The 109,666-nt window shown below is 42.2% G+C and overlaps 1 protein-coding gene across 3 annotated transcripts; it reads left to right on the top strand.

Moving 5' to 3' along the window:
• The first annotated feature begins 26,419 nt into the window (after positions 1-26,419).
• On the top strand, positions 26,420-84,243 carry LOC126237235 (glutathione S-transferase 1-like). Of its 3 annotated transcripts, none has more exons than XM_049947133.1 (6): positions 26,420-26,446; positions 45,950-46,112; positions 66,848-66,906; positions 69,794-69,932; positions 81,343-81,489; positions 84,000-84,243. In XM_049947133.1, the coding sequence occupies exons 2-6, from the start codon at positions 45,969-45,971 to the stop codon at positions 84,147-84,149; spliced, it is 639 nt and encodes a 212-aa protein (XP_049803090.1). In that variant the 5' UTR covers positions 26,420-26,446; positions 45,950-45,968; the 3' UTR covers positions 84,150-84,243. The 3 variants fall into 3 exon arrangements, with proteins under 3 accessions (XP_049803090.1, XP_049803089.1, XP_049803088.1); XM_049947131.1 differs by lacking the exon at positions 26,420-26,446 and adding an exon at positions 35,861-36,007; XM_049947132.1 differs by lacking the exons at positions 26,420-26,446; positions 81,343-81,489 and adding an exon at positions 35,784-36,007.
• The last annotated feature ends 25,423 nt before the right edge of the window (positions 84,244-109,666 follow it).

Genomic DNA, 109,666 nt, shown 5'->3' with positions numbered 1-109,666 from the left:
CACGCAGCAGTTCTTATTCAGGTATGGATGTGGAGGGAGTGGAGCTTCCAAAAGAACCTGTTTTATACTTCCATCTGTGCTTGGGCATCCCAGTCCCAAGTAGTTTTATCACTCATTAATACACACAGATATAGTGTAGCCAGAACAGCCAAATTCATACACTTTTTATAAAAATTTATCAAGTGCAAAAATCCCTGAAGCTATCTCACTTGTGTTTCTACAGACACCCATTCTTAAATAGCGAAACATTACGTTATGTATCATTTAGTATCTTCTAGATTAGTAAGACAGAAACTCAAATTTATGCGTTCATGCGTAAAGTTTCTATATTCCATCGAAACGACCTCGCAGCACCACATCGTAATAAAGCAGGTAAATAAAATATTGAGCAGCTGCCGTCTCAAAGCTCTCTAAGCGACTTACCTTATCTGACGTGAAAACAATTTACTAACACAAAACGTTGTTTTTTATTAGCACCTTCTACGATAAACTGGCTTGGATTAGCTACGAGGATATTTTATTTAAGTACTTTCATATAAGCATTAGGCTATGCCTCGAACAAGCTCTCTTCTACTATTTGATAAAATAATGCTTCATGGAAGGTGCAAAGCAGAACTAAGGATATGAGATTTGTTCTAACTTTGTAATTTCGATCGCACTTCAAAACTGGAAAAAATCCTTACCCAGTTCAACTGGTAAGTGTACAAACCCCCGCTTCTCTCATGATTGTTATACAAAAGTCGGTTGCGGATATAAGTTTGCAAATGGTATGAAAAACGAAAGATGTGTTTGCTGAACGAAACACCGCCTTACTAAACCCGATCAGCAGTTAAATTCAATTCATAAACTGAGGAAGATCCGCCACACATTAATCGTAGCCGTTAGTGCCAATCCGGTATACGTATTATCAACCAGAGTGCTCCAACGGAACTCACCAAGATGGTTCAAATGGTTCAAATGGCTATGAGCACTATGGGACTTAACTTCTGAGGTCATCAGTCCCCTAGAACTTAGAACTATTTAAACCTAACTAACCTAAGGACATCACACACATCCATGCCCGAGGCAGGATTCGAACCTGCGACCGTAGCGGTCGCGCGGTTCCAGACTGTAGCGCTTAGAACCGCTCGGCCACCGCGGACGGCAACTCACCAAGACAAAAAGAAAAAGCACACATTATCTTATGTTGCTGAGCAGAAAATAGACTGGAAAAGTATATACTTGTTCTTCTCTCGTTCTTAATAAGAACTCGTTACTGCACTCATGCGCAGCTCTCTCTGTCTGTCAGTGTGGCTTATTGTAGCGACGCTCGTTACCACTTCATACGGATGTCACGCATTATGTCCACAGCAGTGCTAAAATGGTATAGATCAGACAACTGTCTGATTATCCTACAGAGCTTCTAGCGACCATTACCTTGCCAACACGGTCTACCTGCACGCAGCCACAACAAAAAACAAAATCCAACTGACTACTGCACCCCTGTTGCCCGCTACTCTCTAACTGCCACTTCATTTACACTGCCGAAGTGAGGTGATCACGCCCTCGCTATTCATTGGTTCAGTCGAAACTCGCTCCAAAGGACACACGAAAAAACCTAAATGTAACCGATGTAGGAGAGAAAATATGGAAATCGATCAATGTGTTATTCGTAGAGAAGGAAAAGTGCGTACCAGCGGTCAATATATATGTGGAATACATTAAAGATGGCTGATTAAAGCGAACACATTTCAGCGAACTGACGGATTGGTACACATGTCAGGAGCAATGTATCTCTGGTGTATCACACCTTTCAGTAGTGGTCTACGGAAAATTTCAACTCCCGGAGGCTAGCTTCTCAACTTATATGTAGTACAAGTACAGACAAAGTCAAGTTCGGCGAGTTGTACGAGCAGGCATGGCCGATATAACTTCGTCCAAGGAAGAATTATGGACACTTATTGCACATTCTGTTTTATCAGAGACCGCTGGAAACCACATGCTTGCAGAGGGTCTAAGATCATTTATGGTTCTGGACACAGGGCCACAGTAACAACGCCGCCTCCAAGCACTGCTCCTCTGATGTCATGAAAGAGGCAACAGCAGAATGGAATTGCACTCTGTTGTCTGCAGTGACGATTGTATTCTCTGACATTATGCTAGTGATGGACGTACACGGGTACTGTGAAGAGCTGGTTGGTTGATTTGGGGGATGGGACCAAACAGCGATGTCACCAGTCCCATCGGATTAGGGAAGGAAGTCGGCTGTGCCCTTTCAGAAGAACTACCAGTCATTTGCCCAAAGTGATTTAGGGAAATACGGAAAACCTAAATCAGGACGGCCGGACGCCGGTTTGAACCGTCGTCCTTCCGAAAGCGCGTCCAGTGTGCTAACCACTGTGCCACCTTACTTGGTAGCGGTCTATTCTGGAACGCATTTGCCTACGACTCATACATTTCATCTCAGGCTTTATGGTGAGGTGAGCCATCACGTAGCACGGTTACATTTGGTGTTTCTTCAGGGTAAAGTAACCGGTGGCCAGAAAACTGCACAGTTTGTTATCCATATAATACTACCATTTCATCGGGACTGTGGACGTCCACGTACGGCTCCTCCAACGCAATTTGCTCCACGTGGTGTGCAACTATTGCCGTGGCCAGCAAGATAGCCAGATCTATTGCTAACTGCACGTATATGGGACATGATGAAGCGGGACTTCACTCGTTCTCCGAAGCCTGCAAGAACCTTTGTCGAACGGCAATAAGAGGTAAAGATGCGTCGGAAAAATCTGTAGCAGGACGCCATTTGGTGTCTTTTATCATCGTTTGTGTGTAAGACTACACGCCTGCATTGCTGGCTGGGGGTGCTACGCTGTATGTTGATGGGAATGTTTGGGTACCTCTTGCTGTGAATTTATTAGCATGTACTCCTACAATTATGAACTACATATCACCATACATGTCCAGTTAAATGACCTCGTACTTGTCGGTGTTGCATTTTTTCCGGCACTGTGTTATAAAATGTCCTGTGTAACGGTACTCGTTCATACAATGACCGTTATTACTGTTTGTCGAATACTGATATTGCAATTGGTCTACATTTTAGTACCTAGATAACAGCAGAAGTGACCCCTTCCCCAACATGTTTCTCACCCTTCTCCTACCATGTTTTTACGCCACAACGTATTGCCAACCTATTGCCTGTATCTCGGCACTAATACGTACTTGCACTGACTCGCAGAATCTCTGACAACACAATACTTTGTAAACACCATCTATGTTCATGGTTTGAATGGCTTTCTCTAAGACATACCATATTTATATGTAAGTATCTACGAATAGTCTAAACAGCGATGGATGCCAAAACGCCGTCCGTTAGTGTGAACGATTACACTGTACATGAACGTTATGGTATTTGAAAGGAGCATCATCTCTGGACGTACTCAACCTGCACAACTATCTTCCTTGAATGAAACGTATCGTATTCAACTGTATAGTCATTATGCGTCTTACAGCTCAACATACTATGTTGATAATTGTTGACCTTATAGTACAACGTTATTGCATCACCTCCACAACCTTTAAAATTTTTGGCAGCATAAACACACGTTCTCCAATGAAGTTCTCTTTCAAAACATTGTTCACCCCTTAAAAGAACACACTGATGGTGATGGAAAGCGTAGTTGAAACAGAACTGCTGTCATGCGGTCATGTGACTGCAAGACGTAAGTCTCTTCCAGGGAGGAAAAACTTTTAAGAGCATTTATCGTGAAGAAAAGTAGTAGTCTGGTTCAAATACTTTAGAAATGGATTAAAAACTATCTTACTGCGATATAAGATATATTAGCAATGGTTACCGGCTTCAGCAGAATGTGGCCATCTTCCAACCACTTACACCGTGATGGTAGGCGATGGCGGTGAACGGGGCAGGTATCGTGACGCCATGAACGTCAGTCGCCCAATAGGAAATAAATATTTTATTGCGATCAAGACTGTTTTAATCCATTTTTAAAGATGTGTATGTACCAGTCGAGTGTGTGGAATCAGCGTAGTAAGATGGATCGACTGGCAGATGGGACAAAATGGCACAGACGAACGTTCGTGTCGCGAAGTTCTCATGACCAGCCGGCGGATGAAACTGACCGATTTGCTGGTGCATCAACATAGACAGTTACTCACGTCTACCATGAATGATCACCATTCGCAGTCATGTAACACAGCGTGAGATTAGTGGCACGGACTGAAGGCGAGTCCGCTTCCTGTCAATGACGCTTTCTTGAAGCCATTATCAAGGTTAGAGGTCGTAATGCGCAGTATAAGCGTATTGTCTCCTAGATATGACTAATTTTTTGTCTAGTAGACTGCCCCAGTAAGAGAGACGTAATCACGCGTTGGTCAAATAAAGAATATATCTAAGTAAAACAGAAATAGAACACAGTCTCATTCAGTTTAAACATAATGCTAGTGGTGCTTTAGAATCTTAAAGTTTACCGGAAGTGTGAATTGTCGGGAACTGGAATTCTATAAAAGTACAGTGGCGTGAATATTTGCCATTTGTGGCTGATAGCTAACTCTCCTGTAAGCAACTGTAAAAGGATTCAGGGTATGAGAAGGAATTTTCGGACATCATTTGTTTACATTGTAAGATGTAAACGTTCAAACGGGCCGCATCAGGTGCTATGGTATGTGGCCACATTGTTCGAATTTAATTGTATTGCATTTCATATTCATACTGACACGTAGCTCACATGCAATGTCACTAAGTTGTTAAACTTTTTTTTTCCTTTTCCGGAAGCGTGTGCCACCAAGTGACTTCGCACAAGCCACTGAATTCCCGTAAATAATGGGCAGATGGATTGTGGTCACTGAGCTGGTGCCCGACAAAATTCCAGATGTATTTCTTTAGGTCCGGTCAAGCGAATTAAGTGGACAACACGTCAATGTAAGTTCATTATCACGCACCAGAAACCACTGTAGCAAAATTCAAGGATTACGATAAGCACAGTTATCTGCTGGGCGATTCTATCGATAAGAAAAAAGACGTTCAAGCATTTAAGGATTGTAGCGCTCCAAAACACGTTCATGTAGTTCACAGCTGTCAAAAGGCCTTCGATTATTACTACAATAGAGGGTCACGGCGGGGTCTTGGCTGACTAAACATGGAGTGACGGGCCACTTCATCCGATTTAAGCATCAACATTCCTGGATTTCTGACATCATTGCCTCTGGCCACGTGCATCAAGGTCATGACATCATCGCTCCAGGAATTCTAACATCATCGTGCTCGGTTTTGCATGGAGCCCAAGACGCCGTCACTCCAGGAATTCTGACAACACTTCACCCGCGCTCCCTGTTCCCAGCATCACGCTCCCCTCCCCCCCTTCCCAACCCCTCCCCCGGTCCCACTGTGCCTCCCGTCAAATTAATTTGCTGCCATTTTATTGCAAAAAAGCTGAGGGCTGGTGAAACCTATAACTGCGACGTCACGCTATTTTGCTTTAATATTTATGATATTTATGAACGTGTAACGGTGGCGCGTAAGTTCTTATCCCCCCGCCCACAAATCCTACGAGCAAACTTTAATTTGGTTGTGAGAGTCGTCAAACGCTGTCTATACTTCGAGCATGAAGGGACTCCCATGATATGCCGTCCATTCTAGATCAGTGTTCGGATATCACAATATATTCACTTTTGACCCAAATGAATCCAGTCTGACGATGTCACACATGTGATACACCCATACATCACACGAGCGTCATATCGCTGTAATGTCGGCATCTCACACCGGTGCAGCTTCGCACCATTACCCATAGTGCTCGAAAGTTCGTGTGCTGTTGTTCTCCATTGGAGGGCTTTGCTCCGTAGCCAGGGGATTATGTGCTCCATTGAGAATCCGAGCGACAGAAAAACGGCGAAGTAAGATTCTTTGAAAAGATTCAATAACGACATCAATTACGGTCTTTAAAAAAGAAGATCGATTGATACTCATCATATAGATGCGATGTTAAGTAGGAGACAGCCTCAACAAAAAGACTGCGAAACATGTGAGCTTTCGGCCAAAAGAGCTTCTAGACTAGATAACATACACAGATTCACGCAAGGATAACTTATACACACGTGGCCACTGTCTGTGCTCACTAAGGCTGTGACCTGAGACAGTGGTCGTATGTTGGTGAGCTGAGCTTGCATGAATATGTGTGTGTGTGTGTGTGTGTGTGTCACATACTCCAGAAGAAGCCCTTTTGGCCGAAATATCACATGTCTGGCAGTCTTTTTGGTGTTCCTGTCTGCGACTGAACATCTCTTCTGCATAGGGAATAGCAGTCCATACATTTCGTAATTTTATTGTTGTAACCTAGATTTTCTACTGTTTGACAGTCTGTAAAATGTTAATCGCGTGGCACAAAATCCGGAAATTGTTAGTACAGGCTGTAAGTAGAAAAATTGGTAGGATACAAAATCTTGAAATTGGTAGTACTTTCTACATAATTGGTAAACTGGCGGTGTTACGCCTTACATGCACCCCATACACCTCAGTTACACCACAAATACGCTACAATTGCACCACAATTACGTCACAGTTACGCCACAAATACACAACGTATACACAACGCTTATGGCATACATACACACATACTCCATGCGTATGTTGTATATACGCTCCAATAAGATACTTCTACAGTGTAATAGTAATTACGTCATACGGTAATCTGCAAAATGTTAGCTGAGTGGTGCCAAATCTGGAAATTGGTAAATCTGGTAAAATGGTGGGACACCAAATCTGGAAGTTGGTAAGAATCCCGATAAGATTCACCAAATGAAAATGTACCAGCCAAAACGTGAGAGCCTTATGCGAATGTGGGTGCATCTGCCCCTGCTACGAGTAAACCCGTCTTACACTATCTTCTGTTAGTATCCACATTAAACTCGCATTTTTGTTAGTCTCAGTGTGTCTCTATACACAGGCATTCCTACTGAGTCGGTGAATGTTGAAAGTATTGACTATCGCCACAATACCAACGAGCAATGTTGTTTTGTAGGTCTTAAAAACAAGAACCAGTGTGTCAAATTCAAACTGTTACCTACCTGTCTATAGTTTCAGTTACTTAACGCGGAAACCTTGATATTCTTGTATCAATTCTTTTAGTATATGGTTCAACTAAGTCAGGGATCCCCAAACTATTTTGAACAAGTGACCCCTTTTCCAAAATGAACTGTTACCTCAGACCCCCATGGCCAAATTACCTGCTTTTGAGATCAACTCCCTTATTCATAATGGTCCGCTAACTTAAAACAGCTGCTACAGAGTGATTATTTTTCATTCTGACTTAGGTCAATAGAAGAAGACAGAGTGAGAATTAGCAATGCTTTAAGTTGGCAGACTATTATGAATAACCAGAATGAGATTTTCACTCTGCAGCGGAGTGTGCGCTGATATGAAACTTCCTGGCAGATTAAAACTGTGTGCCCGACCGAGACTCGAACTCGGGACCTTTGCCTTACGCGGGCAAGTGCTCTACCATCTGAGCTACCAAAGCACGACTCACGCCCGGTCTCACAGCTTCACTTCTGCCAGTGTCTCGTCTCCTACCTTCCAAACTTTACAGAAGCTCTCCTGCGAACCTTGCAGAACTAGCACTCCTGAAAGAAAGGATACTGTGGAGACATGGCTTAGCCACAGCCTGGGGGACGTTTCAAGGAGAGCTTCTGTAAAGTTTGGAAGGTAGGAGACGAGACACTGGCAGAAGTGAAGGTGTGAGACCGGACGTGAGTCGTGCTTCGGTAGCTCAGATGGCAGAGCACTTGCCCGCGAAAGGCAAAGGTCCCGAGTTCGTGTCTCGGTCGGGCACACAGTTTTAATCTGCCAGGAAGTTTCATATTATGAATAAGTTTTAAATAAGTACTTGTGTTAATTTAATAGGGGTCGATTTTTAGACCTCATCGACCCCCAAAATCAGTTTTCGTTTATGTCGACCCCTAGGAAACCGATATTGACCCCAAGGGGTCGATATCGACCACTTTGGGAATCCCTGATCCAAGCATTTCGATTAATGACTACAGTATTTACACACATGAAGAGGAAGATATTGTTCAACTACACTACAGGGGCACCGGAAATGACATTAGAATGTCCAGTTGTCGCCCTCATCAAGTATGGTCAGCTGTCAAAAGTGTTGAAATAGATCAAACTTCAAGAGTAAAGAAATTGGTAGAGTTAGATGTCTGATATTAAGATAAATTATCTCTTTTTGAGTAATTGCATGACTGCCTTTACCAGATTAGGGGCACTGCCTCCACTATAAAGCAAGACAAGTTTTTATCACCCAACAAAGAGTTTCTGAGTTGTCTGCAAGTGCTACAAAGCAAGACTATTTCCCGTCTTTTACATTCTCACGCAGAAAATAAAAAGTCAGTTCCACACGTTCGAATTCACTTAGCTCCAGCAGAATGTAACGTATCGAGTGTAAAATACAACAGTGCAACTCTCCCAACTTATGATTAATGGTAAGTTAATCTCCTACGAAATTTGCGGCTACGACAAGCCTACAGCCAATATAGTTTAGATGTTCCTGTCAGTCAGGAACAGTATATGGCTCGTCCGGAATGTGGACTATGTTGCAACAAGCATTTTACTCTACTGACACGATCAGATCAGCGTGTCGGTGCACAAAAAGGCGTTCAACATTTCGGATCGATAGTCAACGGAAATTCTCGTCAGAGCTGTAAATGTACGATTTTACTGGTTAATACAGTGCAGTCAATTCACGTCACTGATTTATAAAACTACTAGGGAAGTAGGCGAGAGAGTTGTTGCAACATATTCCAATGAAGATGACATGCACACCCCACAATGATGACACTGCACTTCTGGATTCAGTCAGCTGGGTGCAGCATAATGCATTCTTAATGTATTGAGAGACCTCGCGGCAGTTTCCTTTTTCACGGTATGTGAATGTTAATACAGGAAATCTAACCATAGGATCACGCAGTACCCTTCACGTGTACACGTGAGGCCCTGTATTTAATACAAACCTATTTTCTCACCGTCTCCTATATCAATCAAGCCTATGCGTACATTTCCGTGACAGTTGCTGGGTAGATTTGGGTTCCCCGTTGTTGATTAATGGTTGACGGTTTACATTCCTTCCTTTTCCTTTACGCCAATGACTTCTGCAATCTCGCTCCCAGTGCTCCACTTTTCCACATTTCTTACACTATTTCACAGCACTCTCTTTGTATGTGATCTGAAAGTCCACAACGATAACGCTTCACGTCAACCAAGCAGATATATCTTTTATTACTGACTACTGTTATCGCATCTATTCCTCCAGAGCCGTGACTAGGCCAAGAACATCAGTCAGGGTTCTGAAATTCTGTGCTCACCTTTCTTGGCACATCGGCTGGCAGTCCCCTTTTCGAAAGCGTCTAATGCCCTGTCTTCTGCTTTCTGTACGAAAATTCTGTTTTTTACGCTATTATCCGATCAGTTGATATGTATTAACGCTGATCTTGTGTATCCTATCCAAAAAATTCTCGACTAACTCATTTTGCTTTTGCGACATGATATTAAATTTTTCGCCATACAATCTGTAGCTATTTTCCCTTCCGTAACGTTGTACCACAACTGAAGTTTTCACTGTCTTTGTAACTTGGGACACAGGACGTGTCAGGAGGTGCGGTATGTGTTGTAGGAGAGCTATGTCTGTTGTCACTGATATTTGTATATTTTGTCATAAACGTAGATCAACATTGCCACTTTTGCCTAATAATATGGCAGAGAGTTAGACATGAGAAATATCCAGGATCTTTTCGACCTGCTTCAAGAGGAATTTGGGTAAACCTTGTGTAATGCGGAAACACTAGGGGAATAATCAGTGCATTTTGTGAGCAAGAGTAGGCTGAGGAATAAACACCGGAGTGGTGTTCGTTCATTTTTACGGTTCCGTACATCAACAGGTAGAAACGGAACCCTTTTAGGATCAGTTTGTTCTCCGTATGTCTGCCATATACTAGGGTGTAAATTTTCTTACCGGTTTAAAAAACTTAAGCTTCTCAATCATTCCGGTCGTAAGATACGGCTAGTTACTTCGATCATTTTGATACTCGAAAATTCACGCATCAAAACCCGTAGTGTACTTACCGCTGGTCTGGAATCACGACATTTGGTATGAAGAAAGGCGCCACAGTGCAAGTAAAGGGAAAAATCCGAAATCTTTAATTCGCAATTTTATAACACAAAAAAATGTCATTTCTTATCCGATTGACTGTCCATCCGTCTGTTAAGATGCCTTTTCCTCAGGAATGGGTTGACGTATCGACGTGAAATCTTTTTGTCATACACTGTAAGGTATACGGTCTCTTGGTGGTGCAAAAAGTATTCACGCTAAAAGTTTTTGTGGGTGAGTTTACGAGTATCAAAATATGTGACATAAATGGCTGTACCTTTTGATTGCAATGATTTAGAAAACCAATACAATCAAAAGATACGTCCACTTACGTCACAAATTGTCGCTAATTGTCTCATTAAAACCATCGGGTACTCCCATTGGGCTACAAACATGAAATCTGGTAATAAGTAGGGTTTAAAAGCACAACTAAAGGGGAAAAAATTCTAAAATTGTTAATTTCTATTAATATCACACGAAAAACATTTGTCTGTCCATCCGCATGTTAGGAACCCTTTTTCTCAAAATCGGATAGACATATCACGTCGAAACTTGCGTCACATAATTTGGTCTATGGTCCCTTGACAGAGTAAAAGGTTAAGGCCCGTAAGTAAATGAAATCAAAAGATACGATCATTTATGTTACATATTTTGATACTCGCAAACTCATTCATCAGCACCGATAGTGTACTTCCCGTTGGCTTAGAATCATGACATTTGTCAAGAAGAAAGGCTTCGCATTACAAGTAAAGGGAAAAAACCGAAACTGTTAATCAGGATTCCGTACCCCAATGGGTGAAAACGTATCCTTTATAAGATCATTTTGTTTTCGTTATGTCTGTCTGTTCGACTGTTGAGAAACTTTTTCCTCAATAACGGATGAAGCTGAAATTCATGTCACGTACTAACGACTGTGGTACCTTGGCGGTGTAATAAATGTAAGCTTCTAAATCAATGGAGCCACTCACTTAATGAAACTATTGGGGTACTTCCCACTGAAGTACAATCACGAAATTTAGCGGGAAGAAACGTTTGAAAACTAAACTCCAAAGATAAGTTACTCAGGGAGATTTCGATACCGCTGAATATACAGACAGGATTTATAAATGGCGATAATTTTTCAATAGTTTTGTCCAGTTTCATCCGACGAAAAATAATGACAAAGTGGAAGATTGCAGTTAACGAAGAATGAGCAGATGGTATTTGACCAGGATCAAGTAGCAAGACATGAAGATACAACGACAAGTCTTCGTGGCATTGCAAGCACAAAGTAAGAAAGGCTCTCAGAACATGACTGAAAAACTACACTGAATTGTAGAATAGCCAGTATTCAGTCACTGTTGTGAGGAGACATGGTACATTAAATACGGACTGGAAAAACAAAAGCTTCTGGAAATGATGTTTGAATAAATCAATAGAGCAGATAGAGTTAAATATCTTTGGAATGGATACGTCCGACTGTGTTTTATGAATAACCAATATAGGAAGAGCTACGAAGAAGGAACTGGGATATAGACTAACGTAAACCCAATACTAGAAGGCTATTTGCTACATAGCAAAGATAAAGACTGTGATGCAATAAAAAAAAATGCACTCTCTTGCTCAGGCTGAACGGGGAAAAGAAGCCGAAGAAACGAAGAGAAATTTTCAGCTAAGTGACCAACAAAACTGTTCATGACGGAAGACAGAGGAGATAACAGGCACGATAAACAAGGGAAGAATGGAAATCTATGGCCGCATAACAAGAATGAGTGAGAAGAGTTTAGCGAAGAAAATTTTCAGTTGATACTTAAGTTGAAAGAGAACATAAAAAAGCATTGTGGTCAAAGTTGGGACTGATTCAATGGAATAACGAGGTTTTTACAACAAAGGTAAAGTATTAGAGCAACTGTTCTGAAGAAAAGTACAAAAGCCTTATTGAAAGAACGAAGAAATTCTGAGACGAGAATAAACGGCAAACGAGCAAGTCAATTATATAGTTAGGCTTACTGCCGTTCACACCGAAGAGGAGGAAGAAATAGTCAGGTGCCGATGCTGCATGGTATAACAGATTTCTGCAGGGCCTGGATCAAGTTCAAGGAGGAGATAAGATTTGCCCTCACATACACTACCTCTCCCTGCTTTTACACAGTATCATTGAGGAAACCACACTTCTACAATTGCCCTCATGCGTAACACCGAAACATGTTACGGCGCTTCTTATAAAAGCGAAAATCTTGGAAAAAGCAAAATCGTAAAAAAATACGGTCTACATGACCTCACTATGTTGGTGAAGAAAGTATGTTTTTCATCTTGCACGTGGAATGTCTAGAGAAACGTTTCCTCGTAAAAAAGTATAGCCGAGGTAATTATTTTCTGTTTCCTAACAGAGCAGTGACACCTTCGGTACATTGATTTCTTTGCTTTGAATGAGTCTTCAGCACCTGTTTCGCCATAAATTAAAAGGTAGTCAAACAGAAGAAAGACATTATACGTTATTTACTTGAAGAAGTAAAATCCACTAGCAGTGTGGGGTTATGTAATCATCACTACTTCTACAAGAGGCATTCGATAATATTTGTTTCGGCCTGCGATTTACTGTTCAGCCGATTGTGTTTGTCATGCTTAGATATCGCAAACATGCAACGAGCAGCTAACTTATCAGGGCCAAAGAAGTCAAACAAACGTGAAAATAAACCTTCCCTTTCGCAATACAATGTCGATGATAAACTCAAATATCATATCGTCATAAAATTATGGTGTGTTTGTTAACTGCGGAAAAAACACCCAAAGCTGGCGACAGCTCAGAAGTAGCCTGCTCCTGTAACGATTATCTGCAGCGTACGATTTAAGCCGGTTGGCGATTACAGTTGTTTCAAATAATCGACGCCTTGTAGCACGTCATAATATACACGAATAATTGATTACGGGAAAGTAACGGCAACATGCATGTCGAATTCGTTGAATGTACTGAAAACAAATGCGAAATCAATTTCCTCGCCATCTTCTAAGCTTTCCGTCGTTCATTATTTTCTTCTGTATTTCATGAGTTGAATGTAGGAGAACCACATGTCCAAGAATTTTTTCACATGGCCTCTTTCAAGCAGTATGTAGCTGATTTTGTTCGCCCATTTCTTACTATGGTCGATGGGCATCTACTACTTTATGTTAGCAACGAAAAACTTTGGTCGGATGACAATAGGACTCGCGTCCTCGGGGTTGCCGTACAAACTTAATTATGCATACAGTCATTTTATATACCCCGGGGAGGAGTTTTATGTGTTGTGACATTGATACTGCCAAAGATGTAGGTCCCGCTAATTCCAAGACTTTCGGGAATGTTTTTATTTCAAATTTGATTTCGAATAACAAAGGGGAAAATAATTCTTTTTTCGTTATACATAATTACAAATTAGCAGTTTTATGATTTATTTCATTTCCTGTATTATGTACAAATTTCATGACTTTAGACCAGTGGGGAGTACCCTTCAGGTTTTAATGAATGAGTTTGCGAATATCAAAGTATGTGGCACAAATGTCTGTATTCTTTGATTACATTGACGTAGGAGCTTACATTAATTACACCGCCAGGGAACCATAGACCTTGGTAAGTGACAAATATGAACTTGGTATGTCTACCCGTTGTCGAGGAATATGGTTTTTAACAGTCGAACAGACAGACGGATAACAAAGTCTCCTGTAAGGTTTCCATTTACACCGTTTGACGTATGGAGCCCCAAAAAGAAATCAACGCAGGCGAACGAATCGGTGGCACTGAAGGCAAAAGGTTATTTCATCTGCCGAAAAGATTAACATTAGTTATTTGAGGAATGAAAAATGAACTCTTTTCTTTGCACTTCGCGAATACCACATTAGTCGTCTTAACAAAGTGGATAGGATATAAGAATACACTAGAAATTGTATTGACTGCCAAAAAAAAAAAAAGAAAAAAAAAAGAGAAAAAAAATATACATAGGACATCTACCCTCCTTATCAGATTACATGGCCTTATACCTATTCTAAAATCGAAAGGAATTTGTGGATGAAAGAAGGCTGAAGCCTGATGAAGAGGGTATAGGCAGCCGTAGATGAGTGTTTCGTAAAGTTCCCGGAATCGCAATTTAATGTTGAAATCTATTAGACCGGACCCCTAAACTGGGCCTACGCTTTAAACTAAGTGCTTTTCTACTTAAAAAGAACAATATATTTCACTGGCAAGATGCAGACTCTTCACTAGTGACTGCATCACAACTCTAGACATAAAGCTTTTGCTATGCCAGTGCCAAATTTTACATGGTAAGTGAACGCTACATACTATACCAAATACGAAATACGAGTATATACCATCGCGAATACTTTAAGGCTAGAAGGCAAACAGGCCTTGACGAGTCTGTTACCCTATCACGAATCTATCAAATGAAATTTGATATTAAACCCTTTCTTCAAGGGCAGACAGTTCGTTAAATTACAGACAAGCAATGAAAGTCATGTAATTACAAGGAAAGTTGGGCGTGTTAAATGTTGTTTCTGTACAACAGAGTTCGCTCTGCATCTAGATTACGTATCTAAACACAATTTCAATATAAGTTACTAATTTAGGCAGTGAAGGTCAAACATGAACGTCGCACCCAGACAGTCTTTTCGGTCATATTAACAAACACACTTTCTACATGAGGAGCTTGTTTGTGAGCTATGACGAAAAACGTCGTTCCTCTGAATCGAGCATCTGAGTTGTCACTGTCTGTTCTATTTATGAGCTAAGTGCTAAGTCTTTATCTTCCTATCTCAGAAACGAATTGTTTCCATTTTTTGTTACAAATTTGGTAAGACGAGAAAGTATCATCATGACAGAGACATCAAAAGTTCATGATCTGCGTTTCCACAGATCTGTTTTAGAATGATTTTTTATTAGAAAACGTGGTAACTGCCTGATTATTATACAATCTGCATTTTACGCAGGAGAATGTGTGAAGCCAGAACCTTCTTGCATAACATTCGCTCCGACAAGCAATTCACATTTTCATATAGGCAATTAACATTTTGTCGCAAGAGAAACAACAAAATGATGCGATACATGTACCACATTCGATAATATATTACTTTATTTTCCACTGTCGTTTGTTTATATATATTACGCAGACAGAATCATGTCATACAGTGGTACGTATAACGACTTTCGAAGGGTTGATGTCAATAGATGTAGAGGACATAAATCGCAATGTCGTATCATGGTAATGGATTACAACTACGTTTTAGACTGCTAAGGCAAAATAAGAAAGAGTAGTTACAATACAGTAATGTGTTATGAGGTGACATTATTAGTGCTATAGTCTTCGGTACGAAGACTGGCTTGATGCAGCTCTCCATGCGAGTCTATCTTGAGCAAGTCTTTTCATCTGTCTTACTGCTGCAACCCCCATCCACTTGAGCCCCTTCACTGCAGTCAAACCTTGGTGTGGCCCTCAAATCTATCTCCCCCCTCTCCTTACCACCACTAACTAATTAACTTTGCCTTAGAATGTGCTCTAACAACCTATTCCTTCCGTGAGTCGTGTTCGGTTCAGTAAGTCCTCATTAATTACACGACATGTCCTCCAAGTCTTCAGAATTCGTTTGTTGCACAATATCTCAAAAGTTTCTCTTTTATTGCCTGAACTGTTTACTGTCCGCGTTTCACGTCAGTACGGCGCTATACTCCAGACGAATATCAGAAATACTTGCTTATTCGAGGCACGCTACCGTAGAAGGGTTCGCAGCTGTTCAGTACTGAGTAAACTGAATAACTTTTTATTTGGTCCATCTCAGTTGCATTGGTACAGAATTCTGCTGCAGTGGTTACACGTTTCGGACTGACGCGCCCATTCTCAAACCACACACCTAAAAATTACAAAGTGTGTGTCTTAAAATAATTTGGACATAACAATACGTATGACCATATCACAGATACTCATATGCTCATATCTTGCTATTAACCATAATTATTCATACAAATGGGCCAAAAGTCACGAACAGTTTCTGTACAGCAAGAATTATTGTGGGCAACAAATACTGTCATTGATCTTAACCTATGTGCTTGTTGCGAGTGAATGACACAGCCAAACTGACAAATATTACCTACAGTAATGAAAAAGATATCTTGGTAAGCGTCGCCCTCATGTGATCAAAAGTGTCCGGACACCTGGCTGAAAAAGACTTACAATTTCGTGGCGCTTTCCAACAGTGATGCTGGAATTCAATATGGTGTTGTCCTACCATTAACCTTGATGACAGCCTCCACTCTCGCAGGCATACCTTTAATCAGGTGCTCGAAATTTTCTTGGGGAAAGGCAGCCCCGGAGTGCTGCACTGAGCAGAGTTATCGATATCGGTCGGTGAGGCCTGGTTCCAAAACATCCCAAAAGTATTCTATAGTATTCAGGTCAGTTCTCTGTGCAGGCCAGTCCATTACAGGGATGTTATTGTTATATAACCACTCCGCCACAGGCCATGTATTATGAATAGGTGCTCGATCGTGTTGAAAGATGCAACCGCCATCCCCGAATTGCTCTTCAACGGTGGGAAGCAAGAAGGTGCTTAAAACATCAATGTAGGCCTTTGCTGTGATAGTGCCACGCAAACCAGCAAGGGGTGCAAGCCCCCTTCCAAGAAAAACACGAACACACCATAACACCACCGCCTCAAAATATTACTGTTGGCGCTACACACGCTGGCACATGACGTTCACCGGCATTTGCCATACCCACCCTGACATCGGATCGCCACGTTCTGTATCGTGTTTCTTCACACCACACAACATTTTCACACTGTTCAATCGTCCAAGGTTTACGCTTCTTACACCAAGTGAGGCGTCGTTTGGCATTTACCCGCGTGATGTGTGGCTTATGACTTGCCTCTCCACCATGAAATCCAAATTTTCTCGCCTCCCGCCTGTCATAGTACTTGCAGTGGATCCTGATGCAGTTTGGAATTCCTGTGTGATGGTGTAGATAGATGTCTGCTTATTACACATTACAACTCTCTTCAATTGTCGGCGGTCTCTGTCAGTTAACAGGCGAAGTCGGCCTGTACGCTGTTGTGCTGTACATGCCCCTTGACGTTTCCACTTCGCTATCACATCGGAAACAGTGGACCTAGGGGTGTTTAGGAGTGTGGAAATCTCACGTACAGACGTAAGACACAAGTGACACACAATCACCTGGCCACGTTCGAAGACCGTGAGTTCCGTGGAGCGCCACATTATGCTCTCTCACGGTGTCTAATGACTACTAAGGTCGCTGATAGGGAGTGCCTGGCAATAGGTGGCAGCACAATGTACTTACTATGAAAAACGTATGTTTTTGTGGATGTCCGGACAGTTTTGATCACATAATGTATATACGCGCATGCGCATATGGCTACCTAGTAATTTTCTGTGGTGCTGTCACAACCATTGTAATTTATTGCTAAGATTTTTAAAACGTGAATAAATGGCAATTTTAAATTACAGGACTTGTTGACAATTTTGTTTTACAGAATAACGTAGCATCCAAATAAAAATGTCAATTTTGCATAACAGGAAATGTTAACAATTCTGTTTTACAAAATAACTAGCGTCCAAATGGAATATACAAAGCCAGGAGGCGACAACATAGCGCGCCCTCCTGTATACAACCCTTCTTTTTTGTAACAAGGAAGAGTACCAAACAGACGGCCGGTGTGGCCGAGCGGTTCTAGGCGCTACTGTCTGGAGCCGCGCGACCGCTACGGCCGCAGGTTCGAATCCTGCCTCGGGCCTGGATGTGTGTGATGTCCTTAGGTTAGTTAGGTTTAAATAGTTCTAAGTTCTAGGGGACTGATGACGTCAGAAGTTAAGTCCCATAGTGCTCAGAGCCATTTGAGCCAGTACCAAACATTACTACTTCACATACAGGGAGTCAATGCTAAAACCTAAAACATGCTTTTCATTACTGTATGTTATCCACATAGGCTAAAAACGAAATATGGCGAAAGACATAATATAATTACATCTTTACAGAATACATTATTGGTATAACCTTTGGTAACAAACTCACAGTAACGCATTAAGTAAACGTCACACAGCACCATACCAAGCATCATCCAACGCAATCTTAATTCATGGCGCGAAGGTCGCATGCATATATACGTAACAATAGTAGGTAAAACTATTATGCAACATTTTGGTAATATACCACTACACAGGGCTGCATTAAAAAAGCGTGTTGCAAATAATATGTGCCGTCACGAGGTGTGTTGATTTTAGTCATACAGATTTGGACAAGTCTCAAACGATTACGTATGTGCACATCCTATTTACGCTAGTAATGTAACAACATATGCCTTTCGCTCAAAATGGGAATAACGATAAGCACCGCAGACACAAACAGCACAGCACATTTCTCTATGATCAACGCGTAGCATATCATACAAAGCCTGGGTTGTGGAACTGAAGCCCTTATCACCTTCCGTATCATGTTCGAAAAATTTCTTATCAAAACAAAATCTCCTGCTCCTTACATAATGTCATAAACAAACTATGAACGTATTATAAAAATGTAGTGTATGTATTTATGCAATTGCGGCAGCAATGTCATCATGACGCGTTCCTAAATTTCAATACATAAAAAGTTATTATATGCTAGTTTCTTTGGGTAGTACTTGTGACATGGGTCGTACATTATAGGATCTTGAAATGCATTAGTCCAGTTATTCCTAGTGCAATACAGTCTTCTGTGTGGCGGAGCTGTGTCCTAACACCCAAACCTAGACTCAAAACCCAAACCCTCTTATATAACAGGTGCTAGCTACTATGTACCAGGAATATTACGAATCACTTGTGTCTCACACACCAATGTGAATGCATTTTCAATTATAAGTGGTTAGTTATGGCGATATTATATGCCATTAAGGACCAAAACTACCTAACAAATCATATCTAGTTCAAACAGGAAGGAATATATGCAATGTAGACTGTGGTACATATACGAGTACATAAGGTCATGCTGACAAGTAAAGTCCTAGTGAAGTGCCAAAACACGGAAGATGTCTACAGGTTAGTCACGGTGGTGCATACCACAACACAAAGATGTGGTGCCTACATAATCCACCATATTTATCTGGTCCAACGAAATGGTAAAATTCATACACTATAGTACCGACTGCCTCGCTATTTGCTATGGCCGTATCCATTACTTTATCCTAAAGCATTGCTGATGGAGTTTGAGCATCAACTACTAAACATATAATAATAACGATACATACATGTAAAACATTAACAACTACTCATTATCTGTGTACTACACATCTTTACTGTTATCCATGTTCATAGTCACGCGCATGTACTTGCTACCTCTAAGGGTACTAATATCTTGTAATGTCAAGGTCAAGGGTGAGCAGTAACCATCACATTTTACATAATAATACATACCCTTACTACAGTATCTGAACCATATACTCCATACATTATAAAGTTTTTTAAAAAATTTAAATATCTGCTATACTTAAAATCTGCCTACACATTTAGCATTTTATCAGGCTCTTTGACTTTCGTTATATATACATGGTTGGCACAAAGTCTTGCCCTGATTACAACAATTTATTACAGAATAACCGTTTGACATAATAATTTACATTTGATGCCATTGCATAGGTTAATGTTACTAGTTTCTTTTAAGATCACTTAACGATAGTAAACCTCAACGTGTGCTCCTTAACGGGGTGGACAGGGTTTTGGACCTTTCCTTCCAATCCACCGATCCGGAAATTATTCATCTAGGAAATCACACACTATCAAAGCCAAGTGTGTGTATGTGTATGTGTGGCGGGGGGGGGGGGGGGAGGGGTACTACATCTTGCTGGAAAATTATCCATGCTTCATATTATTCTATCTGTGGGGCAATGAACTGTTGCAAAACGTCTAAGTAAATGTCAGCGGTAATGGATTTTTCCGCGAATAAAAACGGTCCAAAAACCTTGTTATGCATGAGGCCTCACCAAACATTCACTTTTTCGCTGTCTCGCTGTAACTGTACAGCAGCATATGGAAACTCTGAACCCCATATACGGACATTATGCCTATTTACCAATCCCCTGACACGAAAGGTGGATTCATCGGTAAAGCATATGCGATTTAAGTAATCGTTAGCGCGATAAATCCTGTTGAGAATCTCAGTTGCAAATTCAGCACGTGTCAGCAAATCATTCGGTTGCAATCCCTGTACGATTTGTACTTTGTAAGTATGCAACCTAAGCCTTTCATGAAGAATCTTTATCACACTTGCTTGCGGTATTTGAAGTTCACGTGATGCTTGACCAGTTGATTTAGACGGACTCTGTTGAAACGATTGCCGAACACGATCAGCAGTTGCATCTCTCACACGAGGCCTGCCACTTCGAGGACGATCTTCAACGCCGCCTGTTTCTTTAAAATTTGCATGCCATCGCTTTATTGATTTAACGTCAGAAGGGCTGAGTCCATAAGAAGACCGAAATTAACGCTGAACACTGATGGGCGATTTCGTTTCGTGAAACCAGAGCACACATTTCGCTTTCTCCTGTTTCGACGCCATTTCGCGAGCAACTAACGTGACCTAACAGACCGCGTCGGTGTTGTGGAGCACTAGCGCCATTTATTGGTCAGAACAACTAGTAACACTAACCTATGTAACAGCATCAAATGTAAATTATTGTGTGAAACGGTTATTCTGTTATAAATTTTTATATTCAGGAAAAGACTTTGTGCTCACCCTGTACTTCTAACCCTTCGAGGAAATCCAATCTGGCCCCTTCTTTTGCCCAATGTAAATATTAATCGTATTCTTTATGGTACCTGGATCTTGCCTATTAGTTCTCACATGTTGTCCATAACCCGTTCGGTTCGACGGGCTGATGTCCACTTTATATCATGTCCTGAAAGTGTTGCCTGTGTGACTGATGTCACACGTACATTCCCGAATTCATTATATTTTTTGCCCTCTGCTGGTTTACCTAGAGTATGTCTTAGTCTATTCTTTAATAGACGCGACGTGCTGGCCACTGTGGCCGAGCGGTTCTAGGCGCTTCAGTCCGCAACCGCGCTGCTGCTACGGTCGCAGGTTCGAATGCTGCCTCGGGCATTAATGTGTGTGATGTCCTTAGGTTAGTTAGGTTTAAGTAGTTCTAAATCTAGTGGACTGATGACCTCAGATGTTAAGTCCCATAGTGCTTAGAGCCATTTGAATCATTTGAAGACCCAACTTCCTGTATGAAATTTTGCATCTCTTTGGCAGTGCAGGAACCAATTTGTTGGTGACGTCCCTGAAATGGTGTACTGTAACATACTTAGTCTCTTTACTAAGCACAGGTTTATCTTGTTGAAGCTTACAATGCAGATTATTTTCAATTTCAGCCCTGTAACCATTGGCAGCAGTTACCTGCTTGAGCACTCTGAGTTTGGTCCGTATCTCCCTCTCATCCAATTTAAGTTAGCATACGTGTGTCAGCATTTCGTTAAAGAATGCCATCTTATGGTTTTGAAACCAGCCTTCACGCCTTGCAAGTTGATTGCATAGGACGATGCTCAGCATGGTGCTGTTTAACGTTTGTTTAATGCATTACTGTGGGATTGTTACTAAGTTTATACCAATAATGTAATTTATATAGATGCAAACTGTTTTATTTTAACTTTAAGCAGTATGTGGTTAACACATAATAATGAACAGCGTAGTTTAGGTTTTAGCATTACACCCTGGGTGCATGGTAGTATGCTCGGTATTGTACGCTTCTTCAAATTAAAGGGTTGTATGCAGGAGGGCGCGCTATGTCGTCACAACCCAGCTTTTTGTGCTGTTAATATTTGTCCGTTTGGTTGAGAAAGTCAATTGCAACAGACACATAGGCTAAGAATAATGAGTGTACTTGTTGCCCGCTGCGTATTTTGCTGTACAGAAGCTATTCGTGGCTTTTGGCAGCATATTGTATGAATATTTATGGTTTATAGGAAGGTATGTCTATAAGCATATGAATACTTGTGATACATATTGGTCGTACACATTGTCGTAAGACATGTACTTTGTAATTTTTAGATGTGTGGTTTGGGAATGGGCGTGTCAGCCCCAAATCGCTAACATCTGATGCAGAATTTGGTATAACTAGAACGGAAGAAATAAAACATTATCTAATTTCTTCAGAAATATTGCCTAACATTAGAATGTCAATGTTAAGACATTTCTGGTTTTCAGAAATGCTTTTCCTTCTATTGGCAGTCTGCATTATATATCTATTTCACTTCAGCAAATCTGATGCCCTCAGTATCGCTTGGTGTAATGCAACGATATTCCATTCCCCTTCATTTACTATCGTGGGTGTTTATCTATCGCCGGCCGCGGTGGTCTAGCGGTTCTAGGCGCTCAGTCCGGAGCCGCGCGACTGCTACGGTCGCAGGTTCGAATCCTGCCTCGGGCATGGATGTGTGTGATGTCCTTAGGTTAGTTAGGTTTAAGTAGTTCTAAGTTCTAAGGGACTTATGACCTCAGCAGTTGAGTCCCATAGTGCTCAGAGCCATTTGAACCATTTTGTTTATCTATCCATTCCGAACAACTGATCTTCCAAATCCACTGATGTGTCTGGCAAAACTGCAAAGTCTTCGGCAAATATCAATGTTTTAGGATCTTCTCCGTGGACTATATTTCCGTTTCCTTCACAGCTTACTCAATGTGTAGTTTCATTAACATGGGGCTACAAGCCTATCTCAATCCGTTCTCAGTTAATGCTTTCCTTTCATGTCATTCGACTCTTATAACTACAGTCTCAGTTCTGCAAAAGTTGTAAATAACTTGCGCTGGGTGAATTTAATACCTGTTACTTTCAGAATTGCAAAGAGTATACTCCATTCGCTAAATCTATAAATGCTATAAACCTAAGTTAGTTTTTCTTTAACCTTCCTCCTAAGATAAGTAGTGGATCACTTTTGCCTCGTGTGTACCCTATATTTCTCTGGTTCCCAAATAGAACTTTTTCCATGATGAATAAATCCGCTCCAGTGGTATTTGACATATTTCTTATTTCTATAAACTCGTGCACACGATCCGGGTTCGGTGATGAAAACCTCTTCTTCAGGTGCTATATAAAACAAGGAAATCTAAGAGACATTCTAAATAAAATTAATTAACATGAAAAGAGTCCATACAAATATGAATATCAATTCATATTTTGATTGATTACGAGGGAGTCGCAAGAGTCAAGTAAAAAATCCAACAAACTTCTCAAGTGGCGTGTATGGTCCCTCGCTGGTGAGGCATGAAAAAGTCCTTTGGGTTAGCTAGCACTTCATCGGGCAAATGGGGCATAACCGAAAAAAGCATGGATGTGACAGGAAATAAACAAACACTGCCTGTCGAATGTAACCTATGAACCAACAGCGAACGACTAGACATGTGACATTGACTTCAGAAATTAAGATGCAGGTATAAAAGCTGTAGAATCCCAATCTGTGAACCTCAACACTAGCTTGCCATACAAGCATGCAGCCCGCCGCACGTCACAGCGAGAGCGGTCGACTGTCGCGCGAACCAGCAATGACGTTCAAATGGCTCTGAGCACTATGGGGGTTAACTTCTGAGGTCATCAGTCCCCTAGAACTTAGAACTACTTAAACCTAACTAACCTAAGGACAGCACAGACATCCATGCCCGAGGCAGGATTCGAACCTGCGACCGTAGCGGTTGCGCTGTTCCAGACTGAAGCGCCTAGAACCGCTCGGCCACTGCGGCCGGTAGCAATGAGGTGACTGTGCGTACATATACGTCAGAGAGTGGCTACCAGGGAAACTAAAACCTAGGGTGGGAGAGGCCACAGAAGAAGTCATAGCTAACAATACGGCGGCAACCTCACGTTTTATCTCAAACCTCAACCGCTACTAACAGCTCTAAAACCATCTTACTTTACATCTTACGGTTTTTATGCCTTCATTTCAATTTCTCAAGCCCATGCCACATATCTGGTCGTTCGCACTTGGTTCATTATATTAGACTGACAGTGTGTGCTTATTTGCTGTTATATTTACGGTTTTTTCAGTTACACCGTGTTTACCCAATGTAAACCTTTTCATGCTTCACCCGCACGGGATCTCGCAAGCTACTTGATACATTTTCTGGATTTTTTTTTCATGATTGGTGCGACTTTTTCCCACAAAATCACGCTATCATATGATATTCACGTTTGTATGAGCCCTTTCGATGTTAATTAATTTTATGGAGAATCCCCCGTAGTTTTCCTTTTTTTTGCAGGGCCTAAAGATGGGATTTACATCCAGAATCCCCGGTCGAGTGTACTCATTTCTCAAATACAGCTGGACCGGATTTATAAGAAAAAAGTCTTAGCAACAGTTGTGGATAACTGGCAAAGAGTGTATTACTGGAACATGCCTCCCTCCATGTCGACTCATATCAGTTTTTCCTTTCTACTTTAAATCATTCGTGTCAATACTTTTCAACCATGACTTGTAATAGTCGTAGTGTGGTGATATTGACACCTGTCAGCACTTACGTTTTTTATACAGATGTTATTAAATTCTTCTTGAAATATGAAGGTATTTAAGTTGTCTCTTAGATCTTGCACATCATGAAGAATAGTTAAGTCATGGCTGTCTCTCCAAAAGATTTCAACTTAGCCCTTTCAGAGTTTTGCCAGATTTTTCTTTCGCCCTCATACGGCGCAGCTAATGTGCATATACTTCCTCTGTTCTTTCTGTGATATCATCAAGTTAAATTCCCTTCTACAGCCCTTGCAAAGAGTTATTGTGGTATTATCTTCTAGTTTTAGGATGGATTTTAAAACGTAAGGCTTGTAAGTAATGTGTAGGTATGACACTATGACCTGACGATAACAGCTGATGTTCTGTTGAGTAAGCTCTCGATCGGAATGGACATTTACATCATAAAAAGTGCACATTTATTTTATAAGTTATTGCTTACTCTGATACGGGTATAGATGTGATGTCAGAATGATGATGATGTTTTAGTTTACTTCCTTTAATAAGGTTCTGACGAAAAGAAAGTGTCCTTCGTGTGTTGAGGGGCACGTACAAGTCAAATGGATGGAGAAGTTTCCGCGATGAAAGCGAATCCGTCATATAGACGTAGGTTATCCACTACCGCATGCACAAAGAGTAAACCAAAATTCGCTAACATTACGGATTTTATGAATTAGTGCCAGAAGGAACAACTGATTGATATTCTTTACGGAAATTTGAAAAAATCCTTTCTGTTGATGGTACATAACGGTCGTATAAATATTCATGTCACATCAATTTTTATATAACATCTCGTTTCAGATGGTGCTCTTTGTTCTTCGGCTTTCCAACGTCCATGTTTCACGTCCATATCATTTCCTTCTTCAGGTGATAGTTTGCAGAACTTCTTTCTCTGATGAATGTGTCTCTCTCTGTATTTTTTTCCGAACGACAGTGTGTTACAAGAGCAACGACCAAGGTGCTCCTACACTCATAGTGCTTTTATGGATGTGACTGTTACCTTTCATGTGAGAACAGGAGAAATAGTGGTTAGTAAAACCATACCATCACAAATCACGTAGGGGATTGTTCACAAAGTGGTATTCCTGCACAGGACAAAGTTAGTATATAAACATCTGTGCCTAACGATTCAATAGTGTTCAGTGCCCTTTACGACAGTGGGACAGAATGTAACCGTGTACCTCAATTTTAGAAACCACCCCTCCGAACTATATTGTACCGGTCAAAACTTCGATTACTATGAATAAGCCAAAGAAGGGGAGGAAACGTGTCTAGGCAGCACGAATAATATCTATTTATTTGCTGGACAAAAGCACTTGTAAAATAAAAGATTACGCATTTCCCTTGAGAAGGAGCGAGAGTTCGTAGAAAATTAAAATTATATCACGCCATTACGGCTTATTACGAAGACACAGAAAAATATTTATAGTCATTCGTAGATTGATTCTCGTACATTAAAAACTTTATTCAGAACAATGATAGTGGATGTTATTAACTCCTGCACTGGTAAAACTCACGTAAGGTGCTGGTTAATTGGTTACGGCTTTATTTTCGCTGCAGTTCTTTCAGTAGGCGGAGATATTTTGCTTACTGCTTCTTGGTCACTGCCAGGAAGTGATGAAAGGCGTTGTTTTTACTTTATGTTCTTGCAAGTCAGCTAGTACATCGTCTTTCCGTTTGGTTGTTTCATGCTGACAGCGGCTATCTTATCTCTGAGCTACCTTATCTCTGACTCTCTGAACTTGTGCAACTATATAAGCGGATGAGAATCGCTTTGCGTACAGTTTTACAGTGTATTTCTTGCATTAGACAACACGTAAGTGCATCTGCATATCAACATATTTTTTTTAATTGTAATGAATACAACTCATCGTCATCGCTTTCTTCAGTGCATATGAACAGAAGAGGCATATGTAAAATTTTTGCCAAATTTCAGGAACAAATATGTCTGAGCATATTCAAAATATCTGCCATGTGATCATTATCTTAGTGTTCATCAATATGCGGTAGAGATACGTTAATACGAGAAACTGAACTAGGAAGTCGAATAATTTTGTATGAGCGCTATTCGGAAAGTCAGGTCCGATCGGTCGTGTAATTGAGACCACTTAGGCAACGGTACCAACTTTCCGATATCCTCATCATAGAAGGCAGTCGCCTGTGATTTTTGCCAGTTCTCTACAGCTCTTTGTCTCTGCCAAATTTTTCCTTCGTAGCTAGCGGTTCTTGCGAGCAGAGATGAATATGAGAGGAAGATAAGCCCATCCCATCGAAAACACTGCAGGATCTTCATTACCCCCGCCTAGTGCGGCCGAGACCTGTCATGAAGAAGGAAATGCATGATAGTTACGTTATGTGGATTGCATGACATGTGACGAAATCTGTCGCCAGCCCATCATACTTGGCGTGTGATATTATTTTTCTAGGTACCTTTACGTGCTCACCGTTCTCCCAGAACTGAAAAGTGACGCGATCGACGGACATAATAGAGACACTGCCCATCAAATCTGCGCAAAGCTTCATCGGATTTTCAATGTGGTCTCGATTTCGCTCCCAATTGGATCTTACTTTCCGAGCAGCCCTCGTATATTAGTTGGCCATGTAGGATAACCCACGTCCATAATGGAGGTAACTAACATACAGTAATGTTACGAGCCTTGACCCGTAGGTAATCATTTCGAGACCTGGAGTTTGGCGACCTGAAATGAGAGACAGAGCACAGTTAGTAACCACCAACTACATCCCACCATATTTTATTTAATTAAATTTTAACACCCCCCCCCCATCCATCCCCACCCCCCAGCTCCAATGTCATTTGCGTACTGGTATGTAAAACTGTTAATAATTATCTGTCAAATGCGGTGGCCTCTTGGCTTTACGGTACAGGAATATGGTATGCCCAAGCACTTTCTCCCTCCTTCAGTTCCAATATCATCCGTATTAGTGCGAACAATACAGTGCACAAACACTCATCAGTGCTTCATAAACCAGTGTACGCGATATAATTCACAACAGATCGAGGAAGGGCAGCAGCAAACCACCCGCATAGGACACCGCTTAGCACCACGTTGCGGCGTTTCTGTATTTCACAACTGCAGTTCCGGAATTTCAAATTATTCAATGGAGAGCTGAAAATAGGCATACGATTATGTACATTCTGCTCATATTCTTGCTGTGGCTAATTCATAAAGGCACTGTGAAAACAAATAATATTTCGGGTTAAGTTTACGAATCGCGCAGGAAAGAATACCTACATCACTAAAGAAATGTCTCAACGTTATTCACGAAAGACATACTTACTTTACGAGTCAGGGTAAGAGTAATCTGTGTTGACAAGCAACAATCGATTAAATGATCGGAACGATGCACAAAATGGCTCTGAGCACTATGGGACTCAACTGCTGAGGTCATAAGTCCCCTAGAACTCAGAACTACTTAAACCTAACTAACCTAAGGACAAGACACACATCCATGCCCGAGGCAGGATTCGAACCTGCGACCGTAGCGGTCGCGCGGTTCCAGACTGTAGCGCCAGAACCGCTCGGCCACCGGCGGCCGGCTGGAACGATGCACAGACTGATAGGAAAGGAAGTTATGAATTCGAAAATGACAGTAGTCTAATTACACATGACATTAGCGACTTTGGTCTGTCAGAAGCGATGTATTCTCTAGAGCTCTTATTTTCATAAGTATATAATGGGTTGACGTGTGCAGGATGTATGAGAACTTTAGCAAAAAGCAGAAGTACTGAAATGATTATGTTTAAATCAGTTTATTGGTTTCTAAAAGAAATAAAGCACAGGGAAGAAGAATGAAGTCACTGTAGATTCCTGAAACACTAGTTCGTTCGCATGAAAATATTATTTCAGCTCTTCGTTCAAAATGGCTCTGAGCACTATGGGACTCAACTGCTGAGGTCATTAGTCCCCTAGAACTTAGAACTAGTTAAACCTAACTAACCTAAGGACATCACAAACATCCATGCCCGAGGCAGGATTCGAACCTGCAACCGTAGCGGTCTTGCGGTTCCAGACTGTAGCGCCTTTAACCGCACGGCCACTTCGGCCGGGCTCTTCGTCTAACTGCTACGGTACTCCTCTTAAACTATTTACACATTGTCGTTATCGAATTGTTGATAATTTGCTTCACGAACTGTTGATAACCTTTTAATAACGATTAGCTGGGTCGAAGTATGAAGCGAGACTAGACAGTGAGAGTCATTTAACGGGACAGAATTTAGAACAGAGAACGTATATAGAAGTGTGAAGAAGAACACCCATCGAGTTTCTGTTGATGGAATCACCCAGGCACTCGCCTGAAATGTTTCTTAGGGAAACCACGGGAAGCTTGATACAGGGTGGGTCCTGAAAACAAGCCTCTTATCTAAACCAATACCTTACTCTGTTATAAACGAGAAGCTGAAAATTAAGGTAAAAATCAAAAGTTTGATACAGCGAGAGTATCAGAAATGTTTACATCACATGTTTAAGATTCTCTTCTGAGTTGGTTACTGCCCCATGACGGTCTGCTTACTTTAATCTACAAAAGACATTACGATTCTCTTACTGCTCAACCGTTTAGATAATTTATTGTACGTCCACGTACGACGTTGTCACATTAGACGAATCTTTTGTTATTGGAAATGTTTTCGTTATCCATGTTCACATATTTCTCTCTGCAGTTGGTTTGCGTGGAGATAACTTGTTAAGTAATCGAACTTTGTTGATTCGTTCTCTTATGTCATGATGCCGTCGCGTTATCCGTGTCCAAGAACGGCTGATACGGACTTATCATTTATTCGAGGTATCTTAGACTTGGCGTTCAAATTATTATGATTCTTGAATAGTCTCAGCATTTAAAAATATTTTGCTTAATTGCACTTACATGTATTAACAATGGAACGTAACAGGTATAACTAAGATAACAAAGGAATGGATGCCCAAATATTTTAATGGGCAAAGTTTGTAAGTAAACCGAAATTCACTCTTGCAATGTTGTAGGACTTGGAAAGCCAAGAATTTTTTCATGGTAATCGGTGAAGTTCTTTTATACAACATTCTTAAAAATCTGCCAGGACGTTTCATTCTTGAAATAATTTACTTGTCTTCTTACTATGTTTAGTAAATGAGAAAGTCGTTAACCATTTCGGTCTCGTTTTAGAGTCGTGAACAGTTTCGTATGTATATCCGCTTCCAGTACACAGATCATGAGACGAACGAATATTTTAAGTAGAGTATAATTAAATTCGATCTCCAGAATACTGAGCCAAAACCAGTACTCGAAGTAAAAAAGGAGATTTTCTGTTGTAATATGAGAGAAAGTTAAGTCCAGGATTTCACTAGATCGAAGTTATTTACGAGGGCTATTCCGAAAGTAAGGTCCGATAGGTCGCGAAATGGAAACCACGGTAAAAATCAAAAATGTTTTATTTGCAACAGTTAGATACACCTTGCAGCTACTTATCTCCATAGTCGCCGACCCGACTTAGACGTGTATCGTAGCGTTGTACCAACTTTCCCATACCCTCGCTATAGAAGGCAGCCGCCAGTGCTCTCCGCCAATTCTCTACGCTGGCCTACGGCTCGTTGTCTTGTGCCGAAATGTTGTCTTCATAACCAGCGGTTCATGTGACCTGAGCTGAAACTCAGAGGGAGACAATTACGGGCTGTATTGTGGGTAATCTCACATTTCCATTTGAAAACGATGCAGGAGCATCTTCATTGCCCCTGCAGAATGCGGCAGAGAATTGTCTTGAAGACGAAACAGCACGACAGTTATGTAATGTTAGCTGCATAGCTTCAGGGGAAATTTCTCACCAGGCCCCCGTACTTGGCGGCAGACACTATTTTCTAGACATCTTTACGCACTCACTGCGAGCTCAGAAATGAGAAGAGCGACGTGATGCTAACTGGGGTTATACTAGAGACACTACCCAACACATCTGTGCAAAGCTTTATCGGATTTTCATAGTCGTTTCCATTTCGTGACCGATCGGACCTTACTTTCGGAATAGCCCTCGTAGTTTTCACAACTGCAATGACGGCTTTGTAGTGTGATAAGCTGCAATCTGTAGATACCGGATAAAAATATATAACGCCATTCTTTGACAATATTTTGTTACACTTCCGCGTTACCAGCTGGGAGGCTAGAGTTACTAAATAGAAACGAAAGAATGAATGTCTATACAAAATCATCCACTTAGCACACTATCTCGCTGTTGTAGTCATGCGGGAAAAATATTGCACCAACTATGACAGTGTGAATACTCCTTTGTAACAGTTTTTCACTTTAACTACTCGGTGGACAGATGTCTTACTGCTCTTCTTTCTGAAAATAAAGATATACCCCGTCCCACGCGTGCGCAATGGGGTCCGATTCACAATAGATTTTGTACGTCATCAGCAAAACCCTCACATACTGATTTTTTAAAACTAAATGCTGTAAGTCAATTATTACGAAAGAGCAGACAGTCTGAAATGCGATTAGTGAAAGCAAAGAGCTGTTTGCCTACATTTTATTTTAACATTCCAGTTCTTAAATGCTCAGTGCTCTTTCCTCCTCCTGGAAATCTGACAATTAAACTCTATTGCATGTCCATAATCTAACAGATACATTTAACTCTCATTCCAGAATTCAACAGCACATTTCCTTTCTCCTTCAAAAAAGCAAGAAAATTAAAAACAATAATTAACTAATACATCACCTTATCGAACAATGTGTCATTTTTATTTCTGCATCGATGCCGCTCATTTAAAAAAAAAAAAAACTCGCTGGCGCTGTTTAGATTTTCTCACTCGATCGCCGGTGTCACGCTGGTCGACAGTTCATGTTCTCTCCATCGAGTCCTCCTTAATCCCAACAGATGCCAATACTTTCGTCTGTCACAGATTCACAGATGGTCTCTCTTTCTCCCCCCCCCCCCCCTCTCTCTCTCTCCATCGTTCGCGCCATGAAAGATTAGCACATCCTCGAAACAAACCTAATTTACAACATTTTAGTTAAAGTATGTTTTAGTTATGTGGTGCATTTCATGGTGTACTAGAAAACGCTGCCTGTTAACGAGATTCGTTTGAAAGTATACACGTGAATCGCCTAAAAGTAGCACCGTAGATATTGAGGAAATGAAAAGAACTAATGATGCGCGGTTTTCACAGAATAGGTTCGTAGTCAGGGTCTCTTGATGTTAGCCAATAAACAAATTGTAATAATACCAGAAATTGTAATTTTTGTGCAAACGTCATTTACTAGAGTTTGAATTTTGAAAAGCTTCCACACCGACACTTGTTTGTGCCATCCAACATGCGTCGCTGCTAGGGACGATGTTATGTTTACTTCTATGTAATTGTGTGTTCCTTGTGTACATTGTAAGTTACTAGTTAGTGTGTGACTGTCCAAATAGTAGGTCGTGAGCAGACGATGGAATTTACCAATGCAGAGAAAGCCAAATGCTCACGGTGTATGGAGAGTGTAGAAAGAATGTAGCTCTTTCTTGTGCGGCATGATATCACAATAGACATCAACTATCTCGATAATTATTTATCAACCGCTCCAAACAGTAACTTGAAAGTGATAGTGTAACACCTATACAACGTAACAAAAGGCAAAAATTAACGTGACGGTAGAAGAGGCGGAAATTAATGTTCTTACAACTGTTGTAGCTGATCCGCATGTTAGTTCACGCGCAGTCGCTCGAGGAAGTGGCATGAGTCAGGCAAGTGTCGTACGCATTTTCCATCGACATAAGAGTCCATCACTATCACATCTCTCTCCATCAAGAGCTGCACGGAAACGATTATAACAGTCGTATTAGCTTTTGTACATGGTCATTAATGCAGGATACTAAAGATGTATCATGTATCTTATTTAGTGCTGATCACTATCACATCTTTCCCCATCAAGAGCTGCATGTAAACGATTATAACAGTCGTATTAACTTGTACATGGTCATTAATGCAGGATACTACAGATGTATCATGTATCTTATTTAGTGCTGAGCCGCGAGGGAATAGCCGAACGGTCAGGGGCGCTGCAGTCACGGACTGTGCGGCTGGTCCCGGCGGAGGTTCGAGTCCTCCCTCGGGCATGGGTGTGTGTGTTTGTCCTTAGGATAATTTAGGTTAAGTTGTGTGTAAGCTTATGGACTGATGGCCTTAGCAGTTAAGTCCCATAAGATTTCACACACATTTGAAAATTTTTTTTAATAATACAAGAATTAATAGTTAGTTACACGGATACATCTACGTCTAACTGCCTTCATCTGGCAACGCCATTCATGGGTCACCCGTTAAATGAAGTCTCGTCGTCATTCAAGCAAGGAGGCACACCACCCAGGTCGGCCGTAGTGGCCGAGAGGTTCTAGGCGCTTTAGTCTGGAACCGCGCGACCGCTACGGTCGCAGGTTCGAGTCCTGCATCGGGCACGGATGTGTGTGATGTCCTTAGGTTAGTTAGGTTTAAGTAGTTTTAAGTTCTAGGGGACATGACCTCAGACGTTAAGTCTCATAGTGCTCAGAGCCATTTGAACCATTTGCTCACTGCCTATCGTTCTGTTGATATCAAAGCACCAACCTGCACCTCTGATCCGGGGCCGGCGCGACTATCCGAGTCCAGGAAGCAGCGCGTTAGCGCTCTCGTCTACCCTAGAATCAATGTACCACAACTGTCTGCGTCGAGTGTAAATCGTGAAATAGTGCGGACGTGTTTCAAATGTCTGCGAGGCGTGTAACTGAGGCGGAACGTGGGGACCAGCCCGGTATTCACCTAGCAGGGTGTGGAAAACCGCCTAAAAACGACACCCAGGCTGACTGGCACAGCGGCCCTCGTTGTTAATCCGCTGGGCGGATTCGATCCGGGGCCGGCGCGCCTTTTCCATTTTTTTTTTACCTCTGCTATCCGAAATATTGTATTTGAAGCATTTAACCGTTAATTATGATTTTCAGCATATTTCCAAATATCCTCCTGTAGTCACAATGTTGGCTCATTTTAAAGTGTTCAATTTCTATGTAAGAATAATAGTCGAGGAAAGTAGCATGCCTATTCTGCATAATAAACGATGCTGTGTGACCCATGATCCACGTTGCAGCGTTGTTTTTTACTCGTGAATATCTCAGTTTTTGTGGCTGAATGATCTCTTAAAGGTCTACACCACAGGGCGTCGCATGGTCTATCACCGACAATCGTTGACGAAGAAATGTAGTAATTTCTTCTGCATGTCCGCACGTGAACCTATGAATAAGCGTATCGACTCTTCCGCATGTGTCACTGTTGGGCGTTGGATGAAGGCCTATTTTATGTAGCTTTTCATTCGTTGCTACTTTATCGTTGACTGTTAGATACCAGTCGGCTATGACGCGTGACGGTAACACGTCGCTGTGCACATTCCGCCATACTATACTCCAATGTCTATGTCGATGTTTTTCTTCGAGACGATTCCTGTGGTTTGTTGTCATAAGAAGGCCATAAAGCTTCCTGTTCGTCAGGCATCCGTTATCGACGATGTAGTACAGTCGCACATGTCGATAAGAAAGTGGAATGCCGGCGATATTAACGGGTGGGCCAAGGCTATGAGGCTTCCACCGCTGAATGACGTTTGGGATGATACTGGTCCTCCGGGTACGAAACTCCTTCCTGATGCGATTTAGGAGCAGGGTGACACATTTTTTGTGTACTTTAATGAGGTTAAGGCCACCTTTGAACGAAGGTAAGGTTAAGGTATCGAATTGAACTTTGAAAATGTGCCCCCTAAAAAGAAACCAACATAACGCTTGTTGTATACTCTTAGCTAGATGGTCGGTGATTGGAAGAATTTGCGCCAAATAATTCATCTTGCTCGTAATGGCGATCTCGATGGTCTTAACTTTCTGTAGTATGTTCAAGTCACGGTCGGAGTGCAGTATCAAAGCAGCACGTAATTTATTAAGCATGTGTGACCAGTTCTTCGTCAGGAATTTGTCTGGTTTGGCCTCAAAGGTAACACCGAGGGTTGTGTGATAATCCTTGACCTTGCACCAGGTAACATGAGATATGTCTCCGATACCGCCACCGATCTGCAAAGCTGTGGTTTTAGTTCTATTTAGTATTGCTCCTGAAAGAAATGTGAATGTTTGTAAAAGAGTTTCCGCTGACAGAAGTTGTTGCGATGATGACACAGCTACGCAGATATCGTCAGCATACGCAATGCATGGGATAGTGACAGACTCGATGCTAATCCCGATCCCGCTATGCGCTAAGTTGTTCAGTAGCGGCTCTACTGCAATGGCGTACAAAATCATTGACAGAGGACATCCTTGGCGGATGGATTGCTCAATGGAAACTTCTTTTGTAAAATCGCCATTAATGAGAATCCGTGAAGAGGTGTTTGTAGTACGTTTGCGAATTAATTCTATGAGATGATGTCCAAATCCTAGTTTCTTCATTCTTTTAAAGAGGAAGTCATGACGTACACGGTCATAAGCCTTCTCAAAATCTAGAAAGATCAGAGCGCCCTGTCCTTTGGTTTCAGCATATGAACAGATGATGTCCCTCAAATCGCAGGCAGCTGAGATTGCACTTCGGCCTTGCACTGCACTGTACTGGTAACTGCCTAAAACCTTGTACATAACGGTTTGCATCCTTAGCTTAATCGATCTGGTGATGATTTTGAAATGGGCATTCAGGAGTGTGATGGGTGGCATGTTTTCGACCTTCCTGCTGTTCCCTTTTTCCGGTAATGGCAGGATGATACCTTCCGTAAATGCCTTGGGTATTACTTCCAGTCCGCAGCTCGTGGTCGTGCGGTAGCGTTCTCGCTTCCCACGCCCGGGTTCCCGGGTTCGATTCCCGGCGGGGTCAGGGATTTTCTCTACCTCGTGATGACTGGGTGTTGTGTGCTGTCCTTAGGTTAGTTAGGTTTAAGTAGTTCTAAGTTCTAGGGGACTGATGACCATAGATGTTAAGTCCCATAGGGCTCAGAGCCATTTTTTTATTACTTCCAGGTACCAGAGTTCATTCGCTATCTTGAGGAGTGTCGGACCGAGGAGGTTTCAGTAACGCTGGTAAAACTCAGCGCTGAGACCGTTGGGTCCCGGTGACTTCCATTTCTCTGCACTGTGGACCGCCAGTCGGATTTCGTCCTCTGTGAAGAGAGATTCCAGATTTACATTAACCTGTTGTGACAATCTCAAGGTCCTAAGAAAATCGTCGCACGAGTGGTCATCAACGGATTGCTTCTTGTAAAGTTGACTATAATAGTCGTAGACGTGCGAGATGATGTCACGTTGCTTCGTGATGGCATTCTCAGCGTCATCAACGACGGCTTCAATCAACATGGCTTTACACCGTTTCGTCGTTCTCGGGATGTGGTACAGAGAGGCCCGTTCTTCGCCGGCAACGACCTTGGGGTGGGCTCGCACGATGATGCCTTGCATTCGTTGGCGTGGTATCGCCGTGATTTTCGCTTTATATCGTTTGATCTTTACGTCGATATTGCGAGAAGGATTGTTAGTGCGACTGTACAGTTCTCTCAAACAGCGATAATGAAACTAAATAGTCTCTTTCTGCCAAAAGTTTTTTTTGTCGGGCGTAGCTCATGAGGGTGAGGCGTAATTTAGGCTTAGCACACTGAATCCACCACTGGAGAACGCTATCGTAACGACGTCGCTGCCGCTAGAGCTGTTGCCACGTTATGTTCACCTCCTCTTCAAGTTGGCCATCCTGCAGAAGGCTGACATTCAATTTCCAGTAGCCTTTCCCGCGGTATATTTGCTGGCGTTGTAGGTTAAGGTAACACTGATATGCACAATGGTCGGAGATGTTGACAGGAGCTATGTCACAGTTCACAGTGTGTCGCTGGAGGGCAACGGACACATAGATCCTATCCAGCCGACTGGCAGAATGACTGGTTACGAAGGTGAACGCTACCCGTTCACCGTGCAGTTGTTGCCATGTATCGTGAAGACGCATGCCATGAATTAAATGTTCAAGTTCGATACATCTGTTCGTGTTAGAAGAAGAATGGGAACCTCGTTTTTATAAAATTTTGAACGATCTCTCTTATGAGTGCTACCTGAGGGGGCGTACACGTTAACAATCTGCACACCATTCACTCGAAGAGAAATGCCACGACCACTAGGCAGCCGCTGCACATCCGTAAATGGTATTCCGTCGCGCAGAAGTATGACAGTGCCTACAGCATCCTGGAGATTGATGTTATCAATGAGAACGTAACCGGGCACTTCTAAGACTGTGACTACCTCCTGTAGGAGTGCAATGTCAACGCTGGTACCGTACAAGAAATCAGTTAGCGAACGGAGTTTCACCGCACTTTGAATTCTATTGACGTTAAGTGTGGTAACGTTGTAGGTTTGGCTATCGCACATGATGGTTCAGAGGACAATGATCTCTGATTGTTGGATTGTCCTTCTCGACGGCTTTGAACCAAACTCGTTGGGAACGTCTGGAGTACAAAACGAAATGTCAAAACCAATAACGGGTCAGGGAGCGGAAACGTCGCAGCGCGATGGACATGCGCGAGAGCAGCTACTGCTGCATCTCCTCGTCCTGCTGCCACCACGGCTCATTGCTGTCGGGGTGCTTCGCGGTGCGCGCGCCGCCCTGCCCGCCAACGCCGGCTGAGTCTGTGATCGTGGTCGCATCAGCCTGGCCACCACGCGAGGCTGCGACTGACGTCATCGAGTTCCTGCGGGAGCGCTGCTGCAGCTGCTCGCTACTCTGTTCCCTCTTCCTCTTAGCCGTTACGGTGCTCTGTTCCCTCTCAGCGCTCAGTAGTGCCTTCAGGTGTTTGGTTTGTTCACGAATGCGTTCTTGCCTCGCGGTGTCCTCGCAGCGCACGGAACAAGAAGATTGAGGTTCAGTCTCGCTGCCAGTTTCTGACATGTGTACGGGTCTCAAATCATCCGACTTTTCCTCTTTGCTACTATTCCCTTTGCTTCTCCTTCGGCGGCCTTTCTTCGTTTCTGCTGCAGTCTCTACCGGCAGGGGTGGTTCAGGCAAACTGATCTGCACCCGCTCCTGTATCTCACACGGCTTAGTTTCAGAGGTGGCTGGCGCATCGTTCCTATCCAGCGGTAACTGCCCCGGTGAGGATGACGGTGCCGAATCGAGGTCCGTCCTACCGCGAATGTCTTTGGCACTGGATTCCACCTGAACTGGCATCTCCGCCTCGCTAACACGTTCCGGCTGCCGGGGTGGTGGTACAGTCCCCGCGACTACCTCACTCAATAGCGGAACAAGCTTTTCACTACCGTCTGCAGGACGTTCCCATGGAAGTTGAAATGGACGTCGACGTGTACAGTTCATCCGTAGATGTTCTGTTGAATGGCAGATCGAATAGGTAGGGGGTTGTCCAATGTAAGTTACCTGTGCACGACAGCCGCCAATGGCAACATACGTAGGTATATTGCTTTTTTAAATCTACACGTACACTTCGCACCCCGCTGTTAACTTGGTAGCGATATGCACTCGACCATTTTTCATTTGAAACTGACAAAACAGTGCCGTATAGTGAGAGAGAATGTGCAATCAGGTCATTAGGGCACTCCGGTGGCACATTAAATACCCTGACGGTTCTCACTCCGTATCCCGAAGGCACGATTTGGACATACTAATACTGCCATCATTATGACGAAATGGTCTCACACCAGCATTCTCCTCAACGAATTTCTCGTAAGAGTCACTCTAAATAAATTTGATAAATAATGAATACTGCACAAAGTCCAACTGGAACGTGTCGACTATATCTTCAGGGAATTTCAGATCCTCTAAGATCCACTCATGAATTTCAAAAGCCGTCGGTCGCAAGGCAGCGCGATCGAAAACACACTGAACGCTGTTCGCTCTGTTAATTGTCGACATTTTACTTACAACAGTTATACAGAAGCAAACGTTAACAGCGCTCGCACACGCTGCTCAGCTCTCCACCTCAGCACTACTCGCGACGCAAACACCGGCCCGCGCTACCGCCCGTCACCGCGCGATGTGCACTGGCCGAGTGCCTGAACACGACTGCTCTCGGCTACCCTGGCGGGTCTAACGCAGGAATAAAATAGAGGGTGTCAAAAATACATGAGGAGGTCTGTAGTTATAAGTGTCGACTGGCGCGAAAGGCTGGAAGTAATAGAGTAGGAAGTGAGATAGTGTTGTAGCCTATCCTGAATCTAGGCACAGTTCAATCTATACTTTGAGCAAATAGTAACTAAAACATAAAAGAATTTTCGAAGGAAACTGAAGTCCATGGAGATGACATAAAAAATATATAGTTCGCCTGTGACATTTGTAATTCTCTCAGAGACGGCAAAGCATTTGGACGATACATTCAACGGTATATGCAAGACACTACCTGTGTGCATGGAAAAAGAGACTGGAAGTTAAATATCTACTGAAGGAACGCCATGCTAATGGAAAGTAGACGAATTAAAATCAGATGGCACGGAGGGAATTATACTACGATGTATACTTGTAAAGTGAGACTTGGGGCCGGCCGAATTAGCCGAGCGGTTCTAGGCGCTACAGTCTGGAATCGTGCGGCCGCTACGGTCTCAGGTTCGAATCCTGCCTTGGGCATGGGTGTGTGTGAGGTTAGTTAGGTTTAAGTAATTCTAAGTTCTATGGGAATGATGACCTCAGCAGTTAAGCCCCATAGTGCTCAGAGCCATTTGAACCATTTTGATACAGTAATCCGGTTCAAGTGGGCATAGGTTGCGGTAGTTGTAATTGCATGTACATGACTACTCTGAGATTGACGCTTAAGTACGACTTTCGAACTGTTTCGAAGTCTCTCTTAGCGAGCTATACAGAAGTAGCACAGGAACAAAATGAAGGATGTCAAAGATACTTGAAAAAGCTTGTAGTAATAAGAGTCCATTGACGTGAAAGGCTGGAAGTACTAGATTAGGAAGTGAGATAGGGTTGTAGCCTACCCTGAATGTAGGCACAGTTCAAATGGCTCTGAACACTACGGGACTTAACATCTGAGGTCATCAGTCCCCTAGAACTTAGAACTACTTAAACCTAACTAACCTAAGGACATCACACACATCCATGCCCGAAGCAGTATTCGAACCTGCGAGCGTAGCAGTAGCGCGGTTCCCGACTGAAGCGCCTAGAACCGTTCGGCCACCCCGGCCGCCTGTAGGCACAGTTCAATCTATACATTGAGCAAGAAATAAGGTGGGCTTCAACAAAATATTTTCGCTTTCGGAGGAGGAAATTGGAGATTGAAATTTCATGAAAAGATCTCGACACATTAAAAAACGTCTTTGTTTTCATAACTCCCACCCCAACTCGCGTATCATATCCCCTATTTAACGATAGTACAAAACGAGCTGCCCTTTTTTGAACTTTTCCGATGTCCTCTGCCAATCATATCTGGTTAGGATCCCATAAAGCATCACATACTCTAACAGAGTACACTCAAGCGTAGTGTATTTTCCATGTGTTCTGCGAATCCACTGCCTTTGGCTCGCTTTCCGCAAACATTATCTAAGCCATCCTTGCAGTTTAAATTTTTCGTATTGAGGAGGATCATCCCATATTTCACGTCTATAATAAGAGCTTAACTGTAAACGTTCTGGAAGAGTTCTAGAGTTTCAAATAGATTTAGCCGAGACCGCTCCTAAGGAGTAAGTTAGGCTCAAGCACAAAAATCTCGTGAAAAACGTTGTACAATGTTTTTAGTAGTCGGTTTCGAAGGTAGCTTACTGGATATTCTGCTCCTATTTCATGGCCCTGCCACGGCCCCTTAATCTGCTTTTTGTATCTCTTTTATTGCAGTAACGTCAGATAGCCAATTACCGTAAAAACGTATTTTCGTTTTTTAAACTTTTCAAACGTTTTAAAATGTTTAACTTATTTTAATCTCAAGAATGTTTTGCCTTTTAATTTCACTGGTTCACAACCTGTCATTTTTTTATGTTTGGACTTTTCTGCTATTAAATGAAAATTTGCTTTTTTAATGTATTTCGGTCTCTGGATCATCTTTTTACTTATATTAGCATTAGTTTGTTATGCTTCCCATTCACGGTGTTTACAATGCATACGGCCCGGCAGCGCTACTGCTCAGTCCGCAGCAGCCGCAAGGTTCACACAGGCGCGCTTATCAGCGTTCGATAAGTGGTGGTCTCCTACGTAAGCGTTTTCTTGTGGTTCATCATATCAGGATGACTGCTTTGCGTTCTCTGCAGCGCAGGGGTCAAACTTAATTTAACATTGGCCTATAGCGTGGCTTTTACCTGGTGTCCTATGGTGGCTTTATTTTTATAGATTGCATGCATGCCCATGGCAATTTTAAGGCAAAAAGCAGTTTCCCAGACTGCTTTTGAAAGTTGGGGTTCTTTGTACCCAAAATTTGATGTTATTTGACGGTCCACCTAAGGTAGATGTTTGCCTACTAGTTAGTTGGGCATGGACATGATGTCCTACAACGGTAGGTAGGATATTGTTTTAATATTTCCATCTGATTGTTCAGTTTCTAATGTTAAATCCTTCATTATTTAAAATTTTTTAATTGTTTAAAGGAGTAGGCTGCAACTGTGGTCTTACTTCAGATTTAAGATACACCTGATTATGGGGCTAAAACCCCGAAACCGTTGTAGTGGATCTGGCGTGACAGACTTCGGTCAATAAAAGTATATTACGACTGTGAAGGTTTTGCTTGCCGTGAACGTGTCGCAGAACAGTCGCAGATGTCCGGAAAACAAAAATTAATCTTGTTCGTAATTGTTATCCTTTAACTGAACTTTCGATTTGTGGAATTTATTGTTTTGCCGAAATCTGACGTATTCCTTTTAGGACTCATGTGAATGATTTCGCACTTTTTATTATTTACAGTCAGTTGCAACTTTCTGAAGCACATCGTCTGCGTCAGGACGAAATGATTTGTCAAAACTGCTGCTGTGGTGGTGTGGATAATTTTGTCCCGAAACAAGTTGTGACAATAGTTACACGATTGCCAACTGGGCTGAAAATCTTCAATATTGCTTGAATAACAGTTGTATGGTGAGTTCACATCAGATATTCGCGACAGATTTTGATGGGTCGATAATTACGTAATGCTGTCGCAGATAACTGATGTAAAGTCATCACACAACTGTTATTCAAGCAATATGGAAGATATTCAGCCCAGTTGTCAATCGTGTAATTGTTGCCAAAATATCTTTCAGGAAACGATTATCGCATTCTCAAGCACTAAAAATTTTATTTACCCCCTTAGGCCTCGTCAGAAAAACGAGCTGACAATGTGATAATGCTGTTTCGAAACATGTTGTGGCAATAATGACACGATTGACAACTGGGCTGAATATCCTCAATATTACTGTCGCAGATGTCGTCAACGTCTGCGCTGGTAGTGCCACTGTTCCCTTCGTAGCGTAAACGGTGCGACGAGTATCTCTTCCGCTTTTCTGCATCGAGAGCTCGGTTCCACGCACCGTAAAGAGTCAGTCGCAGTCACGGATGAATATGTTCTCACACTTTCTTATTTCTACAGCCTCTTTTATAACAGAATTCCAATATGTAGGAGCCGGGGACAAAAATTTTATTTCGTCAAACGGTGTTTGTGAGGCTGTATTGCATATTTCCCCAGAAATATGTATAAGATCTATTTTACAACTTCCTAAGAAGATACAGAAAATGCTGATTCCTGTTAAGGACAGCGTCGCCCTCAGGATCCTTGGGATTTAAAACACTTCTTGCAAATGCTGAAGAAATTACATGGTCAGTCCATCCGCAACGTTTCCGACCGCTGTGAAGAATATCAAAGGTATAATAAAAATCTAGAACTGGAGAAATCCGCAGTTGCTGGACAACACAAATAAACACAAAATACTGCTTGACGAAACTAATGTTTTGTCCTAGGCTCCTAAACACTGAGATTATGTGGTTAAAGAGAATACAGAAATAAGAATGTGTGAGAAGATCTTCAAACGTGACAGTGGGTATAATTCTAGCTTTAGAGAATGCTACGCTATGACGGCAACGACAGCATTAGGTAATTACCGACCAATCAGAAGCCGTCTATGAGATTTAAAGGGTGGTCCATTCATAGTGACCGGGCCAAATATCTCAAATAAGCATCAAACGAAAGAAACTACAAAGACGGAAAATCGTCTGGCTTGAAGGGGAAAACCAGATGGCTCTATGGTTGGCCCGCTATATAGCGCTGCCATAGGTCAAACGGATATCAACTGCGTTTTTTTAAATAGGAATCCCCATTTTTTATTACATATTCGTGTAGTACGTAAAGAAATATGAACGTTTTAGTTGGACCACTTTTTCCGCTTTGTGATAGATGACGCTGTAATCGTCACAAACGTATAAGTACGTGGTATCACGTAACATTCCGCCAGTGCGGACGGTATTTGCTTCGTGATACATTACCCGTGTTAAAATGGACCGTTTATCAATTGCGGGAAAGGTCGATGTCGTGTTGATGTATGGCTATTGTGATCAAAATGACCAACGGGCATGTGCTATGTATGCTGCTCGGTATCCTCGACATTATCCAAGTGTCCGGACCGTTCGCCGGATAGTTACGTTATTTAAGGAAACAAGAAGTGTTCAGCCACATGTGAAACGTCAACCACATTCCGCAACAAATGATTATGCCCAAGTACGTATTTTAGCTGCTGTCGCGGCTAATCCGCACATTAGTAGCGGACAAATTGCGCGAGAATCGGGAATCTCAAAAACGTCGGTGTTGAGAATGCTACATCAACATCGATTGCCGCCGTACCATATTTCTATGCACCAGGAATTGCATGGCGACGACTTTGAACGTCGTGTACAGTTCTTCCACTGGGCACAAGAGAAATTGCGGGACAATGACAGATTACCTGCACGTGCTCTATTTAGCGACGAAGCGTCATTCACCAACAGCGGTAACGTAAACCGGCATAATATGCACTATTAGATAACAGAAAATCCACTATGCCTGCGACAAGTGTAATATCAGCGACCTTGGCGGGTTAATGTATGGTGCGGCATTATGGGAGGAAGGATAATTGGCCCGCATTTTAGCGATGTCAATCTAAATGGTGGAATGTATGCTGATTTCCTACGTAATGTTCTACCGAGGTTACTTCAAGATGTTTTACTGCATGGCAGAGTGGCGATGTACTTCCAACATGATGGATGTCCGGCACATAGCTCGCGTGCGGTTGAAGCGGTATTGAATAGCATATTTCATGAGAGGTGGATTGGTCGTCGATACACCATTCCACGGCCCGCACGTTCACCGGATCTGACGTCCTCGGATTTCTTTCTGTGGGGAAAGTTGAAGGATATTTGCTATCGTGATCCACCGACAACGCCTGACAACATGCGTCAGCGCATTGCCAATGCATGTGCGAACATTACGGAAGGCGAACTACTCGCTGTTGAGAGGAATGTCGTTACACGTATTGCCAAATGCATTGAGGTTGACGGACATCATTTTGAGCATTTATTGCATTAATGTGGTATTTACAGATAATCACGCTGTAACAGCATGCGTTCTCAGAAATGTTAAGTTCGCAAAGGTACATGTATCACATTGGAACAACGGAAATAAAATGTTCAAACGTACCTACGTTTGTATTTTAATTTAAAAAACCAATTTTAAAAACCTACCTGTTACTAACTGTTCGTCTAAAATTGTGAGCCATATGTTTGTGACTATTACAGCGCCATCTATCACATAGCGGAAAAAGTGATCCAACTAAAACGTTCATGTTTCTTTACGTACTACACGAAATGTAATAAAAAATGGGGGTTCCTATTTTAAAAAACGCAGTTGGTATCCGTTTGACCTATGGCAGCGCCATCTAGCGGGCCAAACATAGCGCCATATGGTTCCCCCCTTCAAGCTAGACAAGTTTCGTTCTTTGTAGATTTTTCGTTTGACGCTTATTTCGTGAGATATTTGGCGCAGTCACGATCAATGGACCACCCTGTATACCTGATAAGTCAAAACACTGTGACCACTGCCGCGAGGCTGGATACCGCCTGGTGGCGTTGCGGTCACGTGACGCGCTATGAAAAATGTGTAAGGGCAGCAGAGACGGGTGGAGACCGCCCAGAGATGATATGGGCTGAAATGGGGAACTCACTGAGATAAGGACTTTGTCAAAGAACATATTGTTAGTGCGCAAAGCCTCTGAACCGGTATCTCAAAAACGACGAAGGTGTTCCAATGTTCACGTGCTACTGTCAAGAGAAGAAAAAAGAGGTAGAAGGATAGTGAAACTACCGATAGGCGCTAAACGGTTGGATGTCCACGACTATTCACAGAACGTGGGGTTCTGAGTCTTTTCCGCTCTGTGAAGTAGGGCAGATGTTAATCTGCGGCATCTCTGCCGAAAGAGCAGAATACTGGTGCACGCACAATAGTTTCGGAGCACCTCGTTCATCGTACAGTGTCAAGCCTGGACCTTCGCAGCAGATCATCTCTATGTGTTCAAATGTTGATGCAACGACATAATCAGTTACATTTCAATGGGCACGGGACCATCGGGATTGGATCGTCGATCAATCGAAACGTGAATCACGTTTTCGCTGCACCAGGTCGCTGGTCGTCTCCACAAACGCCGTCATAGACATGAACGGTGGCTCGAAACATGCAGTGCGGCATGATCGTAAGCTGATGGGAACAATATTATGCTATAGAAGACATTCTCCTTCGGTTGCGTGGGACCTGTGGTAGTAATCGAAGACACACAACAATTGCGTACCACCTGCATCCCTTCATACTTGAAGTCTCCCCCGACGGCGATGTCATCATTCAGCGGTATAATTGTCCATGCCTCGGAGTCAGAATCGTGCTACAGTGGTTTGAGAAGCACTATAGTGAACTCACGTTGATGCTTGGCCATCAATTTCACCCGATGTAAAGCCTGCGGAAACCATCTGTGTCGCTATCCGATGCCATACCGAGTAAGCAAATCACCGGCCTGTTTTTTACGCGAATTACATGCCTGTGAGTAGACATCTAGTGCCACATAACTCCACAAACCTACCAAAAAACCGTAGGATCCGTGATACGCAGAATCAGTGATGTTTTTTGTTACAAGCTATTGAGCAGGTGGTTATAACGTCTTGGCTCATGAGTGTAAGACCGCCACAGCGGCAGTTTTCACAGTCAGTTGCTCCTGACGAAAACGATGGAGACAAATGTCGAAAGCTTGCGGTTTTGTCCTGAACTGACGCGGCAAGAAGTCCGAAAATGTTTGATAGAACCTGCCGTCGCGAAAGACTTTCTTCTCGTACTTTACTCCCATTGTTAGTCTTTGTGAATAATCAATACCGTGCGTAAGCAGTGTAACTTTGCATGATTTCGTTTCGTTTTGTAGGATATTCCAGCGAGACACCATGCCGACCATAACGGTCTATGGGAACGACCTGAGCCCACCAGCGCGAGCGGCCAGGATGGTAGCCGAGGCGGTGGGACTGGACGTGGATCTCAAGAGGACCTACCCCTTGAGAGGAGAGTGCAAGAAACCCGAATACATCAAGGTAATTCATTCGGTGGAGAGCAAAGGTACCTTAAAGCCACAACCGCCCACCGCAGTGGCTGTTGTCAGACAAAGCCACTGACCAATGGTAGCTGCTCTCGGTCACCGGAAAGTCTCAAACCCACAAAATTAAACATCAATATTCTTAATGTCGGTTTGCTGCAGAATTCCTGAATATAATCGTAGTCCGAATACGAGAGACCTTTGTAAATAGTGCACAGGTTGGTATTACTGTAGACTGTTTGATGCAACAACGATGAAAATTACATCAGATGTAGTTGGGAACTTGAGGAAGAAGCAAGTGTTATTGTTATTTCGCTGTGTAACATAAATTTGGCGAGATGTAGAAATGGACCACTCCAGGGACTGTTGAAGACTAGAGGTCGTACATCAGAATCGAAACCTTGTGGGGTAAAACCCCGACAGAAATTCACATTGCGTTAAGTGAAGTTTGTGGTGAGTTTAAAGTGGGCTGTAGAACAGCTCCACGTTAGGTTAATCATATTCGTGGTGATCGTATGAACATAGAGCTTAATCCAAGACCAGGAAGGCCAGAAACGTCGACAGGTGAACGAAGCGTGAGACTTGTTGCAGATGCTCTTGGAAAAGATCGCAGTGAAACTTGTGAGGAACTCTCTGAAGCCATGGGCATTGCCTCAACATTAGTGTTTCGTTGTCTGACAAACGATTTGAAGAAACAAATTCCTGCGAGCTAGAGCTCAGACTGTTTGACTGCTGATGAGAAGCAGAAACGCCTGGACATTGCAACCTCGCTCTAACAACGAGTCGACTGCGAAGGTCAAGCAGTCTTATATCGAATTGTCGCTATTGATGAAGTGTGGATTGGAGACTGAACCGGAGTTGAAATCAAAATCTAATGAGTTGAGAGCGTCAGGTTTTCCATGTCCAAAAAAATTTCAACCTCTCAATCAAAGGTCAATCAAATGATGATTTTTACTTATTATCACTAGAGAATCATCTTGAAAGATAGAGCTCTATGGGGAACAAGTGTCACAGCAGTGTATTATCGTAACTTCATGGAAAACCCAACCTCAGTTGCTCGAGGTTTGGCCACTCATTCTCCACGAAAATTCTCGACCGTATATCGGCAATGTTGTAGCTCAAAAACTGTGAGAATACGGATGAGGAATGTTGGCTACATTGGACATGAGTCCACCAGTCTTCGAATTTTCAATTTCAATAAACTGCACCAACGGCCGCATACTTAAAGATATTTTATATTGTTCTGAAAGCAACCAGTTTCGGCAATTCATTTTGTCATCTTCAGGTCCCATACGATTTTACACAAATAAACGAACTTATCGGATCGTATAGCGCCGTAAAACACTGGATATCGTGAATTCGAATTGCTCCTGAAGTTGAAAAAAAACCTACGCAAGGACGTCGCTATGTTTCTCTCGAAGAGCTCTCTATCACCGTTAGACGAGCCATTCGACAGACGAACAGAAGTCTGACTTAGATGGAATAATAGTTTCCGATACGTTGGGTTTATGTCATAGAGACGCATGGAAACTACTGACGGAAGGTAGAGAGAAACTGAAATAAACAAGTAAATGTGGAAGTAAAAGAAGAATTTTATGCGTTATTTATGGACTATTCCTCACATAATAATTTTCCTTGAAAGGGAAAAGTCTGTCCACAAATCAACACAGATTTGCAAATCCTCTCACGGTATGTTACGAACCATGGATGGATGGCAGCAGGTAGATATCAGGTAAGCATTTGGCACGGTGCCCCACGGCAGATTATTGACGAAGGCCTAAGCTTACCCTCTATGTTCCCAGATATGTGAGTGGCTAGAAGACTTTAATAGAACTCAGTTTTTCTGGACGGCGAGCGCTTTTCATACATAAATTGTAACGGCGGATGTGCTTCAGGGAAGTGTAATTGGACCACTGTTGTTAAGTATATACGTAAACTATCTGACGGACTGGGGAGCAGCAAACTGCGATGTTTTAGTGATGATGCTCCAGTGTACGGGCAAGCGTCGTGTGTTAGACGACTTTAATACAATTTCTGTTTGGTGCAGTAAATGACAGGTTGCTGGACATGAAAGTAGTACGTAAGGTTTCTTGTAGAGAAGGTGAAAGGTCTACTTAAGTTTATGGGGTGAGTTCTGGAAAATGTAGCTCATTTACGAGGGTGAGTCAAATGAAAACCTTAAATATTTGTTTAAATATTATTTATTGTGCAGAAGTGATACAAAGCTGTATAACTTTTCAACATAATCTCCCCCACGCTCAATGCAAGTCCTCCAGCGCTTACAAAGTGCATAAATTCCTTTAGAAAAAAATTCTTTTGGTTGTCCGCGCAACCGCTCATGCACCGCTCATCAGAACGGAACTTCTTTCGTCCTAATGCATCTTTGAGTACTCCAAACATATGGTAATCACATGGAGCAAGGTCTAGTGAGTATGGTGGATGAGGAAGATACTCGTAATGCAGGTCTGTGATTGTTGAAACTGTTGTACGGGCAGTGTGAAGCCTTGCATTGTCATGTTGCAAAAGGACACCTGCTGACAGCAGTCCACGTCGCTTTGATTTGATTTCAGACCGCAGATGACTTTTTAGGAGATCTGTGTATGATGCGCTGGTAACAGTGGTCCCTCTTGGTACGTAATTCTCCAAAATGACGCCTTTTTCGTCCCAAAGGAGAGTCAACATAACCTTCCCTACTAATGGTTCTGTCCGAAACTTGAAATTTAAAGGGCACTGATGCTGTTTCAGTATACGTTTTATAGAATTCTTTAAGTCTGTTTGTGAGGTAACGGGCGGATTGTGACGCCCTGAAAATATTATAAGTTCAGAGTTGGCGTGGCCGCACCGGCAGCTCGTCCAGCCGGGGCCCGGCAGCAAACACGTGGTGCCGAACGTTAGCCGGACGAGAGGGGTGGCCCCAGCACATGGTCTTGCCGCATGGCTCGGAACTCCATTGTGACGCTGTGTCGATGGAGAAGACACGTTGGGAGTTCCAGAGATGGCGGACTTTGTGAAACCTTAATGGCAGACATTTCACTGTTCGTAGAGAAATTAATGGTAGCCAGATGAATCGTGCTACCCCAAAAAGAAACATGTACATTACGATTATTTGCAAGACGATTCTGATGGTGTAATTAGATTTTCAATATATTTATTACTTTAAAGGTTAGGATCTGACGGTAAATTACACATGTAACACCCAGCAACGAGTTTCCAAAATCTAAACATTTCATCCGATTTCGTCGATCTACGTGTCCTTAGAAAGCTATTAACGTAAATGTAAATTGGTATGAATTATAGGCATGTAACGTAAATAGTATATGAGTTATTGGAGGTCAAAGTGGCCGATTATTATCGATCGCGTCAGGTCATAAGTACTCCACAGTTACGCAAAGAAACGGTAGCAGCACTCTTATAAATATATTTATTCATCTATGTCTTTGTTTATTTCTGATATATACGATTCATGAAGAATTTTTTAAAAATATTTACTGTGTTTTAGAAACTTTTTTTTTGGTCGTCAGTCTACTGACTGGTTTGATGCGGCCCGCCACGAATTCATTTCCTGTGCTAACCTCTTCATCTCAGAGTAGCACTTGCAACCTACGTCCACAATTATTTGCTTGACGTATTCCAATCTCTGTCTTCCTCTACAGTTTTTGCCCTCTACAGCTCCCTCTAGTACCATGGAAGTCATTCCCTCACGTCTTAGAAGATGTCCTATCATCCTGTCCCTTCTCCTTATCAGTGTTTTCCACATATTCCTTTGCTCTCCGATTCTGCGTAGAACCTCCTCATTCCTTACCTTATCAGTCCACCTAATTTTCAACATTCGTCTATAGCACTACATCTCAAATACTTCGATTCTCTTCTGTTCCGGTTTTCCCACAGTCCATGTTTCACTACCATACAATGCTGTACCCCAGACGTACATCCTCAGAAATTTCTTCCTCAAATTAAGGCAGGTATTTGATATTAGTAGACTTCTCTTGGCCAGAAATGCCTTCTTTGCCATAGCGAGTCTGCTTTTGATGTCCTCCTTGCTCCGTCCGTCATTGGTTATTTTACTGCCTAAGTAGCAGAATTCCTTAACTTCATTGACTTCGTGACCATCAATCCTGATGTTAAGTTTCTCGCTGTTCTCATTTCTACTACTTCTCATTACCTTCGTCTTTCTCCGATTTACTCTCAAACCATACTGTGTACTCATTAGACTGTTCATTCCGTTCAGCAGATCATTTAATTCTCTTCACTTTCACTCAGGATAGCAATGTCATCAGCGAATCGTATCATTGATATCGTTTCACCTTGTATTTTAATTCCACTCCTGAACCTTTCATTTATTTCCATCATTGCTTCCTCGATGTACAGATTGAAGAGTAGGGGCGAAAGGCTACAGCCTTGTCTTACGCCCTTCTTAATACGAGCACTTCGTTCTTGATCGTCCACTCCTATTATTCCCTCTTGGTTATTGTACATCTTGTATATGACCCGTCTCTCCCTATAGCTTACGCCTACTTTTTTCAGAATCTCGAACAGCTTGCACCATTTTATATTGTCGAACGCTTTTTCCAGGTCGACAAATCCTATGAAAGTGTCTTGATTTTTCTTTAGCCTTGCTTCCATTATTAGCCGTAACGTCAGAATTGCCTCTCTCGTCCCTTTACTTTTCCTAAAGCCAAACTGATCGTCACCTAGCGCATTCTCAATTTTCTTTTCCATTCTTCTGTATATTATTCTTGTAAGCAGCTTCGATGCATGAGCTGTTAAGCTGATTGTACGATAATTCTCGCACTTGTCAACTCTTGCCGTCTTCGGAATTGTGTGGATGATGCTTTTCCGAAAGTCAGATGGTATATCGCCAGACTCATATATTCTACACACCAACGTGAATAGTCGTTTTGTTGCCACTTTGTTGTACTTAGAAAGTACAGACACATTGTGCTACTGGCCTACCTTTTGTTGCTATTCCTTTGATATTTATTTATTTAATTTGTTTATCTATTTAGTAATGTGCGTGTAAGAGCGTGTTTATGATCCAGCCATAGGAATATTTATTTAATTTCAAGTTTTTTGTATGTGTTTCAATATGTTTGGGAGTGCACATTGGCTTGGAGACATGGAGGGAGCGCACTAGCCAATCGCAGTGCTCGTTACTAAGACAGACGTATGGAGGTTGTGGAGGAGCATCGTTTTCGGAGAGGACACGGGGGAATTCTGGAGGGTATATCAGAACACGGGCATTGCTGGACGTGACGGCGCGATGGACGGGTAGTCGGCGGAAAGACTTGTACAGTGGAGCAGTTTGCGCATGGTCACGGAGGATAGAAATATTTCAGAGTGCCGACCTGTGCTCTTGTGCGATTTCCGTGGCTTATGCAGTGAAAATGTAGTATGCATTCAGAAGTTAATATTTCGCGAGCTATGTTGTTGTTCATAACTAATTACGTGAAGTAGGAATCTATTGCTTCCCTGTTATTCAACTCATATTTTATTTAATTGTTGGATCATCGACACCAATAAGTGTTTTGCAGAAATATACCGCATCCTCAAAAGTACTTCTACTGTCGTACTCATCATTTAAAGTAGTTAAGATAGTACCTGCACAATTTAATCTTTTTATAAATTTATATGTTACATTCATAATTCGCAGTTGCCGAGTGATAGAAACCTTCGGCCATTCGATTCAAGTGTGGTTTCTTATCATTTACTGGAGACTCAGCAGTATTTGGCCTATAATGCGCCAACTACGTATACCAGCCCCTAGACAACGAAACCAGCCAAAACGTTTAATATTGCAGCTCTGAGTCAGAGGGTACTTAGTAGAGGGCCACCTCATTTCGTTCATCACACATTTCATCATTTTATTTGAACCATTCTTGGGTACTGCTGGAATGTTTGGTTATCCCCCACTAGGTGACTCATGGAATCAATTCAGAGTCGTGCTGATAGATTTGTTAGTGGTAAGTTCGAGCGGGTGTTACAGAAAAGCTACGTGAACTCAAGTGGGAATCATTGGAGAAAAGATGTTCTGTGGTAAGAAGTACTCTCCACAATGCATCGTATATTGGCTTGCGGAGTTTGTATGTAGATAAAGATATAGAACTGCTTGCCAGTCGTGACATCATCGACTGCTCAATATACTGCTGCAGCTCGGCCACTGCGGGAGCAGACTAGCTGCCACGTTGTGACTGCAGGCTGTTGTAAATACTGTGCGCACCATATTTTACTGCAGTTATCATGTAGATAAAAAGTTTTGATGACAAGGACGGTGAACAACTAGTAGAGTATGTGTGTAGTTTTCCTTTTCTATAGGACCACAGGTGTAAGGATTTCATAAATGTGCTTACAAAGATAAATCTATTGAAAATTTTGATACATGCTATAACATCTATATCTAGATAGCATAACCATAACTTTATCATCATTTCTTCCTCTTTCAGCAAAGAGAATGATATTACAGTCCCTTTTACGTACTAGCGTGCTTTGTTCTCTAATACATTCTAATAACAAAGTGAAACGTATTGCAGTTTAATCGAAATACACTGCAATAACGTGCGGCAGTAATGGCTACCGTTCAAAGTCACAGCAAAGGGACACTGCAGCGAAATAGTTGTACAACTCACAAGTTGCGAAGTGTCTTCAACACAATCGAAAAATTGGTGGCACCCACGACCGCTCAACCGCAGCCACAAACAAGGAGATGGATCTGGGGTCCGAACATCTCATTTGAGAATCAGATTTTCATCAACAGGAATTGAAATGAATCGATGTAAGAGGTCATAAGATAACCCTATTGTCCGTGGAGTGTTGTAATGCCATAAATTTTGACGCAAAGCAGGCACCTGTAGCCTTAACCATGGTTGGTTCACCTATACTCTCTGTCTACGTCTTCATCATGACTCTGCAATTCACATTTAAGTGAATGACATAAGGCTCGTTGAACCATTTTCAGGTTACTGCTCCTACGTTTCGCCACCTAATAGCACGTGGAAAAACAGAGACCAAAATATTTACGTTTGAGCTTTGTTTTCCAACGAACGTAAACTGATCAGACAGAACATTATGACCACCTACCTGACAGCGGGTATATCCACTTCTGGCACGGATAACAGCGGCTATAACCCTACCACTATAACTGTAATTTAGTATGGTTTTACCTAAATAACAGAAAACCCTGTCTCTGTTTTGCCATGAACAAATAGTCCTGTTACGGAAAAAGCCACGTGTAACCGTCTTATTAAATTTAGTTTAGTTTCCAAATAAAGTACACTATGGGAAAGTAGTTCTATTAATAGGAAAAGCTTGTCAATAGTGTTACCCTTTTTACAGGATTTGACCGTATGTTGTGTCTAATGGATAAGTAAATCAGATTACTCACTTCTTTTCCCAAGATCTTACCCAGTGGTTAGACCGAAATGCAATATGAATAACATTATACAGAAGCTAGGACAACTCAGTTCGAAGCTCATTTAGTGGTTTAAAACATGTACCAATAGTCGCTAGCCTATCCAGGCAATGAAACAGTGAAGTAATGGGAAAGCAGAAATATGAATTTTTCTTACTTTCTTGAAACTGTTTAAGTGTCTTCTGCAAATAAACATTACTCCTCTTAAATAATGTTGGCCTAGACCCTTATAGATTACGTTTTTAAAAGAGAAAAAGTCCAGTAGATAACTTCAAGGAAGCTAAATAAATTTGGCCAGGGTGGACCTTTAGAAAAGAAGTTTCCATAATCAACAAACGTAAATACTAAAATACGTAGATACTAAAGTGCACACTTTTTATAGTAAATATTTCACCTCACGAAAACCCCTTTCTCATTGGAATTAACTTTTAACAGCTACTATTCTTTGAGCTATGTATAGTCATTTAACAGATTCTAGTAAATTGGTTACACTCTGCTTGAATTTTATATAAGCAAACCTTTACTATAACACTTTGCAGTAGTTAATAAAACACAAGACACCAATTTAAATGGTGCCTCTTTATATGAACTTGGCACTTCATAAGTCTGTAAAATAGGATACTCGGATTAATCAAATACCAGGAAGGAACCCTATATAGGTGTACGATTAGAATGAAATAACAAGGTGAACCAGTTTCTTTAATGTTCAAGAATGATTGTTAAAACACAGTTTAAATTAATGGTTCATGCTGTTAAAAGTAAAAATACAAAAAAAAATCTTATCTGGTTGCTGTAGGCTTGGGTGTGGCGAACAATTATGAGCGCTACATTACCCACAGTACAGCCTGCAATCATCTTGCTGTATGGGCTTAGTTTCTCTTCTTAGCGTCGTTTTACATACGGTAGCCAAACAACTAGCAGCTGTGCCGTGAGCCATTTTCAGTCTTCATCCGAGGCATTTTTGTGCATATTTGCAGTCAAAACTTCTCCTGCTCCACAAAGGTGTTGCCTCAATCACTGCTGCCTACAGATTGTGTGACTTATTTCCCACGCTTGTTCTGGGTAGCGCGCCAATTCGCCCTTGCCAACTTTTTCACTACCCAGAGCCACTTTCGTTACAAACAAAAGCATACTGGCTTTTGCATGACAACTATTTCTTACATTGTTCCTAAGCGTGACCATTTCTTAAATCGTCAAATTTACATCTACATGAACAATCACAAAATTATTTAACGTAATAAACGATTTACATCGTATTTTACATACATTGCTCACATACAATGCAATGACTTAGAAGTCCAGTACAGCACAATTTGCTTTGAATCTTCAGAAAATATAATACCAATACGCTAAAATTTTACAGCAAATATGCACATCGTAGTTCTGCCGTTGGAAGTTATTATGAAAATAAGAAATCTGTGATCTCTACACAACGAGCTTTTCGACGTCAGTTCAACATTCCACGCAACAATGCCCTTCCTAGTGCAAACACAGTTGGGCCCTGGGTTCGGCAGTTGGAGTCAACTGGTAGCACACTAAGAATAGGTGCTCATGGACGACGCAGATTAATCAGAACGCCAGAAAATGTGCAGCGGGTGAGAACAGCAGTTCAACAATCGCTGCAACGTTCTGCTCGACGACATGCTGTTGCATTGGGGATTTCAGACCGCAGTTTGAGAAGGATTCTGCAATGCGATTCGAGGTCCCATCCTTTAAAAATAATGATTGCTCAAGAATTACGCCCAGCAGACTACGCCAACCGTCAAAACCTGTTAAGCAAATTCTTGCTCAGATCCCTCCGAATGTAGCTTTCTTCAATAGTGACAAGGCACATTTTCATCTTAGTGGGTGCGTGAATAAGCAAAACTTTCACTACTGGGCTGAAAATAACCCCAGAATTATCAAAATATCCACTGGTGTATTGCCGGTCTACAGTGTCCAATGGGCACAATATTTCGGCGATCATGCATTTCGCCATCATCAGGTAAACTGACGGACTGAGCTCCTGTGAACGTGCCGGCACGGAGATCCGTACGCTATGGCTCCTCAGAGGGAACTGGCTTCGGTCGCGGCGGCGGCCGATTGAAATACCCTCCGCCCGCGGCGCACTCCTTCCACCGTCCACCCCCCGCGCCACGGTCGCGCGGTGGAACAGATTGCGACGGCGTCTGAGATGACGTCGGTGTGATGGCTCTGTCCACCGTGGTCGTCACAACTATACGTTTGCTCGATTTACTCTTGATTAACCCTATCGCTGGTTCCCAAGCCCTGCTAAGATTATAGCCACAGTCATGGTTTATGAGGTCGTCATTGGTGCGAATTTCGATGGCCTCTCTAACAACGCTGCCCCTGTATATCGACGTCTGTACCAGAATCCCCGTGTGTTCATACTCCATAGCGTGATTTTCCGACAAACAATGTTCAGCGACCGCCGACTTGCTCGGATAAATCAATCGAGTGTGCCTCTGGTGTTCACGGCATCGATCCTCGACGGTACGCATCGTCTGACCAATATACGACTTGCCACATTGACACGGAATCTGGTACACGCCGGCCTTCCTCAAACCGAGGTCATCTTTGGCGCTCCCCACCAGTGCACGAGTTTTATTCGGAGGACAAAACACAGTTCCGACCCGGTGTTTCTTCAAAATGCGGGCGATTTTCCCCGAGGGTGCGCCTGTATATGGAATAAACGCAGTACCTACCTCCTGCCTCGTGATTTCATCCATCTCCACAGGTGCGTGCTGTAGTGGTTGGGTGGAGAGCACGTTGAATCTGCCACTCTGAGTACTCATTTTTTCGAAATACAGTTCTCAGATGTTCCAGTTCCTGCGGTAGACTCTCTGCGTCAGAGACAGTTCGCGCCCTATGTACTAGAGTTTTAAGTACCCCATTCCTCTGTGAAGGGTGGTGGCAGCTGTCTGCGTGCAAGTGTGCGTTGTCTTCCGATACACCCCATGACCTAGGGTGCCGTCAGCCCTTCCCTTGACCAAGACGTCAAGGAAAGATAATTTACCCTCCGTTTCAGTCTCCACAGTGAATTTGATGTTGGGGTGTATGGAGTTTAGATGTGTAAGGAAGTCAAGGAGTTTATTCGTACCATGTGGCCAGACGACGAACGTGTCGTCCACGTAACGGAAAAAGCAAGCAGGTTTCCATTCGGATGACGACAGGGCTTCCTCCTCGAAGTTCTCCATGTACAAATTCGCTACCACCGGTGAGAGTGGGCTAACCATGGCGACTCCCTCCGTTTGTTCGTAGTATTCTCCATTAAAAAGAAAATATGTGGAAGTCAAGACATGCCTAAATAGTACAGTGGTCTTCTCATCAAACTTCTGACTAATCAGTTCTAGTGACTCCCAGGGGTACCCTCGTGAACAAGGAAACGACGTCAAAACTCACCATCACCCCGACGTCACCTCAGACGCCGTCGCAATCTGTTCCACCGCGTGACCGTGGCGCTGGCCGCGGACGGCGGAAGGAGCGCGCCGCGGGCGGAGGGTATTTAAATTTGGCGTGGTAGGCCCTTGCTTTTTTGAGGAGGAAGGAGTGACTATGACAGTGAATTCCACACGTTATGCTTCAATGTTGCAAAATTTTCTGCAACCCAGAATGGACGAAATTGTTGAACATGGATTGGGGGACTTGTGGTTCCAACAGGATGGAGCTACTGCTCACACAGTTCGAAATTCACTTGATGCTTTGAGAGAAGTCTTCCAGGAACGCCGCATCTCTTTGAGGGGTGATGTCGGGTGAACTTCGCGGTCACCAGATTTGAGCATTTGGGACTACTTTCTTTGGGGATAGCTGAAGGAAAAGGTTTTCAAAAGCCGCCCTCACACCCTATTAGAGTTAAAAGAACGGATTATTGACGAGGTGAATCCCATGTCCCGCGATATGTGTGCAAGAGCTGCTCGAAACTTCAGGGATCGTCTACAACAATGTATTGATGCCAACGGCCGCCATATTGAGGACGTTATTTTCAAAACTAAATGAATGTAAAATGGTATATTGTACAAATTTAGAAAATAAAAACATTTTTTCTCTATACGTCCAGATTTACTTTTTATTGCTCCTTAAAACAGCTTTGTCGGTTCTGCCACACCCATTATATGCCTATGTATCAATTATATGTCAATACAGGTAAGCCTGATTGAAATACCCAAAAACAATAGGTTACATTACAGCATTGTCCTCCTGAACAAACACCATATACTTAAGTCTGTTGCGAGTTATATAATAAAAATACTCGTTAAACATAAACTTTTTATCATTAATAATACTAAATTACTACATTTTAATAGAACAAGTTGCTGCCCCAAGTATGGGTATTACGGCAGTCCTTCTTGGCTCCCCTGAACCAATAGCATACTCTTTTCTTTTCGATGCCTCTTTACGTTATCAAAAGCAGTCCATTTTACATTTTCTTTAAGAACACTGTGTGCATTCTTCCTTGTAGGCTGCCCCTTTTACTTTGACATAGTTTTTAGCAGTCCTTTTTCGTCAAAAGCCATGGGTTTGTTGTGCCTCTCGGGCTGCATTATTTCACTTAACTGTCCCGTAAGTAACACACTTGTTTCAATTTTCAATCATTGCACATTTATAAAAAAGTATCTCAGAATCTGAAACTGGACAGATATTGATATGGTTTCAATAAAATTTATGCATAATACAGACATTGGATAGTAATAACATTTACAAATTTTTTACACATTTCTGGCTACATACTTTTTAGGTCAACAATATTTCTAGTTCCTAATGGTTTTCTGGACTTAGGATAAACCAGAAAGTATGCATCAGGGTGTGGTATTCCTTGAATTTCAAAAGAACCATAATAAACGTATTTAAATTTTGAAGTTTCGTGATATGCCTCACTAGATTTTTCGCGAGGTTTAACAAATACCAGTTCACCAATGTTAAATTTGGAAAATATTAACTTTTCATCGTGCCATATAAACCAGTGGTTTCATGTTGTAATGAATTCATGATTACTTGAAATTTTGGAAAAGATTTGCCCCAAGTACTATGGTTTTGGTGACAGTATGTCCTGCATAGCCGTCCTAATTCTCACATATAGCGTGCTATGGGATTACTAGATGGATGGCAGGCTGAAATGTGTGTTATTTCTATTCCTTTTTGCTCCATTTCTTCTAACCATATTTTTGCAAAAAACTGCGGACCATTGTCAGATAGTACTCTCCTTGGTATTCCTATTTCGTTAAAGTATTCCGATATTTTATGGAAAACCGCTTTAGCTGTGGCTTTCTGGTTGGATACTGCTTAATAAATTTTGAAAATACGTCTAAAATAACTAGAATGTAGGTAAAATTCCCAGCAGTTTTAGGCACATGCCCATAACGGTCCACAGACAGTAGCTCAAGTTATCTAGTACTTTGAGAGTGCATAGCACCTCTGTTAGTATTGTTGGCCACTTTAGCCCTTTGACAAACATCGCATGACTTTAAACATTCTGTAACCTTTTGCAATGGATTACTCCCAATTTTGACAATACTTGCAATTTCTCATGGCACTTTTTTGCCCCATAATATCCATACGCCAAATGAAAGTAACCAATTAATTCTATTTCAACCTGTGATTGCCAACAGGCTTGCCATTCTTCACTATTTTTCCCTTTTCGAATAAACAGTACCCCTTTAAATATTTTGTAAAATTTTTTTATCAGTGGACAATCATTACTGTCAAATTTGACCTTCAGTTATTTCCACACTTCATCTTCGTTTTGGAATCTCGTAACATTTTTATATATATTCGCTATTCTTGTACTACCAGCTACATCTTTGAAGTATAACATTTTAAAAGTTCCATTCTCATTGTTTTCTAAATCGATTTGCTCATTACCTTCAGGTAGCCTTGACAGTGCATCAGCAATTTGGTTTTCTGCTCCTTTCACGTCAATATGTCTTGGTCTACCATTACTTCTTGTCATGAAGTGGTATTCACCTCTTTACTTTCTAATCCGGGTGGTTCTTTCTTCTTTTCGATCGCAAAGTTCTTCGCGATGCTTAGTTGCCGTTTACTAATCATTTCCTCTGGTGGTTTCTTTTTTTTAGGATCCGTTATATCTTCCGGATCCTGTATTGATTTTACTGCTTCTCAGGCCTCGTCATTCACAGATTTTATTTTCTCTTGACTAATTTCTTTTTCCTGTTTGCTGTCCAGTTTTGGCAACTTTTCCACGAAATATTCTCATTCTCTGATATTCTCGTTTGTATCAGACATAGTTTTTCAGTAACCTTATTTTCCTCCGATACTGAATCACTAGACTCATTGATTTCTTAATTTTCATTTAAGTTGGCATCTTCGCTATCACTGTCAGCTTCTAACATGAAGCCCTTCTCAATTTGTTTCAGAACTCTAGATCGTCACTTGTCTCGTAATTCACGCATTTCTGCATTTGTTCTATAGTGACGAGTTTCTGTTGTTTATCTTTTGTAGCAGGCAGGCAGTTTTCCTCTGTTGGAAGTTCGTCTTCATTAGAACTGTCTTCCTCATCTTCCCTGCCGTCATCAGCTTACACTTCATAAACATTATAATTTTTATGGATTTCTATCCATCGCACAAATTCGTTTTCCTTCAAACTAGACTTATAAATGACAGAAACGTTACCCGCAGATTCGTTGTCACAGAATGATTCTTCAACAAAGTGTAAATCTGCATCTCTTACTTCACGTCTGCTTACGACCTCTTCATTTTCCCTAGCATTAGCGTCACGCGCCCTCTGCATAGTGCTTCTTGATTTAATTGTATTGGCAGATCGCGTACTATGCATGGTTCCAGACAATAAACATTTCTGCTTTACGTCCTTTACGGTTGCAGTAACGCTATCTTCCCTTTCATTACACTGCTTTATACCGTCATACAGATTACTCACCTGTATACCTGAATTGGTTACAGCAGGCGATGCCCCATCTACTGGCTTACTTGCAGTCTCAGCTGATTGCCCTGTGATGTTACTCTTCGTCTGCACTGCTATAGAATTAGTTTTCGCTACAGCGTTCTGCTGCAGTGGCTTGTTAAAGCACGAAATAAGTCCGTTACTAGCCAACTGTGATTCACCTGCAGTGCCATCTGTCACGGCAGGCCTAGTGTCCAGCATCTCATCTGCACCGTACTGCAACGTATCAAAGCTTCTCTGTCCATGTCGAGAATAGTTCTTGCGTTTGGGCATCCTCTACCATATTCCCTCATCAGTCCGACCTTCAACGTTCGTGTTATTTAGTTCAACTCCTCTCTATGGAAGCTATTTTGCGCCCTATGTCCTCTTCCGCGATGTTTATGGATGACAATCTTTCTTTGCCTCTTCCTCTCTGAACGGTATTAACACGATACTGATTATGATTCTGCTCATCATTGCTGTTATTCCTATCCTTTCTTTCATCCAAGAGGTTATTCAAATGGTTCAAATGGCTCTGAGCACTATGGGACTCAACTGCTGTGGTCATCAGTCCCCTAGAACTTAGAACTACTTAAACCTAACTAACCTAAGGACATCACACACATCCATGACCGAGGCAGGATTCGAACCTGCGACCGTATCAGTCGCACGGTTCCTGACTGTGCGCCTAGAACCATGAGACCACCGCGGCCGGCCAAGAGGTTATTATTCTGACCGAAGTTGTCTTCCCGCCAGTGGTCTTGGTCAATCATTTAATCTAAAGATGCAGAAAAAGTACGGTGGTTACTGCCCACATATCTTTTGGAGTCTTCTGCTAATTTTTTCCAGAGTTCCCATATGATTTCAAAAATCACTCCTTCGATTCCACAAGTGAGCCAGTCTTCTATACTATGAGTCACAAAATTCTTTCATGTTAATTCGGCCTTTACCTTCGAACATTCTCATCGTTATAAACTCACGCCAGAGGCTTTTTCTATCTGCACGGACCAATATTCGTCCAAGAACTTCTGTCTAAATTCACTGAAGGTCATTGCTTCAGTATTTAAGTTAATTCCCCATCGTTTAGCATCTCCAACTAAACAAATAATTACTATATTTACTTTTTCCTGACCTGTGATATTTTCAGGAAATAGCCCTTCGCCGTTCTCAATAAAGTCCACAGGGCATAATCCACTGTGTTTTCAGTAAAAGTCAATTTTTTCTTTGCTCTCTAGTACCTTGTAAATTGGAGTTCTGTCTACCACCTATGGGCCATTACACGAAATCTCTCTTTATAGGTCACTAACTTTTTCTTGTATTATTGCAACACTTCTCTTCGCAATGCTCTACTTTCATTTCTAGGTTTTTCTGTCTCCTGAACAGTCATCCTCAGTTGAGAAATCTGTTCATTTGCTTTCGCTATTGCTGTCTTAATATGGGAAAATTTTTCCTCAACCTTTAACTCTACCATAGGCTCTACCTGTTCCTGTATTTTCTCTACTTCGGTTTCAAATCTGTCATTAATACTCAAAATTTCTGCCTGTATATTACCAACAGTTTCACCTAAATCTTTCACATCTTTGTTATGTTACTAAGTTCCTCAGTCAGAAAACCTATTTTATTATTAACTTTTTCTAACTTTTGGTTATTCCTTTCCATTTGTTCACTCTGTTTCTTAAGGTTTACCTTTACGCTGGCAGTGTTTTTAGACTGTGATTCCATTTTTTCAGATATCCTTCTAGTAACCTTATCCTGTCCCTTACTAATTTTATTCCGGCTTTCAAGTTTTTCATTTTGTGCTTGTATTTGTTTGCTTAGAACTGAAGTGTTCCTGTTTGGTGCTAACAGGTGTGTATGCAAACTGTGCAGTAATGCATACAAATCAATCGGTTGTTGTTCATTGTGTTTCATTATTGTTTACCCTCTTATCTTCCTCCTCTGAATCTACTTCTTTCTTAATATGAGATGGAATTAACAGCATAGAAGTCTCATTCCCCAAATCAGTATTTTCTTCCTCCTTTTTCATTAATGAAATCGATTCCTCTCTGTCCTGCTCCCGTTCACGGTTGATAGAAGTGTCATCACTCTTATCCTCCTGCTTTACTTCTCTATACTGCATATACTCGTACTTATCTTTGTCCAGTTTTAATAATTGCTTAAATCCAATGTATAATAATTTATACTGCTATAACTTTCTCTTCAATATTTTAACAAATTCGTGTCCTTGATGAGACGTTTATACGTCTTCCAAGCGAATCCTACCTATCTGTAAAATGTATAACTGTGCTTAACTACTTAATGGACTCCTGACTGCTGTAAAAGATCCTGTCACCAGACGCCATATACAACCCTACCACTACTATTGTAATTTAGTATATCTTTACCTAAATAACAGAAAACACTGTCTCGGTGTTGTCACATGTACTATACCCCAATGGAACAAATAGTCTTGTTACGGGAAAAGCCACGTATAACCCTCTTACTAAAATTTAGTTTAATTTCCAAATAAAGTACACTATGGGAGGATAGTCCTGTTAATAGGAAAAGCTAATCAATAGAGTTACCCTTTTTACAGGATTTGACCGTGTGTTGTGTCTAATGGCTAAGTAAATCAGAATATTAACTTCTTTTCCTAAGATCTTACCCAGTGGTTAGATAGAAATGCAGTATAAATGATATGATATTGAAGCTAGGACAACTCAGTTGATTTCTTGGTTTAAAACATGTACTAATAGTCGCCAGCCTATCGAGGCAATGAGACAGTGAAATATTGGAAAAGCAGAAGTATGAATTTTTCTTACTTTCCTGCTACTGTTTAAGTTGCTTCTTCAAAAGTGTTACTCCACTTCAACAATGTTGGACTACACCCTTAAACATTAAGTTTTTAAAAGAGAAAAAGTCCAATAGACAGCTTCAAGGAAGCTAAAAAAATTTGGCCATTCAAAAAATTTGAACATTCAGAAAAACACTTTCCATAATCAACAAACTTAAATACTAAAATACGTAGATACTAAACTGCACACATTTTATATTGAAGATTCCACGAAAACCTCTTTCTTATTGGGATTTATTTTCAACAGCTACTATTCTTTGAACTAGCTCGGTATAGTCATTTAACAGATTCTAGTTACTTGGTTACACTCTGTTTAAACATTATGTAAGCAAACTTTTACTATAACACCTTGCAGTTGTCAATAAAACATAAAAAAAACAATTTAAATGGTGCCTCTTTATATAGAATTGGCACCATAAGTCTGTAAAATAGGATACTCGGATTAATCAAACACCAGAAAGGAACCCTATGTGTACGATTAGGATGAAATAAGAGGGTGAACCGGTTTCTTTAAAGTTTATGAACCCTTATTAAAACCCAGTTTAAAGTAATGGTTCACTCTGTACAAAAGTAAAAATACGAAATAATCTTATCCGGTGGCCGTAGACTTGGATGTGGCGAACAATTATGACAGCTACACTACCACAGTAAGTCCTGCAATCATCTCGCTGTGTCAGATGCAGTGACCGAGCGGTTCTAGGCGCTTCAGTCTGGAACCGCGCGACCACTGCGGTGGCAGGTTCGAATCCTGCCTCAGGCATAGATGTGTGTGATGTCCTTAGGTTAGTTAGGTTTAAGTAGTTCTAAGTTCTAGGGGACTGATGACCTCAGATGTGAAGTCCCATTGTGCTCAGAACCATTTGAACCATTTTTTAATCTCACTGTATCGGCATAATTTCTCTTCTTGGCGGCGTTCAATTTTACATACAGTAGCCAAACAACTCGCAGCTATGCGGTAAGCCGTTTGCAGTCTTCATCCGAGGAATTTTTGTGCAAATTTGCAAGCAAAGCTTCTCCTACTCCACATAGGTGTTGCCTCAGTCACTGCTTCCAACAGACTGAGTGGCTTACTTCCCGCGCTTGTCCTAGGCAGCGCGCAAATTCACCCTTGTCACTTTTTCCACTCCCCATAGCCACTTTCGTTCCAGACAAATGCATACTGGCTTTTACGTGACACCTATTTCTTACATTGTTCCTAAGCGTGACCATTTCTTAAATTGTCAGATTTTCATCAGCGGGAACAATTTGTACACACACATATTTTTAAACACAAAAATGTCATCAGAACTCAACATTGAGCTCCTCGAATCAGACCGTGACACTCCTGGCCTTGTGACATGGCGCATTATCTTGTTGAAAAATGCCACTGCCGTCGTGAAACGTGATCGTCGTCATGAAGGAGTGTACATGGTCTGCAACCAGTGTACCATACACCCTGGCTGTCACGGTGCCTTTCACGAGCACCATTGGAGTCATGAATGCCCACGGGTATGCTCCCAAGAGCATACTGGAGCCGCTGCCGCTTGTTTCCACCCCGCAGTACAGGTGCTCCCCTGGAAGATGAGATGAGGGATTCCCGCCCTCCCACCGGCATGTTGAAGAAGATATCGGAAACCATCAGTTCATGCAACTCTCTGCCACTGCGGCAACGCCCAGTGCAAATGGTCACGGGTCGATGTCATGGTGTTAACATTGGCACATGCATGGGTCGTCGGCTGCGGAGGTTGATCATTAAGAGTATTCGGTGCACTGTATGTTCAGAGACACCGTTACTACACCCACTATTAAAGTCTGATGTTGGTTCCGCCACAGTATGCGGCCTATCCTGTTTTACCAGTCTGCGCAGCCTATGACGTGTAACATTTGTAATGTGGGGTGGCCGCCCAACCCCACGCCCTCTGGACGTGGTTTCACCTTGGTTTCGCCACATGTTGAAGACACTCATCGCAGCACACTGTTCGACCAACCGACAAGTCGTGCAGCTCCCAAAATGCTCATGCCGAACTTCCGGGACATCACAATCTGCCCTCTGTCAAACTCAGATAGATTGCACGCCTTCCCCACACGGAGAGCACACACACTGATACTACTTGCCCCGTGCTTGTGTCTGACTAGCAGTCATTCCTCTCCAGGTGACGCTGCAATCGCCTGGGCGGGTTAATATCGATACTAGGTCAGTGGTCATAATGTTCTGGCTGATCAGCGTTGTGCAAAACCGAATATGTATAATTATCAGCTAATATAGTGAGCAAACTAATTTTTTTTATTAATGGCTCCAGATGATGTGTATTATGTTTCTCATTTTTTCTCTTAATATGCAGAGAATGCCAACAACAATACGTGTTACGGCGCGTGCATTGCTTATTGTTATTCCTGCCATTGCAAAACTTCTATTACTCAGGATTACTTCTAAGACCCATAGTTCGTCTTCCGAAGTTGTTTTAGTTCGACTACTACATAACGTCCTCCAAGTCTTGCGCAACTTTTGGAATATAAACAGTTCAGACAAGAAGGGCATAGAAACTTTTGTAATTTCGTGGTACGGAAGAAAGTAAACCATTAGCTCGTTAGATGGTTTTACTAATAAGGAAGTTCCGAATCGAATTATAGAAAAAAATTATGGCACACCTTACCTAAAAGAAGCGGTAGATTGATAGCAGACATCTTGAGGCATAAAGGAATCGTATGGATATCTTAGTAGAGAGAAGTGTGTTTGTTTGTTTGTTTGTGTGTGTGTGTGTGTGTGTGTGTGTGTGTGTGTGTGTGTGTGTGTGTGTGTGGGTGGGTGGGTGGGTGGGTGGGTGGGTGGATGGTGTGGTTGGGGGTAGATCGTAGAGTAAGATCAAGACATGAATACGACAAGGAGGTTCAAGAAGTTTGCAACAGTTATTCGGGGTTGACGAGACTTGAACAGGATTGAGTAGCAGGGAGAGCTGCATCGAGCCAGTTTTGGGACTGAAGACCAGCAATTACAACAATATAAACAGCCTGAAAAATCTGTTTCACAACAGTACAAGAATTTTCCGAAATTAGCCTCGTATTTGAGCCTTTGCGCTAAATAGTAATTAGACATCGATTACGTTTCTTAATTTTATAAGAAATGTCGATCCATACCTTTACTAACAGACAGTATACCTGAATATGGTGTGATGATGTGACGAGTTGAAGGACATGACTCACACGTAGCGCTGTTGACTGGCACTTGGTCCTTAATACTGGAACGACTTCTGTTATTCTGCCGTAAAGGCTGGAGTATCAGTCCATACTTTGACAAGCAGTTATCATCGGGAGCAGAAGAGTTGCTCGTTTTCATACACACTTCATTATTCTTAACCCTAGCTCAAACATAACACAGGCGTGTGAAAAAGGCACACAAAGCAGAATAATTCACAGCGTATGCTGTGGTCTGATTCACTTGACAGTCATTTCCAGTAGCACATGAAGAAGCTGTGTAAGGTACTGAGAATACTTACGGTGTGTAGTGCCTTACTAATTGTGTTTCTCTCTAATAATTATTGTTTATCTCTAATAATTACTATTAACTCTAGCCCTCGGTACTATCTACCTAAATGCTCATTCTCATTTTGGTTTCATTTGCAGATGAACCCAATGCACCAGATTCCAACCATCAACGATGGCGGATTCTTTTTGTCTGAAAGGTATGTTCACTTACATCTTATTAATGCCATATTGGATTGGTTATAAAGCATAACTCGTTTAATTGTACTTTTTGTTGAATTGATTTGTAATATTGGTAACTAATTCATATGTGGAGTATGATGTGACTTGTGCTAGTATTCGACATTAGTTAAGTGCTCCTATCAGCGTTATTGTAATTACGTATCGTAAGCGGCATTTTCTATTTGTGATGAGTGCATTAGTTACATGGACCTATTTCAGAATGTGCTAGTACGTTTGATGTATGAAGCTAGTATAAATTTTGATAGCTACAGTCTCCTAATATTTTCTTGAAAACTGTAGTAAGTATATGAAGCTTGAAAGATCTTTCATCCATGGTTATTTTGTTTGTGTTGAGTAGCATTGCCACTGTACACGTGGTAAAAATTTTTAAAAACCATTTATCTGGTTATAAAACAAATATTTCTGATAAAGAGATATATCGGTGCTTAATAAAACTCCCTAAAGGACTAAGTTGAAGGATTAAACCTTGTGTGGGGGGGGGGGGGAGGCAGAACTTCATTCACCTTTTATTGAGACAAAGTTTATTCATGTAAACAATTAATTCAAAGATTTTGCCAAATGAATGATTACCAGATATCTAAATAAGTTTGCCATTTAGAGATTAATTGTGATACAGATACAGTCAGTAAAGGGAAGAAACTAGGATTAAATAACAGTTCTCTGAAAGTGTATCGTTACAGTGATTACTAGTTACATATGAGACCACAGTAGCCGATTGACACTAATGCAACCTTCATGGGATTATTGAACCATGAATAACAGTAGAACGATAGGCTCAATCATTATAGATAAAACGGCAGAAGGCAATTGACGTCAATTCAGATTTTTGAGATTATAGTAATGCGATTACAATAAAATGCTTTCGATATTAAGTGTCTAGAAGACTAGACTGAAGACAAACTGAACAGTGACAAAATCGACCAACAGGCATTAAATGACACACTTGTCGGCCGGCCCAATACTTCGAGCTATACAAGCCTCAGACCGACACTGTCTCACATACACTCCCTCAAACTGTACTAACTTTAAAACAGGTAACTGGTACTGAGAGTACCTGGAGCATAAGCGGAACGTTAAAGTCCACTAAATAAGAAAGACGCACAAGAGCCCGAAGGCGTAGGTCAAACTCACAACACTGGCTCAGAACTACAACAAATCGTAAGAAATTGTTATCCAATAAATTGCGCGTCACACTATAATAACGAATACGCTACAACTTAAACTCCTTAAATAAATAATCCTACCCTAATGAACCCAAGCCAGTGCACTTAGAACAATAAAAACATCAAACTAGTACCAAAACACGTTAAACAAATTGTCACTGCCTGCAAACAGTAATCGAATCACACTCAAACCCGAGGTATTTAAAACAAGCAATTGAAATCACACTAACATACGATTACGTCAAGGAAAGGCATGAAAGGATAAATTAGCCTTACAATAATTACACGTCCTTGATGGACCCAAGCATTCATGACTCCACAGAAAGATCTGGTACAAAGACCGTACGTTGGTGCATCGATCTGTTCAGTGATACACCGTGCTTTCTCAAACAGACTAAACACTAAGATTAAGAAATAATACACAGTGAGCCCCAAGATTTAAATGATAACCCAGATTATCGACGCCATCTGACGCTAACACAAATTACTACAATCAGATGTTTCGTAGAGGCGAACCACAAGAGAAATTGTACACAAGGTTCCGTGACTGAAAATCAACCAGCAACCTGTATTAGGTTTATCACACTTGCAACACGAATGGGAGACAATGTCTCACCAATGACGTGAATATAATGATATCATCTTGTTACGTCAGTTGAAGTCCTTGTCCAGCAGCATCGGAAAGGTAGGTCACGAGTCAGGAGCTTCAGCATTATGCATCGGCTAACGACCACCAAACTTCTTCGCTACACAGTCCATCCAAAACGCGCTCAATACAGGCAGCGCCGACCCTAATGGACGTCTTCATCTCGACAGTATTCGCCGCCAAGGTAGCCGCACGTTCGTTCGGCCGATCCTCTCTCGTGCTCGCAACCTTACGACTACATCACGAGCGCCGAAAGGGTACGATCTCTGGAGGAGAGTCGATAGGGCGAAAGCTGACACCGCACACTTGCCTTATGGAGAGTAAGGTTAATATCTTGTATAACCTGTTACTTTTCTATTCGGTCTTTAATACAACATTTTACACTGCTTTACTTCTCATGATTCATTCTACATTGTTACTGAAAAATGAAACTTTTACACACTTTTGATTATTCATATTATTTTCAATAATTTACATTTTCCTTCAGTTGGTGCATTTATTTTCAGTCTGTTGAGTGAGAAATATATTTCAACGTTTTCGTAGAGAAATTTACTCTTACAGTATATAATTTAGTAAGTAAGTAATAGGAGTACGATTTCGCACAGCTGACAGTGAAGACAAAGGAAGGAGTAGTGAACCTTATTAAAATCGTTGTCAGGTTCTATAGCACAGCCATAAATGATCATAGGTAAAACTAATACCAGAGATGCCAAAATAAGTTTTTGAGTGAATGTTCATTAAAAAAAAGTACTTTTGGTTTACAAGGATCTGTAAGGTTTAACCACAGGTGGGAAATAATAGCAAAATGAAATGCGCTCCAAAGTACTGAAATATGCAGAGGAAATTACTTCTCGCATCATTTGCTTGCTATAAACGTACATAAAGACGGCAAGGGATCATTTGAAGAAAAGAAAAAAATACTCGAAATTCTAAAATATTTGCAGTTACACAAAACAGGACCTTAGAAACATTTATAATATTTAAGACTTATTTTATCAAGCAATCGTGTCTGATTTTGTGTATTTCATGTTTCAGTCATGCAATAGTGACCTATTTAGCGGACAAATATGCGAAGAATGAAAACCTATATCCGAAGGACATCCTGAAACGCTCGATAGTTCACGAGAGGCTGTTTTTCGACGTCGCGTTTTATAGTAAACTTATAACGTTTGTGGTAAGCATTTATGTCTCATTTTTCAAGTAAGTCATTCCCTTTACCAAATAGAGAAAACATAGACCAAGCAGATATTGTAGTTTGAGATGTGATGGTTTGGTAGTGTAAGGTGTTGTATATACAGGGTGACAATTATTGAACTATAAGGAAAAAAACGTAAATTGATTACAAATCGGGCGTACACACACTTTATTCAACATGTAAATATCCATACAGATATTCGGGTTTATGTTATGACATGTTCGATATGCCTGACGTCATTGGTGGTGATGATGTGGCCAGACGAATAGCTAAATTCTGCACGACCCGCTGAAGTGTCGTAACGTCGATGCTGTCTATGACCTTTTGAATGGCTATTTTCAGCTCAGCAGAGGTTTTGGTTTTGGGGTTATTACTACACATCTTATCTTTAATATAGCCCCACAAAAAGGGGTCGTATGTGTTCAGACCCGGAGAATATGACGGCCAATAGCGGCCCATGCTAGTCCCCTCTGGGTACTCCAGAGCCAGAATGTTGTCCCCAAAGTGCTCTCCTACTTCGATGCGGACGATCTCTGTCTTGCAGGAACCACATCTTGTCGAAATCAGAGTCGTTTTGGATAATGGGTATTAAATCATTTTCCAAACCTTTCACGTATCGTTCGGTAGTCACCCAGCCATTAAAGAAAATCGCACCGATTATTCCGTGACTGGAAACTGCACGCCGCAAACTCACCCGTTCTCGATCGCGAGATGCGGATTCTCAGTCCACCAAATGCGCCAATTTTGCAAACTAATGAACCCAACCAAATGAAAGAAGGCTTTTTCGCTAAAACAAACCAAACAGTGCATACTATTCCCAATCACACACCGCGGCCAACCGTGCGGTTTGAACATCATAACACAAACCGTTCACAAGTTTGACGATTTTATTTCATATAGTTCAACAATTGCCACCCTGCATTTTCTTACTGAAATGTTTGCAAGACTAACTTCAGATGACCTTTGAACTAGCAACGCGCAGTTAAAAATGTATATAAGTAAGAGGACTAGAAATAAAATACATTGCTTCGATGCAATTTTATTGATGATGCTTAGTGAAATATTGCTAAGTAGCAAATAGAATAAGTCATTTACAAACGATATGACGGAGATCATAAAGAGGAAACAAGATCAGTTGAGGTGAATGTGAAGAGAATAGAAAAGAAGGTAGCTTAATTGGTAAAAAATTTGTTTCTGGCAAGCCTAACAGTTATCCAGTGGAGCCAGTTTGGCGCAGGGAACCACAGCTGCCTTTAGGTCCCTTGCGTTGCACATGCTGAAACCGCCACGTGCTGCATTGTATCTACATCCCATATGTCAATCCTAGCGAATGCTGCCGCTCCTGCCACTATTTCCCTAACCTCACATGCATTTAGACATATTACCTGGCAACTCACTCAGATTTTTAAGGAAAAGAAAATGCAAGAGGAATCACACCGAGTTTTGAACGGCCGACAACTGCAGCGAGAGGTGAGTGTAGGGGCCAGCTATCTCACCCTCCTTGCTCTGTCCGTAACTAAAAATGGGTAACACGGGCTATCTTGGATGCTCAGAGTTAATGTACAGTTTACGCTACATGTGGTCTGTGATGAATAATCAAAAGCATCAGCTAGCCAAATCGACAACCATATTCGTGTGTTGGTATATCTGGTCATTTTCTTATAGAGTGATAGCTGGTCGCATAAACATATTTTTGTAAGTGGATGTCAGTTTCGACTAAGGAAACGCTCGGTACCCCAAAAATAATCTATAGGTTTAGTTTCTTCCTCCTACAACAATCCGTGTTAATGTCAAAATCACTCCGTCGAGAGGTCGTGTGTCGATTGTTTTTCTCATAGGTCTGGAAAATAAGATAATGATCAGTTCAGAATCACTGCACAGTCGAAGAGATACACTATGTGATCAAGAGTATTCGGGCACCTGGCTGAAAATGACTTACAAGTTCGTGGCACCCTCCATCGGTAATGCTGGAATTCAGTATGGTGAGGGCCCACCCTTAGCAATGATGACAACTTCTACTGCCGCAGGTATACTTTCAGTCAGGTGCTGGAAGGTTTCTTGTGGATTGGCAGCCCACTCTTGACGGAGTGCTGCACTGAGGAGAGGTATCGATGTCGGTCGGTGAGGCCTGGCACGAAGTCGGCGTTCCAAAACATCCCAAAGGTGTTCTGTAGGATTCAGGTCACAACTCTGTGCAGGCCATTCCATTACAGGGATGTTATTGTCGTGTAACCACTCCGCCACAGGCCGTGCATTATAAACAGGTGCTCGATCGTGTTGAAAGATGCAATCGCCATCACCGAATTGATCTTCAACAGTGTGAATCAAGAAGGTGCATAAAACACCAACGTAGGCCTGTGCTGTGATAGTGTCACGCAAAACAACAAGGAATGCAAGCCCCCTCCATGAAAAACACGAAAACGCCATAACACCACCGCTTCCGTAAGTTGGTATGGCACTACACACGCTGGCAGATGACGTCCACCGGTCATTCGCCGTACCGACACACTGACATCGGACCACCATATTGTGTACCGTGATTCGTCACTCCACACTACGTTCTTTCACTGTTCAATCGTCCAATGTTTACGCTCCGTACACAAAGCGAGGTGTCGTTTGGCGTTTAGCGGCGTCATGTGTGGCTTATGAACAGGCGCTCGACCACGAAATCCAAGTTTTCTCACCTCCCGCCTAACTGTCATACACTCCTGGAAATGGAAAAAAGAACACATTGACACCGGTGTGTCAGACCCACCATACTTGCTCCGGACACTGCGAGAGGGCTGTACAAGCAATGATCACACGCACGGCACAGCGGACACACCAGCAACCGCGGTGTTGGCCGTCGAATGGCGCTAGCTGCGCAGCATTTGTGCACCGCCGCCGTCAGTGTCAGCCAGTTTGCCGTGGCATACGGAGCTCCATCGCAGTCTTTAACACTGGTAGGATGCCGCGACAGCGTGGACGTGAACCGTATGTGCAGTTGACGGACTTTGAGCGAGGGCGTATAGTGGGCATGCGGGAGGCCGGGTGGACGTACCGCCGAATTGCTCAACACGTGGGGCGTGAGGTCTCCACAGTACATCGATGTTGTCGCCAGTGGTCGGCGGAAGGTGCACGTGCCCGTCGACCTGGGACCGGACCGCAGCGACGCACGGATGCACGCCAAGACCGTAGGATCCTACGCAGTGCCGTAGGGGACCGCACCGCCACTTCCCAGCAAATTAGGGACACTGTTGCTCCTGGGGTATCGGCGAGGACCATTCGCAACCGTCTCCATGAAGCTGGGCTACGGTCCCGCACACCGTTAGGCCGTCTTCCGGCATCTCGTGGTCGTGCGGTAGCGTTCTCGCTTCCCACGCCCGGGTTCCCGGGTTCGATTCCCGGCGGGGTCAGGGATTTTCTCTGCCTCGTGATGGCTGGGTGTTGTGTGCTGTCCTTAGGTTAGTTAGGTTTAAGTAGTTCTAAGTTCTAGGGGACTTATGACCACAGCAGTTGAGTCCCATAGTGCTCAGAGCCATTTGAGCCGTCTTCCGCTCACGCCCCAACATCGTGCAGCCCGCCTCCAGTGGTGTCGCGACAGGCGTGAATGGAGGGACGAATGGAGACGTGTCGTCTTCAGCGATGAGAGTCGCTTCTGCCTTGGTGCCAATGATGGTCGTATGCGTGTTTGGCGCCGTGCAGGTGAGCGCCACAATCAGGACTGCATACGACCGAGGCACACAGGGCCAACACCCGGCATCATGGTGTGGGGAGCGATCTCCTACACTGGCCGTACACCACTGGTGATCGTCGAGGGGACACTGAATAGTGCACGGTACATCCAAACCGTCATCGAACCCATCGTTCTACCATTCCTAGACCGGCAAGGTAACTTGCTGTTCCAACAGGACAATGCACGTCCGCATGTATCCCGTGCCACCCAACGTGCTCTAGAAGGTGTAAGTCAACTACCCTGGCCAGCAAGATCTCCGGATCTGTCCCCCATTGAGCATGTTTGGGACTGGATGAAGCGTCGTCTCACGCGGTCTGCACGTCCAGCACGAACGCTGGTCCAACTGAGGCGCCAGGTGGAAATGGCATGGCAAGCCGTTCCACAGGACTACATCCAGCATCTCTACGATCGTCTCCATGGGAGAATAGCAGCCTGCATTGCTGCGAAAGGTGGATATATACTGTACTAGTGCCGACATTGTGCATGCTCTGTTGCCTGTGTCTATGTGCCTGTGGTTCTGTCAGTGTGATCATGTGATGTATCTGACCCCAGGAATGTGTCAATAAAGTTTCCCCTTCCTGGGACAATGAATTCACGGTGTTCTTATTTCAATTTCCAGGAGTGTATTACTTACAGTGGATCCAGATGCACTTTGGAATTCCTGGGTGATGGTGTGGATAGATGTCTGTCTATTACACACTACGAAACCTCTTCAACTGTCGGCGGTCTCGGACAGTCAGACGAGGTCGGCCTGTACGATTTTGCGCTGTGAGTGCCCATTGTCGTTTCCACTTCAATATCACATCGGAAAAAGTGGGCCTAGGGATGTTTTTAGAAGTGTGGAATCTCGCGTACAGACGTATGACACAAGCGACACCCAATCACGTGACCATGTTCGAAGTCCGTGAGTTCCACGGAGCACCCCATTCTGCTCTCTCACGATGTCTAATGACTACTTAGGTCGTTGCTGTAGAGTACCTGGAAGTAGGTGTCAGCGCAATGCACCTAACATGAGAAATGTATGTTTTTGGAGGTGTCCGGATACTTTTGATCGCATAGTGTATTTAACCTTTATCGTTCCTTCCTTCTATCTCTTGATGAAGCACCTGAACCTCGTGAGAGATTAGCTACACGTCGGCACCAGGTTTCATCCCCTCTCGTCTTCGCATTTATCTTCATGCCAATGATAATACTAGAACATTACTACACATTAGAAGCCCTAATCACTATCAAGCTGATGAGTTATACATATCTTCTTCTATTGGTTAAACAGTTTCTTATTCTTTTCGTTAATTTTATTATTCAATGTCTGGTGGCACTTGCCGAGGATACAAGAAAATAATCTCACAAGGAGCCTTATGGACTGTGCAGTGTCCCCCTAACGACACACGGAAATCACAATCGAAATCAGTTGTAGTTGCCACACACTTCTTTATTACAAACATATTGCTCATAATGCAGTAATCATAATTACATCAAAGCTTGTCTTTTAGAACACAAAAATCTTTTAAGATACCTTCTATACTTCGTTTTGCTTTCAACCATTTACATTAATTTAAACCATGTCCACGGACCCATAATTAATTCAATATGACTGACACATAAATCACACCTACTTCATCACTTACATGGAAACTCTTTTATCCATCTTCTCATCACATCCAAGTTCGGAATTCAGACAGACAGTAATGTTTTAAGGCTTCTTCGGCCAATTTTTCATAAATTAAAAACAATATTCATAAAAGTATCTTTCGTAAAATATGACTGACTTTACTAGCTCAGATAAATGATCTGAGTTCAACAAACACCAATATTTTTAAGGTTTACTTGGGCAACTTTTCATTGACTAATGCAATGTTCATAAAATCTTGATTAAAAAAGTGTGACTAACATAACTCACATCAAAGTTCTGAGTTCAACAAGCCCCAAAATTTTTAAAGTTTACTCGGCCAACTTCTGATTAATTAGAACAATACTACTTACATATACCAGGTTCGTATGATTTCATTACCGGTCCGCAGCTCGTGGTCGTGCGGTAGCGTTCTCGCTTCCCGCGCCCGGGTGCCCGGTTTCGATTCCCGGCGGGGTCAGGGATTTTCTCTGCCTCGTGATGACTGGGTGTTGTGTGATGTCCTTAGGTTAGCTAGGTTTAAGTAGTTTTAAGTTCTAGGGGCTGATGACCATAGCTGTTAAGTCCCATAGTGCTCAGAGACATTTGAACCATTTGATTTCATTACCTGACTATAACGAGAAGATCTAGCGAAGAAGATCTTTCACTCTACGTGAGAATTAGTGATGGACGAGAGCACACCAAAAGATTTTAACCAATACAATAAATACACGGGACAGGAAATGAAATAAAAAGGTACTCAGCTTTGCACTGCGATTGAGCTTCAGAAACCATAACTCTCCAGTCCGAGACATGGTGTGGTGGGGGGGAGAGGGTGGCTGGGCTTTAAATATCACTCTGTCACCGTGGAAGTCCTATCCCAGTTTGCTCACGTCAACCACTGCCAGTTATCTGCATGATAAAACACATCAGTGGCAGACAATATTCTGAGGCATGAGATACGCAATCTTAATGCACAACTAGTTATCAATATCTTTCAATTATATACGCCACAAATGAAACCAACAGAATAAACCTCTGTGACTTACTTGGGCAGTCATGGCTCTTAAAATTTGGTTATCCAATCCCTTAAAATCCTCAGTAAAATAATGGTGGAATAACCTCGGCGCACATTTGAAGGCCAGATTAAAATAATGACATAACGGGTGGAATTGGAAAAATACTTCAGCGCAGCTTGGAACGCCAGACACAGACTTACGCACTACTTCTAGCTACGTGTCTGTTTGGTGCCGTCGTTACACTTCCTTAACTGCCGTCAGGGTACCAAGTGAAGACACGAAATTCAGTGATAAGCAACTGGAACAATTCCATATAGTTTACAGTACACTTAAATATTTAGTTAATATGAACACAACCCACCGAAGCAACTCGACGACTCCAATTCATTCGGCCTGTGTAACTTGTAACCAAATCGACGGAACTTGGCCTTCCAACCTTGAGGAAATCCCCATCACCACTGACAGAAGATTTGCATTGTAACGGCTAAACTCGCAATAGCGTCTGGGCACTCTCCTTCATCATGCCGACTCGGCATCTCGCCGTGCTGCATACAAACACAGTCCCACGTCACTCCACCTCACACTGCGGATACCCGCATACCAGCCAACAGCAAAGCGCGCGCACTGCAGTTAAAATCCCCCGCCGCCAAAGATGTGAAGAAGACAAATAAGCATCGAAGTCGACTCAACGATGAAAAGACAATCGATGGGAACTGGCGCCAGAAACGCACCAGCTCAGATTGGTTCAGTTAGATATTCTTCTTATTTACGGCACTTGAATCTCAGTCTGCGGAAATCAGTTTCCTAAAGAAGCTCGATCCAATTTTCAAAAACACTAGAAACAATCGACTTTGACGTTTTCCGAGTTCTGTTATGTGCAAAACATCGCAAATAACGTAATTAAATCGCTCGTAGCTGGTGCTAATAACATCACAACAGCATAAGTTGAGAGAAACGGTAAACCTACAAGGAAAGATACATCGAATATTTAGATAAGACAATGAAGTTATTTGCATCTGAATATACGTTATGCAGTTTCAGCACAAAATCATTGTGAAACTTCCTGGCAGATTAAAACTGTGTGCCCGACCGAGACTCGAACTCGGGACCTTTGCCTTTCGCGGGCAAGTGCTCTACCATCTGAGCTACCGAAGCACGACTCACGCCCGGTACTCACAGCTTTACTTCTGCCAGTATCTTGTCTCCTACCTTCCAAACTTTACAGAAGCTCTCCTGCGAAACTTGCAGAACTAGCACTCCTGAAAGAAAGGACATTGCGGAGACATGGCTTAGCCACAGCCTGGGGGATGTTTCCAGAATGAGATTTTCACTCTGCAGCGGAGTGTGCGCTGATATGAAACTTCGGTAGCTCAGATGGTAGAGCACTTGCCCGCGAAAGGCAAAGGTCCCGACTTCGAGTCTCGGTCGGGCACACAGTTTTAATCTGCCAGGAAGTTTCATATCAGGGCACACTCCGCTGCAGAGTGAAAATCTCATTCTGGAAACATCCCCCAGGCTGTGGCTAAGCCATGTCTCCGCAATGTCCTTTCTTTCAGGAGTGCTAGTTCTGCAAGGTTCGCAGGAGAGCTTCTGTAAAGTTTGGAAGGTAGGAGACGAGATACTGGCAGAAGTAAAGCTGTGAGTACCGGGAGTGAGTCGTGCTTCGGTAACTCAGATGGTAGAGCACTTGCCCGCGAAAGGCAAAGGTGCTGAGTTCGAGTCTCGGTCGGGCACACAGTTTTAATCTGCCAGGAAGTTTCATATCAGCGCACACTCCGCTGCAGAGTGAAAATCTCATTCTGGAGACAAAATCATTGTGTTTGTGATATTGTATTCAAGGTCAATGTACAGAAACTCATACTGTTTGTTGCTGTTGTTCATTAAGAAGCAGCTTTGAACACAGCATTCTTGTCTCAGAATCACAAAGTCCCTGGTTCGAATTCTACTAGGTGCAGTGTTTTTTCAGACTTTTATTTGAATTCAATATTTATTAATAAATTGCAATGTTAATGAACAATATTGATGTGAATCATGATTTTAAAAAATTCTTATTATATGAAGAAAGGAGTACCCATATTGAAATAAAATTCGGTGCAAAGTAGGAAATATTACACAGAACTTGAAGTTTTTTCCTAGACGTTACAAAAATACAAACAATGTTAAAAAAGTAATTGCAGTATTACTAAAATGCTAAATTACTTATCAGTATACTTTTTCATGGGGCTATAAATTATAAATGCATAATTTATTTTGACTACAAATGATGTTTACATCAATATTTGATATGTAACATATAAATTTGATATGCAGTATGTATTCCAGTAAAGTACCAGTACACAAAAATCTGGAATCAAACTAGTGACTTAGTGATTTCGAGACTAAAATGTTTCATGCTCAACCACGAGCGTTACTGTAATGTTAATTGAAGTATTTTATACATAAAACACTCGTAATCTTTTCAAATTTCTATTTTGCCGAGTATTTTTGCGAATTGTCCTGTACCTCTGTAGGAAATTTATGTTTGCGCCCTGACGTTCAAGCTGAAAGAGGTCTATTAATACCATCTTTTATGTTATGTATCAATGTGCAACTAGTGGATCACTCACTAGCGAAGTTGTATCTTTGATTGAGTGGAGAAAATGCATGGCTAGAAACTGCACCAGGTTGTTTGGCGCAGAGTTTCAAGTGGATTAGAGCTATGTTGAGAGACACTTTCTGTGGTGTCTGCCTGTAGCTGATAACATCGTTCTGCCGGCTGACGATTTTATTAGTTCAGACATTTTGTCTAGTGTGTTACTGAGGATGGCATTTTGAAGCTCCAGCACTCAGTTTTATTGATGAGACCTTGCCTGGCCTTCTTTGGAATTGAATATTTCAGCATCGCTTGATTTTTCGAGAGCATCTACGTGACACATTTTCACGATTTGTGTATCAATGTGAGCAGAGTTAGGTCTTTCTTCGGTTCGAGTGTTAGCATTCGTACACGAGGATAAATTTATATTTTATATTGAGCCTTCCCAAAGTGCTATTCTTATTTCATATTACTTTCCCACTCTCTGAATAGTATTACAGGGACTGTAAAGCATATTGTGTTAATTTTCTGCTTTTTAGGATTATGTGGAATTGTACAATCACGTGCTCTTTTATAAGACATTTATTATTACATACTGTTCATAAATTGTCTTGCGTGTGTTTGGAATAATAGCAAGAGTTAGGTCAAAATCTTTCACGAATTATTTTCCTCATTAAGTCTTATTTGTCCTATGAACATACATTCTTGTTTGCACAAGTGCTTACTTTTCCTTTGTTCATATACGCAGCAGTTACGAGAACAACTTATTTACAATGCACTGCCTACAGCAAAGTTAGTATTAATATATACCGTCTTTGGCAGTACCACATTTTTACTATTTTATTTACAATTTTCGGCCATATGAGGTGAGTGCAAGTCGCAGTTAATTTTAAGATGCGTGCCGTAGCAATGACCGATATTTTACTTTCAAATGTACTGTTTTCTCTTCAGTAGTTGTTAGAAAATACGGTGTGTGTTGAGTCGGCTACTGTGGGAGTCAGCACCGACACAAACAAGGAAGGAGAGAAGTTGCGAAAACCGGTGCCAGTAATCTAAAATGATATGTACACAACATTTGCACCGGTTCCCGTGTGATCACCGAAGTTAAGCGCTGTCGGGCGTGGTCGGCACTTGGATGGGTGACCATCCAGGCCGCCATGCGCCTTTGCCATTTTTCGGGGTGCACTCAGTCTCGTGTTGCCAATTGAGAAGCTACTCGACCGAATAGTAGCGGCTTCGGTCAAGTATACCATCGTAATGACCGGGAGAGCGGCGTGCTGACTCCACACCCCTCCTAACGGCATCCTCCACTGAGGATGACACGGCGGTCGGATGGTCCTGGTAGGCCACTCGTGGCCTGAAGACAGAGGGATTTTGAAACATAAGATTTGCAGATTAGTAGAACACTTTCTTTCTAAAAGGGGAAGAAACATAACTCGTTATGAGGCGGCTTGATGTTCCTGTGCCAGCTACATGTAATTACTTTTACACACTATTACTACTTGCAGAACGCCGGCTAAGTTTCGTTTCGCTATTACTCAGTACTGATGCTCCCGAAGACTGCGACCGGACTCGAGGCTGACCAGCGATGGGCGGGTGGTTAAATCAGCGTTGGCAGGGGTCTGTATTTCTGGAGATGTTGCGCTGTCTAGTCTTTTCACTGGCACGTGTCAGCGCCTTCTTGATGCCGTTTCGCGGCACTGCGCTCTTCGGTGTACAGTCAGTGCTTTAGGACTGCACAGTGTACAATTACATCTGCACTACAAGCGTTTCTCCTACTACAAGGGGCGCATTTACATTGAAAAATCGAATTAGCACAGCTGCAAATTTTGGTTACAATTTATTTTCATATAAGTCCACGGCCTTTAAATTGTTACGTTGCACTATGAAAGTTTGCTTACTGTCCCATCTATTTTTTTTTTTTTTTTTTTTTTTTTTTACTAACGGCAGTGAGATCGCTGTGCTGTTCACTCATGAGGCAAACTTCATACAAAGGGTTATAGCTTCAGGCCATTAATATCAGTCATAATATGTGTGCTCTCAGGATAAATTATAAAAGGCTGTAAGTGTGAACGGAATCGAAGACGGCTTCGGCCGCGGTGGCCGGGCGCTTCTAGGCGCTTCAGTCCGGAACAGCGAGACTGCTAAGGTCGCAGGCTCGATTCCTGCCCCGGGCATGGATGTGTGTGATGTCCTTAGGTTAGTTAGGTTTAAGTAGTACTACGTTCTAGGCGACTGATGACCTCAGATGTTAGGTCCCGTAGTGCTCAGAGCCATTTGAACCATTTTTTTGAAGACGGCTTCTCTTCGAAGTCCCTTTGTCAGTCCAGTTATCAAATCCCATAACCACAATGTAGGTTGTTTCCCCTTTCACTCATTTATTACATAGCCTGAGCCTTATCTGAGACTCTAATTACATTAACTTTTAATGAAGATATCAAGTCAGTTTTTGCAGAATACATCTCTGTCTTCAGAAAAACGAGCCGAGCGACGAATTGAGGGACAACTTAGTAGACGGCCTGGAGACTCTGGAACGCTTCCTGACCACCAACAAGTTTCTTGCCGGGGACAACTTAACCATTGCTGACTACTGTTGCTACTGTACAATCACATTCCTTGACGTAAGTAATTTCCCCACCACTAGAACGCCATGTTCTCTATCAGTATGCAGTTGTAGGGAGACAGTACCGTTTGTTTTACTCCTTACAGCTACTCCATTCTAAACTATCCTATAGTTTTCATGTTCAGAATATTCTATGAAAGTTTAATTTTTTTTTTGCATTTTCCCAAATTCTTTATAATTGCGCCCTTTCTCAGACATGCAGTACGTTTCTGACCGCAAATTCGTATAATAAATTATGCAGATTTTGAAGATAAGGTCTCAAATATGACATCAACTAGGTATTCACATTTGTCTTCTGTGACTCGTCTGCTTAGATAAAAGATTTTCCTTAATTTTATGTATTAGCATATATCAATAACTGTATCAACTTTATCTATTTAACAAGATTTATTTCAACCACAATGGCTTTTCAGGTCCTGTATTCTCAATTATAGGTGCAGTCACTTCCAATTTAGACCTCAGTTTTGCAGGTTTCTCCAGTAAATATGAAATGATTTACACGAAACAAGCGATCTGTCCGACTAGAAAAACAACCACATATTTTAAGCGCAAACCACATTACATCAACTAGGAACGGTGTTTGGGTACTATTTGAAGCAGTAAATCTTGTTTGTTTCAGAGTAGAATTGGTTCAGAAAAAAAAAGATACAAACTTAGGACTTACAATGAATCTTACACAATGCTGCAGATAGCCGCACGGTACATCAAACTTAATATCACGTTCCTTTTTTATAACTGAAGAATTTTCTCGTATACGATGAATATTTATAGACAAAAACTTACATTGATTGAGGTGCTGCACGTTGAAGACTGATTCAGTCTGTTACCTAAATATATTAGGTATTTAAACTTCATTTTGGTCTTCTTGCAAAACGACTACACGTTCGAAAGTAAGAAACATCTCTTTCACTTGCAATGTTACTTTATCAAATTTCTGTGGTCTACGTAGTCTTGAAAACCATTGTCGATTATTTGGGGAAGACGGTATATGTTCCTTTAGTTGAAACAGTAAACTCTTGAAGTGCGGTTTTAGATTATTACAAATAATCACCACAAGCCTAATAATCTGTGCAGCATGCATTATAGCCGTAATTTTGGATACAAATGGATGTTTTGTGAAGTCTGCCTAACCATATCATTTCAGCAATAGATACTTCAGAGACCGAATATTGAACTGTGTATATGTGTATTAAGTTTTGCGTGACTATTTTTGTCATCTTATTATAGTGGTTAGGTCCTTAATCTCGTGTTACATCACCAAATCTCCAAACGCACAGTGTAACATTTGGTAAACTTCTAATATCTTAGATGCTGGCTTAGCGTTCATGGTAATATGGTATGAGAGTGACAGCTTTATTGCGTATTTTCCATGAAAATTTGTTAGTCCTCCACGTGGGACAAACATATATGGTAACACAAGCTGTAATTTTTGTAAGTGAAGATGAAAAATCTTCCTGAAATGTGATCCAGTAGACGGAGGTTTGCAGATTTTCGTCGCCGATGTGGGAAAGTGTTTTCTGCTCTCCTCGGACATAAATTCTCAAAATTTGATACCTGCAGCAGATGCTTATCTTTACGCATTAAATCAGTAATTTCTTTTTGTTCAGCAGTTAGTGAAGGAAATGTAAGGCTTTTAATTGGAAGCAGAAGGAACTCATTATGCAGAATCACTGAAGTATCAAAATCATCTACGGAGCTTTAACCCGGAAACGACACAATCGACGATTATATAGTGCTGTTTGAAAATTACTTTGCGAACTCAGGCGCATTGCTACCGTGGACGGAGTGTTACGCCTTGAGCCAACTTCAGTTAAGGCATCGTGTTACATGTAGTCGGACATTGCTGCCATTTGTGAACCAACCTCAGTTTCGCATTTGTTCACTGATTAACCTGCTTCTTTAGTGATGGGATACTATAGAGTCATGTAGTGACTCGTGTAAATCCCTGTATCATATTTGTTAGTAGTGACCCAGAAAATGTTGGGTGAACAGGTCGGAGGTTGTAGTAGATAATTATTCAGTGAACCAGAATATCCTTTCTTCATTGTGTTGTTTGAGGAGTACACTACGTTAGTTATAAAAATACGATGTCTAGTCGTCCGTTGACGCCTTGGCCTTCAGTACCATGTAGCCGCCTGCCATGGGCGCTGGTGAATAAATTCAAATTTTTCGTTAAGAGTACAGAGGAAGGGAATACCTATCATTTGTCAGAAAGAAATTATTATCTAACGCGACTGGACCTGTACTTATAACATCACGAAACGTTTCTTTCCTAGACTCTGGTACTGGAGAGAATGGTGCTACGGACTTTCAGTAATTTTCGGGATCACTCCTTTTCCTGTTGGCATTTGCAGACCAAGCTCTTTATTCGTTAATCTTTCGATTTTTCTTCAGCTGTGAAATTTTTACACTATGTGACGAACACATTCTGTACTTTCTATTCTACTGTTTTTTGGGCGCAACGAATCATTTTAATATCAACATTTTTTGTTTATTTTTCTATTTCAGTTTCCAAAAAAGGGTAGAGTAGACCTCTCGAAGTACAAAAATATCCAGAGGTGGATGGATCTACTACAGAAGACTAGTCCCTTGTTTAAGAAGTACGACCAGATCCGCGAGAGGGCGATACAAATATACTTGGAAGATGGAAAGTATTAGATAGCCCTTTGATTTTCTTAACAAATAAACCCTGCATCGTTGGAAATATTGTACTACTGTGCTGAAAAGTTTGAGCAATGCAACTGTAAATAAAAAGAATACAATAAAATTGTAAATATCTTCATATCATCATTAGTAAAGAATAATTACAGGTGTTACAATTGTTTGTATGATGTTGTCAGTGCGAGTTTTAGAGTGGCGCCTGAAGTTGGTGGTACTGACGCAGTAAAAAGACAAAGTGATATAAGAACTATTTCGTTGACCCTAGACAAGACAGCGAAAGCATTCGACACGTGTAAAATTATAAGCACTTTTATGCACGAGGTCAGGTTTTCAGTAACTTTTCAGAGACTACCACTGAACCACGGATTGATTAGCTTCTCCAGGGCATGTGTTCGTTGTTAGCTGAAGTACGAAGTTATTCACAATTGTTAACTGGTAGACATAAGGACGAAAATAACTGGTTCTCTAGTGTGCATCATATAAACATCTGTAAAACCTGTCGGCTCTTTGACAATCATCGAGTAAACGTTACTTAGAATGTACATATAGAGACCTTTATACACAATAAAGACGATAACCATCAAGAACAAACTCATAACAGCTATGATGGACGATTGACACAGGTATGAAATAATGGTCAGATTGTACAATTTCGGTCACCCGTTAGCAGCTATTATGTTTGCAGACAAAGAGAGAAAACACTTTTGAAGAAGATAAAAGGGATATATGTTACATACGGGGCTTGGTTTTTTAACTGACAATACGTGAAATCATTTCTTACCATATACATCCAAGAGTTTCCTTTGTCTTTGTGTAGAAAAAGTCAATAACTGGAAAGAATTTCTGATACACGTTTTACAGTCCATTCGTAATCAATCTCCAATGTGGGTACTGGAGCGAAATAATATTTTCTGCTCTGTTAATTTATACATTGTGGCCCTATGAAAATACTTGTACTTAGTATCTTCGAAAATGCATATTCTGCTGTACTTCAGCTTCAAGTGACAAATTGTGAAGACGTTAATCATGTTTCCTTCCTTTAAGGTAAATGTAGATCGATTCCTAAGTCTGAATGTCTGTTTTCAACAGGTAGCTTATCAATTTTCCTATTAACCAGTTTACTGTCTAATATATTTCTCCATAGTCGACCCTATATTTACTATTTAAATTTACGAAAATCAGCACCTCTCATTTATACACTTTTCTCAACTTTATATATTTTTTATAGGAACTTTTTATAAATCTATCCTTACTATGTATTTTGGTGATGAGTATTGAACATAATACGGTTTTAGACGATTTTGTTGGTTTGGTGAACCTGAAAAAATACAGACATGTTCAACACCACTACACATTTGACACAGTCATGTCGTGTATCACTTATCTTCTTCCTTGCGCTGCAAACTGTACAACTCCTGAAGGGTGTTTTCTTGACGGGATTGGCAGAGATATATCTAAAAAAATCCAGAAAACAACTGCTTATAGCTTCCAAAATATAGAAAGAAATAGAGTATGTTATAAACAACTAAACAGATTGATTTCTCAGCTCTCCAGTGGTCCAGCTATTATCGGTCTATTAGCCTTACAGCCGGCAACGTAATAACGAACTTGAAAACTGCGGGTGAGCCGGCTGTATAAGCCAGTGGGTTAGAAAAGTCAATAACTGAAAGACTTCCTGAAACACGTTTCACAGTCCATTCACAATCAATCTAAAATGTGGATATTTAATGTCCTGTTAATTGATACAATGTTGGCCTATGAAAATACTTGTACTTAGTATGACCGTAGGAGGAAGAGGAGATAACTTGGTCATTAGAGACGGGGCACAAGCTCGGATTAGAGAAGGATGAAGACGGAAAGAGTCTGTGTCCTTTAGAAGGAACAATCCCGGCATTACATTTAGCGGTTAAGTAAAACCACGGAAAACCTAAACCAGGATGACCAAACGAGGTGTTGAACAGTCGTCTTCTCGAATGTGAGTCCAGTGTGCTAACTACTACGCGATCTCGATCGGTCTAAAATGTATATACAGAAAATACATCAAATTTATGTAACGTGTAAGTGGCAAATAACACATGGGTCAAATAACACATTGGCCTTTTAATCTTAAGTGACAAAGAAAAACGTTAATGACACCTAAACCTGCAGGGATTACGTAGCAGTAGTGTAGGTAAAGACAAATCCTTCTAGATGAGATTAGTTACTGAGTACAATTCTGGACCAGGTAAACACTGGATGGTGAATCACTTCTGGAGATAGTATACAATGCTGCAACTGATAAGCAGTAGTTAAGTAGTGAGTGTATGTGACGACATCGACGTTTGACCATTCAACCTTGATGATATTTAACTTTAAAATGAATTCCAGTGTCATGTTGCACAACATATCCCACTTCCCCCAGGCCTATCTATAAACCTGATAATGACTTCCAATGTCGGGTTACACTTGAACATAGGAGAAGCGTCATGAGGCATATTTAAAGTCACCCCCATACTTAACCATATACCTGAGGCAGCTGGCCAAACGATATCACCTTGACCTTGAGTATCAGCTTTCTCATTCTGTCCATGCACCCCTTTCCGTTCCACCCCCCCCCCCCCCCAAAAACCCACACCAGCAGGCCTCCCAACACACCTTCCACACCGTCATTTCAAATCAGTCTTCACCCGATGATCAGATTTCATGCTCTGCCCATGCACATTTCCTCCGTCACCTTTGAGCTGGAGTCCCCTCCCCCCCCCCTTATCCTCACCCTTATCCTTTTTTATTGCTGGAGAAGTTGTGTGGGATGCTCCATTCGAGGTTTGGGCACCAAAGGTGGAGAACCATCAGGTTTGTCTTATAAATAATTGTTGTTATTATAATTATGCGAGTTTCGTACTGAGGTCAAGGGCAGCGACCAACGAATGGGTATTTGTGAATAACAAATTAAATGTTGCGAAACAGTACTCCCATCCTCAGACCATCCACTACAACCGGCCTCCAGGTCGCTGGATTACAGGAGCACGCCACCACTCCCAGCCGCCAGTGTAATCCTATCTACCGCTACTTTACCTACAATCTGCGATGTCAACGAACTATTTTTTCTCCATACTCACAGCTTACTCGCCGATTTATCACGAAAACGAATGTGTATAGTGTACTTATTCATTTCTTACTTTACGTTTCGACGAGAAAGTAACTGCCGCATATGAAACGAACTGTTGTTACCTTGTGGATCCACGTTGCAGTTTCAATCACGAATGCATTTCCTTCCATCACTTAGAGAAAGAAAAAACCACTTTGGTAACTAATGGTACCGTCTCTAGCCGTCAGATGTACCCTCTCTTGGTAGCGGTGCGAAGAAAATATTGCACTCGATAATGTCAACACATTATTCTATTCTTCAATGCAGTTATTTTACATTGAATAAGGAAATTCATCGTTTAGAAACACATCTAGAATGCTCATTGAGTACCATTTTATTTTGTCGAAAATGTGGAATCATGTAAAGTAAGTATTCAAATCTGCATGTGTCATTACTATATTTATAACAATTGCCGAAAATTTTTCGTTTACATCTCCTGTGTGCCACATTTTCTAACATAATTTCGATTACAGGCTGAGCAACGATAATGTCTTACACTCACGTCGTGGTTTATGACTACCATTCGTAATCTCCCTCGTTCTCTCTGCTTTCAAATGTGAAAGAGAGATGTCTCGAACGCTACACAGCGCATGCGCAAATCTTAGCACTTCAAGGAGAGTGATGTGCCTCTCCAGTAGTCTCCACGTTCTTAATGCGGATGACCGGACGTCAAGCACCGCCTGTGAGTCACGAATGATCTCTTACTTTGAGAAGCAATCACTCCAGAAGGTTTTCTCCTTTGTGCCTTTATGCTGACCACTTGCGTGCAAGAAACACACATGTCCAATACTTGAAAATAAATTTCGACAGACATGTATAGTGAGAGATGATAGTTTTAAAAGTGTGTCAAATCTAGCCTTTCTTATTTTTTGAAGTCACTAGTGAAGCAGCTCATCTCAGTTAGCAATTGCAAATACAACTCATGGATAAATATGTAGTCAATTCTTTAGGTATGTGCCTGATTTTGTAATGGCTGAATGCGGAATTCGAAGAAAGGGTGACGCTCTCTAGCAAATAATGTGTCCGTAATTTTTTGATCTAGGAAGAGATCGTAGGAATATGAGCGAATACCGAAAGTAAGAGCAAGTGAGACTAAAAAGAGTTGGGTGTAGGTCTGGTCGTATCGGACAGGCTGCTACACAGTTCCCACTCTCTGACGCTATCCCTCTGCTAACCGCCACGGGGACGTTTGGCTGCTCAGTTTCCTGCCTGGCCCGGTGCACCCCTCCTTAGCTTACCTGGTCGCCCAAGACTCCTCTTAAGCGACCATGTTGATGGCGATCTCAGTGCGGACGCCAGATCAACACAGGATGCTGCGAAACAGTACTCCCATCTTCAGAACATCCACTACAACCGGCCTCCAGGTCGCTGGATTACAGGAGCACGCCACCACTCCCAGCCGCCAGTGTAAACCTTTCTACCGCTACTTTACCTACAATCTGCGATGTCAACGAACTATTTTTTCTCCATACTCACAGCTTACTCGCCGATTTATCACGAAAACGAATGTGTATAGTGTACTTATTCATTTCTTACTTTACGTTTCGACGAGACAGTACACTGCCGCATATGAAACGAACTGTTGTTACCTTGTTGATCCACGTTGCAGTTTCAATCACGAATGCAATTCCTTCCATCACTTAGAGAAAGAAAAAACCACTTTGGTAACTAATGGTACCGTCTCTAGCCGTCAGATGTACCCTCTCTTGGTAGCGGTGCGAAGAAAATATTGCACTCGATAATGTCAACACATTATTCTATTCTTCAATGCAGTTATTTTACATTGAATAAGGAAATTCATCGTTTAGAAACACATCTAGAATGCTCATTGAGTACCATTTTATTTTGTCGAAAATGTGGAATCATGTAAAGTAAGTATTCAAATCTGCATGTGTCATTATTATATTTATAACGAATGCCGAAAATTTTTCGTTTACATCTCCTGTGTGCCACATTTTCTAACATAATTTCGATTACAGGCTGAGCAACGATAATGTCTTACACTCACGTCGTGGTCTATGACTACCATTCGTAATCTCCCTCGTTCTCTCTGCTTTCAAATGTGAAAGCGAGATGTCTCGAACGCTACACAGCGCATGCGCAAATCTTAGCACTTCAAGGAGAGTGATGTGCCTCTCCAGTAGTCTCCACGTTCTTAATGCGGATGACCGGACGTCAAGCACCGCCTGTGAGTCACGAATGATCTCTTACTTTGAGAAGCAATCACTCCAGGAGGTTTTCTACTTTGTGCCTTTATGCTGACCACTTGCGCGCAAGAAACACACATGTCCAATACTTGAAAATAAATTTCGACAGACATGTATACTGAGAGATGATAGTTTTAAAAGTGTGTCAAATCTAGCCATTCTTATTTTTTGAAGTCACTAGTGAAGCAGCTCATCTCAGTTAGCAATTGCAAATACAACTCATGGATAAATATGTAGTCAATTCTTCAGGTATGTGCCTGAATTTTGTAATGGCTGAATGCGGAATTCGAAGAAAGGGTGACGCTTTCTAGCAAATAATGTGTGCGTAATTGTTTGATCTAGGAAGAAATCGTAGGAATATGAGCGAATACCGAAAGTAAGACTAAAAAGAGTTGGGTGTAGGTCTGGTCGTATCGGACAGGCTGCTACACAGTTCCCACTCTCTGACGCTATCCCTCTGCTAACCGCCACGGGGACTTTTGGCTGCTCAGTTTCCTGCCTGGCCCGGTGCACCCCTCCTTAGCTTACCTGGTCGCCCAAGACTCCTCTTAAGCGACCATGTTGATGGCGATCTCAGTGCGGACGCCAGATCAACACAGGATGCTGCGAAACAGTACTCCCATCCTCAAACCATCCACTACAACCGGCCTCCAGGTCGCTGGATTACAGGAGCACGCCACCACTCCCAGCCGCCAGTGTAAACCTTTCTACCGCTACTTTACCTACAATCTGCGATGTCAACTAACTATTTTTTCTCCATACTCACAGCTTACTCGCCGATTTATCACGAAAACGAATGTGTATAGTGTACTTATTCATTTCTTACTTTACGTTTCGACGAGAAAGTACACTGCCGCATATGAAACGAACTGTTGTTACCTTGTGGATCCACGTTGCAGTTTCAATCACGAATGCAATTCCTTCCATCACTTAGAGAAAGAAAAAACCACTTTGGTAACTAATGGTAGCGTCTCTAGCCGTCAGATGTACCCTCTCTTGGTAGCGGTGCGAAGAAAATATTGCACTCGATAATGTCAACACATTATTCTATTCTTCAATGCAGTTATTTTACATTGAATAAGGAAATTCATCGTTTAGAAACACATCTAGAATGCTCATTGAGTACCATTTTATTTTGTGGAAAATGTGGAATCATGTAAAGTAAGTATTCAAATCTGCATGTGTCATTACTATATTTATAACGAATGCCGAAAATTTTTCGTTTACATCTCCTGTGTGCCACATTTTCTAACATAATTTCGATTACAGGCTGAGCAACGATAATGTCTTACACTCACGTCGTGGTTTATGACTACCATTCGTAATCTCCCTCGTTCTCTCTGCTTTCAAATGTGAAACAGAGATGTCTCGAACGCTACACAGCGCATGCGCAAATCTTAGCACTTCAAGGAGAGTGATGTGCCTCTCCAGTAGTCTCCACGTTCTTAATGCGGATGACCGGACGTCAAGCACCGCCTGTGAGTCACGAATGATCTCTTACTTTGAGAAGCAATCACTCCAGAAGGTTTTCTCCTTTGTGCCTTTATGCTGACCACTTGCGTGCAAGAAACACACATGTCCAATACTTGAAAATAAATTTCGACAGACATGTATAGTGAGAGATGATAGTTTTAAAAGTGAGTCAAATCTAGCCTTTCTTATTTTTTGAAGTCACTAGTGAAGCAGCTCATCTCAGTTAGCAATTGCAAATACAACTCATGGATAAATATGTAGTCAATTCTTTAGGTATGTGCCTGAATTTTGTAATGGCTGAATGCGGAATTCGAAGAAAGGGTGACGCTCTCTAGCAAATAATGTGTCCGTAATTGTTTGATCTAGGAAGAGATCGTAGGAATATGAGCGAATACCGAAAGTAAGAGCAAGTGAGACTAAAAAGAGTTGGGTGTAGGTCTGGTCGTATCGGACAGGCTGCTACACAGTTCCCACTCTCTGACGCTATCCCTCTGCTAACCGCCCCGGGGACGTTTGGCTGCTCAGTTTCCTGCCTGGCCCGGTGCACCCCTCCTTAGCTTACATGGTCGCCCAAGACTCCTCTTAAGCGACCATGTTGATGGCGATCTCAGTGCGGACGCCAGATCAACACAGGATGCTGCGAAACAGTACTCCCATCTTCAGAACATCCACTACAACCGGCCTCCAGGTCGCTGGATTACAGGAGCACGCCACCACTCCCAGCCGCCAGTGTAAACCTTTCTACCGCTACTTTACCTACAATCTGCGATGTCAACGAACTATTTTTTCTCCATACTCACAGCTTACTCGCCGATTTATCACGAAAACGAATGTGTATAGTGTACTTATTCATTTCTTACTTTACGTTTCGACGAGACAGTACACTGCCGCATATGAAACGAACTGTTGTTACCTTGTTGATCCACGTTGCAGTTTCAATCACGAATGCAATTCCTTCCATCACTTAGAGAAAGAAAAAACCACTTTGGTAACTAATGGTACCGTCTCTAGCCGTCAGATGTACCCTCTCTTGGTAGCGGTGCGAAGAAAATATTGCACTCGATAATGTCAACACATTATTCTATTCTTCAATGCAGTTATTTTACATTGAATAAGGAAATTCATCGTTTAGAAACACATCTAGAATGCTCATTGAGTACCATTTTATTTTGTCGAAAATGTGGAATCATGTAAAGTAAGTATTCAAATCTGCATGTGTCATTATTATATTTATAACGAATGCCGAAAATTTTTCGTTTACATCTCCTGTGTGCCACATTTTCTAACATAATTTCGATTACAGGCTGAGCAACGATAATGTCTTACACTCACGTCGTGGTCTATGACTACCATTCGTAATCTCCCTCGTTCTCTCTGCTTTCAAATGTGAAAGCGAGATGTCTCGAACGCTACACAGCGCATGCGCAAATCTTAGCACTTCAAGGAGAGTGATGTGCCTCTCCAGTAGTCTCCACGTTCTTAATGCGGATGACCGGACGTCAAGCACCGCCTGTGAGTCACGAATGATCTCTTACTTTGAGAAGCAATCACTCCAGGAGGTTTTCTACTTTGTGCCTTTATGCTGACCACTTGCGCGCAAGAAACACACATGTCCAATACTTGAAAATAAATTTCGACAGACATGTATAGTGAGAGATGATAGTTTTAAAAGTGTGTCAAATCTAGCCATTCTTATTTTTTGAAGTCACTAGTGAAGCAGCTCATCTCAGTTAGCAATTGCAAATACAACTCATGGATAAATATGTAGTCAATTCTTCAGGTATGTGCCTGAATTTTGTAATGGCTGAATGCGGAATTCGAAGAAAGGGTGACGCTTTCTAGCAAATAATGTGTGCGTAATTGTTTGATCTAGGAAGAAATCGTAGGAATATGAGCGAATACCGAAAGTAAGACTAAAAAGAGTTGGGTGTAGGTCTGGTCGTATCGGACAGGCTGCTACACAGTTCCCACTCTCTGACGCTATCCCTCTGCTAACCGCCACGGGGACTTTTGGCTGCTCAGTTTCCTGCCTGGCCCGGTGCACCCCTCCTTAGCTTACCTGGTCGCCCAAGACTCCTCTTAAGCGACCATGTTGATGGCGATCTCAGTGCGGACGCCAGATCAACACAGGATGCTGCGAAACAGTACTCCCATCCTCAAACCATCCACTACAACCGGCCTCCAGGTCGCTGGATTACAGGAGCACGCCACCACTCCCAGCCGCCAGTGTAAACCTTTCTACCGCTACTTTACCTACAATCTGCGATGTCAACTAACTATTTTTTCTCCATACTCACAGCTTACTCGCCGATTTATCACGAAAACGAATGTGTATAGTGTACTTATTCATTTCTTACTTTACGTTTCGACGAGAAAGTACACTGCCGCATATGAAACGAACTGTTGTTACCTTGTGGATCCACGTTGCAGTTTCAATCACGAATGCAATTCCTTCCATCACTTAGAGAAAGAAAAAACCACTTTGGTAACTAATGGTAGCGTCTCTAGCCGTCAGATGTACCCTCTCTTGGTAGCGGTGCGAAGAAAATATTGCACTCGATAATGTCAACACATTATTCTATTCTTCAATGCAGTTATTTTACATTGAATAAGGAAATTCATCGTTTAGAAACACATCTAGAATGCTCATTGAGTACCATTTTATTTTGTGGAAAATGTGGAATCATGTAAAGTAAGTATTCAAATCTGCATGTGTCATTACTATATTTATAACGAATGCCGAAAATTTTTCGTTTACATCTCCTGTGTGCCACATTTTCTAACATAATTTCGATTACAGGCTGAGCAACGATAATGTCTTACACTCACGTCGTGGTTTATGACTACCATTCGTAATCTCCCTCGTTCTCTCTGCTTTCAAATGTGAAACAGAGATGTCTCGAACGCTACACAGCGCATGCGCAAATCTTAGCACTTCAAGGAGAGTGATGTGCCTCTCCAGTAGTCTCCACGTTCTTAATGCGGATGACCGGACGTCAAGCACCGCCTGTGAGTCACGAATGATCTCTTACTTTGAGAAGCAATCACTCCAGAAGGTTTTCTCCTTTGTGCCTTTATGCTGACCACTTGCGTGCAAGAAACACACATGTCCAATACTTGAAAATAAATTTCGACAGACATGTATAGTGAGAGATGATAGTTTTAAAAGTGAGTCAAATCTAGCCTTTCTTATTTTTTGAAGTCACTAGTGAAGCAGCTCATCTCAGTTAGCAATTGCAAATACAACTCATGGATAAATATGTAGTCAATTCTTTAGGTATGTGCCTGAATTTTGTAATGGCTGAATGCGGAATTCGAAGAAAGGGTGACGCTCTCTAGCAAATAATGTGTCCGTAATTGTTTGATCTAGGAAGAGATCGTAGGAATATGAGCGAATACCGAAAGTAAGAGCAAGTGAGACTAAAAAGAGTTGGGTGTAGGTCTGGTCGTATCGGACAGGCTGCTACACAGTTCCCACTCTCTGACGCTATCCCTCTGCTAACCGCCCCGGGGACGTTTGGCTGCTCAGTTTCCTGCCTGGCCCGGTGCACCCCTCCTTAGCTTACATGGTCGCCCAAGACTCCTCTTAAGCGACCATGTTGATGGCGATCTCAGTGCGGACGCCAGATCAACACAGGATGCTGCGAAACAGTACTCCCATCTTCAGAACATCCACTACAACCGGCCTCCAGGTCGCTGGATTACAGGAGCACGCCACCACTCCCAGCCGCCAGTGTAAACCTTTCTACCGCTACTTTACCTACAATCTGCGATGTCAACGAACTATTTTTTCTCCATACTCACAGCTTACTCGCCGATTTATCACGAAAACGAATGTGTATAGTGTACTTATTCATTTCTTACTTTACGTTTCGACGAGACAGTACACTGCCGCATATGAAACGAACTGTTGTTACCTTGTTGATCCACGTTGCAGTTTCAATCACGAATGCAATTCCTTCCATCACTTAGAGAAAGAAAAAACCACTTTGGTAACTAATGGTACCGTCTCTAGCCGTCAGATGTACCCTCTCTTGGTAGCGGTGCGAAGAAAATATTGCACTCGATAATGTCAACACATTATTCTATTCTTCAATGCAGTTATTTTACATTGAATAAGGAAATTCATCGTTTAGAAACACATCTAGAATGCTCATTGAGTACCATTTTATTTTGTCGAAAATGTGGAATCATGTAAAGTAAGTATTCAAATCTGCATGTGTCATTATTATATTTATAACGAATGCCGAAAATTTTTCGTTTACATCTCCTGTGTGCCACATTTTCTAACATAATTTCGATTACAGGCTGAGCAACGATAATGTCTTACACTCACGTCGTGGTCTATGACTACCATTCGTAATCTCCCTCGTTCTCTCTGCTTTCAAATGTGAAAGCGAGATGTCTCGAACGCTACACAGCGCATGCGCAAATCTTAGCACTTCAAGGAGAGTGATGTGCCTCTCCAGTAGTCTCCACGTTCTTAATGCGGATGACCGGACGTCAAGCACCGCCTGTGAGTCACGAATGATCTCTTACTTTGAGAAGCAATCACTCCAGGAGGTTTTCTACTTTGTGCCTTTATGCTGACCACTTGCGCGCAAGAAACACACATGTCCAATACTTGAAAATAAATTTCGACAGACATGTATAGTGAGAGATGATAGTTTTAAAAGTGTGTCAAATCTAGCCATTCTTATTTTTTGAAGTCACTAGTGAAGCAGCTCATCTCAGTTAGCAATTGCAAATACAACTCATGGATAAATATGTAGTCAATTCTTCAGGTATGTGCCTGAATTTTGTAATGGCTGAATGCGGAATTCGAAGAAAGGGTGACGCTTTCTAGCAAATAATGTGTGCGTAATTGTTTGATCTAGGAAGAAATCGTAGGAATATGAGCGAATACCGAAAGTAAGACTAAAAAGAGTTGGGTGTAGGTCTGGTCGTATCGGACAGGCTGCTACACAGTTCCCACTCTCTGACGCTATCCCTCTGCTAACCGCCACGGGGACTTTTGGCTGCTCAGTTTCCTGCCTGGCCCGGTGCACCCCTCCTTAGCTTACCTGGTCGCCCAAGACTCCTCTTAAGCGACCATGTTGATGGCGATCTCAGTGCGGACGCCAGATCAACACAGGATGCTGCGAAACAGTACTCCCATCCTCAAACCATCCACTACAACCGGCCTCCAGGTCGCTGGATTACAGGAGCACGCCACCACTCCCAGCCGCCAGTGTAAACCTTTCTACCGCTACTTTACCTACAATCTGCGATGTCAACTAACTATTTTTTCTCCATACTCACAGCTTACTCGCCGATTTATCACGAAAACGAATGTGTATAGTGTACTTATTCATTTCTTACTTTACGTTTCGACGAGAAAGTACACTGCCGCATATGAAACGAACTGTTGTTACCTTGTGGATCCACGTTGCAGTTTCAATCACGAATGCAATTCCTTCCATCACTTAGAGAAAGAAAAAACCACTTTGGTAACTAATGGTAGCGTCTCTAGCCGTCAGATGTACCCTCTCTTGGTAGCGGTGCGAAGAAAATATTGCACTCGATAATGTCAACACATTATTCTATTCTTCAATGCAGTTATTTTACAATGGATATGGAAATTCATCGTTTAAAAACACATCTAGAATGCTCATTGAGTACCATTTTATTATGTGGAAAATGTGGAATCATGTAAAGTAAGTATTCAAATCTGCATGTGTCATTATTATATTTATAACAATTGCCGAAAATTTTTCGTTTACATCTCCTGTGTGCCACATTTTCTAACATAATTTCGATTACAGGCTGAGCAACGATAATGTCTTACACTCACGTCGTGGTTTATGACTACCATTCGTAATCTCCCTCGTTCTCTCTGCTTTCAAATGTGAAAGAGAGATGTCTCGAGCGCTACACAGCGCATGCGCAAATCTTAGCACTTCAAGGAGAGTGATGTGCCTCTCCAGTAGTCTCCACGTTCTTAATGCGGATGACCGGACGTCAAGCACCGCCTGTGAGTCACGAATGATCTCTTACTTTGAGAAGCAATCACTCCAGAAGGTTTTCTCCTTTGTGCCTTTATGCTGACCACTTGCGTGCAAGAAACACACATGTCCAATACTTGAAAATAAATTTCGACAGACATGTATAGTGAGAGATGATAGTTTTAAAAGTGTGTGAAATGTAGCCTTTCTTATTTTTTGAAGTCACTAGTGAAGCAGCTCATCTCAGTTAGCAATTGCAAATACAACTCATGGATAAATATGTAGACAATTCTTTAGGTATGTGCCTGAATTTTGTAATGGCTGAATGCGGAATTCGAAGAAAGGGTGACGCTCTCTAGCAAATAATGTGTCCGTAATTGTTTGATCTAGGAAGAGATCGTAGGAATATGAGCGAATACCGAAAGTAAGAGCAAGTGAGACTAAAAAGAGTTGGGTGTAGGTCGGGTCGTATCGGACAGGCTGCTACACAGTTCCCACTCTCTGACGCTATCCCTCTGCCAACCGCCACGGGGACGTTTGGCTGCTCAGTTTCCTGCCTGGCCCGGTGCACCCCTCCTTAGCTTACCTGGTCGCCCAAGACTCCTCTTAAGCGACCATGTTGATGGCGATCTCAGTGCGGACGCCAGATCAACACAGGATGCTGCGAAACAGTACTCCCATCCTCAGAACATCCACTACAACCGGCCTCCAGGTCGCTGGATTACAGGAGCACGCCACCACTCCCAGCCGCCAGTGTAAACCTTTCTACCGCTACTTTACCTACAATCTGCGATGTCAACGAACTATTTTTTCTCCATACTCACAGCTTACTCGCCGATTTATCACGAAAACGAATGTGTATAGTGTACTTATTCATTTCTTACTTTACGTTTCGACGAGACAGTACACTGCCGCATATGAAACGAACTGTTGTTACCTTGTTGATCCACGTTGCAGTTTCAATCACGAATGCAATTCCTTCCATCACTTAGAGAAAGAAAAAACCACTTTGGTAACTAATGGTACCGTCTCTAGCCGTCAGATGTACCCTCTCTTGGTAGCGGTGCGTAGAAAATATTGCAGTCGATAATGTCAACACATTATTCTATTCTTCAATGCAGTTATTTTACATTGAATAAGGAAATTCATCGTTTAGAAACACATCTAGAATGCTCATTGAGTACCATTTTATTTTGTGGAAAATGTGGAATCATGTAAAGTAAGTATTCAAATCTGCATGTGTCATTATTATATTTATAACGAATGCCGAAAATTTTTCGTTTACATCTCCTGTGTGCCACATTTACTAACATAATTTCGATTACAGGCTGAGCAACGATAATGTCTTACACTCACGTCGTGGTCTATGACTACCATTCGTAATCTCCCTCGTTCTCTCTGCTTTCAAATGTGAAAGAGAGATGTCTCGAACGCTACACAGCGCATGCGCAAATCTTAGCACTTCAAGGAGAGTGATGTGCCTCTCCAGTAGTCTCCACGTTCTTAATGCGGATGACCGGACGTCAAGCACCGCCTGTGAGTCACGAATGATCTCTTACTTTGAGAAGCAATCACTCCAGGAGGTTTTCTACTTTGTGCCTTTATGCTGACCACTTGCGCGCAAGAAACACACATGTCCGATACTTGAAAATAAATTTCGACAGACATGTATAGTGAGAGATGATAGTTTTAAACGTGTGTCAAATCTAGCCATTCTTATTTTTTGAAGTCACTAGTGAAGCAGCTCATCTCAGTCAGCAATTGCAAATACAACTCATGGTTAAATATGTAGTCAATTCTTCAGGTATGTGCCTGAATTTTGTAATGGCTGAATGCGGAATTCGAAGAAAGGGTGACGCTTTCTAGCAAATAATGTGTGCGTAATTGTTTGATCTAGGAAGAAGTCGTAGGAATATGAGCGAATACCGAAAGTAAGACTAAAAAGAGTTGGGTGTAGGTCTGGTCGTATCGGACAGGCTGCTACACAGTTCCCACTCTCTGACGCTATCCCTCTGCTAACCGCCACGGGGACTTTTGGCTGCTCAGTTTCCTGCCTGGCCTGGTGCACCCCTCCTTAGCTTACCTGGTCGCCCAAGACTCCTCTTAAGCGACCATGTTGATGGCGATCTCAGTGCGGACGCCAGATCAACACAGGATGCTGCGAAACAGTACTCCCATCCTCAAACCATCCACTACAACCGGCCTCCAGGTCGCTGGATTACAGGAGCACGCCACCACTCCCAGCCGCCAGTGTAAACCTTTCTACCGCTACTTTACCTACAATCTGCGATGTCAACGAACTATTTTTTCTCCATACTCACAGCTTACTCGCCGATTTATCACGAAAACGAATGTGTATAGTGTACTTATTCATTTCTTACTTTACGTTTAGACGAGAAAGTACACTGCCGCATATGAAACGAACTGTTGTTACCTTGTGGATCCACGTTGCAGTTTCAATCACGAATGCAATTCCTTCCATCACTTAGAGAAAGAAAAAACCACTTTGGTAACTAATGGTAGCGTCTCTAGCCGTCAGATGTACCCTCTCTTGGTAGCGGTGCGAAGAAAAAATTTGCACTCGATAATGTCAACACATTATTCTATTCTTCAATGCAGTTATTTTACAATGGATATGGAAATTCATCGTTTAAAAACACATCTAGAATGCTCATTGAGTACCATTTTATTTTGTGGAAAATGTGGAATCATGTAAAGTAAGTATTCAAATCTGCATGTGTCATTATTATATTTATAACGAGTGCCGAAAATTTTTCGTTTACATCTCCTGTGTGCCACATTTTCTAACATAATTTCGATTACAGGCTGAGCAACGATAATGTCTTACACTCACGTCGTGGTTTATGACTACCATTCGTAATCTCCCTCGTTCTCTCTGCTTTCAAATGTGAAACAGAGATGTCTCGAACGCTACACAGCGCATGCGTAAATCTTAGCACTTCAAGGAGAGTGATGTGCCTCTCCAGTAGTCTCCATGTTCTTAATGCGGATGACCGGACGTCAAGCACCACCTGTGAGTCACGAATGATCTCTTACTTTGAGAAGCAATCACTCCAGGAGGTTTTCTACTTTGTGCCTTTATGCTGACCACTTGCGCGCAAGAAACACACATGTCCAATACTTGAAAATAAATTTCGACAGACATGTATACTGAGAGATAATAGTTTTAAAAGTGTGTCAAATGTAGCCTTTCTTATTTTTTGAAGTCACCACATTCCGGCTTTCGCTGTCGCCGCGGTCGGACGTGCTAGCTGGTTGCTCCGCGTCGTCGGTGACGTCACCAGTGTTTACTGTTTGCCGTTGTGTGTTTCTGCGTTCCGAGTGATTCACGTGCATTGTACTTTTTTTTTTTGTGGTCGTCCTTTTCGTCAGCAACTTGCCGATCTTGTACGGGATTCGGGCTTGACCGGATTCCATACAGCCGCAGCGCCATGTCTACCACCATCCGGAAAAACACCCTGGTTTTTGGCTTTGACAAGGATACTCGCCGAGTTCAACCGACCGCCCTCGAGATTCATGACTGGCTAACCGAGGTAATAGGCATCACTTCTGATTCTGTGCACACCACCCAGCTCGATTCTGATCGTTATTCCGTGTTTGTCAAGTTTCTCAGTCCAGTAGCAGTTGATCGACTTCTTGAAAAAATCGGCAAACAAGTCCCTTTTGTTCATCGCGACGGCACCACTAGTATGGTTAATGTAACACGTGCCGATACCTCGATTCAGACAGTTCGAGTACTTAACTTGCCCATAGAGATTGACAATGCTAAAATTAAAGATGCACTTTCTAAGTTTGGTGAGGTTAAAGAAATTGTCAACGAAAAGTGGTCGTCTCGCTACAAATTACAATGTTTCAATGGGATTAGATCTGTGGACATGGAAGTAAAAATGAACATTCCTTCTCACATTACGGTTGATGGTTATAAGGCTCACATTATATATTCTGGTCAAGCCCCCACCTGCCATATCTGCAATGAACTAGGCCATCTTCGCCAGGACTGCCCCCGCCGAGTTTTTGTCTTAAAAAATAATCTCCAGCCGCGGCGTAGATTAACACTTAACGAGGTAATGGCAGTAGATACTTCTGGTTGTTCTGCACACCCTGATGTTGATGCTCCCCAAGCAATTACCTCCGAGACCCCGCCCATAACCGCTGATGCGTTTCCACCACTCGTAGGACGGCAAACTGCTGCGCCAGTTTGTCTTGAAAGTGAATCTCAGCAAAAGAAAAGGCCGCTGGAACGTAGTGATGAGCATTCAGATGAGGAAGTATCTCACACGACTCCTGCAGCCCGGAAACCAAAACCATCACTCGCGGAGGATTTAGTACCACATGATGTTATGCGGGTCGATTTTGAAGCCAGTGCGGATGGACTTGAGGGGATGTCGAATTCTGAGACGCCGGGTCATGAACAGGAACCTCCTATTTTGAGTGCCGCGCCCGAAGGACAACAGCCGCTACAACGCGCACACAGTGAGGAAGTGTTGTGTCAACAACGCGCTACAGCTGACGCCCTACAACAAGTTCCGGGCGGAAGTAAACAAGTGAAAGTGTTTACCAACCTGCCAGCTGCCGGCGGCAGTGCTGCGACAACGACACGACCGCGTCTCAAAGAATCCACAAAAACTTCGGGACCTCAAAACGCCCCACGACGAAGGCTCAATCCACAGCCAAATCTCTCAGCTCCTCGCAACAAGGGAAATTCTACTTCCTCGCAAGCGGATGTAGTACCCCGAAATATTAGTTATGAAATTGTGAGGGAACGATCCGGTGATGACAACAGCAAAGAACTCGGCGAAGCCCACCCTCCACAGTAGTAATTCCGTTGGTACAAGGTTTGTTCCATGCTGTCACCTAAGGTTGCAAAGCTTCTTCGTGTTTTTTCTGTCCTTTTATCCGGTTATGGTTCGCAGCATTCACTGTGTCGTTTTTGCTACAACCGGCCTATGATTCGTAGTGTATGACTTGTTCTGGTTTTTATTTCGCTTCCTGATCCAATAATCCTCTTATGGCTGCTCACATTATACCTTTTTTAATTCTGCAGCCGGCACTCTTGGGCTCGATGCAATCGTTTTGTTATACTTTTACATCTCATTACCTATATGCTACAGGCCTATACTATCACCTCCCTTAATATCAATAGGATTACGTCAGAGTTAAAATTTGCTTTATTAAAAGAATTTTTGTTTGACTCTGGTACAGATATTGCCCTTTTACAAGAGGTTGCTACACGGCAAATTAACATTCCCGGCTATGTTGCAATAATCAATTTCGCTCCCGAATTCAGTGCTGGCACAGCGATTTTAGTCAGGGAAGGAATACCTCTAACCGATGTCGAAAAGTTAGACTCTGGACGGGGCATAGGCGTGAATATCATGGGCGTCAGTGTACTCAATCTGTATGCACCATCTGGAAGTACACGGCGCGCTGACAGATCGAAGTTTTTTAAGGAGGATATCATTTACTTATTGCGGCGAGACTCTCCAAACTTGATCATTGCAGGCGATTTTAATTGTGTATTGCACCGTAAAGATCAATCCCCCAATTTTAATTATTCCCCTGAATTAAACTTTCTTGTCTCCCAAATGAAACTGAGGGACGCATGGGAAGTTAAGTATCCCACGCTTGTGAAATACACGCACATTTCACATAATTCCAGTAGCAGGATTGATAGAATCTATATGTCAAGTCACATAGTGAGGAATTTGCTACAAGTGGACATCACTCCAGTCAGCTTCTCTGATCACTGTAGTGTGAGTGCCTGCATAAACTTAGACCGGCAACCAACTCACTGGTTTAGGAATCAGTGGAGCATGAATGTCGGCCTCTTAACAGACGACGAGCTCGAGGTCGAATTAAAGACAGCTTGGGAATTTTGCTTACGCTCTGTACACAACTTTCCGAGTGTTTTGGAGTGGTGGACCCGCAAGGCGAAGCCCAAATTACGAAAAGTAATTATATCTTATAGCATAGAGAGATCTCGGGCAGTTCACCGTACAATGGAATTTTACTACATGGTCTTAAGGGATTTGTATGATCAGGCTGATGGCTCAGACAGGCGCTTGTCCGACATCAAGAAAATTAAAGCGACATTATTAAGCTTAAAGAGAAAACAACTGGAGGGTCTTAAACTTAAATCAAAAGCCAGATCTGTTAGCGAGGACGAAACGGCTGCGTTATATCATCTGATTAAACATCGCAAGAACCGACGACGGATATTCATGGACGAACTTAGATTAGAAAACGGTACTGTCCTCACTGTGCAAAACGAGATAATCAGAGAAATCCACAGATATTACAGTGCCCTGTATGAGGCAGAAGCAACGCAAGAGCACGATTCGGATGAGTTATTTGCGTTTACAACTTCCACAATTACGGCCGACGACAACGCCAGCTTATTTTCGGCTTTTAGTCCAGATGAAGTCCTTGAAATAATTCGCGGCTCCCCTAAAAGTAAATCGCCGGGCCCTGATGGCCTTCCGGTCGAATTCTATCAACGATATTGGAGTATCATAGGTGATAAGTTGACACAAGCCGTTAACGACGTCCTGCGGGGAAAGTTTGTACCATCAGAACTTAAAGAATGTAAAATCGTGTTGATTCCTAAAAATAAGGGATGTAAAAAGATTAACAACTTCCGGCCGATTTCTCTTCTTAATTCAGATTATAAGATTATTGCGAGAGCTTTAAAAAATCGAATGATGCCGTTGACCACAAACATCATTGGGCAACAGCAAACTTGTGCTTATAGGCGATCAATATTTCAGACTATAGCACAATATAGAGATATCGTCGCTCTGTCGTCTGCCAGCACCATTAATTGCGGCCTCCTTTTTGTCGACTTTTATAAAGCATTTGATAGTGTCGGCCATAAATACCTCTTCGAAACGATGCGGAGGATGGGCTTCGGGCATGACTCCATCGCTGTCGTGCGCAATATGATCACTGGTCTGGTCGCCACGATCTCCGTCAACTGCCAGCTCACAAGACCAATTACCATCGCAAGGGGTGTCCCCCAAGGAAGCCCCCTTTCCATGTTGCTCTTTGTCATCTCCCTAGAACCATTGCTGCGGCTAGTACAAGAGCACATGACGGGCATAACGATCGCCGGGAAGAAAACTGCAGTTGGGGCATATGCTGATGATGTCGGCATCGTCGTGAGGAACAGGGATGATGTGATTCAACTGGAGGCAGACCTCAGAAGCTATTGTTCCGCTTCTGGCGCAAAAATGAATGAAACTAAAAGCAAATTTCTACGTATAAGGGGACTTGACGATGTCGGCCTAGAATGGGCTACCCATGTTACGGAACACAAATCTCTTGGGACGATACTGACGGTCCCTCCACAAAGGATGATAACGGCAAATTGGCGGGATGTCTCGTTCAAAGTCAAGGGTGCTTTAATAGATAACGTTTATCGCAGTATGGACCAAATTCAGAGGGTTAAATTTATAAATACATGTATCCTGTCGCGAGCATATTATGTGGCACAGGTCTTTCCAATCCCCACTATCATAGCCAAACAGATAATGAGCAAGTTGACCAATTTTCTGTGGCGGGGGGAAATATTTCGAGTTGACGTGAAGACTGTGACCCTCGACCCTCTGCATTGCGGTATGGGTCTGACCGATCTGAACGCCAAAGCAATGGCTTTGTACATTAAACGGATGACATCCTTAATCCAAAACTACTCTGACACCCTTACGGCGAAGTTGTTTGAGGCAGTCGCGCCGAAAAGCGTAGAACCGCCGATCAATGTGCAGACGATCGACTACCAGCTCTCCCACATCCGCACATATTATCTGGAAAAGAGCTACTTGAGCGAGGTCCTTCTCCAACATCGACCCTTAACTGCCAAGGACATTCTGGAGCACAGGAAACGATATGAGGGCAGGAACAAAATCGAACAAAAGCACACTGGAGTCAATTGGGATGTCCTGTGGGCGAACATCAGCAGCAATGTACTTCCGTCCCTGGTCAGGTCGACATGGTACAAAACGGTTAACAACATTATCAGCACAAATGAGCGCCTGCATGCGATTGGGCTAAGCGACACAGCCCATTGTCCAGATTGTCACCAAGTGGATACTGTTCCCCACAGATATACTTGCAGTCACCGCATGCGCAATTGGCAATGGGTTCGTCAAAAAGTCGCCCTTATAACTAGGACTTCTGAAAATAACATTGACACGAAATTACTGCACAGACCAGACGTCAAATATTTTCCGCCAACTAAAAATAATGCCGTCATGTGGCTGTTGGGCCAATATACAAGTCATGTCTTCAATCGGCTGACGGGCGACGATTACAGCGAGTTTCAGTTACACATGGAAACGGAATATATTAAAATTAGAAACTACACGAATCACCGTCGCAAGTACGGTAATATGCTTCATATTGCATTCAATAGAACAGGTATTGGATAGCTGTTCGAGCTCTAAAACCTTCACCCGTTTATGTATCAACCGAATGATCTGGCTCCAATCCCATATTGATGCGTTCTAAAAAAAAAAATAAAAAAAATACAAAAAATAAAAAAAAGTAAAAATAAGAAAACTCAGTGTTCCTTTTCCATCAATGTGAGTGATGATGGGTATGAGGGCGGCACCGTGGCCAGGCCTCGGACTAATTGACCCCTGCCCTCCTTGCCGCCATCTGCCTGCCCCGCTCGCTACACTATTCAAAAAAAAAAAAAATAAAGAAAGAACTATACTATCTAAAAAAAATAAAAAAAGTTGGTAGAGCACTTTTTTAAAAAAAAAAAAAGTGAAGCAGCTCATCTCAGTTAGCAATTGCAAATACAACTCATGGATAAATATGTAGTCAATTCTTCAGGTATGTGCCTGAATTTTGTAATGGCTGAATGCGGAATTCGAAGAAAGGGTGACGCTTTCTAGCAAATAATGTGTGCGTAATTGTTTGATCTAGGAAGAAATCGTAGGAATATGAGCGAATACCGAAAGTAAGACTAAAAAGAGTTGGGTGTAGGTCTGGTCGTATCGGACAGGCTGCTACACAGTTCCCACTCTCTGACGCTATCCCTCTGCTAACCGCCAAGGGGACTTTTGGCTGCTCAGTTTCCTGCCTGGCCCGGTGCACCCCTCCTTAGCTTACCTGGTCGCCCAAGACTCCTCTTAAGCGACCATGTTGATGGCGATCTCAGTGCGGACGCCAGATCAACACAGGATGCTGCGAAACAGTACTCCCATCCTCAAACCATCCACTACAACCGGCCTCCAGGTCGCTGGATTACAGGAGCACGCCACCACTCCCATCCGCCAGTGTAAACCTTTCTACCGCTACTTCACCTACAATCTGCGATGTCAACGAACTATTTTTTCTCCATACTCACAGCTTACTCGCCGATTTATCACGAAAACGAATGTGTATAGTGTACTTATTCATTTCTTACTTTACGTTTCGACGAGAAAGTACACTGCCGCATATGAAACGAACTGTTGTTACCTTGTGGATCCACGTTGCAGTTTCAATCACGAATGCAATTCCTTCCATCACTTAGAGAAAGAAAAAACCACTTTGGTAACTAATGGTAGCGTCTCTAGCCGTCAGATGTACCCTCTCTTGGTAGCGGTGCGAAGAAAATATTGCACTCGATAATGTCAACACATTATTCTATTCTTCAATGCAGTTATTTTACAATGGATATGGAAATTCATCGTTTAAAAACACATCTAGAATGCTCATTGAGTACCATTTTATTTTGTGGAAAATGTGGAATCATGTAAAGTAAGTATTCAAATCTGCATGTGTCATTATTATATTTATAACGAATGCCGAAAATTTTTCGTTTACATCTCCTGTGTGCCACATTTTCTAACATAATTTCGATTACAGGCTGAGCAACGATAATGTCTTACACTCACGTCGTGGTTTATGACTACCATTCGTAATCTCCCTCGTTCTCTCTGCTTTCAAATGTGAAACAGAGATGTCTCGAACGCTACACAGCGCATGCGTAAATCTTAGCACTTCAAGGAGAGTGATGTGCCTCTCCAGTAGTCTCCATGTTCTTAATGCGGATGACCGGAAGTCAAGCACCACCTGTGAGTCACGAATGATCTCTTACTTTGAGAAGCAATCACTCCAGGAGGTTTTCTACTTTGTGCCTTTATGCTGACCACTTGCGCGCAAGAAACACACATGTCCAATACTTGAAAATAAATTGCGACAGACATGTATACTGAGAGATGATAGTTTTAAAAGTGTGTCAAATGTAGCCTTTCTTATTTTTTGAAGTCACTAGTGAAGCAGCTCATCTCAGTTAGCAATTGCAAATACAACTCATGGATAAATATGTAGTCAATTCTTCAGGTATGTGCCTGAATTTTGTAATGGCTGAATGCGGAATTCGAAGAAAGGGTGACGCTTTCTAGCAAATAATGTGTGCGTAATTGTTTGATCTAGGAAGAAATCGTAGGAATATGAGCGAATACCGAAAGTAAGACTAAAAAGAGTTGGGTGTAGGTCTGGTCGTATCGGACAGGCTGCCACACAGTTCCCACTCTCTGACGCTATCCCTCTGCTAACCGCCACGGGGACTTTTGGCTGCTCAGTTTCCTGCCTGGCCCGGTGCACCCCTCCTTAGCTTACCTGGTCGCCCAAGACTCCTCTTAAGCGACCATGTTGATGGCGATCTCAGTGCGGACGCCAGATCAACACAGGATGCTGCGAAACAGTACTCCCATCCTCAAACCATCCACTACAACCGGCCTCCAGGTCGCTGGATTACAGGAGCACGCCACCACTCCCATCCGCCAGTGTAAACCTTTCTACCGCTACTTTACCTACAATCTGCGATGTCAACGAACTATTTTTTCTCCATACTCACAGCTTACTCGCCGATTTATCACGAAAACGAATGTGTATAGTGTACTTATTCATTTCTTACTTTACGTTTCGACGAGAAAGTACACTGCCGCATATGAAACGAACTGTTGTTACCTTGTGGATCCACGTTGCAGTTTCAATCACGAATGCAATTCCTTCCATCACTTAGAGAAAGAAAAAACCACTTTGGTAACTAATGGTAGCGTCTCTAGCCGTCAGATGTACCCTCTCTTGGTAGCGGTGCGAAGAAAATATTGCACTCGATAATGTCAACACATTATTCTATTCTTCAATGCAGTTATTTTACAATGGATATGGAAATTCATCGTTTAAAAACACATCTAGAATGCTCATTGAGTGCCATTTTATTTTGTGGAAAATGTGGAATCATGTAAAGTAAGTATTCAAATCTGCATGTGTCATTATTATATTTATAACGAATGCCGAAAATTTTTCGTTTACATCTCCTGTGTGCCACATTTTCTAACATAATTTCGATTACAGGCTGAGCAACGATAATGTCTTACACTCACGTCGTGGTTTATGACTACCATTCGTAATCTCCCTCGTTCTCTCTGCTTTCAAATGTGAAACAGAGATGTCTCGAACGCTACACAGCGCATGCGTAAATCTTAGCACTTCAAGGAGAGTGATGTGCCTCTCCAGTAGTCTCCATGTTCTTAATGCGGATGACCGGAAGTCAAGCACCACCTGTGAGTCACGAATGATCTCTTACTTTGAGAAGCAATCACTCCAGGAGGTTTTCTACTTTGTGCCTTTATGCTGACCACTTGCGCGCAAGAAACACACATGTCCAATACTTGAAAATAAATTTCGACAGACATGTATACTGAGAGATGATAGTTTTAAAAGTGTGTCAAATGTAGCCTTTCTTATTTTTTGAAGTCACTAGTGAAGCAGCTCATCTCAGTTAGCAATTGCAAATACAACTCATGGATAAATATGTAGTCAATTCTTCAGGTATGTGCCTGAATTTTGTAATGGCTGAATGCGGAATTCGAAGAAAGGGTGACGCTTTCTAGCAAATAATGTGTGCGTAATTGTTTGATCTAGGAAGAAATCGTAGGAATATGAGCGAATACCGAAAGTAAGACTAAAAAGAGTTGGGTGTAGGTCTGGTCGTATCGGACAGGCTGCTACACAGTTCCCACTCTCTGACGCTATCCCTCTGCTAACCGCCACGGGGACTTTTGGCTGCTCAGTTTCCTGCCTGGCCCGGTGCACCCCTCCTTAGCTTACCTGGTCGCCCAAGACTCCTCTTAAGCGACCATGTTGATGGCGATCTCAGTGCGGACGCCAGATCAACACAGGATGCTGCGAAACAGTACTCCCATCCTCAAACCATCCACTACAACCGGCCTCCAGGTCGCTGGATTACAGGAGCACGCCACCACTCCCAGCCGCCAGTGTAAACCTTTCTACCGCTACTTTACCTACAATCTGCGATGTCAACGAACTATTTTTTCTCCATACTCACAGCTTACTCGCCGATTTATCACGAAAACGAATGTGTATAGTGTACTTATTCATTTCTTACTTTACGTTTAGACGAGAAAGTACACTGCCGCATATGAAACGAACTGTTGTTACCTTGTGGATCCACGTTGCAGTTTCAATCACGAATGCAATTCCTTCCATCACTTAGAGAAAGAAAAAACCACTTTGGTAACTAATGGTAGCGTCTCTAGCCGTCAGATGTACCCTCTCTTGGTAGCGGTGCGAAGAAAATATTGCACTCGATAATGTCAACACATTATTCTATTCTTCAATGCAGTTATTTTACAATGGATATGGAAATTCATCGTTTAAAAACACATCTAGAATGCTCATTGA

The sequence above is a fragment of the Schistocerca nitens genome, chromosome 2 (genome assembly GCF_023898315.1).
Source record: "Schistocerca nitens isolate TAMUIC-IGC-003100 chromosome 2, iqSchNite1.1, whole genome shotgun sequence".
NCBI classification, from domain to species: Eukaryota; Metazoa; Arthropoda; class Insecta; order Orthoptera; family Acrididae; genus Schistocerca; species Schistocerca nitens.
This window is presented reverse-complemented; position numbering and strand designations above follow the sequence as displayed.

What these genes read in the sequence shown, in the direction of transcription:
- LOC126237235 (XM_049947131.1), top strand. Translation starts at nt 35,874, where the DNA reads ATGATGTCACGTTGCTTCGTGATGGCATTCTCAGCGTCATCAACGACG. An exon ending in TCGCCGGCAACGACCTTGGG is followed by an intron (nt 36,008 to 45,949) that starts GTGGGCTCGCAC and finishes TTCGTTTTGTAG; the next exon opens with GATATTCCAGCGAGACACCA. An exon ending in GTACAATCACATTCCTTGAC is followed by an intron (nt 81,490 to 83,999) that starts GTAAGTAATTTC and finishes TTTCTATTTCAG; the next exon opens with TTTCCAAAAAAGGGTAGAGT.